General features: G+C 38.3%; 1 protein-coding gene and 1 long non-coding RNA gene across 25 annotated transcripts; one reads left to right on the forward strand and one right to left on the reverse strand.

Annotated features, from left to right (window-relative positions):
- Window positions 1–37,864: 37,864 nt before the first annotated feature.
- On the reverse strand, window positions 37,865–38,377 carry ZCCHC13 (zinc finger CCHC-type containing 13). Its single transcript, XM_004442195.3, has one exon. It carries the CDS (start codon window positions 38,375–38,377, stop codon window positions 37,865–37,867), a length of 513 nt encoding a protein of 170 aa, XP_004442252.1.
- Window positions 38,378–47,428: 9,051 nt separating this feature from the next.
- LOC106803822 (uncharacterized) lies at window positions 47,429–116,896 on the forward strand. Of its 24 annotated transcripts, none has more exons than XR_015550440.1 (10): window positions 47,429–47,600; window positions 57,937–58,077; window positions 58,265–58,686; window positions 59,593–86,349; window positions 91,370–91,483; window positions 98,696–98,877; window positions 99,168–99,316; window positions 106,252–106,383; window positions 108,455–114,881; window positions 115,633–116,896. It is a non-coding gene; the product is annotated as an uncharacterized LOC106803822 (long non-coding RNA). The 24 variants fall into 24 exon arrangements; XR_015550443.1 differs by having other exon boundaries at window positions 108,455–114,693; window positions 114,821–116,896; XR_015550435.1 differs by having other exon boundaries at window positions 108,455–110,180; window positions 110,309–116,896.
- The last annotated feature ends 27,283 nt before the right edge of the window (window positions 116,897–144,179 follow it).

The following is a 144,179-nucleotide window of genomic DNA, read 5'->3' on the forward strand; positions in this document are numbered from 1 at the left end:
TCAGGCCTATTCTACACACTGAGATACGGCAATAAGCAAAACAACAGAAAAATCCCAGCCTTAGAGGAACTTGTATCATACTGGGGATAAACAGAAAAACAAAATAATATGGAAAACATGTTACATGATGGAAAGTTTTATAAAGAAAAAGAAAATGTTTGTTCAGTCCAGCTGAATGTGCCCTTAATCACTGAGGGGCACCTACATGGGGAAGATGGTCTGTCGGTCAGGCAGAGCTAGACAACGCCCAGACAGGCCCAAGTGCGGGGAGCAGTCCTGATCAGGAAGCAGGAGCTGAGGCCTGAAGACATTCAGGATCAGGGCACAGATACCCAGCAGGGACAGGGCCCATTGCCTTCCTATTCTGACACCAACCAGCTCCTCCTAAAACAGAAACTCCACTAGAGAGAGAAAATCCTGCCCACTGACAGGGTCCTGGGCCACAAGACCTGACTCTGGAGCAAGATTGGGTCCTAGACACACTTTGCAAATTTGCCCATCCAAGTGGCTTGCCCCTTAAGAAGTCTAAAGACCAGGCTTGGGGGGCAGGGATGGGAGCAAGTCATGGCTCAAATGCCATAGACTCTTGCAGTTCTTACCAAGTTTTATTAGAATTTCTTGAACAAATGTTGCTCCATTTGCTGTATGGCATTAGGACAATTTTTAATAAATTTCACCAGTTCTGGTTGTTTTACTATAAAATGGGTCTACACAGCTCATTGCATTCCCATTCCAGAACTGGGAACCTCTCTGTTAAGTTTGTAAACACCCCCCCCACATAGACTTCTTTTTTCCATCTGACCCAAAACCCTGCCTTGGGCCCGGAGGTCCCCACCTGCACAGGGTGGTGAGATAAAAAGGACTCTGGGGCAGGAATTGGGTCCTGGACCCTCTTTGTAAATTTGTCCATCCTTATAGGCTAACCCCATAAGGAGGCTCAAGACCAGGCAGGGAGTGGGGATCAGAGGGCACCAACTCATGGTGAGGCCCCCACCCAGTCTGTCCCCCGAGAAGTGGCAAGAGGTGGGGGGGTGGGGCTCACAGAAGAGAGAGGCTACAGGTCCCTACAGCAAGGAAGATTAGACTAGCTCCCTTGGCCCTTGAGGGAAAGAGCCACAGGGACACTGACTTGGGCTAATTGGACAAAGCACTTTCTAAGGGTAAGATACAGAAAGGGCTGTGGCAGGAGGAAGTGAGTTCCCTGTAATCCTGGGGTTATTATCTAAGCAGAGAGCAGGGGGCCACATGTTGAGAGGCCTGTCATTCAACAAGAGGTTGGACCCCAGGACCCTTAGGGGCCCATAGACTCTAAAATGCTGTGATCCTTCCATCTTTGGAGGACAAACCCTGCACAGTCCTGTCTGGCCTGGTCAGGAACGGCAGGCCTTTCCTGGGATTTCAAAAAGGAGCAGCATTAGCATTCATCAGTGCTCTAATTGGCATCTTAATTGCCAGTCTCACTCTTGGTCTTTTGGTCTTTATAATGAGTACCCAGTGTGTAGCCCTCCCCCTAGCCCCCCTCCTTCTCCCTAGGGATGAGCTCCCACCTGCACCTCATCTTCCCTTCACCCTCCCGCCACATCCCCTAACAAAGTTTGGAGGCAAGGATGAGCTTCCCCAGGGCATCTGCATTGCACTTTCTCTCCCTCCCCCTTCCATTGAGCTGAGGAAATTGGTTTTAATCCACCAGGCTCCAGTTGCTTGGCAACGGAAGAGCCTGCTCCTAGCAACCAGCAGCCACAAAGATGCTGCAGAAAGAGAGGGTTGTCTGGGCCCTGCTCTTGCTCAGCTCCTGACTGCTGGCCTCCCCGGTGTTTTTCTCCTTGAGAAAAGACACCCTTCCTCTCTCAGATGCCAGGTCTTTTTTTTTTTTTTAATTATTATTTATTTATTTATTATTTTTTTTCCCCAAAGCCCCAGTAGATAGTTGTACGTCATAGTTGCACATCCTTCTAGTTGGTGTATGTGGGACGCGGCCTCAGCATGGCTGGAGAAGCAGTGCGTCAGTGCGCACCCGGGATCCGAACCTGGGCCGCCAGTAGCAGAGCGCAAGCACTTAACCGCTAAGCCACAGGGCCGGCCCTGATGCCAGGTCTTGAAAGGCTGATCTCTGGGGCAGACACCTGACCTCATCCCCAATTCTGCCTGCCTGGAGTCCCTCTGAATGCAATCTCCCAGGCCAGCAGGAGACAGCTCATGGTCACAGCAGATTGGCTGCAGGAAGTGCCCTCACTTTCCTGTGACCAGTGACAGATGTCACTGGCTGTGTAGGTTCCTCCAGTCTGGCCTGGTGGGTGGGAGTGGGGTGGGCCAGGCTCCTTTCACCCTGGGTGAGAGCAATTCCTGCCCAGGGTGGGGGTTGGGGATGTACTGTAATCCCAGCCCATCTGAGCCTAAAGGGAGGCAAGGGACCATACAAGAAAACTCCCTGCTTCTAGAGATCAGGAAACCGAGAGTCAGAGATGGGCTCAGGCCCACACAGCCTTTCAGTGACAGCTGAGTCTGAACCAATGCCAGGACACAGGGCTCCTCAACACAGTCAGCATCCATGAGACTGCCAGGCCACTGCACCAGCAGCTTCTGCTTCTCCTCCCCAAAGGACAGCGAGGACGGGTTTCTCCACCCCAAAGAAGAAGCCTCCTGCCCTCCTGCCTTCCTGGATGGCCCCGGCTCAGGGTGATCACAGGTGCAGGTTTTCCACTTGACGAGCTGCTTTCCTAGAATTTTTTAACTTAAGAAGAGTTCAGGAGTGTCCCCCAGAAGAGGCCTGTCCAGAATTCTGACTCTGTGAATGGTTGCTAACTGGTATCTTACTTAGTCACAGATCTCACTTGTCCTCACAGGAGGTGCGCATGTGTGCATTCTCGCACCCCTTCTGTGGAGCCTCAAGCTCTGACAATAGGGCTGCCCCCCAGGAGTAAACCACGGAAAGAGGGGGCTGTGGGAAACCAGCAGCCAGCAAGGGGCCCCCAAGTCCCTGGGGGCCGGGCCCCCAGGCAGGGACAAACCTTCCCCTGGCAACTACTTTGTATGTCCCCCTGTTCCTTGCTTCTCTCCCTCCCTTTCCCCCTTTCTCCCTCCTAAGAAAAGGGCTTCTGGCTTCCATTGCCTAGCAACCAAACGGACTGCTACCGGCTGAGAGGAGCAACACAGATGCTGCCTAACGAGGGGGCGAAATCGCCGCCTCCAGTCATAAGCCGCTGCCAGCAATGCTGCTGGTGCTCACAAAGCACACATTTTCTTAAATTTGTGATAGTTGTTCTCTACAAGGAAAAGTCTTCCAAAGTTGGACAGATAAGCCACATTTGGGTAAACACCTCCTTGATCCACCCTTTTCTATTTCATATTTAAAACTTTTTGTTATGGAAACTTTCAAGCCTATACACAAGTAGAAGAGCGTAATGAGCCCTCCTGTGCACATCACCCAGCATCAACAATTATCAACTCCTTGCCAGATATCGCATCACTGTGTCTGTAAGTACTTCAGTATGTAGCTCTGAAACATAAGAATTCTTTTTTTTTAAAGATTTTATTTATTTATTTTTTCCCCCCAAAGCCCCAGTAGATAGTGTCATAGCTACACATCCATCTAGTTGCTGTATGTGGGACACGGCCTCAGCGTGGCCAGAGAAGCGGTGCGTCGGTGCGCGCCCGGGATCCAAACCCGGGCCGCCAGCAGCAGAGCGCGGGCACTTAACCGCTAAGCCACGGGGCCGGCCCGGAATTCTCTTTTTAACATAACTACAGTGTCATTATAACACCTAAAGTGATTAACAATAATTCCATAATATCATCAAATACCAGGGCAGTGTTCAAACTTCACATGCCTCATCAATGTCGTGAAGGGTTGGTTGTTTTTTATTTTGTTTTTTGTTTTTTTTTTCGTTTTGTTTTTTTTACAGTTTATTTGAGTCAAGATCTAAATCAAGTCCACACATTAACCTATAGGTTCCCCTTTCTGAATGTTGTAGAGAGGAAAAACTTTTCTTCCACTCTTTTAGATTCAATGGCTGGAGCCTGCGAATTAAACTGATAAAAGACAGAATAACAGGAGAAAACAAAACAGAGTTTATTTACGTGTGCAGCCTGCATACACACAGGAGAACTCAGTGATAATAACTCAAAGGAGTGGTTAGAATTTGGGGCTTATATACCATCTTAGTAGGTGAAGGGTGGAGAAAAAGTCTCTTGTTGGAAAACAAATGACTTTTTGGAAAAGTAAATGGACTTTCAAGAGAACAAACAGTTGATGGGAAAATTTGTGACAACGTTTGTCTATGCAGGTGTGAGTGGTCTTTCTGTCTCCTTCAGGGCCACAAAACCCCCTGAGAGAAGGGACTTGGGGTAGATTTTATTCACGGTCTACTTTCTGGGAGGAGATCTGCCCTGAGACGGAATTTGTGGCAGCCTCATTTCCCAGAAGTTGCTGCTTTTAGTCAGATAACAGAAGCATCAAGAAGGCTTCCCCCCGCCCCCGTTATCCATTGAATCCCAGATGTCTTCAGCTGAAGATAATCTTTATGCCAGCTCTGGGGTTCCAAGTGGGTCCCCACAATACTGAAATAACAAGGAGCTGAAATTATCTTGGAAATCATTGACCCCTGGGCTCTTCCTGAGACCTCCTGTGAGCTCTGCCTTGAGCTATGTGAGGCATTATTAGTTCCCAAATTTTGAGATGAGGAGACTGAGATTCTGAAATGAAGAGCTCAAGGTCACCCAGCTACTGAGGCACTGGGCCAGGCTGGCAACTCATGTCAGGAGTCCGAACTCCTAATTTTGTGTGCCCTGACAACCACACTCTGCCACCCCGACCTGTCCTGCCTCCAGAAAGCTGAAGCAAGACTTTAGGAAGGAGCCAGGGAAGGCCTCCACCTAAATCTCCTAGTCCATCTCCTAGTCCAGGTCCTGCCCGGCATCTGTCAAAGACCCATGCAATCCCACCTCCTCTGACCGCCCTGGCCCATTTCTCTCCTCCCAAGTGTCTGCTCTTGGGTGCATGTGCCTCAGTCTCTCCCTCACCCAGAAGCTCCCTGAGTACAGGGACTTTGGCTCTGGATATCTGTGACTCAACCCAGCTGAGCCTCACCCAGAGCCATTTGGAAGGTGCTCCCCAAAGGGGAACCGACTGACTGACTAGCTGAGTGAGGGCCTTCTGGAGGGTGGATGGGCTGGAAGTACAGGCGAGTCTTTGAGGAGAGATCCTGGACCCCAGGCAGGAGCAGCCGTCAGACACTCCAGAGTGGTAGTGGTCTCTCTTATCCGCAGAGGAGGCAAGGCAGTGTCCAGGGAGCAGCCTGGGCTAGGGCATCCTGAGGACAGGGGCCTCTGGCCTCATCCCTCCCTTTCATAGGCCATTTACCCTCTGAGGACCTCAGGGAGTCCTCACTGGTGCAGCGAAGACACTCCAGAGAATCGGCCGGGCTGTCTTGTGGTTGAAGGAGGCCTCTCAGCTTGGAGTAATGGAATCTGCTCTGGCTGGAGAGCCCTGACAGCAGGTCCAGGTCTCTGCTCTTTCGTTTTGCTGCTTTGTGGCCCTGGGCAGGCAACTTCCTCCCTGTGGGTCTCAGTTTCCTTATCTATACAATGAAGGGGCTGCACCAGATAATCTCTAGGGGCCCATCAGCTTCCATGTTTCTATGATCTCCAGGAAAGGGAGACCCACAACATTCCTTGGTAAGTGGTTGCTGGTCTTAATTATCTTCACAGTCAGGAGGGTCTTCCTGCCTGTTTCCTACTATCTCTGAGCCTTGTTTCCTCTGGTCCAGGCTCGGGTCTGGATAAGCATGCTGTTTGTCCCAGAAGTACCTGGGTGGACAACAGGCATCTTCATCACTACAACTCAAGACACAATGTTGGGAGAGTGGAGTCTGGAGCTCTCAAGTCCCTGCTCCTGATCCCCAAGGTGTTCAGGAGGCAGCAGTGTTCAGACACCATGGAGATAAGCAATGGTGGCACTGACTGGCTCCTTGCCCTCCATGTAGCCCAACCTCTCCATTTTGCAGACAAGGAAACAGGGACTTGTCCAAGGTCACACAGAGCTGTGCTGAGGAGGAGCTTGGGGCAGGGAAGAGCTGGGGATCTTCTCAGGAGGGATCTTTCCTGGGCAGGAGTGGGCTTGGTGAAGAGGAGAGCCAGTCCCCTAAGGAGCGGAGTTGTGGCATGAAGTCAAACCAGTTTGCGAAGCCCACCCTCAGGGAGCTCCTGGGTTCTCCTGCGGGAACATAGAACACACACACACACACGCACACAAACACTCCACACGCTGTCATGCGCACACGCACGCACACACTCATGCCACAGGAGAAGAGGTCGCAAGCATGTCTGACTACCAAGTGCCTGAGCTGGGACTCTAACTTGGCCACCCCACCAGGAGCCACTGAGTCCCCTGGCTGCATCATTTATTCAACAAATAGTGACTGAGTTACTGGGAACCGAACAGTGAACATGTGGGACGTGGTCCTTGCCCTCTCAGAGCTTGCAGCCTAGCTAGGCAGGCAAGTGCTCAAGAGGAAATTCTGACCCAAGGAGCTATCCCCAAGCTAAAGGAGGCCAGGGGCTGTGGAAACCCAGCGGAGCCCATCTCAAGGGCCCAGGGACAGTTCTATGCTGCAGGCACTGTCCTGACTGTGCCCATTTCGGGAGCAGTCAGGTCTGGTTGGTTGGGAAGGTAGCATTGGGAAGCAATTAGTCTCCCCTCTTCAGGTCAGGCAGGCATGGTCAAGGATGTGGATGACCCTCAGGAAATTTTTGTCATCTCAGTGAGAATTGGGCAACTTCTGGGGCTTGAAGGAGAAGTGAGGCTCCCCTTCCTCAGACCAGAGTTTCTCAAAGTAGTGGGTTGGGACCCCAAAGTGGAGTCTTCAGAGGCTCTTCCGAGCAGAAGTTGCATTGAATTTGGTCCCCTTTCTCTGGCTGGTTGTAGTGATGCGAAGTGTGGCTTGTGGGGCCTCAAAAAATGGCAAAAGTTCAACTGTTCTGAAAAAAGTTTTCTTTCTTCTCCTACTCATGCAGAGGGCCAAGTTGTTTCCTTTTTCAAACCTGTTTTTGTGATTTAGCTTCCATCGACCTTGACAATTAACATAAAGGGCACTGAGCAAGGCTGCCCCTTTTCTCCATCCCTGCTGCCCTTCTCCTATGTATGCAGGGGGGAAGTGACACAGGAAGGAAGGGGAGAAAAGCATGGGAAAATGTCTTGTGGATTCTATATTTACTGAGCTCAGTGACACGCAGAGATGTTTAAGTGAAACTTTCAGGGAAAAAAAATAAGGAAATGCCTTGTTTTCTCTGCCTGGTCATTCCCATCATTTGGTTTCTGAGTCTTCTTGTTTCTAGGCTGTTTCATAAGTACGGAGCTACTGAGGAGTTGTATGTTTTCTTGGAACAGAAAGGGAAGGGCCCTCTGGTCCCTTGTGCCCTCCTCCCCCAGACTCTCCATCCACATGTGGGTTCTCTTTCTTTGCCACTGGCCCCGGTGTGGGGCCTGTGCCCATCAAAATAGTGATCTCAGTGGACCTCCAGTCTTTTGGTGCCTGGGGTTCCATCTCTCTTCTCTCCCTCATGCTGAGCCCTACCCCTGTCAGACTTTGGATGAGGGAGAAAGCACAGGTGTGGTACATCCAGCCCCTTCTCTGTGAGAGCTGGGATCCGAGGCCCAGGGAGCACAGGCCTCTTGCCCTTGTTCCAGGAAACACAAGGCAACTCCTAATGAATTTTAAAGGTATGTTTGGATATTTGGAGAAGAAACAATGTAATGCTAATCCTTCATTCCATTTATTCACTCAACATATTTTTATTGATTGCTTTCCATGTGCCAGACACAGTTCCAGGTGCTGCAGTACAACAATGAATGAAAATAAATTCTTCTGCCCACATGGATCTTGCATTCTATTGGAATAAAACAAATACTAAATTAATCAATAGGAATATAAAATATGTTGCAGGATACTGTAGGGGAAGAAGACAAATCCTCTACCCTCTAGGTCCTTCTGGCTGGGCTATGAATTAAATTGACATGAGACAGAATAACAGGCGAAAATCAAACAGAGCTTTATAACATATATGCATGGGAGACACTCAGGAAAACTGAGCAACTCGCCAAAATGGTGGAGGCTGTTACATTAAATACTACCTTCATCTAAAGACGAAGGAGGATGTGGGAGGTGGGAGGAGTCAGTTATGGGAGATTACCACAAAAGGAAAGTACACAAGAGTAAGGTTTTTATGCAGATTTACGTCCTTGCCTTCCTCATTGATAAGAGTTTCTAGAGATAAGTTCATCTCCCCTTCTTCCTGGTACAGAGAGTGAGAGACCTTTACAAATGGAGATTTCCCTTACAAATATAAATGTTTCTTATAGAGAGTAACTTCTACTTTTTAGAGCTTCTCCCCCATCTGCAGTTTCTTAAAAGTAACCAGCTCAAAAGAATCCTCATGCCAAAGAGACACAATTTTGGGTGGCCAATTCTGACCCCCCACAATATGTAGTATGGGCATTTGTCTCTTATATAGGGCTATTAAGGAAGGCCTCTTTGAGGAAGTGACATTTCAGAAAGAACTTGAAGAAAATGAGGAAACAAGCCATGTGATTATCTGGGGGAAAATGTTCAGGTAGGAGGAACAACAAGTATAAATCTCTGAGACATGTTTTAGGAACAACAAGAAGACCAGTATGCCTGTAATGAGTGTGAGGTAGTTAGAATGTTAGGAGATGATGGCAGAGAATTGGAGTGAGAGAGTCAGACTATATACAGCCTTGTAAGCGATGATAAGGACTTTGGCTTTTATTCACAGTGAGATGGGAAGTTATTACAGTTTGAGGAGAGGAGCAAAATTACATCATCTAGTCATTAGCTGGATCACTGTGGTAATTGTGACAAGAATGGACTGTTTGTAGACAAGGAAAGAAGCAATGAGACCAGTCAGAGAGTTATTGCCATGAGACTCCTTGTTGATGTTCCTTTGGCATTAGAGATAAACTTGGCAGCTTCCATTTCTGGATAATTCAGCCTTCTTCATTTATGTTGGCATCAAGGCAGTACTAGAACTTGGATTAGGCTCAAAGCCCTGTACTCTTTCTGTTGTCCTACATAGCCTTTTGTTGTCATTGTCAATAGGGAGAGAAAAAATGATGGCACAAGGGAACATGAAGGACTGGATCTGGGGTTTTAGGAATAATACTAAAAAATAGAGGGAGGTAAATTGCAGGAAAAGCCTGTAAAAGTAGTGGTAATTTTTATTATTCTTTGCTGAGAGATATTGGACTTGCTGATCAGTAACCATTTCTGGAGAGCTATTACGGATAAATCATAGTGTTAAAAGATTTTAAGAATGCGTCTTTAATGATTTGGAAGTCCTGGTCAGAAACCCAAAGGGTTCTCTGGCACCTCACTTCTTGCAGTTTAAAGTTAGAAATTGGGAAGAGTCAAGAGTAAAAGTTACACACAGATTTTGGCCTAATGCTGGGGGTTAGTGTGTGTTCTTTGCTTATAGAAAGAAAGCGGAATTCCTCAATTGTTAGTGGCAAAGACTTTCTCCCTGACTAAACTTTAGTCAGGTTCCTCTGAACCCTCTTCTCAACTAGGCTTCAACCTTTGGACTTGCGTGTCCATCTTTGCAGTGCCCAATTTTAGAAAGAATCTTGCTAAATTGTTTTAGCAAGAATCCCCCACACTCAATATATGATCATGCTTTATCTCTGATTAAATTCTTCATTCCTCACCTTTGGTATCTGATCTCCCTGGCCTGCCTTCAGCAAGAATCCTGTCAGGCCAGAATCCTCCCTTACCCATGACGTTTCCTCTTAGTAATTTTCTACCCACTGACTCCCACCCTGCTCCTTGGTTATAAATCCTCACTTGCCCTTGCTGTATTTGGGGTTGAGTCCAATCTTTCCCTCCTACTGAAAACTCCCATTGCAGTAGTCCCTTGAATAAAATCTTCTTTACCGTTCCTTAACAAGTGTAAGGATAATTTTTCTTTGACATTAATGTGAAAGACAAAATGCACTGGGCAATTAAGGAGATGCTTTTATTCAGGCTATTGCAATAGGGAGGATGTTCATTTCTGTGGAAGAATGAAAGAAAAGGAAGGGGCCCTGGGCTTTATAGAAGCAGATAAGCAAGGGAACCATGAGGAAAGGTAGACAGCAAATTTTATCTAAGTTATGAGGAAGTGTGGAGGGGAATATACAAGGGCAGGGTGGCCCTTTGTGGTTAGCCATTTCTCAGAACACAAAAGGGTGGGAGGATTTCTCAACCATCTCTGCTCTCCAAGAGCACAAGGCTCAGGTAGAGTTAAACATTGTCACTAGTTTTCTCCTATCATTTTGATTTAGGAAAAGAATTTTCAGACTGCATTGTTGTCTAGAGCTTTTGAGATGGTACTGTGGATTACACATATGCTAGCATATATATAAACATGATTCTGGAAGAATACACAAGAAACTGTTGTTAGTTCCTCTAACTTTGAGGAGGAAAACTGTTGAACAGGATGGTGAAGAGAAACCTTTCCTTTTACACCCTTCCATTTTGTTCGAATTTTCCGGCCATATGCATGTATTTATTTTATTATTAAAAATACTGCCAGTGGGAGTTTATCTGGGCATACAATTATATGTCTTTTATTTCTCCTTTATATTTTTCTGTATTTCAAAACCTAATAAATAATCTTTTAAAATGATATGGGGCAAATTTTTCTGCAATTTTGGTCTGTTAAAAGGGAGAAAGAGACTGCCAGCTGGAATTATTTAGATCGCCCATGGGGCTAGTCCCTGGATGCTTTTTCTCCTTTTGCCTAAGTGAAGGGGCAAAGAATTATTAAAGTGTCAAGGTTCTCAATTTCTTTTCTCTCCCCCAAGGAAGTAAAGAGATGCAGTCTTTCCAGTTTAGCAACTCCACCCAGGAGACCGATTCCCTACCAGGTAAGTTCTTGAAACTTTTGTGAGGCAGAAATTGAAAATGAACTGAGGAAGACAATATCTCAAAGGTGGTCAAAGAAGAGGAAGTATGTAAAGAGAGAGAAGATAAACTAATCTACATAATAAAGAACCAAAAGATTTTGGGGAGAAAAAAACAAGAGTATTTGAGGGCATTTTTGCAAATGAGAGGCTCCAGAGATATTAGGGTGGGAGGTGAAAGAAAATTGAAAAGTTAAGAGAGGATATAAAAAGTATTGTAGGCATGTATAAATTGGATTCTATTTCATATTTTGAAAGGGACATAAGATAAAAATGGAAAACATTTTTAAATTATTTAAGCTCTTTTGTATGCAACTCCTTGCAACAATTAGATCACATGGATCCAGTATTCATAATAGCTACATTTTGGGGGCTTTTCCATGATGATAGAACTATGGAGTCATGTTCAACTCCACCTAAATCTAAACATGCCTTAGATCTGAGCCAAGAAATGTCCATTTCTGTCATCCAGATCGTTAGAAAAATCATGCAAAGAAATTGAGATAAGCTCAGCATGAGCAGTACTGGTGTTTGAAATATTCTGTCAAGGGGAAAGGGATATAAGAGGGAGCTGAATTCTTTCCCTTAGAATTACTGGGTGCAGTGACCTTCAAGAGTCAGTGTTTCAAATGGAAAACTGGAAACTGTGCTTGTTGAGCAGTTTCTAAATAATATTTCCTGTGAGAAATCCCAAAAGAAAAGGGCCCACATAGGGCTATGTGTACACATGCATTATCAAACACAATGTTTTTTGCCTTTTGTTGTTAAAAAATGTAAAACTTGTAAGTTTTTTTGTAAATGTAATGTAATTGTAAAACTTCTAAGTTTTCTGTAGAAAAGTTGCAATAATAGTACAGGAAATTCCCATATACCTTATGGTATTATTGTTATTATTACTAAACCATTTAAGAGTAAATTATAGATGCCATGGTCCTTTATTCCTAAATATCTAATTATGATGCAAATTTTTTAAAGAAAGTTCAATTGCTTCTAGAGAGGTAAGGCTCATATACAAGCAGTTTAGTAGAGGTAGGAAGACCCCAGCACACACCAGATCTGGAGGTGGCTCAGGATTTTGCTAAAGTGATAAAGTGTGTCCCAGAGGAGGAAGACTGAACTATGGAATAAATATGCTAAGGAAATATTAGAGAAATGGAGTGTTTAGATTTCTTTAAGTTTCCCTTTCCATGAATGGCCTCTGTTTCTTCCAAAGTACTTCCTCTGTTGATTTTAATCTCTGTCTTTCATATTATTCACATTCGTATTTCCCCAAAAGCACGCTGATCCTTGGTTGTCTACTTGTATTTAAGGTTCGAATATTAGAAAGCTGATTGGAAGCTCTGTGTGGGTGGAACTTAAAGACTAATGTACTCTGTGGGATATTTTGATTGCTCCATTTCTTTGGGCAACTCCCCATGTCAATAACTTTTAGTCTTTTCTGTTGAGGTGGTCAGATTCCTCACGAAAGAGTCTTCCAATCTTTCCCTGCAGTAATTCTATCAGTAATCTCAGAGACTGGGATGAGGTGGGTGTCAATACTGAGTATGTAAACTTTCATACAAGTGAATTATACTGTTTTAAGTATAGTGCTCCTCACTTCAAATTGTTTTACCCTCTCCAGAGAATGAATCTCCAATCTTTAGCCAAGATGGAAGAAAGGCAGTTGACTGGCTGTGCTCAGTGGGGTGAGGATCCAGGGATCTAAGTGATTTTAGATAAAATTTAGACAATCAACCTTCCAGTTTTTATCACCATCTTCATTCCCACTTTCAGAAGTGCTGCCAATTCCTGACCCTTTTGGGGATTTCTCAGAGTAAATTAGATTACTTTTCAGTTTTCTCCACTGCTTGGGATTCAGCTTTCTTAGGTGTGCAAAGTCATTGCATTGTTTTCTTCTTCCAAAATTATGTTGCTGTTTGTCTCCATTTCTCTAGGTCCTAATAGATTTATACCTTCATAATATCCCATTATTGTCATTTTTGTGAGTTTTCTGGAATATTTGGTCCACCATCTTTAACTTAAATCCCCAGATACTATTACCACACAAAGGGCACGATCTGCTCACCATGAGACAAAAGCCAATCTGTCAAGAAGAAAGATGGTGGCAGATGAAAGGTATTTCATTAAGCAATAAGCTAGCAAATCAGAAGATGGTGGACTAGTGTCCTAAAGAACCATCTTAAGGGGGGCACAGAATCTTGAAGCAGTTATATAGGCCAGTGGGTTATGGGGGAGGGGGTTAGGAATGTTGACTCTCTGATGTTACAGACTGAGAGTCGCCACACCAGATCTTTCAGTTGTCATTGATGATGGCTATCAGCATAGACTCTCTGTCCAGGGGTCATCACATTCCTAAGGAACTCAAAAGAACAAAGTTATCATCTTATCGCAGCTGAGAGGTACATACACAAGCAGGGGTCATAAAATCTACAGAGCAGATAGATCTCCTGGAGGGTGCATATCCAGCTGGGTTAGTTAGTCAGAGGTCATCAAAGTTACAATATGGTTTCTTTTCTACAACATGGCTTCCCTTATATCAACTTTGTGTTGAGCCAGTATCAAGGCTATCATTTATCAATCATTCTATGAATGGCATCCATCCTCTCCAAGACCTATTAGGATTGGGAGTTTGTGGCGTAAGTGCAGATAACTTGGGGTTAAAGTGTAGAAGGGATTATGGAGGGGAGAACAGGTGTGGACATTTCTCTAGTGGGTAGCTCAGACTCCACAGATTGAACAGGATGTGCGGCATTCACTGGGGACATTCTCAAGCTCTTCAGGGTTTTGGTTTGTTATTGATGCCAGTACCTTCAGAGCTATTTTTAGTTGCATTCTTTATACATACTCCATGAACTAATTAGTACATACCATACTCAACATGAGGTAGTTTCTAATGTGCCCAGCCAGGAGGCTCTTGGAGGAGGGAGTGGGGAAAGCCTGACCGGGAACTGAGTTTAGAAAACTTTGACATTAGTGGTTACCCATCAAACATATGTAAACACAGAGAGAATATAAAAATGCACCCCATCACCTAGGTTTAGCAATTATTAAGTCATGGCCAATCTTGTTTCTTCTATATCTTTACTCATCCTTCTCATCCTCTCTACCCTATCCCAACCTTTGGATTATTTTGATGCAAATTCCATACATTTTATAGTTTTATCTGTAAATATTTTGGTATGTATCTCTAAAAAGCAAGGATTCCTTTTTTTAAACATAACCATGATACTATCATCACATATACATCTCAAAATCAACAATAATTTGAGTAATTTTAAAAGGTAAGCTATGAGAAGTAAGGTTTGCTCCATCCATGAATAGATTTAGAACAGTATCAAATAGCATTATATGATCTGACCTTTTCAGGAACATTCAAGAAGAATTAGTCATTTAAGTGGCCATATTTTAAAAGTTCTTATTTAGGGCATTATATTCAAGTCTTCAAGTCTCTATGCATCCCTGATTTAACCAAAATCCGTAATAATCTTGGGGAAAGTGGGCTATGAGTGAAATATTGTACACTAAACAAATAGCCTAAGATTGATCAATATACCATAATTTGTGTTCAGTAAGTAGAAGATTATCTGGAAGAAAGCCAGAGGTTTTCACTTTTAGATCTAAGGAGTAGGTATCATGCATAGCAAAGGAAAATAAGAGGACGATATTCTCTCCAATAGGATTTTTTTCCAGTTTGAGAGTGCGACTCAGTGCATCTCTGGGACCCAGCCAACCTTCCAACAACAGATAGAGAGGGTTGGCCTAACATCCCCTTGTTACTACTCAGCACAGGCAAGATTATCCTATGGTAACAAATATATAAGCCCCAAATCTCAGTAACCTAGCATAGCAAATGTTGATTTCTTGCTCATGCTCTACTGAAGGAAATGTTCACGAAGGGATTTTGTTCATTGTAGACACTCAGGGGACCAGGATCATGGAATTTTCATTCCTCCATGTGCTTATATGATCACCACAGGGCTGACCCCGTGGCTTAGCGGTTAAGTGCGTGCGCTCCGCAGCCGGCGGCCCGGGTTCGGATCCCGGGTGTGCACCGAGGCACCACTCCTCCAGCCATGCTGAGGCCGCGTCCCACATACAGCAACTAGAAGGATGTGCAGCTATGACAGACAACTATGTACTGGGGCTTTGGGGGAAAAATAAATTAAAAAAAAATCTTAAAAAAAAAAATATGATCACCACAGAAGTATGAAAGGAAGAGGCAAATTATACACTGGCTCTTGAAGTTTCCTGTTGGATGTGATATGCATGTCACTTTTGCCTATTTTTCATTGGCTAAAGTAAGTCATGTGGCTATGCCTTACCTCCAAGGGGCAGGGAAGTTTAATCTTGCCTTGTGTCTGGGAACTAGAGAGCAGGATATATGTAATAAACCGTAATAATGTCTAGCACAATCCCTCATAATACACATAAAAAACTTACAAGTTTTATATTGTGGGACACTACTGGGTTGATGCTATTTGCATCCTAAAATGTAAAGTTACATTTGAGAGGATTCCTCTAGCATACAGTAATTTGTGAATCTTGATACAACTCATTTGTATCGTGGTCATATTATGCTTAGATAAGATTCAGGCCTTTTTCTACTATTTCCCTTCATATTATTTCCGGTGGCCGCCAAATCACTAGAATAGTTACTCAAAGGCATTCCCTCCCTCACACACCTTCTTCTTTGGTAACATAACCCCTATTTTGTACATGTTATCAGTGGCCATATGCCTCAGGGTCCCTTCCAAGCTATGAGTGTGGCGGTGGGGAGGGATAATCTTGCTTAGTCTAAACTAATTATGGCAACTCCATTTCCTTGGTCAGTGGTTGGTTTAGGAAAGTGCCTTCTGAGTATAATTTCTCTGTCCTTATAAAGATTGAGGAGAAAGACCTTTTTCTACTTTGGAATATTGCCATCTACATGCTATGCCTATGATGGTAGCAGCAATTATAGGATCATGATGAGAGTCCTTTTTAGAAGACAAATCAATACAGTAAGGATAACGTAGTAGAAACATGGAAATAATTTGGGACTTAATTAACCAGATCTGAAACCGTCTATATCTGAAGTTCTTGATATGTGAGATAATAAATTTCCTCATCATTCAAGGCATTTGTGTTGGTCTTCTGCTATTTGCAGCTAAAAGCATCTTAACTGATACAAAGTGGAGTAGAAATTAATCCATCTTATAGTATAATTTGTTGTTGGTGGTGATGGTAGTACTTACTAGTTGTGATTAAGACAAGGAAAAGGCTGGAGACACCCAAGGAAGAATTAGAGCCTTTGTATATTTTTAGGAGAAGGAGGGAGAAATGCGTGGTATGAGGTTTGATGAACAATCAGGAGAGTGAGACTTTCTTTTATTTGAGGTGTCCAGGATCATTAACTACATAAAAGAGTTCCCTGGGAAGTTGCCAAGGAGGGAGGCCCATGAAAACTGGACTATAAGCTTGTTTCTAGTACAACAGCATTAAACTAAAAAATCCTCATACCTTCAGGGGATGGCCAGGATCCTAGTTGGATTTAGCAAATTCAGTTGAAGGTTATTCCTTAGTTTTATAAGCCACCTTAGAAATTCCAAAAAATTGATCTTGGACGTAAGACTATTGTTGATATTATCCACACCATTACTGAGGGCATGCATTCTCAGAGTTGTGCTGATTTTTAGTTGAGTGCCCACGCAGAACCAGAGAAAGAGGCCTGCATGGGCTTACTCACAAGAATGCTCAAGAGTGACAAGTATCAGAGGCAGAAATATTATAGAGATGGCTAAAAAGTTTTAGAGGCAGGGCTGGCAACATAATTTGCAGGGCCCAGTGCAAAATGAAAATGGGAGGCACATTGTTCAAAAATCATTAAGAATTAGCGAAAATGGAAGAGTAGGAAGCTCCAACAGCCCATTACTTCTCAGAAATACCAAAAGAAAACTGAGCAAAACTGTTTGAATCAACTGTGTCAGAACTCTGGAAAATAATTAAAGGTTTATAGCAACCAAATGAATGATGAATCCAGAAAAAGTCCACATTAACATGGTAGGAGAACTTTGTGGAGTTTTACCTTAGTCTTGCCCCAAACCCCTCCCCAGTGCAGTGGCAGTCTTAAAGATGGCGGCCTGTGTTCCTGTTGTGGGTACCTCGTTCCAGAAGGAACAGAGCAGACCTTGTTCTTGAGGAATTGTGTCTGTCTCTTTTGATCTGTTGAAGGTACTCTGAAGGACTGATGCATGGCACTTGCTTTTATTTCACCCAACTCAGAACATTTTCAGATTGGAAAAGTCGCCAAATGGAGGGCATTTCTGGAAAATATTGAAAGGCAAATGAACAAGTTACTCCTATCTGTGGCAAAAGATTACAGTTTCAGCAAACAATAGGCATGCTAAAAGCATGTGAGGAAAAGCTGGGGAGAAAATTACTTTGGGAAATAAAGGCTTTAAAAAGCACCCACTTATAACAGGGAATATAGACAGCCATACACATGCCCAGGGCTGGTCCCATGCTCAAAAAAGACCTGAGAAAGCCCTCAGCTTTTACTTCCTGCTGAACTTTAGGCTCAGTGCAAGCAGTAAGTAAAGATTAAGCCAGTTGTAAATGGACTGGCCAAGCCTTAGAGAAGTGCTCTGGATTGGCAATAGATGTTAGCTCAGAGCCAGTCTTCCTCAGCAAAAAGAGGAGGATTAGCATGGATGTTAGCTCAGGGCTGATCTTCCTCACAAAAAAAAAAAAAACTGCTCCAACACAGACCCAGTCTGTAAAAATCAGGGTAGATTTTTTTCTTTTTCTTTCTTTCTTTTTTTTGAGTTTGAAGAACTCCTTGTCAACTCACTAGCTGACCACAAGATAACAGGAGAGAGACTTCAGAGACCACACTCAACAAAGAATATACAGAAAGCAGCAAAAACCGATCCTGAGGCGGAAAATATTCTGATTTCCAGAGTTATCACAGTATAATATTCAAAATATCCAGTATTCAACAAAAAAAATTACAAGGCATGGAAAGAAACAATGAAGCAGGTCACATTCATAGGAAAAAAGAAATTAAAAGAAACTGTCACTGAGGAAGCACGTACATTGGATTTACTAGACAAAGATCCTAAATTAACTATTTTATTTTTGCTCAAGTAGCTAAGGGAAACCATAGACAAAGAACTAGAGAAATCCAAGAGAATGATGTCTCACCAAACAGAGAATATCAATAGAGAGATAGAAATTATAAAAAATTAACCAAATAGAAATCTGGAGTTGAAAAGTACAATACCTAAAATGAAAAATTCACTAGAAAGTTTCAAAGCAAATTTGAGCAGGTGGAAGAAAGATCAGCACACTTGAAGGGAGGACAATTGAAATGACAGTCTGAAGAGCAGAAAGAAAAAAATGAACAAGGATCAATAGAGTCTAAGAGGCCAGTGGAACAACATCAAACATACTACAATATGCATTATAGGAGTACCAGAAGGAGAGAAGAAAGTGAAAGGGAGAAAGAATATTTGAGGAAATAATGGTTGTAAACTTGCAAATTTGATGGAAGACATGGATTTACACATCTGAGAATCTCAAAAAGACCCACACTGAGACACCTTATAATCAAACTGTTGAAATACAAAGACAGAGAATACTGGAAGCAGCAAGAGAAATGACTCATCATGTACAATCTATCCTCAATAAGATTAACAGCTGATTTCTCATCAGAAATCATGGAAGACAAAAGGCAGTGGGAAGGCATATTTAAAGAGCTGAAAGAAAAAAAACTGCTCACCAAGAATTCCATATCCAACAAAACTATCCTTCAAAAATGAAGGAGAAAATAAAACATTCCTAGATAAACAAAAGCTAAGAGAGTTGTCACTGGCACATTTGCACTACAAGAAATGCTAAGGGGAGTCATGCAGTCTGAAATAAAAGAACATAAGATAGTAACCTGAGGCTCTGCAAGGAGATAAAGAACACTGGTCAAGGTACTATATAGGTAAATATAAAAGTCAGTCTTGGGCCGGCCCTGTGGCTTGGTGGTTAAGTGCGCGCGCTGCAATGCTGGTGGCCCGGGTTCGGATCCCGGGTGCGCATCGAGGCACCACTTCTCTGTCCATCCTGAGGCCGAGTCCCACATATAGCAACTAGAAGGATGTGCAGCTATGACATACAACTATCTACTGGGGCTTTGGGGGGAAAAAAAATAAATAAAATCTTAAAAAAAAAAAAAAGAAATAGAAAGGATTATAAGGGAATACTATGAACAATTGTATGCCAAAAAGTAGATAATCTAGATGAAATAGATAAATACCTATAAACACACAAACTACTGATACTGACTCAAGAAGACATAGACTATCTGAAGAGACCTATAACAATAAATGGATAGAATTTGTAATTAAAACCTGCCAACAAAGAAAAGTCCAGGACCAGATGGCTTCACTAGTGAATTCTATCAAACATTTAAAACACAATTAACACCAATTATTTTCAAACCCTTCCAAAAATAGAAGAGGAGGGAATATTTTGTAACCCCTTCTATGAGGCTAGCATTACCCTGATACCAAAGCCAGACAAAGACATCACAGGAAACAACTGATTGATATCCCTTATGAATATAGATGCAAAACTCCTCAGTGAAATAACAGCAAACTAATCCAGTAGCATATCAAAATGATTATACTTATGACCAAGTGGGAAATATCCCAGAAATGCAAGGGTGGTTCAACATCCAAAAATAAATTAATATAATCTATGTTAAGAGAATTAAGGAGAAAAAAGCCCATGATTATCTCGACTGATGCAGAGAAACCATTTGACAAAGTCCAACACCCTTTCACGTTAAAAGCACTGAACAAATGAGTTCCTCCTAATTGCTTTTCTTTTTCAGAGATTTTCTGCATATTTTTACATGTATATTTTTCCATAAGAACTAAAGAATCAGGTTGTCTAGTTCAAAAAACAATCAAATAAAGAAACTATGTAGGTATATTTATGGAGATCCTGTTAAATTTTTAAATTAGGGAAAATTGATGTCTTTATAAATTATTAGTTTTCTGAAAATTATCATGAAATATATCATACATACAACATATTTTTAACATGTACAGTTTAAATAATAGCAAATCAACACTCATTTACTCATTACTAGAGATACAACTGGAAGTATTACTTTTGTTATTATTTTTATTTATTTTTAATTGTGGCAAAATGCATATAATATAATATTTACCATCTTAACCATTTTTCCCAGCTTTATTGAAGTATAATGGAAAAATAAAATGACATATTTAAAGTGTACTACTTGATGATTTGACATATGTATATATGTGAAATGGTTACCACAATCGAGTTAATTAACACATCATCTCACAATTACTTTTTCTTTTTTTTTTTGGTGAGAGTGCTTAAGGTCTACTCTCTTAGCAAATTTTAAGTATATGATACCGTATTATTAACTATAGTCACCATGCTGTACATTACATCCTCAGAACTTATGCATCTTATAACCGAATGTTTGCTCCCTTTGGGCAACATGTCCCCACATCCCCCATCTCTTGGCCCCCAGTAATCGCCATTCTACTCTCTGTTTCTATTAGTTCAACGGTTTTTTTTTCAGATTCCACATATAGGTGATACCATACAGTATTTGTCTTTCTCTGTCTGGCTTTTTTCACTTAGTATAATGCCCTCCAGATTTATCCATGTTGTCGCAAATAGCAAGATTTCCTTCTTTTCATGGCTGAATAATACTCCAGTGTATATATATATAGAGACCACATTTTCTTTCTCTTTCTTTCTTTCTTTCTTTCTTTCTCTTTCTTTCTCTCTTTCTTTCTCTCTTTCTTTCTCTCTTTCTTTCTTTTGTTTTTTTTGCTGAGGAAGATTTGCCCTGAGGTAACATCTGCTGCCGATCTTCCTCTTTTATATGTGAGCCACCACCACAGCATGGCCACTGACAGACGAGTGGTGTAAGTCCACACCTGGGAACCGAACCCGGCCACTAAAGCAGAGCATGCCAAACCTAACCACTAGGCCACTGGGGCTGCCCCACACATTTTCTTTATCCATGCAACACTTAGGTTGTTTCCATGTCTTGGCTACTGTGAATAATTCTGCAATGAACATGGGGGTGCAGATATCCCTTCGAGATCTTGTTTTCCTTTTCCTTGTATATATACCGAGAAGTGGGATTGCTGGATCATACAGTAGTTCTATTTTTAATTTTTTGAGGAAACTCCGTACTGTTATCCATAATGGCTACACCAATTTACATTTCCACCAGTGTACAAAGGTTCCATTTTCTCCACATCCTCACCAACATTTGTTACCTTTTGTCTTTTTTATATTAGCCATTCTAACAGATGTGAGGTGATATCTCATTGTGGTTTTTTGATTTGCATTTCCCTGATGATTAGTGATGTTGAGCACCTTTTCATATACCTACTAGCCATTTGTATTTCTTCTTTGGAAAAATGTCTAATCAGGTCCTTCATCCATTTTTTCAATCAGGTTATTTTTTTTGCTGTTGAATTAATTGTATAAGTTTCTTGTATATTTTGGATATTAACCCTTTATCAGATATACAGTTTGCAAATATTTTCTCCCATTCTGTAGGTTGCCTTTTCATTTTGTGGAATCATACAATATTTGTTCTTATGTGTCTAGCTTACTTCACTTAGCATAATATAATAAATTAAATAAATATTTAATAAATAATTAAAGGTTCATCCATGTTATAGTATATGTCAGAATTTCCTTCCTTTCAGCCTTAAGCTGAATAATATTCCATAGTAGGTATATGCCACATTTTACTTATCCATTCATTTGTTGATGGACACTTTTGTTGCTTCCACTTTGTGGCTAACGTGAATAATTCTGCTATGAATTATATATGCTATATATGAATATCTCTTCAGAACCCTACTTTCAAATTTTTGATATGTACCCAAAAGTGGAATTACTGGATCATATGGTAATATTTTTAATTTTTTGAGCAACTGCCATACTGTACTTTTATTTTTATTTTATCATTGAAAAGTTTTCATCTTTATCCTCAAAGCCCAGAAAATCACTACCTTTAGAGTAGGAATATTTTTCATCACCAGTGTATGTAGAGAACTTTCTTCGTTTTAGGCATTCACTGAATTAAAAACTGAGTCATCACCACCCTCAAATAATACATCATCCTCATCTCTAGTGTCAATGACATTACTATTTCCACAACCACACCCATGATTTTCACTGCTCTTCATTACTTTCTGCATATCTGACCTAGCATCTGGTATCATTTTCCCTCTTCTTAAAGAACATTCTTTAGAATTTCCTTTAGTTCCAGTCTTCTGGTGGCAAAATATTTCAGTTTTCGTTTGCCTGAAAATGTCCATTTTTACCTTATTTCTACTATTTCTGTCTTGCCCAATAATTTAATTACTTTTTATCCATCTTTTTATTATAAAAAATTTCAAATATGGAAAAGTTGAAAGAATAGTACAATGTACTCTATATACACACCATGTGGATTCAACAAATGTTAACATCTTGTCGTATTTGATTTAATGTCTTCATTCGTGTGTGTGTGTGTGTTTGTATGTACACATAAAATCCCTGGGGAATTCATGGAAACAGAAAGTAAAATGGTAGTCTCCAGGGACTGAGGGAAGCGGGAAATGGAGAGTTCTTGTTAAATGGATATGGAGTTTCAGTTTTGTAAGATGAAGTTCTGGAGATCAGTTGCACAACAATGTGAATATACTTAACACTACTGCATTATACACTTAAAGTGATTAAGATAGTGCATTTTATGTTATGTGTTTTTATCACAATTTTTAGAAACCCTGGGAAATTTTTTCTATGTATATCTAAGGTGCAACATAGCAAATACATGGCTCTACAGATATATAGTAAGGAGAAAAAGTAGGGAAAAAAATATGATACTGGGCCAGCCATCTTAGCAATCACAAAGCTAGGTCTTCTCACATAGTTCCAGATGGTCTAACTTGTATTCTGCTATAAATGTAGTGAACTGATGCCTTGAGTCATCTGCATTTAAAATAGAACAGTGGGGCTGGCCCTGATGGCCTAGGGGTTAAGTTCAGCAAGCTCTGCTTCAGCAGCCCCAGTTTGGTTCCCAGGCATGCACCTACACTGCTCATCTATCAGTGGCCATGCTGTGGTGGCGGCTCACATACAAAAAAGAGGAAGATTGGCAGTGGATGTTAGCTCAGGGCGAATCTTCCTCAGCAAAAAATGAATAAATAATAAATAAACAAATAAATAAAATGGAGCGGTGGTCTAATAAGCTATAATGGGAAGGGATGTTTCACTTCTGCTTCACTCTCATCCCTGGGTGCAGCTTTCTGGGGTCTGTGCTGCTCCTGGCGATGTTCGCCCTCAAAACTATTTTTTCACGTTCCCTGGCTCCCAGCCTCTTGGGGAAAAGCCTCCATGGTTGGGAGAAAGAAAGACACCAGGGCATTTCTGTCTACTTTGTGCAGCCTCTCTGGCAGTGTCTCCATTTTCTCTGCGGCTCCAGTTGGACAGGCCTGCTACAGTTCTAGTTTCCACTGGGTGACCCCTAAGCTCCAGTGACATTGTCGCAATTACATTGCCTCTGTCTCTCCAACCCAGGAGTGATTGTGGCATCTTGCTCTTATCAATCTGTGGATTTCAGGTCCTCCATCACCTGTGTGACCAGTCTCTGCAATACATTTCTCCTGTTGTAAATACATGACGTGGTTTCTGCCTTCCTGGTTAGGTCCAACACAAATGGGCCGTAGTTTACCAGAATTCTCACCCTCAGCATGCCCTGAACTTCAACGTTTGTCCCCCTAACCTCAAAAGGCACAGTCCAGGGGCCGGCCCAGTGGCGTAGTGGTTAAGTTCACACGCTCCACTTTGGTGGCCTGGAGTTCACAGGTTCAGATGCCGGGTTCAGACCTACTCACCACTCATCAAGCCATACTGTGGCAGCATCCCACATACAAAATAGAGCAAGATTGGCACACATGTTAGCTCAGGGGCAATCTTCATCAAGCAAAAAGAGGAAGATTGGCAACATATGTTAGCTCAGGGCCAAGCTTCCTCACCAAAAAAAAAGGCGCAGTCCAGCCTCTGGGGTACCTCTTTGCTTTGGCAAATGTAAGCAGAACAGAGGTAAACCTGATTGACAGACAGGTCCACCTCCACGTCTCAGGATTCCTGTCTTTTCCCAGAGTCTCATTCCAGCAATTCCTCCATATCTTGTTAGCTCTGTGATACTTTTACAGAGATGGAACTTTATATTTTGACCACCTTTTTAAGTTGTCTTTAATGGGTAGCTTGGTCTGAATTACCTATTCTGCCTTTACTGGATGCAGAAGTAGAACTGAGAGACGGAGAAACAGAAAAACTAATCCTGAGGACACTGTCTAAATTCCTGTTTTCAGTCATGCCTGAAGCCTTACCTACCCTTACTTCCATTGCATGCAACCCTGGATCCCCTTTCTGATGAAGCCAGGTTTAGTTGAGTTGTATGCCACTTGCAATTAAGAAATTTCTAATTTATACTCTAGTAATTTTATTTAGGATTTTTGTACTACAATTCATAAATGAGATTAGTTTGTAGTTTTCTTTTTTTATTTTTCTGCTAGCATTTGCTGAAATTTTCTATCAGTGATATGCTAGCTGTATAGAAAATTAGTGTGCTGTCTCTCTTTTCTTATGCTCTGGAATAGTCAATAAAATATGAGAATTATTTGTTCTTTTGAAATAACCCTAAAACCATCTGGGGTTATACCATTTTAATAGTGGCAATAATCAACTTAGTGGTAATATTCACGCCAGCCCTAGTTGTCTAGTGGTAAAGATTTGGCTCTCTTACTGCCATGGCCCAGTTCATTTCCCAGTCCTGGAACCACACTACCTGTCTGTCGGTTGTTATACTGTGGCGGCTACATGTTGCTGTGATGGTGAAAGCTATGCCACAGGTATTTCAAATACTAGCAGGGTCCCCCATGGTGGAAAGGTTTCAGTGAAATTTCCAGACTAAGACAGACTAGGAAGAAGGACTTGGCCACCCACTTCTGAAAAAATTGGCCATGAAAACCCTTTGTATAGCAGCAGAGCATTGTCTAATAAAGTACAGGAAGGCAAGAGGATGGCCAAAAAAAGAGACTGGGCAGGGTTCCACTCTGCTGTATACAGGGTTGCTAGGAGTTAGAATCAACTTAATGGCATTAACAAAATAATATTCACACTATTTGCATACTTGTGCCATTTTTGATAATGTATATTTTCATTGATATTTTAAAGTGCATTAAGTGTAAAATTGTAATCACTGCTCTCTTATAATTTTAAGAGCAGTCTGCTATATATAGTAGCAGCTCGTATGTGTTGAGATTTTACCGTGTACCAGATATTGTGCCAAGCAATTGACATATAATATCTCAAGTAATTCTAATAATGAGGCTTTGAGGTGTTATTATTTATTTTACAGATAAGAAAATAGTCTCACAGGGATTGAGACTTGCCTAAAATCACACAGTGGAGCGAGGATTTGAATTCAGGTCTGTATGATTCCAAAGTCTGTGCTATTTTATAATTATGATAATCTACCTCTCTGGCTCTGGCTTTTTTTTCAGATACTTTTTCACATTCTTAATTTGTATGTTTATGCATTCCTTCCCTTTAAAAAATTACACTGTCTGAGGTTTTTCTATTTTAAATATATTTATTTTGTTCAAAGAAGTGATTTTCTTTGTGTTTATCAATTCTGTTTTTGTCTAATTCACTTATTTCTGTTTTTAATTTATTTTTTATCTTAATCTTTTTTCATTTCTCTAATTTCTGCAGCTCTGTTTTGTAGGTCTTTTTAAATCTTCCTGAATTATAACGTAGTAAAACATTTGGCTACTAAATAGTATTTTTGGCTGGAGTCCGCAGTTTTGTTTCCCTCTTCTAAGTTGTTGGCAATTTTAATTGTAATTACTTTTTTGAATCTACAGTTATTTAGTAAGTAATTTATAAATTTTCAAATAGCTAGAGAGTTTTAAAATTTTTAGTTATTTATTTTTGGCTTCTACTCTTGTTTTAGAAAGTACAATGTGCTCAGAGCTTTTATAATAGGAAGAATTACCTATCATAGTGTGCTATACTGTACGTTCTGTTTTGCAGCATGATCATTTCTTTATGTCAATAAACATTCTGCTATACCATGATTTTTAGTGGCAGCAGTGTATTTTATCTTGTACGTGTCATATGTTAAATTTCCTACCATTTGACAATAAATATGTTTTTATTTATCACTGTAATAAATAATGCTGAGGTGACCATTATTTTAAATATATGTTTTGAGTATATATCCATGATCATTTTCTTAGGGTAAATCTCTAGAACTATAATTACTATTTCAAAGGATAAGCACTTTTTAAAGATTTTTGATCTATAATGTGAAATTGCCTTCCAGAAATGTTATACCAATTTCTGCTTCCAATGATAGTGTGAGTTTTCATTTCTCTATACCCTGGCCAATAAGATATAACTGTATTGAACCTTTTGTTAATATGTAATGTTCTTCTTTGTCTCTTGTAAACTTTTTTGATTTAAAGTCTATTTTGTCTGATGCTGGTATAGCTACCCTGCTCTCTTTTGGTTACAATTTGCATAGAATATCTTTTATCATCCTTTCACTTTCAATGCATTTGTGTCTTTAGATCTAAAATAAGTCTCTTATAGACAGTATACAGTTGAATCATGTGTTTTTATCCATTCTTCCAGTCTCTGCCTTTTGATTGGAGAGTTTAATACATTTACATTTAAGGTAATTACTGATAAGGTGATACTTACTTCTGCTGTTTTGCAATTTGTTTTCTATATGTTTTATACCTTTTTTGTTCCTCATTTCCTGCATTACAGTCTTCTTTTGTGTTGAATTGATCTTTTGTAGTGAGATGTTTAAATTCTTTCCCCATTTCCTTTTATGTATATTCTATAGCTATTTTCATTGTGGTTACTGTGGGGATTACATTTAACATCCTAAAGTTATTACACTCTAATTTCAATTTATAGCAGCTTAACTTTAATTAAAAACTCTGCTCCTTTACAACTCTGTCTCCACCCCTTTCTGTTGTTGGTCACAAAATTACATCTTTATACATTGTGTGTCCCAAAACATAAATTAATAATTATCTTAAATGCATTAGTCTCTTAAATTATGTAGAAAACAAAATTTGTAGTTACAAACCAAAGTTACAATAAAACTAGCTTTTAGACTAATAATTATTTTTTTTAAATGTATTAGTCTATTGAATCATGTAGAAAACAAAAAGTGGAGTTTCAAACTGTTGTTACAATAATACTAGCTTTTATAATTGCCCATGTATTTACCCTTTTTGAGATCTTTATTTCTCCATATGGCCTCAAGTTACTGTCTATTGTCCTAGAGGACTCCCTTGAGCACTTGTTACAGGGCTAGTCTAGTGGTAAGAACTCCCTCAGCTTTTGTTTATCTGGGAATGTCTTAATTTCTCCCTCACTTTTGAAGGACAGTTTTGCTGGATATAGGACTATTGGTTGACAGGTTTTTTTGTTTTTTTAGTACTTTGAATATATCAGCCCACTGCTTCTGGCCTCCAAAGTTTCTGATGAGAAATGTGCTGACAATCTTATTGAGGATCCCTTGTAAGTGATGAGCTGCTTCTCTCTTGCTGCTTTCAAGATTCCCTCTTTTCTTTGGCATTTAAAAGTTTGATTATAATGTGTCTCAGTGTAAGTCCCTTTGAGTTCATCTTACTTGGAGTTCATTGAGCTTCTTGCATGTTTACATTCATGTCTTTCATCAAATTTGGGAAGTTTTCAGTCATTATTTCTGATACTGGCCTTGATATCAATTCCCCTACATTAAACCCAGAATATATGGGGTTAAAACCAAAAGCACCCAGGGCCAGCCCGGGGGCATAGAAGTTAAGTGTGTGCACTCTGCTGCGGTGGCCCGGGGTTCAGATTCTGGATGGGCACCAACGCACCACTTGTCAGGCCATGCTGTGGCGGCATCCCATATAAAGTGGAGGAAGATGGGCACAGATGTTAGCCCAGGGCCAGTCTTCCTCAGCAAAAAAAGAGGAGGATTGGCATTGGATGTTAGCTCAAGGCTGATCTTCCTCACCAAAAAATTTTTTTAAAAATTAAAAAAAAAACAAAAGCACCCATTCTCTTTCCTTGCTTCTCTAAAGTTGCTGATTATCAGTTCTTCAGGTTTGTTACAGGGAAACTGATATCCAGAGAATATCAAGAAGCTAAAGCTTCTCAGACCTCAACTCCTTGGCTTCCCGGTGCCAGAATCCACCATCCACCACGGAGACAGACAGCCAAGGACACCTGCAGATTCCCTTATCTGGCCCTCCCCCTCCCTGTCAGCAGCCTCACAAGGCCAAATGCAGGCTGGTGGGAAAGCACCAACCAGCAAGGCCACAGGCTCCCCCTCCCTACAAGCAGCTACATCCCTCACAACATTTAAAACCTCTTTGCGTCCCATCTTTTGGGGAGATGGGACAAATTTGAGAGCTCTCATCTCCTGGCTGATGTCACCTGAAATAAAAACTCTTTCCTTGCTGTAAGCCTGGTGTTTCAGTTTTATTCAGCCCCTCTTGTGTGGCAGGTAAAGAACCTGGGTATGTATCCAGTAACATTTCTTCAGATATTCTTTCTACCTTTTTCCTCTCTCTTCTCCTTCTGGGACTCCCATGATGTGGATGTTTGTCCTCTTGATGATGTCCCAAAGGTCCCTTAGGCTTTGTTCATTTTTCATCAATCTTTTTTCTTTCTGTTCCTCAGACTCAATAACTTCCATTATCCTATCTTCAAGTTTGCTAATTCTTTCTTATGCCTGCTTAAATCTTCCTTTGAATCCCTCTAGTGAAGTTTTCATTTTAGTTATTGTACTTTTCACCTCCAGAATTTCTTCCTGGATTCTTTTTAGATTTTCTATCTCTGTATTGATATTTCCATTTTGTCCATACATTGTTTTCTTGACTTTCTCCACATTTTCCTTTAGTTAATTGAACATCTTTAAAACAGTTGTTTAAGCATTTGTCTAGTACATCTGCCATTAATTCTTTTTCAGGGACGATTTATGTTGATTTATTTATTTTTCCTTTGAATAGGCCATAACTCCTGTTTCTTTGTATGCCTTGCGATTTCTTTTGTTGAGAACTGGATATTTGAATCTAATAATGTGGTAACTCCAGAAATCGGATTCTCCTTCTTCCTCAGGGTTTGCTGTTTTTTGTTATTATTTTTGCTTTTTTTATTGTTGTAGGCTGTCTCTACGCTGAGAATCAGCCTGTAGTGTAAACTTAAGATCATCTCAGCTCTTTTCTGAGCCTTCCTCTGGGCATGCAAGATCACTTTCTAATTTTCCCCGTATATGTAGTTGTTTTTGAATGTCCTAATCTCTCTTTTTTTTTGTTTTGTGAGGAATATCAGCCCTGAGCTAACATCCATGCCAATCCTCCTCTTTTTACTGAGGAAGACTGGCTCTGAACTAACATCTATTGCCAATCCTCCACTTTTCTTTCCCCCCAAAGCCCCAGTAGATAGTTGCATGTCATAGTTGCACATCCTTCTAGTTGCTGTACATGGGACGCGGCCTCAGCATGGCCAGAGAAGTGGTGCGGCAGTGCACACCCGGGTTCTGAACCTGGGCCGCCAGTAGTGGAGCATGTGCACTTAACCGCTAAGTCACAGGGCCGGCCCCTGAATGCCCTAATCTCTAATGTCTGGCTCTCGAAAGGGGAAAAAGAGAGAAATCAGGGGAGAGGGGAGAGAAAGGGCACCAGTCCTTTAAATCCCCTGGAAGTCACTTCATCTGAAGGGGGAGAGGTTTGGAACAATGTGGGGAGGTGCAACAACAATGGCCACTACCTCTTTGTCTGCACCTCTGTGATCAAAAGCAACAAGGGGTGATCAGAAGACAAATCCCTGATATTTGGAGGATAGGATTCTTTTTGCCCACCCTTGCTCCTGCAAGCTGTGTGCAAACTGCTCCAGGAACACATGCACAGCTGCCTGCCATGTGGCTGGGGTGGGGGATGGGCAGCTACTACTGTGCTAAGAGCTGAAATTGACCAAAATTAACTGCAATTTGCCATCCAAGCCTTCTCCTGAAAGTTTCAACCTTTAATACACACTGGAGTTCCAAAATAGTTACATCGGACAGTTTCTGCCAGTACAGTTGTCCAGGTGGGGAGACAGATTCCTGGTGCTTCCTACTCTACCATCTTCCCAGAATCCTGTCACCCAATAGCCCTAATTGTTAATATAGTTTATTTTTTAGAAAAGTTTTAGATTTACAGAAAAATTGAGAAGATGGTATAGGGAGTTACCATATAGCTTGCACCCACTTTCCCCTAGTATTAACAGTTTGTACCAGTATGGTACACTTGTTATAATTAATGAACCAATATTGATACATAATTATTAACTAATGTCCATAGCTCATTCAGATTTCCTAGGTGGTTTTTTTTTTTTTTTTGGTTAGGAAGATTGTCCCTGAGCTAACATCTGTGCCAATCTTCCTCTATTTTGCATGTGGGATGCCACTGCAGCATGGCTTGATGAGCAGTGTGTAGGTCCATGCCTGGGATCCAAACCCGTGAACCCCGGGCCACTGAAGCACAGCACACAAACTTAACCACTACATCACCAGGCTGGTCCCCAGATTTCCTAGTTTTAAATTAATGTCCTTTTTCTGTTCCAGGATTCCATCCAGGATATCATGTTACATTTACTTGTCATGTCTCCTTAGAGTCTTCTTGGCAGTGACAATTTTGATGCTTCCCTTGTTTTTGATGACCTTGACAGTTTGCGGAGTACTGATCAAGTATTTTGTAGGATTCTTCTCTCACAGGATTTGTCTAATGTTTTTCTCATGATTAGACTAGGGTTAAAGGTTTGGGACAGAATGATCACAGAGGTTGTGTCATTTTAATCCCATCATATCAAGGGTACGTGATATCAACGTTATTTGTGACTGTTGATGTTGACCTTGGTCACCTGTCTTAGGCAGTGTTTGTCAGGTTTCTCCACTGTAAAGCCCTATTTTTTAAATGAAACTTTTTATTTTTAGACAATCGTAGATTTACACACAATTGTAACAATTAATACATAAATATCACATGTACCTAATTTTTCCCAATGGTAACATCTTGTAACACAATAGTACACTATCACAACAAGGAAAGTGACACTGTTATAGTCAAGACACAAACATTTCCATCACCATTAGCATCCCTCATGTTATTCTTCTATAGCCACACCCACTTCTTTCTCACTCTCACCCCCTCTTTAACCCCTGACAATCACTAATCTGTTCTCCATTTCTATGATTTTATGATTTCCAGAATGTTATATTAATGGCCTTATATAGTATGTGACCTTTTGGGATTGGCCTTTTTCACTCAACATAATTCTCTGGAGATTCATCTTCATTTTTGTATGAATTGATAGTTCATTCTTTTTTATTGTTGAGTAGTATTCCATTATATGGATATACCACAGTTTAACTATTCACCCACTGAAGGACATCTGCATTGTTTCCAGTTTTTGGCAAATAAAGCTGCTATAGAAATTTGTGTAAAAGTTTTTGTGTGAATATAAGTATTCATTATTCTGAGCACGTGCCCAGGAGTGTAATTGCTGGGTTGTATAGTGGTTGCATGTTTACTTTTTAAGAAACTGCCAAACTGTTTTCAAGAGTGGCTGTACCATTTTATATTCCTACCAGCAATGTATGAATAATCCAATTTCTCTGCATTCTTGCCAATATTTGGTGTTATCACTATTTTTTATTTTAGCAATTCTGATAAGTGTGTTGTGATATCTTACTGTGGTTTTAATTTGCATTTCCCTAATGAGTAATGATGTTGAATATCTCGTTGTTTGTTCATTTGACATTTGTATGTCTTCTTCAGTGAAATGTCTCTTCACATGTTATGCCCATTTTCTAATTGAATTGTTTGAACTTGTAACTGTTGAATTTTGAGAGGTTCTTTAAAATATATTCTAGATACTAGTCCTTTGCTGGATATGTGGTTTATACATATTTTCTCCCATTCTGCAGCTTGTCTTTTCATCCTATTAATTATGTATTTCAGAGCAAAAGTTTTGAAATTTGATGAGGTCCAATTTATCAATTTTTCCTTTTGTGGGTCATGTTTTTGTTGTCATGTCTAAGAACTCATTACCTATTCATGGAGGCCAAAGATTTTCTCTTATTTTTTTCCTAAAAGTTTTATAATTTACATCTTACAATTAAGTATGTGACTGATTTTTAGTTAATTTTTGTGTAAGATGTGAGACTTAGATTGAGGTTCACTTTTGTTTTGCTTATTGATGTCCAATTGCTCCAGCATCATTTGTCAAAAAGGCTTTCTTACCTCCATTGAATTGATTTCACACCTTTATCACAATTAAGTTGGGCATTTTGTATGGATTTACTTCTGTGTTTTCTATTCTTTACATTGATCTACATATCTATATCTCTGCCTACACCAATCAGTCTTGATTACTATGGCTAATTAATAAGTCTTGAAATTGGATAGACTGATTCCTCCCACTTTATTCTTGTTTTCAAAATTGCTTTAGCTATTCTACTTCCTTTGCCTTTGCCTATAAATGGTTGAATAATCTATATATACAAAAAATCTTGCTGCAATTTTGATGGGAATTGAATTAAACCTGTATATCAATTTGGGGAGAATTGACATCACTTCTATGGTCAGTATTCTAATCTATGAACATGATATGTCTCTCCATTTATTTATATCTTTGATTTCTTTCATCAGCATTTTGTACCTTTCAGCATGCAATTACTGTACATGTTTCGTTAAATTTACACCTAGGTATTTCTTTTTTTGAGTTATTATAACTGGTATTGCATTTTTAATTTCAGCATTCATATATTCATTGCTAGCATATGAAAATATAATAGGTTTTTGTGTGTTTTTCTTGTGTCCTGCAACCTTGTTGAAATCACTTATTAGTTCCAGGAGTTTTTTTGGTGATTACTTGAGATTTTCTATGTAGATAATCATGTCACCTCCAAATAGGAACAGTTTTATTTCTTCCTCTCCAAGGTATATGCCTTTCATTTCCCGTTTTACCTTATTGCACTAACTTGAATTTCCCTCACTATGTGAATAAGAATGATGAGAGCTGACATCCTTGCCTTTTTCCTGATCTCCAGAGAAAAGCATTCTGTTTTTCACTATTAAATATGTTAACTGTAGGTTTTTTGTAGACGTTCTTTATCATGTTGAGGAAGTTCCCCTTTATTCCTATTTTTCTGAGAGTTTTTATTATGAATATGTGTTGGATTTTGTCAAATGCCTTTTCTGCATCAATTTCTATGACCGTACGATTTTCCGTTTTTAGTATATTAATATAGTGGCTTACATTTATTCATTTTTTACTATTGAACCATCTTTGCATCCTTGAAAAAAAACCTCATTTGGTTACAATGTTTAATTCTTTTGATATGTTGCTGAATTTTATTTGCTAATATTTTGTTAAGGATTTTTGCATCTATATTCATAAGGGATATTAGTCTGCAGTTTTCTTTTTTGTAATGTCTTTGCTTAATTTTGCTATCGAGATAATTCTAGCTTCATAAAATGTATTGAGAAATGTTCTTTTCTCTTCTATTTTTGGGAAGAGGTTGTGTAGAATTGGTGTGAATTCTTCCTTAAAAGTTTGGTAGAATTCTCCAGGGAAACCATATGAGCCTGGAGATTCTCTGAGGAGGAATATTTAACTACTAATGCAATTTCCTTAGTAGTTATACAGTTATTCACATTATCCATTTTATATGGGGTAAGTTGTGGTAGTTTGCATTTTTCAAAGAATTGGGCCATTTCATTTAAGTTGTCCAATTTATGTGTGTAGAGTTGTTCATCGTAATCCTTTATTATTCCTTTGATGTCTGCAAGGTCTGTAGTGGTATCCCCTGTTTTATCCCTAATACTGGCAATTTATCTTCTCTCTTTTATTTTTCTGTGCTAGTCTCACTGGAAATTTGTCAATTTTTAAAATCTTTTCAAAGAGCCACTTTGTTAATACTGTGCCTTCTTTGGACAGTACTCCAACTGGGGTGCTGGGGCACCTTGTTGCAGCTTTATGAGAGTGTAAGTTTAGGCTCTCCACTAGGCCTTTGCTGGTGGGGGTGGGGCCATAGTTTTACTCGTGATGTTTGGCTGAAGTAGAGCGGTTACTGTCTAAAAGTTTTCTATCTTTCTAGGCTGCCTCTCTCCTGCCCCTTTGGCTAGTGAAAGCAGGCTTTTGTTAGGGCTTTTTATGTCTGTGCCTATTGAAATTTCTGGGTTGCTGGCTTCTTCAGCTTCAAGTCTGGGATATAACAAGGGATTTTCACATGTTGAGGTATATGGGGTAACTATTCAGGTTCAAAACTGATTCGGCTTGAACTAAAAAGCCTGACTTATGGCCTATGAAACATACATTGTACATCTGCTTTGACCATTAAATTAAAGGATGCACTCTCAAGATAAGAATGCATACTTTCCCTCCTACACTCTATTAGTAATGCCTGTATTAGTACTCCTAAAATAAGTTCCTTTTTCCAACATCAGGGTCATGTTGACCTGCTAATTTGCAACTAAATACCTCTTTGAAACTGATGAAAATGTATCCTAGATGTGTTTAATGTATGTTAATTCTTTGTAATAAAAATATGTAAGACTGTACTGAAAACCATGCTTCTCCGGAATGCTTTCTTCCTTTCTGGAAGAGGCCTTCCCAGGTTATAATCCTCACTTTGGCTCAAGTAAAACTCACTTTATTTCTCTTACCTATAGAATGGTTGGTTATTGATTATGTAACCTCGGGCCCTCCAGGACCAGTTCAACTGATCCCATCTTATCAACAGAGTAATTAAGAGTGGTTTTTCAGGAACTGAGACCCCTTGTCCAGTTCAGGTTGGTTGAGAACACCAACCCATCAACTGGGCCTCTGCAAATGCTTGAAAAAAGGCCAAAAACTCCACCCTCAGATAATGGTAAAGCTGCCACTTAGTGAACATGCATCCTATGAAGAGGCACGAAGCTTGACTATGCTTGCTCAGATCATCAATTACTTCACTTCTTACCTCTAATCATCTATTCCCACACTTCAGACCACCGTGCCCCCTACCCCATAAATATCCCTGAGTGCCCATTTTTGGGGAGGGGGATCTGAGAATGATTCTCCTGCCTCCTTGCTTGACTGCCTTGTGATTAAATCCTTTCTCTTTGCAAACTCCTTGTTTCGGTGATTGGCAAAAATCATGCAGTGGGCAAAGTGAACCCAGTTTAGCAACAGTTAGTTTTTGTCGACAGATATATATGAGTCAAAAAGAAAACGCAAGGAACTCACTACCATGTAGATCCTTTGATCCAGGGCCCTTTGCCCATCTATATTTTTCTCTCCACCTTTCAGAGTCTTTTTATGTTTGTTTTATATATAACATTCAGGGTTTTTAGTTGCACTGAATGGGAAGAATAGGTAAAAGTACATCTATTCCATCTTCTTGGAAGGAGATGACCCATTAGCCATGTTTTAAGTTATTTTCTAAGAGATGTTTTGTTATTTTGTTTTTAAATCAGGAAGAAGCTTGAATTCATAAAATGCCTTTTTAGCCTCTATTGATATAATGTGGTTTCCTGTTTGTATCTATTAATATGAAGATTATATAAATAGTTTTAACTAAACTTGTGTGGTGAATGTTATATAGTTGTCTACCCCTGTCCCCAAGCATACAGTAGAGGTTATAAACTCAAGTGGCTAGAGGGGTCTGGTAGGTAAAGTAAATGAGTAAGGAATGCTGGCTGGGACTTTTCAAGACTATGAGGAATAGTGGGTGCTGGGGTTAAAGGGGGAACTTGTGACTTGTCTGTAGGGAGAAAGTGCTACTCACCTCCAGTTGAAAGTTTCCACACAGAAATGGGTGCCTATTGCTTGCTGATCTTTGTTTTTGTTCCACAGAGACCAAAAATAAGAATTTCTATGGAAAATGTTCCAATTTTTAAATGTTGGCATCTAATTCATGAATATTGTTAAACAATATGTAGGTCAAACTAAACGTATCGTGGACCTGATTCAGTAAGAGGGCTACCATTTTGTAACTTCTGGCACAGGGATACTGATGAATCAAAATAAGGCTTCCTTTCACCTGAGATTAGAAAAGATTGCTTAGAGGGAATGTAAAGAGAACATAAATGCTAGGTGTGTCCTTAATAAAAAGACATAGCCTCATTTCCCCCTCCAACTTTGGGCCAAACTCCTGAGGGCATGTGAACTAAAATTCCAGAAGGTTTTTGGGGATTCAAAAGCAGAGTCCTTGTTCTTCCTTTCCTAAATAGAGTTCAGCACTCTGACAAGACTCAAGAATTTGCTTAGCTCAGTGTGATTTAGGAGTTTCATGTTGTGTCTTGGCAGATTGGACCGAGATTGCCTCATTTAGGGGCTGGGAGTGTGCCTGAGTTTACCTTGCTGAGACAGCACAGAGAGTGACCAAATCAATTTCTAGGAACTTAAGAGGGTCACAGAAGTTGAAATTCAGCTGAATTGAAGGGGTCTTTCAGATGGGAATGAAGGATTACACATCAATTCTTATGGAGGTTCATAAAAGAATGTGGCTTTAGTTATAAGATCAATTACATTTCTTTGACCATTTGAGTTTATGGGCCAAAAAATTGTGCCCTCTACACTGTCCTTTCTGCTATAAATTCTACCACATCCTAAGTTTGATGTGTAGTATTGTCATTTTCTGAATCATTTTTCATTACAACTTCAACTTTTGTTTGACACAATAGTTACCTCCCCCCATCCCAGACTTTATTTAGAGTTTAAAAATGCCTTTTCTATTTTATAGAACTTCAGTTGTTGTTCAGATCTGATTTCTAAAAATGCCAGCATATGAAACTGAATATTTTTATATCTGTGAAAACACATTTTTCAGAAACTCCTAAATATAAATATGATTTTCATATCTATGAAAATGTATATTATCGAAATTACCAAAGCCCCAATCTAGTTTAACCTTAGTGGTTATACTTGCTTTCTTAGATTGCTAAAAATACATAAGTCCAAACTTTGTCATCAATATCTTTGTGTCCACAATTTGCTCCTAAGGTTTTTTTGTTTGGTTTGTTTTTCCTCATTACTCTCTCTCTCAAAGCTACTTGCACACATTATACATATTTTTCTGGTTTATTTTCATTAAACTATACACTCTATGTAGGGCCAGATAGAGATGTCTTTCAATGTTATTTAAAAGCTAATGTGGTCAGATAATTGAAAGCAATCGACATATAATAAAGCTAAAGTTACTTTGGCAAGGTCATAGACATTTCTAGAATCAGCTTTATTTGTGTGATGAATCTCTGAGGAAATGTCTCCTCCTCAGGGTGCCTTGTGTATCTAAGACAGAACTATATGTCCCCTCCACACACTCTCTAACCTTTTACCTGGTGTTCTTTTTCTCTATAGCAATTTATCTTCATCTGACACACTATTTTACTTGTTAATAGATTCTAGGCCTGTGTTGCCAAACTTGGTCTGATTTGTTCACTGATGTAGTCCCAACTCCTCCAATAGTGGTTGGCAAACAGTAGCTCTTAACTAAATGTTAAATCAAAATATGTCCAATGATCTAGAAGCTGCCTAATGCTCAGAATGACTGTTCAATACCAGATTCTCCAGTGGAGCAGAAACACATTAATTAGAAGACATCTAAAAGTGAATAACTTTTTTAGAGTTTTTTCCCCAGCCATTTCCTCCTTTAACATGGTAATTAATGCTCACTGGCCTGGGAGTAGCCTCTATCTATCAACCTTTGGTCAGTGAAGAAGTTTCAGAGAAAATAATATAATTATCAATCATTAAAAGGAGGGGGGACAAAGGAAAAAATTAAGTGGTAGCCTCAGTGGAGCATTCCCGGGCTAGATGTCCGGACTCGCCACATCGGTAGCAATTGACCTCACTCGTCTTGCTGCAGTTGATGGCCACGTGGCCGTTCTTGCCACACCGGTAGCACTTGACTTGGGTGCAGTCTTTCTGAAAGTGGCCATATTCGCCGCAACAGTAGCACTTCCGCTCTTCCTGACGGTCACAATCACGAGCCAGATGGCCTCGCCTGCCACAAGTGTAACAGCACTGCTCTCTCACTCGCTTAGGCTCCATACAGTCTTTAGCAATGTGGCCACTTCTCTCACAGTTGTAGCAGACGTCCTCGAGATGGTCACAGTTCTTAGCATGATGACCAGACTCACCGCAGCGGTAACAGATGTCAGGTAGGGTGGTGGAACTGCACTGAGAACCTCTGCCACGGCCTCTAGCTCCGCACCCTCGAGCTCTTCCTCTAGGGCATCCCCGCGCCCAGTGGCCAGAGCGTCCACACTTGAAGAATTCCTTACTGCTCATGGCTGCGGTGAGATCTTCAGGTGAGCAGGCTCACTGCTGCCCGGAGGCCCCGGCGCAACTCCCTTAGGGTGGCTTAGAAAGAAGTGGCCGTTTTTCTCTAGGGGCCTCAGCGACGTCACACAAGGTTTGCGCACGGCCTCATTCATGTGTCACAGGCATTCCAGCTGCCTTTCTCGCCTGATTTTCCTCCTATCCTTGAAGCCAAAAGCATAGCTGAGTGGTGGTGTTTTCCTTTTGTTAAAAAATAAACACTTGGGTCGTTGAGTTTGAGTTCGAATCCCTCCCTGAATGTGCCCTGTAGGATTTCTTATAATTAAGACTTAGGCCTTCATTGCAGTCTAGTAGATGACCAGTTTGTGCATATCTGCTGTGGACGTAGGAAAAGTATGTGTGAGATGTATCTAATCCAGTAAACGAAAGAAACAAAGTACAACAAATTAGAATAACTCATTATTTTTGTTTTAAAAAATAAAATATAGTCATAAACCAATGTTACAGCAATAAACAAAAAATTTAAAAAAAAATAAAAAAATAAAGGTAAATACTCAACCATTAAAATAAATAAATAAATAAAATAAAACATAAAAGTCTGTAAAGATATGAGATACATAAGGCAGAAAAAAATCTGTAAAATGCCACAGTCAGAAGATTTACTCACAATTTAGCCTGTTTTATTGCAGGAATCTTAGTTTTCAACATAATCACTGCCATTTAAGTTGTAAAACATAACACGATTGAAGGATTCAGTATGAAGAAAGTGATATTACTTGGAAAATAAATTACAAAATCATAATTTAAATATTGGACAGATTTCCTCTCTGTTGTTTTTCAGATTGTTTATATCTTATATAAACCTCATAAGGATTTATGGACATGCTCATTTATATAGATATAGAAATAAATATGGAAAACTAGATACTGAAATATCAACAGTAGCCTTTTGGGGGTTATATGATTGAATACGACTTTTTTTTCTCCTTATTTTCCTTCTCTGTACTTTACAATTTTTTTTTAATTTTATTTATTTATTTTTTTCCCCCAAAGCCCCAGTAGATAGCCGTATGTCATAACTGCACGTTCCTCTAGTTGCTGTATGTGGGACGCAGCCTCAGCATGGGCGGAGAAGCAGTCTGTCAGTGTGCGCCCGGGATCTGAACCGGGCCGCCGGCAGCGGAGTGCGCGCACTTAACCGCTAAGCCATGGGGCCGGCCCCTACAATTTTTGAAGTGAGTTTAGGATATGTAATTTTAAAAATCTATAATAAGTATTTTTCTTTAAGTTACTAGTTAGCTATATGTTTTGCGTGTGAATTTTTTTCAGGCAGCCAGTACAAATGTATTTGGTAAAACACAGACTTACGAATAGTGAATGTAGCAGTTAGTCTTTATTTTCAATACAACTTGATTGGAATGTGTAACTGGTTCCATAAATGCAACCACAAAGAAAAGTGTTTTCAAAAATTAATAAAAGTTTAGAGCCAAAGAGCATGAGCAGTTGCCACATACAGAGTAATGAAATGAGTTTTATTCCTAAAAAATCAAATGGTGCTGCATAAATGGTTTCAAAAGGCAAAAATTCCCTCTGTGGTTCAAAATTTGATATACATTTATAAATCTTATTAATTATGTTTAAATCTCTCTTTAGGTTTATATTTTTATTAAAGTAATACATGCCCATAGTTTAAAGCATTGATTTTCAAACAACTTTGAGACATGAAGTAAGAAATGCATTTTACATCACAATAGAGGATATATATATATGCATATGTGTGTGTGTTATAACTCAAATAAGCTTAAGATGAAAAATTTACCCTTAATGTGTGCAATGCACTTTTTTTTGTGTGTGTGTGAGGAAGATCAGCCCCGAGCTAACATCCACGCTAATCCTCCTCTTTTGCTGAGGAAGACCGGCTCTGAGCTAACATCTATTGCCAATCCTCCTCCTTTTTTTTCCCCAAAGCCCCAGTAGATAGTTGTATGTCATAGTTGCACATCCTTCTAGTTGCTGTATGTGGGACACGGCCTCAGCATGGCCTGAGAAGCAGTGTGTCGGTGCGCACTGGGATCCGAACCCAGGCGCCAGTAGCGGAGCACTTGCACTTAACCACTAAGCCATGGGGCCGGCCCATGTGCAATGCACTTTTGATGTTTTCTATTCATGTTGTAAAAAAATGCTGGTGGCGACCCATTAAACTGAGCTCTCAATTCACTAAATGAATATAATTCACAGTTTGAAACACACTGATTTAAAGAGTCATAACTATAAATACTGCTTATATTATGACTTGATGTTTCAATTTTAGACATTATCTGTGATTTTTCATTCTAGAGAATGAAGATTTAGCCCTCTTTTACCTACACCATCTTTTGGTCCACCTCATGCACTTGCACACTTGAAATTCTTCACTCCGCCCACCCACTCCTTCACCTTTCTATAATACTGGTTGGATCAATATCCAATGTTTACATAATTATAACTATGTAAATGCTACTCGTGGGTGAGCCATAAATACTCTGATAACTTTTCATTACCTGCACAGCTTTTTGACTCCTGGAGTTAATTACTGTCATTCTTCATTTCCTTAGTTTCTCATATACTTATCTCAATTCTACTTCATAGATCTATATGGCTATCTTTATACCAGTACCATACAGTCTTCATTACTGTAGCTTTGTATTTTGTCTTGAAATTGGGAAGAGTGAGGCCTCCAACTTTGCTCTTCTTTTCCAAGGTTGTTGTGACTACTCTGAGTCCCTTGCATTTCCATATGAATTTTAGTGTCAGCTTGTTAATTTCTGCAAAAAAGGCAACTGGGATTTTGATATATATTGTGGAATCTGTAGATCAATTTGGGAAGTATTATCTTAACAATATTAAATCATCCAATACATGAGCACCTAATGTTTTCCCATTTATTTAGGTTTTTGTTTTCATTCAAAAATGTTTTGTAGTTTTCAGTGTATAAGTCTCACACATCTTTTGTTAATTTTTTTCCTAAGTATTTCATTCCTTTTGACGCTATTGTAAATGGAATTATTTTCCTAATTTCATTTTTGAGTTGTTCATTGCTAATATATAGAAATACAATGATTTTTGTATATTGATCTTTGATTCTGCAACCTTACGGAACTGAACTGATTTCATAGTCCCAATAGTTTTTAGTAGATTCCTTAGGACTTTCTATAGATAAGATTATGAAGATTATGTCATCAGCAAGTAGAGACAGTTTGAATTCTTCCTTTTCAATCTGGGCGCCTTTTATATCATTTTCTTGCTTAATTACCCTGGCTAGAACTTCCAGTACAATGTTGAATAGAAGTGGTGAGAGCAGACATCCTTCTCTTGTTCCTGATCTTAGGGGGAAAGCTTTCAGTCTTTAAGACTGAATTATGGTGTTAGCTACGAGTTTTTTATACATATTCTTTATCAGATGAGGAAGTTCTTTTCTATTCCTAGTTTGTTGAATGTTCTTATCATGAAGGGTTGTTGGATTTTGTCAAATGCTTTTTCTTCATCTCTTGAGTTTGCCTTGAATTTTTGCATTTGCTAGAACTACCAATACATCATTGAACACAGATTGTGAGAGTGGACATCCTTGTTTTGTTCCTGATCTTAAGGGGAAAGCTTGCAGTCTCACTATTAACTATGGTGTTAGCTATGGGCTTTTGGTAGATGTGCTTGATCAGGTTGAGGAAGTTCCCTCCTAGTCCCAGTTTAATAAGCATTTTTTTTAATCATGAAAGTGCATTGGATTTTGTCAAATTCTTCTGTGGCTATTGAGATGGTCATGTGGTTTTGTCATTATTCTATTAATATGGTATATAACACTGATTTTTATATGTTCATCTAACCATGTGATCAAGGTGTATAATCCTTTTTATATGCGGCTGGATTTGGTTTGTTAGTATTTTGGTGAGGATTTTTGCATCCGTATTGATAAGAAATATTGATCTGTGTTTTTTTTTTATTCTTGTCATATCTCTGTTTGGTTGTCATTTCAAGGTAATACTGACCTCAAAGAATGATTTTGGAGGTCTTCCCACCTCTTCTATTTTTTGGAATAGTTTGTTAAGAATTGATACTATTTCTCCTTTAAATGTTTGGAAGATTTCACTAGTGAAGCCATCTCAGCCTGGGCTTTTCTTGTGGGAAGTTTTTAAATTACTAATTTAGTTTCTTCTTATAGGTCTATTCAGATTTTCTGTTTCTTCTTGAGGCAGTTTTGGTAGTTTGTGTCTTTCTAGGAATTTGCCTATTTCATCTAGGTTATTTAGTTTATTGACATATAGTTATTCATAGTATTCCCTATATTCCTTTTATTTCTGTAAAGTCAGTAGTGATGTACTCTCCTTCATTCCTGATTTTAGAAATTTGAGTCTTTTCTCTCTTTTTCTTGGTCAGTCCAGCTACAGGTTTTTAAAATTTTGCTGATCTTTTCAAAGAACCAACTTTTGGTTTTGTTGATTTTCTATATTGTTTTTCTATCCTCTATTTCCTTTATTTTCATGCTAATCTTTACTATTTCCTTCCTTCTGCTTGCTTTAAGCTTAGCTTGCTCTTCTCTTTTCGGTTTCTTAAGGTGGAGGATTTGGTTATTGATTTGAGATCTTTTTTCTTTTATAATATAAGTGTTTACAGCTATAAATTTACCTCTGAGCACCACCTTAGGCTGCATCCTATAAATTTTGGTATGTTGTGTTTTATTTTCATTTATCTCAAAGTATTTCCTAATTTTCCTTGTGATTACTTCTTTGACTCACTGGTTATTCAGGAGTGTAATGTTCAATTTCCACGTATGTGTGAATTTCCCAAATTTCCTTCTGTTATTAATTTGTAATTTCATTCTATTGTGATCAGAGGACATATTTTATATAATTTTAATCATTTTACATTTATTGAGACTTATTTTATGGCCTAGTATATGGTCTATCTTGGAAAATGTTCCATGAGTGCTTGAGAAGAACGTTTATTCTGCTGCTATTGGTTAGAGTATTCTATAGATATCAATTAGATCAATTGGTTGATACTGTTGTTCTAGTTTTCTATATCATTGCTGATTTTCTGTTTACTTGTAGCATCCATTATTGAGAGTGGAACATACAAGTCTCCAACTATTATTGTTGGATTATCCATTTATCTATTCAATTTTGTCAGTTTTTCCCATGTATTTTGGGGCTCTTTTTTTAGGTGCATATATGTTATATATATATTAACAGTTATAAAACTGTTATGGTTTCTTGATGAATCAAACCTTTTATCATTATAAAATGCTTTAACCCTTTAAATATTTCTCAGAAGTGTTATATTTCTTTCCATCCCACTAATACTCTAAAGCAGCCATACATCAACTCTTGACTAAGTGATTTTTCTAAAATGCAGTCTATCACATCACTCCCTTGCTTAAAATCTTTCTCTCCAATAATTACTAGATAGACGCTGTTAGGCCCAAGAGAGGAGGTAATCTTCCCAAGATCAGTGGATTGGCCCATTCAATCTTCATTTAAGTCTCTTTCTTGTTTGAGAAGTTGGAAAGTCAATAAGTCCACTTTCTATACTCCCTTGCAGCCATAGTTCTGGAGGCAAAATAGGGTCCATCAATTAGAATCACTTCCTCAAGATTTGGAAGGCAAATGTGACATCTTTCAGCCACATTTTGTCTGTTCTTGTTGGCAAGTGAGTTGTGCAGACTTGCCACATAAATAAAATAACATTTTGGTGTTCATTCACCAGCTTTGTATGCCAATAATCAGCTATGGTGGTGATAGCAGCAGCAGTGGTTTTTCATTTTGGCTTTCAGTTTCCTGGATCACAGCTCTTGAGGTGTGTTCTTGAATTCATGGATCCAGTTGCAGCCACATAGTTACTAGCAACTCTGGTTTGTCAGTTCTATATTCTTCTGGGAGTTATTCCCTGAGACTCAGCCTAGAACCTGTTCCTCTTTTCCTTTCAAGTAGTTTGTAAGCATCCAATTTTCTGTATTAAATTTCTTCCTACATCTAAAATCCAAATGGGTTTCCTGCTCCTTACAATGAGCCCTGATTGATACAAACATCCCCCAAATTATAATTATGACCCCGTTAAAAACACACGTCATCTTAAATGACACTTGTTTGCTTTATAACCACATATCTTTATTGCCCATATACAAAAGTGGATCAATTCTAGGCCCTAGTGTATCTCATTTTTTTTCCTCCAGTCTGGATTTTGTTGCAAGAGGTCTTTCTCTGCATAATTTATCCGGGAGTCAATAATCAGATCAATCCGGTTTCTTGGTCTCTTAGTCATCTTGTTCACATATTCAAACTAAGCTTTAGCAATGAAATCAAGGCCTTGATTAACATGAGTTTGTTACTGTAGCATCTTGCCAGTCTCTGCTTTTCCCATTGCCTCATTCCCCAAAGTCACAAAGAACAGACCATTTCTCCTTGTGCCAAAGTAGACTGGTACTATCATGGAAAAATTATTGGACTCTAAGAAGACAAAGGTACTTCTTACTTCCTCAGTTATTTTTACATCCTTATAATGGTAGTTTTGCAGAGTTAAGGCCAATCTCATGTCAGATTTAGTCAGTGTACAATTTGGCAAGGCAAAGCTGTATGCAAGGGACTGATAGAGTTTTCTTGATTACTTCTCCTTCCTGCACCCCAACCTCAATTCAGGGTATTCACAGGTTTCAGGAAATCCTCTGTGTTAGGGTTCTTCAGAGAAACAGAACCAGCATGAGATATCTATATGGATTTATGGATTTATTTTAAGGAATTAGTTCACATGATTATGGAGGCTGGGAAGTCGAAAATCTGCAGAGTAGGCTAGCGGGCTGGAGACCCAAGGAAGAGCCAGTGCTATAGATCAAGTCCAAAGGCTGTCAGGCTAAGGACCCAGGGAAAAGCAGATGTTGCAGTTCAAGTCCAAAGGCTGACTGCTGGCAGAATTCTCTCTTGCTCGGGGGAGGTTAGCCTTTTGCCCTATTCAGGCCTTCAACCGATGGATGAAGCCCACCCACACTATGGAGGGCAATCTGCTTTACTGAAAGTCCAACAATTTAAATGTTAATCTCATGCAAAAACACCCTCACAGAAACATCCAGAATAATATTTGACCATATATCTGGGAACCATGGCCTAGCCAAGTTGGCATATAAAATTAACCATCACATCCTCTAAAAGAGTGTCATTCTCCTAAAAAATGTATAGGGTGGGGAAAACAGAAATAGAGCCTCGGAATGTTAGCTTAAGATGGGTAGATACAGTAGAGGTCCCCGAATTTCTCTTTTACCCTTCCTGAGGAACTGCTTATGAACAGGGAAGTTCAGACAAATAGGTAGGTGCAGGACCCTAAGTATTTTATAGGGTTCAAGATTTACAAGCTGTGCCTCTTTCTTGAATTTCTCTTCAGATGGGACCATAGTAGATTAGGTAAGTTTTGTCAAAAGGAAGAGAAGTGGAAAGAGCAAGTAACTCCATCTGTGAGAATCACGATGTGCCAACTTCAATTTTACAATACTTAAAAAAAATGGAACACTGTCTATTTATTAAAAATGATAAAGATGATAATTGGGAATCTGGAAAAATAGTTAAAACAACACATTATTACATCTATAAAAATGTTGATGTTAAAACATTACATATTTAAACAAAAATTGAAAGAACACAAAGATATACTAATGAGCAAGTTTCTTTTTGGGGTGATGAAAAATTCTAAAATTGTGGTGATGGCTGTACAACTCTGAATATACTAAAATCCATTGCATTGTACATTTTAAGTTAGTAATTGTATGACATGTGAATTATATCTCAATAAAACTCTTATAACAAAAAAGAGAACACAAAGAAATGAAAACATTTGTTATAGTAGTGTTGTAGAATTCTGGGAAAATTTTCTTTTATTTTAACTTTTGTACAATAATAAATGATTCTTTTAATTTAGGAAGGAGGGTCTTTGTACTACTATAACTTTAGTCATTTCTAGTTACCTCTTTTTTTCATTCTGCATTTTGCATATTGTTGTGCATATTATGTAAAAAACACAAACTTCCATTATTTCTCTCAATACTGTTAATATGACATTCTTAACAAGTTAATTAGAGAAGATGATGATGTACACATTTTATGGGTCTCAGGATTTATGGATTTGTGGGTCTTGGTTTTTGATATTTCCAAACTGGCTTTCTTAGAAAGCAAGAAGAACCAGCCACCAAAGTAAAACATCATAAAGAGAAACAAAATATTATTTTGTATTCTCTCCTCACATCTGAAGAGGAAACTATTTCAGAGCCTGTTGAATAAATGACGCTACTCTCTTAAAATTAATATGTGAATTTCTCACAGAAGACAGGAACAAGCCTTGTATTTAGCAGTAAAGGACACTGAAGAATATTTTTAACGTCTGGACAATACCAGGATTGTGAAGAGAAAGAAAAAGGTATTGCATACTGCTTCTTGCCCCCAAACTGACTGAACACTCTTGCCCTTTTTGCTCTGTGCAAGGGGTCTTTTGGCTCCATCTCTGGGTCTTCTCAGTGGGTTCATCAGTCAACCGTTTTGTTTGCCCGGCACTAGCTGGTTGGGCCCAGCTTGAGAACTGCTTTGGAGAACATTATGTGGATAGAACACCTTTTTTACAACATTTTTTGCAGTTTTTTTTTTTTTTTTTTTTTTTTTACAATTGGCAACATCAGGCACACAAGGAGAGGAGTAGGAACCCAGTAGGGCTGCAGACCGGCAGGGAAGGACAAGAATGGAAGGGTAGGCCACTAGGATAAGAGAGCGAATAAAGGCAGTCAACAGGGAGACTTGGCAACGAAATGGTGGACTAAGATGAATGGGAGAGGGACTGACGAAGGAAGGATGGGCTGAGGGAGGGGTGGTGGTGGAGGTCGGTGTGACCAAGGGGAGGAAAGGAGGAAGAAGCAGGATGGGTTAGGGACCTGGTCACTGGGGAATAGGTGAAGAACGCCGGAGAGTTAGCTTTAGAAAGGCGGGGGTGGGTGCTGGCGGAGAGAAGAGGGCGTGCTTAGCGCATGCGCCGGAAGCATACTGCAGAGATCCCGGAGAGGCAGTCCTTGACTGGCGTTAGCGCTGCAAGTGCAGGCACGGCTGATCCTCTGTCCGTTGCCACCTTAGCCTGCTGCTGCCACCCTGGCGCCGCGAACTCTGTGCCTCCACCTTGTCTTGGGACGGCCGGCGCTAAGAATTCATGCTACGACAGTTGATTTAGCCAGAAGGTAAAGGAACGACGTAGGGGAAGAACATGGAGGGCGGCGGAGGGAACTCGGGCCAGGGAGATCCTTAATTTGTGTGTTTTCCCGGTTCACGAGAGGAAAAAATGGGGGACAGTATGGGCCTCAGACCTTCAAAAGGATGTTGAGCATTTACTTCTCATTGTGAAAGGAATACCGACTCCTTTCCTCTAACCAAGGTTGAGGCACCTGAGCGTCGGTCTTTCCCCAAACGTTCCCTGTTTAACAATTTTGGAGTTCTTCATATGTAGCAGAAGGTGTATTTAAAGGGCAGGGCCATAGGACCAGGCTCATCCGATTATGAGAGCTTTCTTTGCCTTTGTTTAGGGTGGAGGGTCTTATTACGGAGTCCGAGGGTACTCTAGCCCCTCCCTGGGGGTCGGGGCGGATTCCATCTAGATTTGGCATCGGCTCCGATCACCTGCAATGCCGTCTTTCTCGTACTCCACTTCCCTAGATTATCACACCTACCCCCATTAGGGAAGCCTGGCTCTCCTTGAGCACTGGGGCACAACGGTGGCGAGAAATACGTCCAGATGTCATCAGGCATGTATACATACAAAACGGAGGTGGGAGGGCAGAGACTAGGGGAGGACAGGCGCAGTGCGCATGTGCGTTTGAGTGGCTGGGGCGGCGCGGCGCGGCAGAGCGCAGGTATATTTGAGAAGGCCTGACGTGAGGGGGAGGTATGCACGCGCAAGGCCTGGGGCAGAGAGGGGATCTAAAGAGTACTTAAGAAGGCAAAGTTGCTAGTAAGTAGTTGGCGTCAGCGGTTGGGAGAGAGAGTGAAGGTGCGCATGCGTATTGGAGACAACATTGTGACGGTTGGCTTTAACGGTAGGAGGGGGAGAGGCGCGCATGCGTATTGCAGACGGAATGTCGGAGAGGGGAGGCGTGCAGTGTACGTGTAATTAAGATTGCAAAATGGCGAGGGGGGAGGTAAGTTGTGTTTGCTTGGGCGTCTTGGGCTAGGAGGGCCTGCAGAGAAGCAGATCTACCTTTCTAGCTGGGTGAAGGAATCAGCCTGAGTTGGAGTTGTCCTAGGCTGTGGCCAAATCCACCAGAAATTAACCCAGAATCTTACTAGCCTATTGATAATGTGGGTTTAAAAATGCAGAGGCGATGATGACTCTATAAAAGGTTGCGGCATCTGGCTGTGTGTAGGAAATTCGTCAAACGAGAGCGCTTGGAGACAGGCCGCATTCGGGCAGTACACATTTGGAGGGCTCTCTGTTGGACTTGCAGATCTTCGGCCGCTGTACTTGGCTCTGGACACGTTGTCTCATCCCATCAGAGCAGCAGAACACAGTGTTTGCAATATTGTGAGAATCTACTGTTATATTGGTCAGAAGCCCTTGATTTTCTCCCCTTGAGAATACAGGGGTGAGGATTTGGCTGTTTCCACATGCTTGTTACACTTTGCTTTAAATCTAGGATTTGGACAAATGGTAATGGTGGTATGAAGGTGACCTGAGCCCACACCCGTTCCTCTAAATTATTTTTTTCTGTAGAACTCTGAGCACGGTTTCGTCTAGGGGGAAGATTTTTTTTTTTTTTTAGGCAGCCGTACTGTCATGGCTGTCAGTGAAGATCTATTGTTAATCGCTGAAACTAATAATTTAGCACTTAGATATGTAGAAAGGGCACAGGATTCAAAATTGAGGAGACAGGTGTTTTCCAGTAATCCTAGCTGTGATCTCATGCTAGTCCTTTTCCTTCTCTGGGCCTATTTCCCTATCTATAATAGTAATTATACTTAAACGGTCTATAGCACTTAAACTGTGTGCCAGGTCTATGTGCTTTTACACATGCCTTAACTCATTTAGTACTCTCGACAGTCTTATGAAATAGCAGTACCATTATTCATCTTTTACAAAGAGAAATTTGAGGGACACAGATTAAATAATTTGTCCAAGGCTTTACATCCAGTCGAATGGCTGAAACTGGATTTTTATCCAGGTAGTATGGCTCCAGAATCCTCTGCTTTTAAGTATTAGGCTTTATCCCCTAAAATGAGGGGGCAAATTTAAAGGACCCTTCTTTTATGATTTCAAATTTTGTTTGTAACTTACCTATGCTGTTTAGGAAAGGAGATCTGTTTGCTGTTTTTTACTCAGTGCATTGTACAGGGTTACATATGTGGAAGACAAAAAGTAAAGAATTGTTGATTTGGAGCCTAGTAGGGTGGCCATCCTTATCTGCTGTTACTCTTGTCTTCTGTGCTTTTTGTTCTGCAGAGGGTTTAAAATGGCCGACTGCAGCACGCTGGACACACCCTTCTTGTTTTGCCTGATTTGAGATCTGGTGTAACGCTTTCAGACAACCGGTCATTTGCTACAGTAGAGATTTTTTTCTTACCCATTGTTAATATTTTGGTGTGTTAATAATACAAATGTCCAATAGTAAAGGAAAGGTTATTGCTTTTTTTTCTTATAATAAAAGACTGAAAATACATGGATTTCTTTTATTATTTGGTTAGGTTTATTATTTGGTAATTCGTTGAAATGGAATTACTACGTCAAAGGGTATGAACATTTTTTAACACTCAATGTGTATTGCCAAATTTCTTCCCAAAAAGGTTGTACCAATTTTTACTCACACAAACATTGAGTAGTGTTTATTTAAAAAAATTATTTTGTGGATAAAAAATAGTATTATTTTAATTTTGCATTTCTTTGGTTATTGGTTTGGATTCTTTTTTCCATATGTTTCTTAACAGTTATATTTTCTTTCATGTGATGTTAGTTCATGTCTTATACTGACATATCTGTTGGAGTTTTAGTTTAATGTTTATTATTATCTATTTGAATGTGTTCTGTAAATAAAGGCTATTACTCAGATTTCTGTATTGTTATAAATATATACTCCAAGTTATTGTTTGCCTTTTAATTTTTGTTTTTAAATTTTTGGTTAATTAGAGATTTGAAATCGTGGTCAAATCTGTCTTCTGTTTTGTGATTTTTCTTCCATTGTTTCAGTTTGAATAGTTCCCTCAATCTAGAAATTTGGTAAATATTCATTGTTGCTTTGTCTGAGGAAAACCATCAAGTATGGGGGAAAAAAGATCCATCGTTTCACCACCCAGAGATAACCAGTGTTAATAAATGTGTCACTTCTTTTCATTCTCTCTGTATTTTTGTAGAGTTGATCATATATATTTGTACTATTTTATATTGTGTTTTGTGTTTAACATTATAACATGCATTTTTTTCCATGTTAAACATTCTTTATAATTGTCATTTAATGATTTCGTGATATTTTGTTGTGGAAAGTATTTTATGGAAGTATTTAAAATTTTTCATAATTTTAAATTCTGTAATGAATGTCTTTTCATTTAGTTTTATTGATTGTCTATTTTGAGTTATTTCTTTATAGAATAGAGTTCCAGAATTGGAATTATTCATCAAAAAGTTTGAACATTATAAAGACTTGCCATAATAGCATCCCCCCAAATTGTCAGTTTTTGTACCCAGTCATTTAGGTAGTTAATTTTTTTTTTCCTAACCTTATATGTAAAAGAACGGTATCTTTGTTTTTTTGAGACATTTCTCTGATTATTAGTGACGCTGAACTCTCAGATGTTAATTGTTAGCTTTTATTTCCTTTTGTGACCTATTCAATTTGAGTCCAAATGTTATCTGTTTCTAAGAGCTCTGTATTTTGTGCTCTAGGGATCTATTACCCCTTGTTATTTGTGGCAAATGACAAATATCATTTACTGCACATACACTCCTGGTGTATATTTGTTGCCATTGAGTCTGAAGAAATGTTCATGATTCCAAAGACATCTGCTGTGTGGAATACATGATTCTTGGTAGCCATTTTGAGATAACATTTGTCTGTCCTTTAAATAGATAGCCTTTTTTTTTAATTTTTTTGTTTATTGCAGTAACATTGGTTTACAACATTGTAAAAATTTCAGGTGTACATCATTATACTTCTATTTCTGCACTCTTGAGTGCTGCACAGCAGTGGTGCTCCCTTGCTATGGGTATGGGGAGAAGACATGGCAACATTTTGTCCCTAATAAGAAACCAACCTTGACAAGACACAAAACAGTAGTCCCCTCTCCCTCATCCATTCAGGGACTGATCTCATTTTGAATATGAGTGATCTGGGGGAGGATATGGACACAGTGTAATGTCCACATTTATAGATAACAACACTAAGCTCTTTGGTGATGTAAAATGCTAATAGGAACAAACTGCAATACCTGAGAAGGCATTGTGAGTGTGGGCTGACAATTGGCAGAATGGAACAGTCTAGGTAAGAGCAATGAAATGACTTTAGGGAGAAAAACGTATGTTAAACATATAAAATAATGGCCTCAGAGACTGTGGGTCCCAAGACAGGGATCTCAGTATAAATGGCAACAGTTTATTGATGTCATCAGTTCAACTTGCTAGTGCAGGGACAAAAGAGCCATTAAAAACCTAGGCCTGGGCCAGTTCCAGTGACCTAGTAGTTCAAGTTCAGTGTGCTCCACTTTGGCCACGCGGGTTTGGTTCCCGGGCGTGGACCTATACCACTCGTCTCAGTGGCCATGCTGTGACAGCTGCTCACATACAAAATAGAGGAAGACTGGAAACGGATGTTAGCTCAGGGTGAATCTTCCTCAGCAAAAAAGAGGAAGATTGGCAACAGATGTTAGATCAGGGCAAATATTCCTCAGCCAAAAAAATAAAAATAAAAAAACCCAAAAACCTAGGCCTTACCAAGAATGGTATGGGACAGAAAAATTTCGTCCTATCTTTGTATAAATCACTTAAACCAAATGACTAGTTAACATTAATAATCTCTCAGGGAATCTCTTACTGTATCACTCACTGAATTTTGAAAAGGGGGTAGGAAGAGTGTGCTAGCCTCTCTGTTTCACTCACTGAAATTTGAAAAGTGGTAGGAAGAGTGTGCTAGCCTCTCTGTTTCATTTTTCTTATTTATAATGTATAGGTGATGTGTATTAGATATTCTTAAAAGTCTTGTGGAGGATGGGGTGTCTTATTCTGGTTTCCTGAAACTGGGTCTGGTTATTTGTGATTCAGAGAATCCGTTTAATTGTATTTATTAAGTAAACCTTTCTAAGTTATTATTTCCACCTATGAGCTATATACTATCTCTTTTATATTTAATAACATTCTAATTTTAATTTTTTCAGTGAAGGGTAGAGATTATTGGATTTAGAGGCAGCAAGTGAGCTGTTACTGCTTTTTGCTATCCAGTAACACTGGGTTAATCCAGTTAGCTGTAAGCTCCCATTTTTCAGTATTTTGCTAGTTAGTTGCAGATGTTAAACCAGGCTTATGTGTGTCGTGGGGAAGTTGACCGATGCATAATAAGCAAAACAAAGTGAAACAACAACAAAGCTTGTATTGTAGAGAAGGTGGTTGAGATGGTCCTTTACTGGAGGTCTGTGCTTATCTTAAGCGTGAGAGTCCCATTTTACATCATACCAATGTCTAGTTCCCCAAGCCATCTATGATCAGGAGTTAGGGAGAGCCTAGATATTTGAAATAGCCTAAAAGTATTTAACCTTTGATTTCTCCAGTTTGTTCCTCCAAGAGAGCTTGATGTTACAGCCAGCAGCAGCCTGGAGCAGCACCCCCTGGAAAGAAATTTTACATCGGCCATTATAATACAACCTGATAAGTGTTACAGCACTTATCAGGTTGTATTGTAATTGTCTGTGTATATGCCTGTCTCCTATGTTATCAGTTAGACTGTGAGCTCCTTGAGGGCAGGGACAGTGTCTTCATCTCCAGAGCCCAGCCTGGCATATTAGTAGGCCTCAGTAAATGTTTATTGGATGAATAAATGAATGACTCATCAACAAACATTTATTGTGTGCCTGCTAACGTGATCTTCACAGGCTCTGGACTGTCAACTATTTCTTCAAAATGCATGTGGTCAGAAATTTGGTATTTCTTTCTAGTTTTATATATATCTTCTCAAGAGTTTCTCCTGAGATAATGCTATTTTTGTGTTTGGATTTCAGTCCTTGGTGTTTACAGATGTTGCTACTGTTGCTACTGCTGACAGTCTCTTCCTTGGTGGGACCTGGGTGATAGCTGCCAGATCAGGAGCCTCATCCTCACTGCCCACTGTTTGCTAAATGGTTCCTGTATGTAGACTCATCCCCTTTTCATTCCTCCTCAGGTCATCCTCCAAATGGTATTCCTAGGTAGGGTTCACATTCTAGATCAGGGATGTGCAAATACAGCCCATGGACCTCCTGGTTTTGCAAATAAAGTTCTGTTGGAACACAGCCATGCTCATTTGTTGATGGTTTGTCTGTGGCCTCTTTGCAATGGCAGAGTTGAGTAGCTACATCAGAGACGTGGTGGCCCACAAAGCCTGGCCCTTTACAGAAGAAGATTGCCTACCCTGTCTTGGATCATCACTCAACAGTGATGGTTTTGTTCCCCTCTCCACTTGCCAGAGATACTTTTAGCATCTCAGAAACTCATTTATTTACCTCGTTCATTATTGCTTATGACAAGTCTTTTTCCTATTTTACTGATGGGCCCGCTAAGACACACTTCAAACTAGGAGATGGATTATAAGGTCTTCCCCAGGGTCTTGCAGTCAGTCAGTTATACTGTGTCCTTCAATATCAAGTTTCAAGCTTCAACTCTAGAAATTCCTTTTGTTATATCCTATCTTGAAGCATGTGGACATATCATGCCTTGGTGCCTTATCCCTTGCCTCCCTCTTTCCTACACAGCTCTTTGCAGTGAGAGTATGGAAAATAAGGAATTAATGTGAGATAAGGCAGAAAGGTAGACGGAGGCAAATGTTTAGAAGAAATGGGGTTTCTGAAATTGTCACTTATTCAGACTTTTACAGGTAGCAATCCTGGACTTGCAAGAGTTTAGGGTCTTCCCCCTACCCTCCCTGATGTACCACATTATCTTGGTAACCTGCCTGTGAGTATATTGTGATTCATTTCACTTCATTAAAAAGTTGGAGAGCTCCAAGTCCGATGCAAGAAAGCTAGATCTGAAGAAACAAAATGGAGAGAATATTGGATATTCTCATTCTAGGAGTAGAATGGAGGGAAAGGCCTTACAATGTTATTTTTCAAGCTGCTTTCTGGATTTTCCCTAGCATTTTATTATGAAAATTTTCAAACATGCATACAGAAAAGTTGAAAGAATTGTGCAGTGAAAACCCATATACCCACCACCTAGATGGTACAATGAACATTTTGCTATATTTGCTTTATTGCATATTCATCCATCTTTGTTGGATAGGTTTTTAAAATATTTGTATTGTCATTCATTTTGATCTCATCTGTATCTGACCCATCATGGTGCTGAAAGATAGTTTCTTTTGATTCTTATCTGTATTTTCCAAGTTGGCATGGTTGCCACTGCAGCCTAACTATGTATAAGCAGATCTGCCTGGGAATGAGAGTCCCAGGGAGAGAAGCCATTTTGTTTCTGAGAGAAAATGTCTGTAGCTCACCGTAGTAAATAGTAGAAGGAAAGAAGGAAGTCCAAGTCCAGTGTCAGTGAATCCTTCCAATAATATACTGTCCTACACTTCATTCACTTCACTGGCTTGGGGTGCAGATGGTTTTCTGAGTGGCTTCCACTTGGTTCTTTCCTTTAAGACTTGAAGGAGAAACACAAAGTCACATTGAAATGCCACTGAGGTGATATTCAGCATTAGCACAAGTCCTTGGAATTTTAGCAAATGGATTTTTAATTTGGACTACTGTCTAATAATAATCTCTTGGATCTTTTCTTTTTTTTTTTTTTTTTTTTTTTAAAGATTTTATTTATTTTATTTTTTCCCCCCAAAGCCCCAGTGGGTAGTTGTACGTCGTAGCTGCACATCCTTCTAGTTGCTGTATGTGGGACTCGGCCTCAGGATGAACGGAGAAGTGGTGCCTCGATGCACACCCGGGATCCGAACCCGGGCCACCAGCATCGCAGCGCGCGCACTTAACCACCAAGCCACGGGGCCGGCCCTCTTGGATCTTTTCTTTTAGCACTAGCCACAGAGTCAATTAGGAAGCACCACGAACTGAAATCTTGTTTATCTTTATCATGAATATGATAATGGTAAATGTTACCTGTTTGTATATATCTCCCTTCATTTAAGCTCAAGGGCAGAGGCTGTATATTACTCATCTTTGTAATTCTCTTAGTAATGAATGTTTGTATTCATAAAAAATGCATTGTTACATTTAACACCTATCACATAGGCAAAGATTAAAAAATGTTATACTAGTGTTAGTGGGATATATCCAATTTTGATGCAATCCTTTTTAGGGGCAGTCTGGCAGTATATATTGGCAGAATAAATATTGCATGTCCTTTGACCCAGCAATTTCATATCTAGGGATATACCCCCAAATATTCTAAATAAATTCTAACTAATCTAAATAAATTCTAAATAAATATTTTAAGGATATTCTAAAAGATTTAGGCTTGGGAAGGACCAAAATGTGCATAGCAGTAAAAAATGGAAAAACTTAGCTATTCATAAATAGGAATTTGGATAAATTTTGTTATATTCATGTACAACATAGGCATTAAAATAAAAAGTCTTATAGATGAATATTTGACTTGGAAAGATGTACCCAGTATATTAGTTGAAAAAAAGGCTACAGAGCAGTAGTATGGTTTCATCCAATTTTTGTAAAATAAAAATTCATGTTTGTACATGTACATGGAAGTAGTTGGAAGAACATACCCTCTCCTCTGGGATTCTGTGGTTTTTACTTTCTATCCTTAATGTATTTCTGGAATTTTTTTCACAGTGTGCATTTATGACTTTCAAAGTTAGGCAAACATTGAAACTATTTCCATTTTGAAATTTGTTGACCTGAACAGAAGTGGAATAAATTGGGTGGTGAGGGGGCTGGAAACTGGAGCAGTTTAGTTTGGAAAAGAGCTGGGTGGGGTGGAAGAAGGGAGTGGTGGCAATAGAGCTCCATCTTCAGAGAAAGGCATTAACTACCAACTACTCTATTCTTGGCTCTTTAGTGCAGACATTTGACATATCAGGGTTTATACTTAGCATTTATTTCCTAATTAGGCCCTGCACACATTCCTTTCCCACCCTTGTCCCTCTAGGCTAAATAATTGCTAGTGGCAGCAGCTGCTTGTAGATGTGCACATCTTGCTCTAGTAATGGCTGCTTTACTTTATCCAATAAAGAGATGGCTCAAATCCATCAAGGCTCCTGCTCCCCCCCACCCCACACACTTGGCAGCACGCATATTCCCTGCCTATGGTGGGAGAGCTTTCTGCTTGGGTCTCATGATCACCAGTGTATTATAAGACAAACTTTTTTGCTGGTGATGAGTGAAACAGTTAAAAATGAGCCCTGAGAAACTGCTCCTTGGGTCTTCCTAGGGTTGAGGGTTGCCTGCATCTCAGTGAGTAATAGGAAACCTAGTTACAGTAGCTGGTGTTGCTGGCATCTAATGACAATAATTAATAGCCTGGGCTTTGGGCCATTGCTGAATTGCCAGATTTCTGAGTTGCTTTTCATGCTAAGCAGCTAGGGATTGGGAAACTTAGAGGCAATACGATGCTTCCTTAAAAAGAAAGGACCTTGGGGGTCTTTGACTTGTCCTGTGTGGGTCTCAGGTCTCAGAGCCCCGTTCCTCCTCGTGGCTGAGTCTTGGAGGTAGGAGACTAGCCAAGGGCCTACCTAGCTCCTGTGATCCTTTTGGTAACCCAGCCAGCTGATGAACAGATATGTTCAATTCCTTTTCACATATGAGTAAGGTGATTCCTGGTGGAAGTTGAGACTGTAAATGACAGACCTTGGTCCAGAGCCCAGGATTTTGTTACTTTTCCTCATCAGTGTGAACCAGATGCCATCTGATGACTAGATGGAGGTTTCATTCACTTTTAGGGGGCTCTTTTAGTCAGGAGTACGGAACAGAGGGTCATAACTGCCAGACATAGAAGGACCCCTAAGAGATGGAGTTTACCCCCATTCAAAGATAGGATATTGAGATCTAAAGAGGAGAAGGACTTGCAGGCAGCTGGAAAGATCAGCATCAGAGTTTACATAGGAGTTCTAACATTTTGGTATAGTTACTTGGTTTGCCTGTACCCAAGTTATCTCATTTAAAATGGAGGCAAGAATCCTTATTAAATAATAATCGAAGGCATTGCAACAGCCTTTGCCAGATAAAGAACATAATTGTGATGCTAATGCTTAGCAAGAGTGAAATCTGAGGTCCATGGTATGGGCTGGATGGCTTGACTAAGGTGGTAAAACTAAAATTAAAGCTAGATCTCAAACCTCGACTGTTCTGTCTTAAATTTGTTTCTTCTTCCTTTTCTCTATCCTACAGGTGACACCAAACACAATCAGAAATCATGCCAGTGGTGAAGAGGTATATTGAGCCCTGCCTGGTCCAGTGAGGCTACTAGAGAATTGGAAGAGGCTCAAATCAGCATTCTGCACATGGTTATCAAACCATTGTGAAGTTTTGGTAAGTGGTCAGTGGGTTTGGTGGGGTTGGCCCAGTTAGTGGGAAGGAGCAGGGGAGGTAGTCTTAATAGGCACTAGGCAATTACTTGATGTTTTCCCATTATATGAAAACAGGTCTTAAAATATTCAGACGACACTAGACAGTAACAAGCCTAACCTCTCCTTTCCCCATTCTCCCATTTTTGCAGGTGGGGTGAATTGGATATCTTGCCCAAGATTATAGCTAGTTGGTGTAGAAAATGGATTTGAATCCAAGCCAGTACTGTGTCTTCTACCAGTGCTTCCTCTAGATTCCATCTAAGCCCAAGGGTGCCGTGTGAGACAGAAATATTTTTATTCCATGCCAAAAGATTTTTATAATAGCCTCTGAGATTGTGCTCCCCTGATGAAGGAAATTTCCATGGTGTAAAATTTTATTAAGCATAAAATCACCTGGGATGCTTGTTAAAAATGCACATTCCTAGGCAGGCAGAAACCTTGTCATTGGTCAAGAGCAACACTAAGACTACCTGTCTCCTATGTTGAGGCTTCCTGCCTGGTGGGTTCACTAGCGAGCCAGAATGAATCACTATTGCCATGGATGTCCTTCTGAGGCAGCTGGGAAGCCTTGGTAAGTTGACACTGGTTTGGGTGGAGTTCCCCAGTTGGTAGTAGAGAAGAGATGGTTGTGATGCAGCACTTTCCCGCTTCCTTCAACAGACAGTTAGTAAGTGCTTACTAAGTGCTAGAGATTGTTCTAGATATTAAGAAAGTTCTGGGCCAGCCCAGTGGCGTAGCGGTTAAGTGCGCATGCTCTGCTGCGGCGACCCTGGGTTCGGATCCTGGGCTCGCACCAAGGCACCACTTGTCAAGTCATGCTGTGGTGGCGTCCCACATGAGGAAGATGGGCATGGATGTTAGCTCAGGGCCAGTCTTCCTCAGCAACAAGAGGAGGATTGGCAACAGATGTTAGCTCAGGGCTAATCTTCCTCACAAAAAAAAAAAAAGAAAATAAAGTTCTGCCATCATGGAACTTTCATTCTTGTGAGAGTAGACAAAGGAATAAATAACCAGTAAATGCATAATGTATCATAAATGTTATATCAAAAGTTTTTCCGGGGCCGGCCCCATGGCTTAGCGGTTAAGTGCGCGTGCTGCGCTGCTGGCGGCCCGGGTTCGCATCCCGGGCGCACTCCGACGCACTGCTTCTCCAGCCATGCTGAGGCCGCGTCCCACATACAGCAACTAGAAGGATGTGCAGCTACAACATTCAACTATCTACTGGGGCTTTGAGGGAAAAATAAATAAATAAATAAAATTATTTAAAAAAAAAAAAGTTTTTCCATTATGGTGTGAAAAATTGCATTAAAAATGGTTGGGTTAGACTAAGCAACACCTTGTGTTTTTCTCCCAACTTCCCATTCTCTCCTTTAATACCTGCCACTGTCTCTCAGTGCAGTGGAGGCTGACCAAGCTGAAAATGGGAGGGTCAGAGATGATGAAAGCAATCTTTTTCCTTTTTGTAACCCCTCACTAGGCTGAATTGTGAAAGATATCTTTTAAAAGCATTTTAGAGTCCACCGGATCTTCCATGTGAGTGAACATGCAGCAGAAGAGGGAGTCCTTTCAGTGATTAAGGTAACACAGTGATTAAGGTAAGTAGGGTAGGAAAGGGTGACTCTGCCCTGACTCCTGTCAGGGAGGCTCTTAGAAATGTTATTTCCAGAGGCCAATACTTTTAAAGCCTGCAGTTTATTCTATAATACATCCTTCTCAAAACAGTTGGCATAGATTATATGCTTACTCAGTCTGTCATCACCCCTGCAGAGGAACAGAAGAACTGAAATGGTTCCCAGGTAAACTAGGTGGCATAAGCTGCATGTCACAAATAATGTCGACATGACACTAATTACACTTCCCTTAAAGGGGAAGTCTATTCTTTCAAACCAGACTTGTTGAGAGTTTTTTTAATCAGACCGTAGAGCTGCATACATCCTGTCAAAAGCCAGGAAATAGCAGAGGCTCATTGTTTTGGTGGCAGCCAAGAATATGGCACTTTGGATTAGTAATTTCAGAGGCAGCGTGGTCTTCTAGATTGTACTCCTCTTAAACCAAGTGGACTGGCATTGATTTTTGGCTCCTCAGGGATCAGCCCCCTAATAGGCTTTAGGGAGCACTGAAATGGTTCATAATTAAACTAGGCAGCATCTATAAAATGGATACTCTTGGGAGATCTCTGCAGAGGCCATCTCTACCTTAAGCTAGTAGTGCCTCCATCCAGAGTTAATACCTGAGGGCCAGATCATTCCTTGGTATCTGCCATTTTTCACGGAAGTAATAAAGGTTGCCTTTTCCCATGAGGATAGTCTTGAGATGGTGCCTTCATAGCATAATGTTCCTGGTATAGGCGCTGGAATGTTTGGATAATTCCTACTGGCAGAATTAGGTAGATTAGCCTGCACAGGGAACCTGAATGATAGAAAAATTGGCATTTCCCTAAGGAGAAGCCTGGAATAGTCATGGATACAAAGGGAATCCCTGCATTCTGTGTCTGCCACCACACCTTATTTTAAAATGACATTGCTCACATACAAGGATACGAATGTTAACATGCTGTTAAAAAAAGTCCTCCTGTCTCTTTCTCTATATGGGCCAAAATGGGTTGTATAAAGCTGGCTTTTGCTGTCTGAACCGCGGTTCTTTCCCTAGGACTTTCCTATCCCCGTTATCCATCCTCCTTTCCTTTTGTGACAGCAGGTCTGTGGTTTTCTCTTTTTCTTTCTTTTTAGGCTAGTCATCTAGCACCCACACACAACTTTTGAAAGTTTCCTTTCTTAAGTCATGTAATATTAATAGTAGCCCTTATCAGTTATAAGTGTCTTTTATGTTCTAAGCAAGTGCTTTCCACATATATTATCTCATTTTAACTTAACAATAACTCTGACAAGTAGGATTTGTTCCTACTTTACAGATAATAAAACTGAGGATCAGAGAGTTGATGTCACCAGTGTAACACGGGGAGCCAGTGGTGGAGCTGTGTGTGTCACACTCCAAAGATCTTAACTACCTCAGTATACCCGAAGCAGTAGAATGTGGCGAGCACATTGTTAGTCGTTGGAACTTCCTGCTTCCTCATGGGGTCCTCGTTACTATCTTCTGCCAAGACGTAGGAGCACATGTGAAGAGTTCATTCTCAAAGGAAGATTCAGATGCGCTAGAAAGATGGTGTGAAGGATGTGTAGGTCCCTCTGACTTTTAGAGCTGACTACTTTGGGTGGACTAATATTTATTCCTCTCCCACACAGCCATTCACCATTTGTTTATTTATCTTTGTCTTCTTGCCTTTTATTATTATGCCCACCCTCCTGCGTGATGTTTATATTGGACAATGTCTATGAGGTTATACTTTATTCTACACCAAACAAAAAGGAATCACAAGAGTCAGAGTTACAACTAAAAATCCCATTGCTTGCAGAATGTTAATTCCAGTGCCAGGTGCATCAGGGGCTAGAGCAGCCTGCTGTACAGATCAGCATGTCCTGACTGGAATTCCGCATAAGCATTACATTCTGCTAGCAGACAATACTGATAAAATTACTTCCTGTTCGTATCAAGTGGAAAACAACAAGAATATCTATCAATAAATACTTTTGTAAATTTTATTGCTGGTAAGGTAATGTTGTCCAGATAGTTACCATAGACTAGGGGTTGGCAAAGTATGGCCCACGTGCCAGCTGCCTGGTTTTGTAAATAAAGTGTTGTTGAAACACAGTCATGCTCATTCACTCTTGTCCATGGCTGCCTTTCGTGCTGTAGTAGAGTTGAGTAGTTTCGACAGGGACCATATGGTCCACAGAGCCTAAAGCATTACCATCTGCCCTTCACAGAAAGTTTGCTAACTCCTGGCGTAAGTTAAATATACTATGTCTACAAATCCTCACGACCCCCAATCCATTCTCTTTTCTGTGGGACTTTGGTTTACAGCTGATCTTAGAAAGTATGGAATCTCATAGTAGTCAGTTTGCCTCTGAATTTCTTGCCATTCAAATTAACCTCACTAGGAAAGCACATTCACAAATTGGGTTATATATACAGAAAGAACTATGTTTTATATGCCTCATTGCAGTTACTCATTTATCCTATATGGTTCCCCCATTTTTTTTCCTTTTCAGAGACAACCATTTTAAAATTTAGCCTTTCTCAAGTATCCAAAAAATTACAGCTCGTGTTTCCTTATTATGACTTTACCCTAATTTTAATACATCTTCCCGCTGTGTAGTATGAAAGCAGCCATAGTCAATATGGAAACAAATGGGCAGGACCATGTTCCAGTAAAACTTCATTTATAAAAACATGTAGCAGCCTGGTTCAGCCCATGGGCCATAGCATGCCCCTGTTCTTCAGTGTACATACACGAAGACTTTAGAACAAAAAGACTTGAGAAGATACTTAAAGCAAACATTCAGGGTGATTTTTACTCACGATGCGTGTAATACAATAACAACACAGCTATACTTGAATCAGCACCGGAAAGTGTCTTGTGATCTCTGCATTATGTGCGTGACTTAATCATATAGGCTTGAGTTCTTGGCAGAGTGATAGAATCTTCGTGGGCCACGTTATTACCATCCTTTAGAAGATCCTCTTCTTTGCCATTGGTCTTTCTTTGTATGGCTTAGAAGTGACTTTGTCTTTATATTTAATGTTATTTGTTCTTACATTATCAGCTCTAGTGTTTACCTTCTTCACCAGCATATGTCCTCTACCCATGCCTGTAAGTGAATCTAATACAGAGGTTACTTTGGATATAATCACTCTCTTAAGTCAAGGTAGGGGCTGTGGTTTTGGTAATTTGCTATGTCAAAGCCTAAATTTGGCTTTCAGGATTGGGAGGAATTAATCCTTCCATTGGTAGCTCAAAATGTTTTCTGGACAAAGGAACAGGTATCTCAATCAAGTAAGTGATCGTTGAACATGAAAATAAATATTTTTCTTTGAGCTTTTTGTTGTATTTGTTTATATTTAACGGCTTTCCTAATAATGAACCTACTTTGCATTTCTAGAAGAAAATTTCTTACTGTTCAAGGATTTTGAATTAGGTTTGCTAAATTTGCTATTTTAAATTTTATTTTCTATTTTATTTGATTTTTTTACTATTTTGTTTCTATATTCAAGAGTGAGTTTTGGGTTGGGGTGGCAGTCTTCATCAGTTGTTGAAGTTAGGGTCGTTAATGAAGTCTTTTTGCCTGATCTTTCAAATTTAGTAGATCTCAAACGTGTCCCATGCCCTTAAATATGCTTTAATAATATCTCTTTTAAATTGGCACATAATATACCACTGCGTGAATGTAAAAATTTAATTTGTATCTGATGTTGAGACCCATGTTCAATTACTGCTGTTTTAATTTTGTGTAAATAATGTTAATGTGGACATTCCTGCAGATAAATCTTTGCACATATCCATGTTTGTTTCCTAAAGTTGGATTAAATGTACAATCCCTATAGTGCATGAGAATGTCCATTTTTTCATATCATCACCAATACACTATATTATGATTTTTAAAAATCTGGCAATTGCAAAGGTGAAAAGTGGTCTCCCTTGCTGTTTTAGTTTTTATTTCTTTAATTCCTAAATGGGATAGAACAGTTAAAAATCTTTCTTGGGTCTTATTTTTGAGTTTCTTTTTCACACTGATTTTTAATCTACCATATGTTGCAGGTATTTTCCCCAATTTGGCATGGAAATTGTTAATTTTTATGTAGCTCAAATATCTTTTTCTTTATGGTTTGTTCTCCACTTGCATTTCACGATGAAGATAAATATATTTTCTTGTGGTTCATAATTTATTTATTTACTTTTAAATACTAATCTTTTCCATTGGGGATCTCTTCGGTGTGTGATATGTAACTAATTTTTCTAAATGTTCAGCACATTCAGGGTTTAGGGGGTTATAGTAAGGGTACTCGTGGGGATCTCAGCAGAAGGAGTTTCAGAGTCTTTTCTCCAGTGCTCTGTTTTTGACATGACTTAAATATTCTCTCTGCCCCTGTTTCTGTGTGTGTCTTCTCAGTTTTGCTACCACTGGCCTATGCCATCCTCTATGACAGGGGTTAGCAAACTTTTCTGTAAAGGGCCTGATAGTAAATATTTTAGGCTTTGTGGGCCATATATGGTTTCTACCATTGTAGCATGAAGGCAGCCATAGACAATACATAAATGAACGAATGTGGCTGTGTTCCAACAAAACTGTATTTATTAAAAAAAAAAAAGGTGGTGGCTAGATTTGGCCTATGGGCTGTAGTTCGCCAACACCTGCTCTGTGACGTTTTACTCTTATAACTTCTGCTCTCATAGTTTTTGCTTAGTCATAGTGGGCTTCCTCATGTTCATGCCTCTCATCTCCCCTTGTAACCTCGTAGAGCACTTTTTCACCTCCAGTCTCTGCTACTGATTACCTATTTCTGTTCATATTTCACAGTTTTAAGTTTCTGAGAGCACAGGTGGTAATCAGACTGGATGCTTTACATTTCATTAGTATCATGTTCTGGGATGTGAAAGTGATTTGCTTGGCTTTCTATCTTGTTGCTTCAATATAATCACTTCCAAATAGTTACATTCCTTTTGATGGTCTGTTCCTTGCAATCTAAATTTAATTGTAAGAAATGAGCTCGTTTGGATCAGTTTAAGAAGTTTGCAGAACTCGACTCTGTTGTAGTATCATTAATGTGATTCAGCTTATTTCTCAACTTGAGCTTTTGCAACCTCTGTAGGCGTGGTCTTCATTCCATCTCATCTTTCTCTCTGCAGACCATCTGCTTCAGCTCTTGTTCTCCATGCTGCCCAGTTGTCAATAAATTGAGAATCTGATTGCCTGTGGGTTAAGTTTCCTGAGACTATAGAGGTAGCAGTTGCTATTTGGCTGGTCTAGGACATTTTCTCCTGTTTATTGCTATGTGGAAATGTTTTCCTTTCCTTTTGTATAATCTCAAAGTGCTTCAGACTAACACAACTCAGCTATCACAGGTATATCCAGAATCATTTAATTGCTCTAAATCTAGAAGGCAGCCTAGTCATGAGACATCCAGAAATATCATACCTGACCGTGTTTGGAAGTGAGTCTCACAAATAACAGCACATCCCTACTTTTCTTATATCCTCAAGTCTCTTTCTGCTGCTAAGTGGCTTCCTCATCCTCTATTCTTTATCCTATTGCTGATAGATAGTTTCTGCTTATTTTTAGCTTCTGATTCCTGTGCTTACTTACGAATTGATTTTACTGAAATCCTTCATGATTCTTGCATAGGCTGTGGTACGTTCTTTCATTGTGTTTCCAGTCATTCCAGCTACTGAGTTTCTGTTCCTCTGTTTTTCCTCAATTGTAAATTGAATCTAATTTTCTCACCTCATCCTTGTTTGGGGACAGCTTTCATGTCACCATAAGTCATAGGCTGTTGACCAGTCTGTTTGTCCTCGGGGTTTGATCCTTACTCCTTGGTCAGACCAGCCTTGGATTTGGAGGAGGGATAGTTGGTCACAAGAATGCTGTCTTATCCAAGCTTGTTTGTAGTAGTTTCCTTTAGAAGGATTTTGGGCATGGGCAATATCATGACGTGTCTACCTTACTTTTTTTGGTTTAGCTCTCTAAAGCTGCTTTATTGCAGCATCTGCCAAGTCTCTCAAAGTGTCACTTTCTAATGGGTGTAAAATCTAAATTCCATGATATCACCAGCTGGTTTGCATAACATCTTTAAAACAAAGGGAATTCTCCACAGATTGTAGCCAGTTCCCTAAATTGCATTCCTCCTGAGGGGCTGTTCTGCTTCTATTGGTTAGGCACTTCTGATTGCTAGAAACAAATTCTCTGGTGAGGTAATGACATGTTATTAGCTGATCACTAGTGGGGAGATAATGGTGACCGGGATCACATGAAATTCCAAATATAGGGGTACTTTAATATGGTTTATGCCCCTTAGGGATGGGACCTGGGTCTAGGAACTCTAGGAAACTCAGCAGCAGGAGTTTGTGGATCTTCGTATTAGGATTGTGCTATTTATGTAACTGAGCTACTCTGTCTTTCTGCTTATCTTTTGTGTCTTATTTCTCCCATTACCTATTGGCTTGCCTATCCACTTTGTTTTATCTTTTTCTCCACACCTCATATTTTTAGCTTATTCATAGGTTCTGCTTACTTAGGGCTTCATCTTTGTCATAAGTTTGCTTGCACAATTGTGGCCCTCATGGCCACACCTCTCATTGTGTTGGCTTGCTGTGTATTCTTTCAGCTTCAATTCCCTTTGCTAACTATGATTACTTTTGATAGCCCAATTCTAATTCCTGAGAACACAAATTTACTAGGCCTGACTTATCACAGTTTAATTAGATATTTATATAAAACAGCAGTAGTTTGCGGGTCTTCATACTCGTATTCTGCAATTAATATGATTATTACGCTTCTTTTACTCTGCTTCCTCTCTTCTAACTTCTGATGTATCCATTAACAGCTGGCTTCTCTGTCCTTTATTTCAGGGGTTGCAATTGGAAATGCCTGCAGGGTCCAGATGGGGTAAATGTGTAAGATGGTTCTGATACTTATTTTTGTCCTTTTTGTTGAAATACTGCTTTGGGGGGTCTTTTTTTTTTTTTTTTTTTTAGCTTTTCTTTTGTGTATCTACTTTTGCTAGATACATTGGAAAAGAGATGTTTCTCTACTCTTAAAATAAAAACAAGAGTGCAAATGTGATGGTAAAGAGCAGCTGATGCTTCTAAGAGGGTATAGTAGGGAGTGCTTGGGATTGTGGTCCACTGGAACATGCACCTTTCACCCAAAAGAGAAGGCTGTTACTCTGTCGCTCTTCCTGATTGTTGCCCAGTGGAAATGTGACCCAATATTGACGGGATTTCCAGCTCTCTACAAGAAGCCTGATTTTGAACTGTTAGCTTAAATTTTTTTTAAATGCCAGAGGCCAACACAGTGTGTTTGTAAATGCTTTTATAACCTCATAGCTTCTACTTCTTCATAATTTTGGCTTATTTGTAGTTACCTTTTTCCCATGTGGTACGAAACATGGATGTGTAGCACTACCCTTTCAAATCAGCCTGGAGGTTGGCAGTTTCCCTTGGGTAATGTTTAAAACTACTTCACAGTTTTGAATGGAATTGTATAGATTAGAATAGAATAGATTAGGAAAGAATAGATTAAGAAAGAATGTAAGTAAAATAAGGAAATACTAGAGTCCATCTGGCAAAGGGTAAGAACTTTGTGAAATTTTTGTTGCAGCTATGTCTATGTATGTGTATCTTTGGTCCAATGTAATTATATTGCTTACTGTGAATTAAACAACTTTACAAGACACCGAGTGAAACATTGTGAGCAAACTGGCATCCTCTGGACTAGATCCCTCCTGTAGACAGGTGGTCTCCTTTGGCCCACACAGTGTTTCTTAAAAACATGGTGGTTGCCAGGGGCTGGGGGGAGGGAAAATGGGGAGTTGTTGTTTAATGGATATAGAGTTTCAGTTTTGCAAGATGAAAAAGTTCTGGAGATTGGTTGCTCAACAATGTGAATATACTTAATACTACTGAACTGTACACTTAAAAATGGTTAAGATGGTAAAAAAAAATAGAACAAGAATAGTCCATTAAACAGAAAGTTAACACAGTCATCAGAATATCCTTGGGTATGTTAAATATAACATCTTCAAATTAAAAAGAAGTTTCATGACCATCTTTGATGCAGCCTTCCATTTCCGTATATCAAAAATCAAAAAACTGTGGCCCATGGGCCAGATGTGGTCACCGCTTGTTTTTGACAGCCTATGTGTGAAGAATGGTGTTTACATTTTTTAATGGTTAAAAAAATCAAAAGGAGACTAATATTTCATGACATGAAAATTATACAAAATTCAGATTTCAGTTTTATCGGAACACAGCCACACATTCATTTATGTATTGTCTATGGCTGCTTTTATGCTACAGTGGTAGAGTAGAGTAGTTGTGACAGAGACCATATGGCCTACAAAGTCTAAAATATTTACTACCTGGCCATTAACAGAGAAACTTTGAAGTTCCTCTATTGCAACAGTTGCCAGATCCCTTACAGCATCATCTTTGATGGCTTTAAATGCCTAATTAGCAGCTTTGTCATGGACTACTAGTGGTTATTATCATTCTATTCTAATATGTGGGGGGATTCTCACTTCCTTATTCCCTACTGTGACACCCTAACCAATTTCAGAAAACTCGCATTCTTGGTGAGCTTCAGTTGTGAATGAAATCCTATTAGCAATTTCTGGTATTGCAGGCTTTTATTTTCAGGAAACGGATTTCTCTTGGGCCAACCAGGCTGTTTGGACCACTCACGGCTATGCATGGAGAGCCGCTAAGGTAGACAAGGATCTCATAAGGGTCCAAATAAAGAAAATTCTGTATTTGAATGAAGACAAAAAGTAAAGAAATTAAAATTCTGTTTCCTCTCTGAGCAAAATGGTTTGAGGATTGGAAATGGTTCCAAGACAGGTCTGGGAATGTTGGCAACAGGGCTTGTATCATTCATCCAGTATGCCACCTTTAACGCTTTTTTTTAATAAAAATTGTATATATTTAAGGTATACAACATGATGATTTGATATACATAGTGAAATAATTACTATAGTCAGATGTCAAACTAATTAACTTATCTTCTCACCTAGTTACCATTTTTGTATGTTGAGAGCACCAGAAATCTACTCTCTTAGCAAATTTTCAGTATTCAATACAGTATTATTAACTGCAAACATCGTGTAGTATATCACATGTTTTAGTTCCTCCTTGTCTCTGCTTTTTTGTCTTCCTCATTGTCTTCTCAAGCTTTAGTTTACCTCCTAGCTTTGTTTGTATTGTTTCCTCATGAATTTTCTATTACTCATTACTAAACCTTGCTTATTGCTCTAATGTCCTTGGCTGTATGTCATGTTTCCCGACTCTGTCCTTGAAGGTTCAACTCTCTCTGCTATGGGCCTCATTCTTTTTGCATTTCACAAACTTTATTCCTCAGTACAAGAATTTCAGTGGCTTAACTCACCTCTGCTGGGGAGTCACTTTTTTACTCATGCAGTGACTCAGCACTTGGGTAGTGTGTCCCACACCTGGTACCTTCTGCTTTGGGTGACAGGACAGGTCATATTCTAAAATTCATTGCCATCTAGGACTGCCTCTTCTCCAGAACTATGGATGAGACAGTTTACCTTAGATGGGACTGTGAGTGTAGCCACCACTTGATTCAGATGTGTTTGTATTACATTTCTATATCTTGACCGCTAAACACATATGCCCCTCATCTCATATATTCATGCCTTTTTTGTTTTTGTTTTTTGTGAGGAAGATCAGCCCTGAGCTAACACCTGCCAATCCTCCTCTTTTTGCTGAGGAAGACTGGCCCTGCGCTAACATCCGTGCCCATCTTCCTCTACTTTATATGGGACGCCGGCACAGCATGGCTTGACAAGCGGTGCATTGGTGAGTGCCTGGGATACGAACCTGCGAACCCTGGGCCACCAAAGCGGAGTGCGCGCACTTAACCACTATGCCACCAGGCCGGCCCCTCATATATTCATTTCTAAAGACACTTCTGTCTACACATTTCCAACTCTTACTTAAGCAGGAATGTTGGAGAGTAACTATGTCACAGCCAGATACTGTAGTCTGAAGTAATGTCATGAGGCCATTTTAGAAATTTACCTGCCAATTTCAGAAGTACCCACCTATCTGTGATCTTCCTTGGCCACTTGAATTTTTTCTGTTGTTGTGATTTTGCCAGAACTTACCTTCATTGGATGCGTGGTCCTGCAACAATAACTTTGCCACAGTTCTTGTAAGCTCTTAACATTCCAGGCTGGGTTGTGGTGGGGTGTATCTGCTCTCTACCCCACCACCAAGTAATAACTGGGTCTAGGTTTCACATTCCTGTTGAAGTTCTGCTCACGTAGCCTAACCCTATACTATTTTCTAAATTATATAGGATTTCTGGTTTCAAGAAATAGGACAGAGTCTTAGCTCAAGAAATAGATGTTTATCATATAGATACACATAGTGAAATACAGTAAGGAAGATAGGGATTTCATAGGGATCTTAAGAAATGTGGCATGGAACTGCATCTGTGGCAGCTCTAGGGACTTAAGCATATGGAGTTTGTGGACCTTTTCTGCTGTGCTATTGACTTGATTTAGCTCTTCTTTCTATTCCACTGCCTTATCATCTCTGTTTTTTCTCACTCATCTTCCTCATGACTGGCTTTGCCATTACCCTATCTTTGGTGAGGCTTTCAGCTTTAGCTTTCACTGCTAATTACCTGGTTCTCATTGTTTCTACTCAAATTCCAAAGAGTGAGAATCTAATTGGCCTAGTTTGTCTTTATTTGTACAGTACTTTTTCATGCTTAGACATGTGATAAACTGCTGACAGTCTCTGGATTGGTCCCATCAACTGTTCTCATTGGAGGGGATGTAATACTGGATAATGTGAAACAAAACCTGGGCATCAAAGGCTGTGCCACAGCTGTGACAGTAGACAGGGTAGTGGTCTTTAGAAGAAGGAAGTGGGTATATGTTTGGTAGGAACCTGAACTGACTTGTTTAGTCCAGTGGTTCTCAAACTTGGGATCCATGTTACTCCGTGCCTATTGGAATGGTAACTGAGGGCCATGTCTAGCTATAACAGAGGCAAAATCATGCTTTCCGGGGTTAGCACCTCATGGTTATATCAGAATTTGCACATCATTGGCAGAAGAGAAACAACTGTCAAACCCAGCTTTGCTTATTTCTTTGAAGTTGCTATAATATAACTACTGCCAGTTGCTTCAGAGCTTCACCCTAAATGGGTACATGTATGAGTCACAAAGGCAATTGTGTAATTAGTGGCTTTGCCACAACATAACCTGGACTTCTAAAAAGCGTTTCATCCTGGTATGTGGAGGGGATTGTATGTAATTTTTACTCCATAGTCACACCCTAACAATCCCACATGTTTCGTATTTCTGCTGAGGGTCTGTTTCATGCAATTATATATCTGATACAGATTTCTATACTTATTTGGCTCTTTTGGTCTCAAGAAATGAAGAATAGCTCAGCCTACCTCATTAATAGGGGTTTATTTTATGTAAACGTGTGAAACAATGTAGAAGATAGGGATTTAATGGGAATTTAAATATAAGAACAATATTGAGTATGGGAACTGGATTCCAGCAGCTCTGGGCACTTTAACGGCAGGTATTTTTGGATCATTACTCTTGTGCTACATCATTGACATCACTCAGCCACTCTGCATTTGTGTTCCTCCTAGCTCAGTAGTTCTCGTTCAGAGCTGTACATTAGAATCAACTGGGAAACCTTAAAAATAAACCAGAGCAGGATATTGTGATTTAATTGATCTGGAGTGGCCCCGGGCACCAGTATTTTTAAAGCTCCTTACCACTATTCATGCTTCTTTTGCTATTAACTAGCTTCGCCAACTTTTATTTCTCTACCTTCTAGCTTCTGCTTACTTGTGATACTCATGGATTGTAGTACCTTGTAAATTTGCCTTCTCTTGGCCTTCATGAATTCCCTTAGAGAAGAGGCTGTGGGCATGACACCATTATTGAAGTGTCTACTGCAAAGGTTGGCAAACATTTTCTGTAAATCCAGATAGTAAATACTTCAGGCTTGTGGGCCACATATCACTGTTGCAACTATTCACTCTGAGAATCAACCATAGAAAATGAGTGCAAAATCTGTCTGCAGCCAGATTTGAGCCATTGGCTGTAGTTTGGTGACCCCTGGTCTATTCCCTCCTTGTTTATAATAAAACTTCTTGTTAATTCTTTCTCAATATTTTCTTAACTACTGTTCTCCAATTCATCCATTAACTTGAATTTAAGAATTATTTTCTACAATTCTGCTTCATCTAAAAAAATTCACTTGGGGATATTGTAATAGCATTTGATTCATAAATTCATTCAGTCAGAATTAACATATTTGCAACCTTTCTTCTCCCCTTCTAGAGACATTTATTCAAGTCTTTTTATGTCCTAATAATCATAATTTTCATCATGTGGATCCCCAATATTTCTTATGTCATTCCTTAGGTATTTTATGCCATATGTAGCCACAATTAATTAGATTTTTTTCTGTTAATTTTAATAACTGGTTATTTTTCCTAGCTTTTTTAAGAATGGAAGTGCTGTTTTTCCTGGTTATAAAGTAAAGAGGTACTTGTTATAAACAATTCAGAGAACACAGGAATGTAGTCAAGATAAGCTATAATCCCATCATTCAACTAAAACCACTGTTAAACTTTTGTTGTATAGACTTCTTGAATGTTGGGCTGTCTTTGATATTATTGAGCATTTGTTTTATCTAATTAGGCCACCTGTTCAAATTCTGTGCTGACTAAGCAATTTTATGATTGTAATTTGGCTGTAGGAAAAGAATATGCTCTTCATTTGGAAACAAGTATTCTGGTTACATTGATGAGTATGTTTCTTATAGTAAATTAAGAAATTGGCATGTTGAGGATTATTTCTCTCTCATTATATGTCAGCTGTGATGAATGCCCTTGTAATTTATCTTTGCACAGTTGACTCATCATTTCCTTACCAACCATAATTTTAAGTCACAGAAGCTGCAATGAATTCTCTCAGGGCCCTGAAGCATGGTTTATTCCCATGGAAAAGAGCTTGCCGAAAGATTGATGGTGTGGACATGTTCCTGGCAGCAGGCATAAGCATAAGTATGTACTTGGAAGTATCAGAGAAGAGAATGTGAAAATAAAAATTAACAGTTATAGTGTTATAGTTTGTTAGGAGAGACTCTCTCATTTTCTAATTATACCTAGAGAATTACTTTAGTCAGTTTAGAGATAGCATGTATATGCTTTGCCGTGGTCCTGAGGCACGGTTGCTGGAAGTTAGCTATAGTGGGTAACCAAAGGATTTTAACACTCCTTGAAGTCGTCCAAGTAGAGAACTGTATGAAGTATTTGTAATTGAAAAATATGAGTACCTGCTTTTAGTAGCCCCGAACTTGATGATAATGTCATTAACTAAAAGTAAGGATATAAGCTATATAAGCTATATTTTAACTGAGAATAACAGCTTAATATCTAAAAAGAAATTCTGTATCACTAATGAAGAAAAATATCTTGCTGTGAACAAGTTTAGGAAAAAAATGTACTTTTTTTTGGAGAAAGGTACCCTCTCCAAAACAAAAATGACTTGTCTAGCTAGGGAAATGCATTGTTTTGCTTAGAAACCAGCTTGACATTTTGTTCTAATTCAGAATTAGTTACTAAGCTCTGAGTTTATTTATATGTTTAATTTTTTTTGCTGAGGAAGATTGGCCCTGAGCTAACATCTGTGCCCATCTTCCTCTATTTTATATGTGGCATGCCTGCCACAGCATGGCTTGATGAGCGGTGCGTAGGTCCACGCTCAGGATCCAAATCCCCGAACCTCAGGCTGCGGAAGTGGAGCGCATGAACTTAACCACTTTGCCACCGAGCTGGCCCCCTAAGCTGTGAGTTTATGTTCTGTAGATGTAACCTCTTTATTGACAGTTCTGATCCAGTGATTGAGAAAAATGTGACAGTAAGGAGAATTATAACCAAAACCATCTAATTGTTATAATGTCAATGTGTGTTATATTTAATTGTGGTTGTAGAAATGCATTTTGAAACTTGGAGGAAAATAAAGGTTGCCTATATGATTTGGCATCATAATATCAAAAAGTAGATGATGTGTTGGGAGTCCCTAGATCACAGGCCTCAGCATGTAATTGTATTCCCAGCTAAGATTTATTACAGCAACATACTAAGGATACACAGCCTTTCTAAAATTAGCATAGGAAAAAGACACAGGTGGAGTCTGGAGGAATCCCTGTGCAGGCTTCCTTATGCTCTCCCTCCCATGAGCGGTCACACACAGTTCATCTTCTAGCAATAAAAATGCAGCAACATGTGTGCAATGTTTCTGCCAGGGAAGCCTGTTAGCGATTCAACAGCCGAGGTTTTTATTGTGGGCTGGTGATGTAAGCCCCTTCTGCTTAGCGAGTACTGAAATTCTAGACTTCCAGAAGGAAAGTAGGTGTTCAGCATGATCCACATTATTTATACAAGCAATACAGGCACAGTGAGTCACTCTTATCAGTTAGGGAAAGTTTTCCATCAGTGTAGGGAATCCTTTATCAGTCAGGTTCCCAGATGCCAGCCAAGGGCCAACCTTGCAAGCAGGCCTTTCTGAGGATAGTAGTCTCAGGCCTGCTCTGTTAACTCTTTTTTGTGTACATGGATTGAATGGATAATAATAGATCAAATTTAGGGCATTTTATAATTGATCACATTCAGACCCTGCCTAGGGGAAGAAGTGGGCCACTTTGATAAGAGTGAGTTTCAATATATGATTTCTCTTCTGTTGGGGGCATGTAAAAAAAATTGGGGAGCCTTTTAGGTTACATCAAAGAGTGACAGCTTATTTGTAAACTGTTTTTTAAAAATCTTGGATATATTGACATTTTTTTTGCTTCCTTTTTTTCTCCTCATACTGTTGCAAATAGTTAACTGAGAGAAGTGTGTTAATTTTAAAATTTGGGTGGCATCCTTCCCTACACATTAATTTGGAAATTGACATTCAGGGAACCATTCTTTAAGAAAGTCCAAGCAAATATTAAATTTTTGTTCTATGATTTCACATGAATTTAATTAGAAAACAAAGTTAGTTTAAAATAACAGTCCTCTCTATCTGACAAGATTTAAAAACAGATTGATTGTGTTATCTGGGCATAATTAGATTCAGGTGATACTATTTTTTTTCCCCCTATCAGAAATTCAAGGAATTGCTATAACCTCTTTGATATATTTTCCTGGTAAGATTAAAAATGTTGAAGTCTATACGCCAAAATGTTCACATTGGGTATCTTTTGAGACAGGTTTACATAAGTAATTGTTATTTCTTCTGGGGTGTATTGGTTTCTGTTATTATATTTTTTTCTTAATGAAAATATACTATGTTGGAGAAAAGCTAGTAATTTAGTTAGTTGGTAGTTTAACAGTGAGAGATTGATACTGTTCTGATACTAGTTCTCTGACATCACCTGGCTGTCCTGCAATTCAGTTCAGTTCTGACGCTAATTACCTCGAGTTAATGCCAGATCCCACAAGTTAAGGGCAAAGTCTTCCTGAAGACTGCCTTCCCTTCAGCAAGTCTTAGGGCCACCCGTACTTTCAACTAACTGGCTAAATTCAGGAGTTCCCATGACTATCTCAGGTTCGTTAATTTGCTAGAACTATTTCCAGAACTCCCTGAAAGTGCTATTCTTACAATTACAGTTTTGTTATAAAGGGTACAACTCAGGAACAGCCAAATGAAAGAGGCATAGAACAAGCTCTGAGAAGATCCTGGATAAGGAGCTTCCATGCTCTCTCCCCTTAGACTCGGGACACGTCACCTTTCTGGCACATCAAAGTGTTCACCACCCAGGAGGCTCCTAAAGCTCTGGGTGTCTAGAGTTTTATTGGGGTCTTATGTCATTGGCCACTTGATTAAGTTCAGTCTCCAGCCCCTCTCCTCTCCCTGGAGGTCTAGGGGGTGGGGCTGAAAGTTCTAACCTTCTAATCATATGCTTGGTCTTTCTGGCATGGCCCTCCCCTCTTTCTGGAAGCTATCTAAGGGCCCACTTGAGTCATCTTGTTAGCATAAAGTCAGGTGTGGTCAAAAGGGGCTTCTTATGAATAACAAAAGAACACTCCCTTCACTCAGGCTTTTTGGAGCCCTGTGCTACCAACAGGGGATAAAGACCAGGTTTATTATATTGTACATTTTTATATTTTACCTGTGGTTTTTTAAGGTTCTTGTTATGAGGAGCACAAATGATAGATCCAATGAGGAGATCATAATTTGCAAGGGTACAAGGAGTGGTGAGCAGTAAGGAAGATAGGGATTTTATTGGAAACCCACCAAAGGAACCTGGAGTTCTGGGTACTGCCATAATCGTCTTTGCCACAGGCATCTTTGCTGCAAACATTTTCACCATATAACTAATTGGCTGTGAGGCAATTTTGCTGTAAAAGATAAAATAACTGGTTGACAGTTTGGTCTCAACTAGAAAATATGGTGATAAAACTTACTGTAAGTGTGAAATAAGAGAGTGTAAAGCCAGATTGCATACTATACTAGAAAATGATAACATATCAGTTTGCAAATCCTTCAGTGAGCACTGTCATCCCTCCCACCCATCAAAACCAGAAGTTTACCAAACTATGGCAGATATAAAAGAGGTGGCTAGTCATTCACAACAGTCTTCAAAACCATTAATTATCCATTCTTTAGCTTAAAATTCGGGTACAACAGCTTGTTCTCTAATGCTACCTTTACCAAATTTATCATGTAATATTAGAAGTTGGAGGCAAAAGAAGAATCAAGTTCCTCTTCCTATCTCCCTCCCCCCAAAAATGGTTATGTGATTCCTGATGAGTATAAGTTTCGTGAAAATTTTTTGCTATTTGATAGTGGAGAACATGATATGGCCAGAATTTTGGTATTTGACACAGAATCTGGCTTAGATCATTTGGTGAAATATAAGAAGTGGGCATGTGATGGAACATTTAAATGTAGTCCAGATATGTACTACATTCTTCATTATGTCCTTTTTAATGTCCTTCTTTTATTTTCTGTTATTTTTCTTTTACCGCCAATTAGTTAGGTAGTAAAAATGCTTGTAGCAAAGATGTCTGCGGCAAAGATGCTTAATGCAAAAATACTGGGCACGGGTGAGTGACTATGCCTCCCTGGGATGGGAACTAGAAAGCCATCAGGAAATGGAGGCATCTGGAGAAACACTCTGTTTCTTTTATTGGCCTTGTTTGCTCTGCATTTCTGCTCTATTGTCACCTTGCCTCTGATTGTTTTCCTCTTTCCTTTGACTTTCTATGTCCTTCTCTACCCTAGAGATTCTACTTACTCATAGTTTCTGCTGCTTCTTGAATTCTTAGAGATCCAGTCCTAGTTCTTACTTGGTTATGCATATTTAAAACTTGAGTGCTTGCGAATTGTCAGCCTTTTTCTTAGGCTAGTCAGCTGGCAGTTGGGAATTGAGGGTAGTAGTCTTAGGCTCAGAAAACAGAGAAGTTTCCCTTAGGAGCCAAGGGAAGACAGGCTTATTATAATGGAAAGCACTTCTAAAACAACATTAAAGTATTTCTCTTTTAAAATTGCTTAAAACATTAAGTATATTAAGGGTGTCAGTCCTTTTCCTAATACCAAAAGCAAAATTCTTAATATAAAAGATTGATAAATGTCATGACATAAACTTTAATTGAGTTTAATGTGTTTAAATAAATGTTTAACTTTGGATTTACTTTTAGAAAGGAATTCTAAATCCCGAGACCAAATCAGTATATTTGCTTATGTATTTTTTCTTATCCTTCCAGAATCTTTTAATCCTTAATCTGTTTTTTTAAGTGAAAAGGATTTACTTTTTTCTCTCAATTGTTTAATTATTCCATTTGTTAATTAATCCATCATTTGCTCACTGGTTTGTAAACGCACCTTCATCTATATCTTCAAATATAGAAGCCGTAAAGTAAGATTCATAAATGCAGCTACGTAAATAAAATATTTCATGTCAAAAAGCTCTGTAAATCAAAAGAAAAAGAAGTCAAAAGAAAAATGAGAAACTTGGAAAAATATTTGCAGCACATATTACTAAGTGCTAATCTTCATTACTCTATGAAAAGCTTCTAAATGAAGAAAATCAAAAGACAGTTTAAAATGAGCAATGGGCATGGACAGTTCACAGAAAAACAAATGACACTTAAACCTATGAAAGAATTTATGAGCTCAAGCTCATTTATAAGAGAAATGCGAAATAAAACTACAGAAAGTTAATATTTGAGAACTTTGTTGGAAGGACTATGGGAAAACTGGCATTTATAGAATGTTAGAGTGCAAAGTAGTATACTTATGGAGGCACTTGGGAGATATTTTTCAGAATTATAGTTGCCTTTATTCTTTGATCTAGTGATCCCTCTTCTAGAAATTATCCTACATATCTGCAAATGTGAAACAAATTGCATATGTAATGTTGCAGAAAGGTTTATAATAGCAAAGGATTGGAAACAACCCAAGGGCCCATGATTGTGGGACTGGACAAAGTGGTGTATTCACACAATGGGATACTAGGTTGCTGTAAAAATGAATGAGGAAGTGGTCTATGCAATGATAAATTGTTAAGTAAAAAAGTGAAATATACGTGTTCACTTATGTTAAAAAAAATAACACTGAGATTTATATAAAAGTGATTATCTGTAGGTGCTGGGGGAATGGGGCAGGTGCATCCAGGGATGAGAGCAAGAATTTTCTATATATAATTTTCGGGGGGGAGGGTAGCAGAATTGATATGTTTGGAAGGTTCCAGTGACAAGATACACCTTTAATTTTTACTGTAATATTTTATATATTTGTGTATATTTCTAAGGTATTGTGTTCACTGATCTGTTGATTTCTTTTACACACTGGTCTTTAAACTCTGTTGTAATGTGAGATTTTTTTTTTTTTAATAATCATAGCTGTGCTCATTTATTCCTTTTGATTAGGTTTTTATTCAACTTGGATAAATTAGATGCCTCCTGTGCCATGGACACTGGACATATAGTTAAGCGTGCAGTAGTTTCTAGATTTTCTCAGGGAGATCGATAAGCCAGGAGAAGTATAATAGAGTTTAAGTACAGGGTACGTAGGATAGTTACCTAACAGTATAGGTGATATGAAGCCAAGATAGGAAGGGAGAGGAAGACTTGGCAACATTGGACCTTAAGGGAATTTTATCACCGAAGTTGTACGCTAAGGCAGAACCTCAGTTTGAGTCCAAGTAACTGGGCTAACATTGGTAGATCTTGTTTTCTGAAGAACTTTTGGTATTGTCACAGTGCACTTACCACTATATATATATATATATATATACTGCTACCAAATAATATTTTTAGGGCTTAAATTTCAATTATTAGAGGTTCCAAGGGACCTAATTTTGTCCATTAGGTGTTCCTGCTAAAAGCACTGTAATTTGGGTCAGGAATCGTATCAGTCATAAATGCAGCCTTTTTCATGATGTCCGTAGATAAAATTTTGTCCATTTTTATTTTAAGTTGTTGATTATCATCCATTCCTTTCTCTTGGAATCATGGTACCTTGGCAGCCTAGAGTAATAAGATTATTTTCATTTTGTAGAAACTTAAAAATCTGTTGAAGTAATGTTAAGTGTCTGACTTAAGTTCTGCATGGGGGTTCCTTTTTCTCAGAATGGTCCCTCTGACATTAAACCAAGTATAGTGAACTCAAGGGGTCAGTATATCTTGTAGTAATTTTAGTGACTGATCTATAACTAGTAATTTGATACTTTTGGATCGATTACTTTCTAGTTAAGAGACTACACAATATGTCTGTCAGTACCTGGGATCGAACAATTGGTGTATCATATTATATAATCATTGCACCCTGGGTCTGAAATTACATTGCTGTAATGTAGGGTATAGACATACCCACTTTCAACAGGTTATGTGGACCTCTTAAAACCAATGAATTTCTACCAGACTCACGGAGGCTTAGAATTTGTAGGAGTCCACTAAGCATTAACACTTGGGACTCAGCTTTGGTTGGAATAACGTAAGGTGGCCTGCCATCTTGAGTTAGTACATTTCCCTATAACCCTGACTGATTGGCAGCCTAGTGGCAGTTTGGTTGCTGCTGCTGCTATGTAAGCTCCTTGCTGGTATGTACAAGGATTTGTGTCTTTGTATACAAAGGATTTTTGTCTTTTTTGAATGTTGTGATTCCAGCTCTTAAAACTGCCTGGCACATATTAGGTACTCATTAGATTTTGAATAAACATTGGTATGACTGTAATACCAATATGTATATGATACCATAAGTATCATCTCCTAAATGCAAACAGTATGTTACACATTTGTTTTTATTTTTATGTATCTTGTACAGTTGTTTTTGGGTACTTGCACTAGTAATTCTGTATGATAATTTATGAGTAAAGAGTATGCACATTTAATGATTTGATTCATTAGGTTGGTAGATTGCCTTTTGAAAATGTTCCAGTTTTAATGTCATTCACAGATTATAAATTTTTTTTCAAATCAATACATGCAAATGTTAGATAATACAAAATTCAGTTTGTACTAAAGTTGAGCTAGTTAAAAGTTTTCTTCCCATCCCTGGTTTCCTAGTCCTCAATCTTCCTTCTTCCCAGATACAAGTACTATTACTATTTCATGTGTAACCTTTCAGAGATAGTCTCTGCATATATAAGTCGATAGTCTTGTTATAAAGTTGGCATATTGTAGAAACAATAGCCTAACTGAAAAATAAATCTGTAGACCAATCTCTGATTGTGATATATAAGCATATAACCTAAATATAAACTTGGTGAGAAGAATCTGGGAGCAAATTCATGACTAGTAGACAAGCAAGTGGTGTTCATGCCAACCTTGCAAGGATGGTTCAGTTTTAGGAAATCTGTGAACATAATTTACCACATTGTAGGTCAAAGAAAAAAATCACATCCTCACATGAGCAGCTGTACAAGTCGTAATTCTTTTTAGTATTTTTATAATTTAATTAAAATCATTGATCCATTGGATCTTATTTTGATGTGGTAGTCATATAATTATCTCACATTTGATTTTAAAGGGCTAGCCAATTGTCCAATACTATTTCATTGAAAAATCCATCTTTTCCTCCCTCATTTAAAATTGTATCTGTCAAATACTAAATTTTCATAATTTATTTGGGTCTGCTGGACTCACTGGTTTTTGTCATTAACTGTCTTTTCCTGTGACAATATGGAATTATTTTGATTGTGTGAGTATTATAAATGTTACTATTTGCTGTGCCCACTTGCTGCCTGTCCACATTTAGATTCATTTATGTGACACCATTTCATATACTCTAAGTTTCTTGGTTCTACATAATAATATTTGCATCAATGATTATTCATTATGACTCTTGACTTCCCTGCTTTAACAATTTACTAAAGTAGAATCCATCTTGAATTTTTTCATTATTCTATTTTGTGTCCATTCTACCCAGGGTTTTGTTTTTCTCAGCTGCTATTATATATTTTTTTCTGCCAAGTGTCCAATAAAGATGTCACATGATATATACATACATGGACTTTATAACAGAAAATTTTACATGTTAAAATTAATATGCAGGGTGATTTTTTGTTTGTTGGTTTGTTTTTTAAACATTTTATTTATTTATTTATTTATTTATTTGCTGAGAAAGGTTCGCCCTGACCTGACATCTGTGCCAATCTTCCTCTTCCACCCTGCAGGACCAGCCCCTGCAGGGTGATTTTAAACAGAGTGAATGTAACATAATAGAAGAGCTATATCAGAAACAGTACTAGAGGCGCCCCCCAGGGCCTAGTGGTTAAGTTCGGCATGCTCTGCCTTGGCGTCCTGGATTTGGTTCCCAGGCATGGACCTACACCACTTGTCTGTGGCCATGCTGTGGCAGAAACCCACATACAAAATAGAGGAAGATTGGCACAGATGTTAGCTCAGGGTGAATCTTCCTCAAGCAAAAAGAGGAAGATTGGCAACAGACGTTAGCTCAGGGTGAATCTTGCTCAGCGAAAAAAAAAAAAAGGAAGAAGAAACAGTACTAGATAATGTTTCATGATCTCTGCTTTCTTGCATGCCTATCACTGCACACTGCTTGTGTTCTTAGTTGAGTGATAAGTAACTTTTATGGGATGTTTCATGACAGTCATATTCATATAGAGTCCTCTGCCTTGCCGTGTATCTTTGCATGGCTTAAATAGGACCCTTTGTCATATATATGTCATTCAATTTTATGTTCTAAAAGTCATCAGTTTTAGCATTTAACATATGACACTGGACTGTATTCATCAGAATACTTGGCACTTAGTTTGAAATGAAAATTCATGCATACCATAATTTATTTAACAGTTTACTTATTAATAAGCCTTTTGGTTGTCCCTTTCACAAAATAATGGTGCAGTGAAAACTTGATCCATGTGTTCTTGTATGAGTATTTCTGTATGATGTCTATATAGGGTATCCTTACAAAGTTGGTAAAAATATGAAGTTTTTATTTATTAAAGTTCCTCCCAAATTGCCCATCTAAAAACGTTTTAATGTATACCACAGTGTTATTATTTAACCATTATATAGTTGCTTAAGTAATTTTCTTCAAAGTATACAAGATTCTGAGCTGTTTAACCTGTATTTTAGTACTATATCACAAAACAGGTTTTCCAAAATTTTCTTCGCATACCAGGGGTCTCACAAGGATGTTATAGGCTTGATTCAACTTGCTTTATTGAAATTGTAATAAATCTAATTTTCAGCATATAGAAAGGTCAAAATGTCTGGTAACCTATTAGAGTAAAATTTTGGGGGGATGTATGTCATTTTGTTCATTAATTTTTTTAAATAAACTTTTTGTTTTTAGAACAGTTTTAGATTTACATAAAAGTTACAAAGAGTTCTCATATACCCCACACTCACGTTCCCCTACTAACATCTTATATTAGTATGGTATATTTGTCACATTCTCCCTCTCCCCAGCCCCTGGTAACATCTAATCTACTTTCAGTCTCTGTGAATTTGCCTATTCTAAATACCTCATGTAATTGGAGCAATACAATATTTGTCCTCTTGTCTATGGCTTATTTCACTTAGCATATCTTCAAGGTTCATCGGTGTCGTTGCATGTGCCAGAACTTCATTTTTTTTGTGTGGCCAAATGATATTCCATTGTATGTATATGCCACTTTTTGTTTATCCATTCAGTTTGTTTATATACATTTTGTTTATATACCGCATATATTAGTATATATTTGTTTATGTACCATATCTTGTGTATCCACTATCTAATGGATAGCACTGCTCTATAACATGCATGTAATGTTTTTGGTTAATTGTTTCCATATTTTAGTAAGCTAATTAAATTGGTCAGAGTAAACTGTACTATGGAGAATTATTTAACTCTTGCAATAAAAATTTTGAAATTAGCTCTGGAGTATTAAGATAAAACTTTGGTCCACTGGAATTATGAGGCACCCATATTAATATTAGCACAGGCTATCCAAAAATTAACACAAATTTTTTCTTATTTTAGATATCATACCTTTAGCATCACTGTCTATTCTCCTAGATTAAAATTAAACAATAACTCTAATTGGGTAAATAGTTCTATGTGATTTAAAAAATATTATTCTTGGGGCTGGCCCCATGGCATAGTGGTTAAGTTCGTGCACTCTGCTTCGGTGGCCCAGGCTTCCCAAGTTTGGGTCCTGGGCGCGAACCTATACACTGCTTATCAAGCCATGCTGTGGCAGGCGTCCCACATATAAAGTAGAGGAAGATAGGCACAGATGTTAGCCCAGGGCCAATCTTCCTCAGCAAAAAGGAGGATTGGCAACAGATGTTAGCTCAAGGCTAATCTTCCTCACCAAAAAAAATTATTCTTTTAGCTATTATTTTTGCTGAGGAAGACCAGCTGTGAGCTAACGTCTATTGCCAATCCTCCTCCCCCCCCCGCCAAAGCCCCAGTAGATAGTTGTATGTCATAGTTCCACATCCTTATAGTTGCTGTATGTGGGATGCGGCCTCAGCATGGCCGGAGAAGCGGTGCGTCAGTGTGCGCCCAGATCCGAACCCAGGCCGCCAGTAGCAGAGCGCGCGCACTTAACCGCTAAGCCACGGGGCCGGCCCCCTTAGCTATTATTTTTAATGTAGGTCACAGTCTGTTGTGTAGAATTATCCACTTCCTAAACATCTGTTCTTTTCTTTCTTTTTTCCTTCCTATTCCCTTCATATTTTCTGAGGGCCTTTAGTCAGTTTCCTTAGGAAGGAATAAGTTCAAATCTATAGCTATCACTCAAAGAATTGTTTTCTTCCCACGTTATACAATGTATAAAAAAATAATAATAAGAGGCATAAGTATTCATTGTAAAAAATTTGAAAGCAAAAAAAGCATAGCACAATTAAAAAAAGAAGATGCATGGGGGGTCAGCACAAGGGGTGGAGGGATGCATTTATAGGGTGACTGGACAAACAATATTGTACAACAAAAATTTCACAATAAAAAAAAAGAAGATGCAAACCACTCAGATTTTGGTACACTTCTTTCTAGTATGTGTATGTATGTTGGTAATGTTTTTAGATGGCTCCTAAGTTAACAGGAACATTTTCCTATCATTAAATATGAATGCATATAAATCTCTCATTTGGACCATGATTATTTTGTATAACATTTACCTCTTTTTTTTAAACATTAGGATTTTTTTAAGTTTTTTTAAATGAAATTTGAACATAACAATGCAGTTAACATACTTATGGAAACATCTTTGTGTGCATATCTCCCTGACGATTTCTTTTATTCTGAACTTGTTGGAGACCCGATTATTATTTTTTTGGTCTGTTTTTCATCTCTTGATTAGTTGATGTGATCAAAGTCAGGTGTAAAGTAATTAGACCCACATTTAAGATGCAGGGATTGTTCATATATCCCTATACCTCTTCACACTTAATTCATTCTCACCTCTGACAAACATAATCATCCTGTGCCCTGCTATCATCCACCATTCTTTGCCTTCCTCTTTCAGCCCTATGTTATGAGATGGCTCTGTTACTTTTTCTTTCACTAAATGATATACTTTCAGTGGTTGCAAGATTATTTTACCCTTTTAATCTGTTTTTCCAGCACTTTCTACCAAATACAACTATTCCTTCTTCTCATTTAAATACCTCTTAATCATCTCCTATCTATTTGTTCTATTCCAGATAGCAGTGTGTTTTATACAATATTCCTTTTTTTATAATAACTTTTGATAACAATAGTTCACATTAACTGAGCACATAGTAAGTATTACACACTGTTCTGTGTGTGCATTAACTCAGTTTTAATGCTCAGGAAGTAAATTCTAATATTATCCCTTATTTATTTATTTTTTTGTGAGGAAGATCAGCCCTGAGCTAACTCCGAGGCCAATCCTCCTCTTTTTTTTTTTTTTTGGCTGAGGAAGATTGGCCCTGAGCTAACATCCCTGCCCATCTTCCTCTACTTTATATGGGACGCCGCCACAGCATGGCTTGACAAGCAGTGCATCAGTGTGTGCCCAGGATCTGAACCTGCAAACCCAGGGCCACTGAAGCGAGGCACCCGTACTTAACTGCTTTCGCCACCAGGCCGGCCCCTATCCCTTATTTTTTTTAGATGGGGTATTTGAAGTCAGTTACACTCAGCAGCATTGCCCCCAAATGTCACAGAGTGAGGGAAGCAGTTCAGCCCCAGTGTCTCTGCTCTATAGGCTCTCTCTAATTATCTTTATCAATGATATTTTAGTTGGAGGTAAAAATGAGGTCCTTTTCAATGTCCAGTGGCGACTATGCTCTTAGGAAGATAAGGAGCTCATTAAGAATTGCTTTTTTTTTTTTAATTTAAATGCTGGACCAGCAAAGTAGATACAGTCAGAAGAGTTTATAGGATAGGTGTCAGGATTAACTGGGGTGCCTCTCTAGTAGAACACCTGGATGTGACCCTTGTCTTCATGGTTTTCAAACATGGCAGACACAGTGAACTGTACAGAAATGAGCTTTAATAAAGGCCATTTCCTCCCAAGGTTGTTTTGTTTTAGAGATAGCTAAATGTAGAATTCTTCTAATCACTTCCACTTGATACAGTGATCTCACCAACTCTTCCTGTTTCACTCCCAGGCTGCTTCCCTGTGCTTGGTTTTTATTACATTTCAAAGACAGGTTATCAAACTAAGGGAAGTTCATAACTCACCCAAGAATGGCCAGCCATTAAATTGTAGTCTCCCTTATTGAACCCATGTCTTATGATGCAAGCCTAAGCTCTTAATTGCCTCAGGATATTATAGTGTCACCTTTGGACTTTCCTAATTACCGTTGACCTCTCTGGTATTTCCTTTTGTGATATCTCCATCCTAACAACCTTATTATATACGTGTTTTTGCAACTTAACCATACTCCATAGAAGAAGCCCTATATGAGACTCGTTCCATAGCACTCTATTGGCTTCCCAAGTAGAGAACTGTCTTTTGGTTCCTTTATCTGGCTACAGGGACAGAGAGATTGTTGGGAGCCAACCTGCCATCAAGTCAACTCTTTTGCCCCAGATGTCTCTTTCCAGGTTCAGCTTTGGAAATTCAGGCCCTGCTACCTTCAGGTCTTCAGCTTCCATTTGACTTCCCATCTCATCCACTGACAATTGCAGAGTTAAGTCAGGTGAGGAATCGTTCCATCCCATAGTCTGTAATGTTGCTGGGAAGAGGGCTATCTTTCTGTAAGAGGGGAAAAATTTTATTCATTTAAACTACAGAATAATTTCTAAAATGTAATGCATTGTCCAATTGGTTGATTTTAAAGAAAACCCATTAATAACATGGCTTTACTATGCCCAAACTGAATATGTTATGTCTGTGTTCCTTTGATTATTATCTACCATGAGCTTTACAGATATTCTCTTCCCTGCATCCACTAATGAGTTAATTATAGTTGGTATTAATATCATCTATATTGTATAGATAATCAAAGTGTGAATTGGAAAGAAAATAATTTTTTTATTGATGTTTTAGTAGTTTTTTTAACATTGTTAAATTTTGGGTTGTACATTTTTGTTTGCCCATCACCATATACATGACTCCCTTCACCCCTTGTGCCCACCCCCCACCCCCCACCCCCATTGCCCCTGGTAACCACAATACAGTTTTCTCTGTCCATGTGTTGGTTTATATTCCACATATGAGTGAGATCATACAGTGTTTGTCTTTCTCCTTCTGGCTTACTTCACTTAACATAATACCCTCCAGGCCCATCCATGTTGTTGCAAATGGGACGATTTTGTCTTTTTTTATGGCTGAATAGTAATCCATTGTATATATATAACACATTTTCTTAATCCCATCGTCAGTCTAGGGATACTTAGGTTGCTTCCACTTCTTGGCTATGGTGAATAATGCTGCAATGAACATAGGGGTGCATAAGCCTTTGGATTGTTGATTTCAGGTTCGTTGGATAGATGCCCAGTAGTGGGATGGCTGGGTCATAGGGCATCTCTGGTTTTAATTCTTTGAGGAATCTCCATACCGTTTTCCATAGAGGCTGCACCAGTTTGCATTCCCACCAGCTGTGTATGAGGGTTCCTGTTTCTTCACATCCTCTCCAACACTTGTTGTTTTTTGTCATGGTGATTATAGCCATTCTAACAGGCGTGAGGTGATATCTTAGTGTTGTTTTGATTTGCATTTCCCTGATGATTAGTGATGTTGAACATCTTTTCATGTGCCTATTGGCCATCTGTATATCTTCTTTGGAGAAGTGTCTGTTCATTTCCTCTGCCCATTTTTTGATCAGGTTGTTTGTTTTTTTGTTGTTCAGTTGTGTGAGTTCTTTATATATTATGGAGATCAACCCCTTGTCAGATGTATGTTTTGCAAATATTCTCTCCCAGCTGGTGGGTTGTCTGTTCATCTTGATTCTGGTTTCATTTGTCTTATAGAAGCTCTTGAATCTGATAAAGTCTCACTTGTTTAGTTTTCTTTAGTTTCCCTAGTCTGGGTAGGCATGTCATCTGAAAAGATTCTTTTACGACCAATGTCAAATAGTGTGTTGCCTATATTTTCTTTTATGAGTTTTATAGTTTCAGGTCTCACCTTCAGGTCTTTGATCCATTTTGAGTTAATTTTTGTGAATGGCGATAGCAGATGGTCCACTTTCCTTCTTTTGCATGTGGCTGTCCAGTTTTCCCAGCACCATTTATTGAAGAGACTTTCCTTTCTCCATTGTATGTTCTTAGCACCTTTGTCGAAAATTAGCTGTCCGTGTATGTGTGGTTTTATTTCTGGGCTTTCAATTCTGTTCCATTGATCTGTGTGTCTGTTTTTGTACCAGTACCATGCTGTTTTGATTACTATTGCTTTGTAGTATGTTTTGAAGTCAGGGATTGTGATGCCTCCTACTTTGTTCTTTTTTCTTAGGATTGCTTTAGCTATTCGGGGTCTTTTGTTGCACCATATAAATTGTAATTTATTACAATTTATTACAATTGCAATTGTAAATGGTATTATCTTTTTGAGTTCTCTTTCTGTTAGTTCATTATTAGCATACAGAAATGTAACTGATTTTTGTAGATTGATTTTGTACCCTGCAACTTTGCTGTAGTTGTTGATTATTTCTAATAGTTTTCCAACGGATTCTTTAGGGTTTTCTATATATAAAATCATGTCATCTGCAAATAGTGAGAGTTTCACTTCTTTGTTACCTATTTGCATTCCTTTTATTCCTTTTTCTTGCCTAATTGCCCTGGCCAAAACCTCCAGTACTATGTTGAACAGAAGTGGTGAGAGTGGGCAGCCCTGCCTCGTTCCTGTTCTCAGAGAAATGGCTTTCAGTCTTTCCCCATTGAGTATGATGTTGCCTGTGGGTTTGTCATAAATAGCCTTTATTATGTTGAGGTACTTTCCTTCTATTCCCATTTTGTTGAGAGTTTTTATCATAAATGGATGTTGTATCTTGTCAAATGCCTTCTCTGCATCTATTGAGATGATCATGTGGTTTTTATTCTTTGTTTTGTTGATGTGATGTATCACGTTGATTGATGTGTGGATGTTGAACCATCCCTGTGTCCCTGGTATAAATCCCACTTGATCATGGTGTATGATCTTCTTAATGTATTGCTGTATTCGGTTTGCCAATATTTTGTTGAGGATTTTTGCATCTATGTTCATCAGCGATATTGGCCTGTAATTTTCTTTCTTTGTATTGTCTTTGTCTGGCTTTGGTATCTGGGTGATGTTGGCCTCATAGAATGATTTAGGAAGTGTGGAAAGAAAATAATTTTAACAAGATCAGAATGCTTTTAAGTTACAGTTTGAATTTGGAGGCTCAATTCATGGCATTTTACATTCCAAGGAAAGCTTTGAATTGTTTAGGATTCAGTTGACTCATATATGTCAGAGGAAGAGAAGCATGGCTAACCTTCACACGTATGAAAATTTCCCAATATCTGCTGGCAACAGATGACCCCTATGCTCTTATATACTTGTCTAGGGGATACACATGGTTCCTCAGCAGTTAAGCATTTGATTCAACTGAAGTGCAGTTAGCCTCCCCCCCCAACAGGGCAGTTTTTTCTAAATATTTTTTTTTTTAATAGGAAAGAAAGTGGCTGTGCACAGAGGGAGAATTGAGCACTGTCTGTTCTTCAAAGATACTCCTGTGGCAGCGGTTGGGGCTCTTAGTGCTCGCTGCCCTGGCAGAGACCTGCTTAGACAGGGTAGGAGGAGGGTGGGCTTTGGGTGTCAGACTTGCGTCTCCAGTGTTGACTACAGCCTTTTTGAAAATCAGGCTTTGCTCCTTTTCCAGGGACTCCTTTGGAATTGAGAGGGTTTCTTTTCTATTTATTGGCTCTCAGCCTTGACTTGGTCTTGAAGTTTCTGAATTTCTAGCTCTCAGGTTTTTTCGGGTTTAAGTTAAATGCACTTAATTCATGTACGTGCGAGTAATTTCAGTTGTAGTGTGCATAAGTCCTTATACCAGGCACAGTACTGAGTCCGGTTTCTTACCTGGCAACATGGCTCTAGTGAAAGTAGCATCCCTCTGTCAGGGCTGAAACAGCAAAGCACAGTGACTGATAGACCCAGATTGCTGGACCCCAGATTCAGAAGCAACTAACATTTATTGGATAGTTACTATGTTTCAGGCCCTTTTCATATATTAAAGCAGTTAATACTGACAATAACGCTTTCCTTTAGGTGCTATGAGTATTATTATCCACATTTGCAGATGGGAAAATTGAGGCAGCTTACGCAGTCTAGGTGACTTGTCAGAAGTCACACAGCTAGTCATTTGCAGAGCAGAGTTTTGTACCCGGCTGATCATACTGCAGGGTCCACATTCTTAGCCCCTTCCTTACGTGCAAAGCCCCTCGTATATCCCTGTTTCATTCTCCTTTCCCTGGCACATGCAGTTATCATTCCATCTTGCCCCCTTTCATCTGTCTAATTTGTGTCTAATACTCTTTTTGGGTTTTTTTTTGTAAATAATCTTCCTTCTCACCTCCTCCTTCTCCATTCCTTCATATTTAGAGTTTAACCACCTGCCTAGAAAAGCTGGTAGGCTTATACAATAAAGAAATCCTCATAAAATTCTCAGCAAAATGGATAGGAGTATGTAGGGTCATTTATCTTTGGAATATAAATGAGTTGGGAGTGGGGACCATGGTCTCCTAGGATCTTGGGATTGTCAGTGACTCAGCTATAGTTTGTGGATGATACAAGGTGTTTCTTGTGCTGGCTTTTTGGGGTCCATGGCTGGAACTAGACAACTTAGGGGTTTTATGGAGTCTTTTAAGAATGATTTATGTGCCCCTTGATGTCTATATCCATCCTTTCACCTGTCTCATTTTAAGACTTCTTTTACCTCTTAACTAGTGGTTGAGTGTGGTGGGCTTACTTGTTGAAGGCTTCTTTTTTTTTTTTTTTTTTGTGAGGAGGACCAGCCCTGAGCTAACATCCAATGCCAATCCTCCTGTCTTTTGCTGAGGAAGACTGGCCCTGGGCTAACATCTGTGCCCATCTTCCTCTACTTTATATGGGACGCCGCCACAGCATGGCTTAACAAGCGGTGCGTTGGTGCGCGCCCGGGATCCGAACTGGCAAACCCCGGGCCACCGCAGCGGAGCGCTGCGCACTTAACTGCTTGCGCTACCGGGCCGGCCCCAAAGGCTTCTGTTTTTAGACTCTGACTTATGTTCTGTGCCTTGTCTCCTTGCTTCTGCCTGTGAGGCTTTAACCCCAAGGGACTCAGCTCTAATTTAATAGCAGCTTGGCTTAACATTACTTGTTAAGTAAATGAGTGTTCACAACAGCAGGAATTTTGAGCTGACCTACTAAGAAGGTGAGTAGAGTGATTTAGGCCACCCTTTGTAAGTTTCTCCCATTTGTCTTTAGCCTTGCACCACATCACCAGTGATCTCTCATTTCATAGTGCCTATGAATTAGGTTAATCGTGACTTCAGGAAGTCACTTTGTTTCACTGTGGCCCTGAGGAATGCCAAGTATCGGGAACTATAATCACTTAACATTTACCCAGCCACTGGATGCCTAATGTCCTCTCACATCAAACTGGTTGTAAGGTAGCTTTCAGCAGAATCTGGGAGGTGCCTTACAGGTTCAAGGAGCAGGGTGGTAGGACAGGGGCTCATTTGGCATTATTAGAATTTCCCATATTTGACATCCTGCTGCAGCGTCAGAAGAACTGGTGCATCTCAGAAGATGGTTGAAATTGATCCAAATCCTTTGAGGCCACTGCTACCACCAGAGCTGTTCTGGGTTGGACAATACCCCTCCCAAGCCTCAAGGTAAGGGGTGTTTGGTTTGAGAGAAGGAATACAAGTCCATATTCTATAGGGTATTAGAGCTGAATAGATCTGTGCCTGATTTGGTCCCATCAGTTTTTACGTGTGAACACTGAGATCTGGGGTTGGATGTGGGGCAGCTTGTCCAGCCTTCCCTGGACTTGATTGAAATCTGAAGCAAACCATATGAGCCCTTCCAATACTTTTGCTTTTGATGACTTAGGGGTTTTAGAGTCTTGACTTCTCATCTATTAAAAAAACAAGAGGGAAATGGGGAGTAGGTGTGGGCTGGTGAATAGTTGGTCAACATTTCCTATCATACAGGTTGATGCTATTAGGAATTCTATTTGAGAGTTACTGAGTAGGGGAGATAGCTAGGGATGAGGTTCTGAGGGTTTGGGACAAGAGGGAAAGAGGGGAAGGGATGGAGGATCCATCTGGAATCTGTCTGAAAGAAGAAGACTGCATAATGCTTTGAAGAAATCAAGCCTCAGTCCAAGAAGAAATGTCATCTCAGCAGCCATCTTCACATTACCTCATCTCCTTGGCAAGGCCCAACCCCACCTATGCCCCCTTAATGCTAGTTCTGGTTCTGTGTATTTTGAGAGTCGGTGATTGTGTATGCTCTGAGTGAGTTCAAGCTCTGGGAGAGGGACCACTTCTGACTGTTACTTAGGCCACCAAAGCAGTGGGCAAGGGGTGGTTACTTGTGGTATGGGGATGTGCTGTCAGGCTGATGGGGAGCAGCAGAGGTGTTTGGGCAGCATGGAGGGAAGGGTGCATATCCTGTAGGAATCAGGGGACACAGATTTTTGTCACCTAACAAGTTCCCCCAAAGTCAAGGATGGCTGCAGCTCTGTTACCCCGCGCTGTCTAGTAGGCACTGTAGTTATTAGGAGTGACTTTGAAAAATATTCTTTTGCCATTTCCTGTTTCACTCCCAGACTGCTCAGTATGTTGAAAATGGAGTTCATGGACCATCATATTTATATAAAAGTCATAACTTGAGATGCCTCCATTTATGATATCCAAGTGTCCTCTCCACCCTTTCCTTGGTTTCTCATACCTTATGGGATTGGTGGACCAGCCTGTGTCTTACCAGCATTTCCTGAGTACCTACCACAGTGTTCAATTTGGGGGTTGGCGGGGAACTACAATGGGGATTCCGGTGTGTTAAGGTCTTAAAAGATTTTTTGTGGGTTTCACATGCCTCAAAGAATCTTACTGTCTGGTAAGTACAGGACATTTAAGCAACAAATGTAACTACAGACATTACAATGTAGGCCGTCTGCCTCAGTAACTTGACTTTAAGCACTTCTTAGTTTCCATGTTTTACACTTGAGGATAAGGTTAGGAGAAGTTAACTTATTGAGAAATTTTAGTTGGTACTGGAACTATGTTCACCTAATACAGGAAGCTAGTGTTCTTCAAAGAGGATGAGAATGCCTCTATAAGATGATGGGAACCAACACCCAACATTTGTTCCCCAGGGAATAGTACACTATGTAGGCAAGATCCTGGGTCCCCTGAAGGGTCTCCTATCATATGTATTGGTGAAATACCAGCTGTCCTTTGGGATGGGATATCTTTGGCTTAGCTGTACTTTTCACTGGCTTCTGCTTATCAGAACCAGAGGGCTGTCCAGACAGATGCTGCTATGCTGAACTCTTAGTGTTCATCTTGGGGACTCACTGCCATATTGCCTTTTAACTAAGTGCAGTAGTGCAGCATGTACTTTAGAGTTAGGAGGTCTTGGATGAGACTCCAAAATAAAAGAGTGAAGAAATCCCATGCCTTATGTTAGGACAAGAGCATGTGGTAAAGGGTGTAGTGACATGGTTTTTAGCCAGAAGGATGGTTGTGGACATTGACCTCAACAATGATCCAGAACAGGTTTGGCATGAAGAGAAGAAACACTACCCCTGCTTTCTTCGGGAGGAGGAATGAGCCTGATGCTTTTTGTTTGTGGTATACTTAGCCCAAAGAGCTATGTGATGCCCACAAACGTTGATAAAGGTAATCTTTGATCATTGCCAAACAGAATGGCCAGTGCACCTTGTATTCAGTACCCTTATTTTGAGTTCTGTGTCCTAGGATGGGGTGCTTAGTGTGCTTTATTTTTAAAAGGGCCCTGAAAACTTCCCTTGCCCTTTCTGGTTCACATCTCACCATCAATCACGTGTTAAAAGTGGTCAAGAAAGGAAAGATTTGGTTTATTTTAAGCTTTAAAAGTGACATACTGGCAGAGGTAGGACTAAAACCAGCTTCTAATCATCAGTTTTAGACTCCAGCACAAAAAATGACATTTTTAAGTAAAAAGCATCTGGTTTTATGCATGGGGGAATTACAGACTGGGCAAGCTTTCTACAAGAGGGGAGGAATAAATACTTTTTACTGTGTCCTTAGAGTATGGGTGGGATTCATGAATACACTTCGCTGCTTGGCTGTTAAAATGGTTCAAAGGAGCCTCATGCTGCAGCACAGAAGATTTGTCGCAAAAGATTTCTGATCCTTGGAAGTTAAGGTTAGTTCACCTTCATTGCTCCCTCCCTACCTTTCACTAGGGCACATGAACTAGAAACACATAGTCTCCCTATAGTCTGTCCTGGACCCCATCCATACGAAGGCCCTTTCTAGGACCTCTCAGCATATTGTGAAGTACCTCCCATCAAGCACCCCAATACTAAGAAGTTAATTGCCTAATGACAGCATTGATCAAGTGTCCCCTAAAGTGAACTAGGAGGCAAAACTTCAGATGGGAGTTTGCCATTGCTATCAACAAATATGCAACAATCTTTTAGGTGGTGAAATTCTTTAATCCCTAATTAGTATTAGTGCCTATCTTCAATGTATTTGCTATCTGGAATTGTTCTAATAAAATTTTGTCACCTGTAGTGCCCCTGCTCTTTGGGAGCCATATGTTTACAATAGAATCTCCACCCATTGACTTTAAGGATAGTTTTCCTGCAAGTGGACAAGAAGCTGTATTAGTATAGTGCTAGCACTTGTTTGGCCTACCCAATTTGGTTCTTCTGAACACTGTGGTTCTCAACTATCCCATGAGGGGCTGGGTTGTATTTTCCTAGTTCATCTTTATTACTATTAGTAGCCTGTTACTATTCCTTTCAAGCATTCTACTGCCTAGGACGTATTACTTAAATTTTTATAGAGTTAATGTTATACAGACAATTCCGTACATTAGTGCAGCTAAGCTTTCTTAGCAGTTTTTCGATAAATGCCTTTGGAGTATTTTGGTTTCTTGAAAGCCTGTTTTATGCCTTACTTCTTTTCTAATTGTCCATCTGCCCCTCCTAAATATGCTCCTGTAGACACTGCTTTGTTGTTGCATTGCTGATAGCCACTGCTGGAAAACTGTCCTAAAATGGGGAAGATAAACATCTTAGACATGGTGCTACTCTATTTTTCTAGCTTAATTGGTTCTTTAGATGAGCTTTAACACCCAGTTGGCAGCTAAACTCAGCAAATGGATGATATTTGCATGCATATGGTTGTAATGAATTTTCGGTTTTGGTTTCTCTATGTATAGATGAGAAGCAAGGAAATCTTTCATATGTAATTGCATGGCCTTGTCCTTTGTAAATATCTGGTGCAGAGCTCTCTGTTCCAAAGTTTGGACCTATTAAAATTTTGCCACTTAATAAAAAGATGTTGCATCTTAAGGGCCTTTGATTCTAGGAACTATGTATTCTTGCTCACATATACACGTACATAGTGATAACTTCAGTCCACTATGTTTTTAGGTGCGGTGTTTAGTTTCACCTAGAAATCCATCTCTTGCCTAGTTATTTCCATCCTGTGCAAGTAGGCAATACAATCAAGTTACCCAATAAAATTACAGATTTGGCATCCATTTTTGAAATATTGAGCCACTGACAAATCTGTAGTGCAATAATGTAGCCATTTGCTATCAAATATCAATTTTCTGTGGGAAATTTGTTCTTATAATAGAACACTTTATGGTAATACTGCAAACCTCAATAGCTATACTTGTTGTCCATATTTATGTCTTCACATTAAGTCTTGTTACTAATGTCATACACTTATAACTTCAGTCAACTACCGTTTATTGATGCTGCCTAGAGGCTTACAAACAACAGTATGGATTTATGGAATTTCCTAATTGCCTGCTCTGCGTTGCCCCTTTAGAGGCAACATCACATGCCAGCTTCTCAGTATTTTCCAATTGCGTTTTCATTAGGATCCCTTGATTCTATGCCAATGCAGAGAGGTTTTTAAAATTCAGTACAATTTATTTGCAAATTCTTAGGGACATACATACTTTTTTGGGGAGTCATTTGCTTGTGAAGTTTTGGCAATGTTCAGCAGGATCCCACTGCCTATCATATCTTTCACACGTCTTAACCAAATTTGGTGCTGTGTTTTGGAGAAAAAGATCATTACCGTGAATCTTCTGTAGTACTTCATTTGTTCTCATGGTGTTGTTCTTTATAAATTATTAGATGAATTTGTAGAAAATTCCTCATAATACTGCGTTACTTGAAGCATTAGAAACCAGCAATTTAATAAAAGCATTTGATGGAGTAACATTTTTTACATTAAAATTAAGGATATATATGCTTTCATGCTGGATGTTTCATGAATGTATTTATTACCATTGCCATTTGCAAGTAGTTTTACAACACCTCCCTCCTCCGTATTGATAAGTGTTTATCCTGGCATATTTCTAAATTTTAAATTTGGCACTGTTTCAGGTAATTATTTGGTGATTTTGTTCTAAGTTTTTCCACACAGCGACCCTATTCAGCAGGTGACGAGTTCACATTCTAAGTTTGGTTTCGAAGGACCTTTGATGGGCCAAAGTATATATGGGTAAATTTAGTCATAAGTATATGCCTTATTCTCTTGGGTCCAATATGGCCACTGTTTCATTATTAGTGCCACTGCCTATTAAATCTATGGTAATAATGTGGAATTTTCATAGGTTGTAAGATATTGAGCCTTTTCAGATTTGTCACTGACCTGCAGACAAATTGGAGCTAATCCAAAATTGTGTAGTACCCAATTGGTACATGTATCATCGCCCTTTGGGAATTTAGTGATTTGCAGTTCACGTGAATGTAAGAAATTAGTACCATCTGCAGTGCATTTTAATAGCTCTAGTACATAAACAGAAATATTGAGATTGGTGGGAATTTGGTGCCTTGAACACAAGGTAACCATTATGATAGCTTTTATGTAGTACCTCATTTGTCCACACGGCGATGCTCTTCCAAAATAAGTACATAGAAATTGCTCGCCAATTTTCCAGTAGCATTACTGTCTGATTCCTCCATTCTGAGTGACTAATATATTGTAGGATTTTTGAACACCTTTTGTTATTAGACATTTAAATAAGTTTAATGGTACTCTAGTAGGATTTTCAGGCCAATAATTTGTGTTTTTCAGTTGTTAAAGGTATTAATATGGCTATTTACTGGTACATTTAGTGTCTTACTCGTCCATTTACAGTGTAACTCTAAATTTCGTGCATTCCTGTGGACAATAAGCAATGATCGTGGAAATTCGCTAGTACTTAATTTTGCAGTTTGTATTAGCGTTATTGGTTGCATATTTCCCTTCTGGGATTATTACTCCCAATTTGATGCTCCAGTAATAGTAAGACAACAATAATATCGTAGGGTTCTTCAGGACATTGTGATTCTCAGCTATTGTAGGTTTAGGTATAGATTATTGGTAGTGTGCTTTTCTTGCTTATACCTCACTTTGGTTGTGCGATATGTAAAGTAGTCTTGCCAGTTACTGTGGGTCCTCCGTAACATAAGAGCAGGGTTTTCACTCTTAAAAACTCCAGGAAAAGTTCATCCAGATTTTGCAGTTTAGTGGACAAAAAGGGAACCTTGCATTACTCAATTTACTTCAAATATGATGCTTTTTGACTATGTTACCACTCTCATCAGAAATTTAGTCATAGGAAACTTCCATTAACATTACAATCTGATCTTACTAAAGAGCCTAAAATGTTTTGATAAAAGCTGATTATTCGTTTCTAATATTGTTAATTTTATCTCCACATTCACTGAGGTGATTGGCATTTTTAAAGTAGATCAGTTTAATTATTACATATATTACAGTGGCTATTTTCCTGTACTTTTAGGCTTCTGCCCCCGAATTTCTAGAGATTTCTGTGTCCTTTATTGTCAGAATTATTTTAAGGTTTGTCGCCGCCTTGTGGACACAAAGAATAATCTTTTTCTGATATTCTGTAGTGCCGCATTAGTCCACAACGCATCGCCCTTTTGAAATGATGTTGCGGTGCTTGCATCATAAATTTCGTTCTGATTGAGTATTAATATGGTAACCTGATGACTGCTAGTGAGCCAAAAATACATTTGAGGAATTTAAAGGGCACTTGTTTTATTTCTTGATATTGTCCAATTACGGGTTCTGGCTCATAAAGTGTTTGTGTGCAGTGTAGTGCTGATATACAATTTGTTTAATTCGATATCCCTACCTATTAGCTTCATCATTCTGGTTTATCACTAGCAATTTAAAAATTTTACTAGCAAATTAAAAATACACAGGTGATATTAACATCAAGTACCAAAGATCGTGTTTCTCCTAAAAATAGTTGATCTCAAGTACGTTACTCCATATATGAAAAATGTCTGAGGGAGTATATTGTTAAAGGCTTAATATACTAGTCCAAAATTTCTAAGTGTTGTTATTTTCTATACTTTTATTGCAGTAACTTCAGCTGATTTTTGTTAGATGTAGTATTGCCCCAGTAGGCACATGCCCTATGATAAGCTGACATGGGTACTAAAAAGCATAGAATGTGATAATGTACTATTGCTATAATTGTGTCCTGTTTTCCAGTCTTTTAATGTACTATTGCTATAGTTGTGCCCTGTTTTCCAATCTTTTTTTTATTATCTACTCTCTGTACTTATGATGCAGTGACAAGTGGTGTTTTAACTTTGCTGGTGTTCTCAAGCAACCACTATTGTTTGCTTTAACAGTACTTTGAGCTGCATCTCACATTTGGTTTTAATTTTTTTTTTCATGGCAATCTTTTTTAGGTGGTGCACTTTATTGTTGTCACCTGGGTTGCTCAGCACGTTATAGTGCTTTACACGTGTAACTGTTCATTGCTTACTTTTAGTTTAACGTTGCTATTTAGATTGGGTATATTCTAATAGTATTAACCATTTAAACCTTCTTTTGCCCTTCTAGTTGACTGCCTGGAATTTTGTCTATTAGCAGAACATTAGGTATTAAGAGCTGCCAACTATGGGTTGAGTGGTTCTGGAGGTACCGTTGCTTGCCATATTATGAAACCATAGATCCATGACTTGTTATACTGCCCATGTTGACTTAATCACTTGATCAAAAAGCGTATCCCAGAATTTTACATGGTGAGTTGTCATTGCTTCTGTCTTGCTGTCATTGTTGAATAGTATTAATCCAAACTATAGTTACCAAGTTGATTCAGATGTGTTTGATAGGTCTTAGACTTTTTCTACCATTGTGAAAATTTTGGTTTTCTACTGCCTTGTATTGGTAGTGAGTTGACATATTTTCCTATCTGTTAATAAAGTTATATGTTGTCTGGTTGTTGGCTCAGCAATCCCTCTGTATTGTAGATGTGGTCCTGCTAAGATTTTTCACCATGTGTAGTCAAATGTACCTTTCTTCTGTTTTTGAGGTTCTTTCATGACTGTTCATTGGAGAGTCTTGCCACTGCTACTTCTCTGCTAGATCATTATTTAGCCCAGCTGTATTATGGGATCATCTTTTGACTTAATGGTGTCACTGGAAAACTTACATCTCCTAGTGGATGAAAATATTTCAATGGTAGGGCTAATCTCCATGTGGTATTCCTTTATCTCTTATCTTTGCTTACATATTTATGTGTTATACACATTGGGCAGTTTGCTGGTACAAATACTTTGCATTCACTCATGGCCAAGACACTGGTAACCATTATTTGGGGGCAACCTGTCAATGAGTTTATAGCTAACAAGTGTCGTCTCAATTTTGTAATAAGATTAAATGTTTTGTAGCAGGAACACCTATCTTAGCAACCCTGCTAATCAGTGGGACTCTGAATAAGGTAATTGACTTCTTTTTTAAAATATAACAACTGTTATTTAACAACTGTGATATAATTCATGTACTATAAAATTCACCCTTTTTATTTATCCGAAGAACTTGAAATCAACAATCTCAAAGAGGCTTGTGCACCCCTGTGTTCATTGCAGCATTCTTCACTGTAGCCAAGACGTGGAAGCAACCCAAGTGTCCATCAACAGATGATTGGAAAAAAAAGATGTGGTATATATATACAATGGAATACTAGTCAGCCATAAGAAAAGACAAAATCATCCCATTTGCAACAACATGGATGGACCTGGAGAGTATTATGTTAAGTGAAAGAAGCCAGACAGAGAAAGACAAACACTGTATGACCTCTCATATGTGGAATATAAACTCACACACGGACAGAGAGAACAGTTTGGTGGTTATCAGGGGGAAGAGAGTTGGGGGGTGGGCACAAGGCGTGAAGGGGCGCATTTATATGGTGACTGACAAATAATAAGGTACAACTGGAATCTCACAATGTTAGTATGACATCAATAAAAAAAATATTCGCCTTTTTAAAGTTCAGTGGCTTTTAGTATAATTCATAGAGTTGTGCAACCATAATTACTGCCTTACTGTAAAACATTTTCATTGCCCCAGAAAGAAGTCCCATACACATTAGCAGTCAACCCACATTTTCCCCTTTGGCCAACCGTGGAAACCACTAATCTAACTTTTGTCCGTATGGATTTCTCTATTCTGGACATTCATATGAATGCAGTCATGCAATATGTGACCTTTGTGTGCAGCTTCTTTCACTTAGCATGTTTGGGTGGTATGTCCATATTATAATATATATTGGTACTTCATTCCTTTTATGGCTTAATAATCCACTTTATGGATTAACCACATTTTGTTTATCCATTCATCAGCTGAAGGATATTTGGGTTTCCACCTTTTGTCTATTGTGAATAATGGTGCTATAAACATTCATGTACAAGTTTTCATGTGGACATATTTTCATTTCTTTGGGTATACACTTAGCTTTGGAATTGCTTTGTAATACGGCAACTCTATGTTTAATGTTTTGAGTAATTGACAAACTTTACTAAAGTGGCTGCACCATTTTAAGTTCTCACCAACAATGTATAAAGATTTCAATTTATTCCCATTCTCACTTGTTATTTTCTGTCTTTTATATTAGCCATCCTAGTGGATATGAAGTATCTCATTGTGGTTTTGACTAGTATTTCTGTGTCAAGCAATTTTTCATGTGCTTATTGGCCATTTGTATTTCTTTGGAGAAATGTCTGTTCAAATCCTTTGTTCATTAGAATTGGGTTATATGTCTTTTTGTCATTTTATTGTGAGAGTTTCTTATATAACTGGATAATAGACCTTTATGTGATTTGTAAATATTTTCTTCCATTCTGTGTGTTGTCTTTTCACGTTTCTGTGTGTGTGTGAGGAAGATCAGCCCTGAGGTAACATCTGATGTTTATCCTCCTCTTTTTGCTGAGGAAGATTGGCCCTGAGCTAACATCCGTGCCCATCTTCCTCTACTTTATATGGGACGCCGCCACAGCATGGCTTGACAAGCAGTGCGTCGGTGCACGCCGGGGATCTGAACCGGCGAACCCCAGGCTGCGGCAGTGGAGTGCATGCACTTAACTGCTTGCACCACTGGGCCGGCCCCACGTCTTTTCACTTTTTTGATGCCATATTTTCCAGCAGAGAAGTTTTTAATATTGCTGAAATCCCATTTATCTGTTTTTTTTTTTCTTTTTCCACTTTTGATTTTGGTGTAATAACAAACCGTTATCTAACCTAAATTGTAGCTCTTACATTGAGGTCTGATCCATTTGGTATTTATTTTTGTATGTGGTGTGAGATAAGAGGTTCAACTTTATCCTTTTGCGTGTAGATTTCCAGTTGTCCCAGCACCATATGTTGAAAAGACTACTTCCTATTGAATTATCTTGACACCCTTATTGAATATCCCTTGATTCTAAATGCAAGGGTTTATTTTTGGCCTTTAAATTCTATTTCATTTATCTCTCTACCTTATGTCCAGGCTGTCTGGTAGTATTGTAGTAAGTTTTGTGTGTAAATTTTGTAGTAGTAAATTTTGTGTAGTAAATGTGTGTGTTTTGTAGTAATTTTTGAAATCTAGAAGTGTGAAGCCTCCTACTTGTTTCTTTTTCATGATTGTTTTGGCTATTCTGAGACCCTTAAATTTCCGTATGAATTTTAGGATTATTTTGTCAATTGCTATAAAAAAAGATCTGGAATTTTGGTAAGGATCACATTTAATCTGTAGATCATTTTGTGGCGTGCTGCCATTTAACTATTAATTCTCCCAGTCCATTAACATGGAATATCTTTCCATTAATTTAGTCTTCTTTAATTTCCTTCAACACTGTTTTGTAATTTTCACTGTAAAAAGTCTTATACTTCTTTTTAAAACTTTATTCCAAATATTTTGCTGTTTCTCATGATATTGAAAATAGAATATTTTCGTAATTTCATTTCATTACGAGAATAGAAATTCTCGTAATTTCATTTTTGATTCATTGCTGGTGTATAGGAAGAAAATTATTTTTCTGTTGATCTTGTATCTTCCAGTCCTTCTGAACTCATTAGAATTGCTTCTTTTTGTTCTAATAGTTTTAATATTAGGGGTTTTTTTTGGTGGATTCCTTACGATTTTTATGTATAAGATTACATCCCCTATGAGTACAGATCATTGTATATCTTTCTTTCCAATGTCATTGATTTTTATTTCTTTTTCCTGCCTAATTACCCTGGCTAAAATCTCCTGTACAATATTGGCAAGAGCAATTTTCCTTGTCTTGTTTCTGGTTTTACGGAAAATACACTTAATTGACCATTAATTACAACGATAGCTGTACAATTTTTGTAGGTGCAGTATTTCAAGTATAGAAAGTTCTCTTCTGTTCCTAATTTGTTGAGGGCTTTTTTTTTTATCATGAATGGTTGTCATGAAATTTTTCAAATGTTTTTTCTGCATTTGTTGATATGATCATGAGGTTTCATCTTTATCCTATAAATATGGTGTATTAAATTCATTGATTTTCAGATATTAAACCAACTTTTCTTTGCTGAGATAAGTCACATTTGGTCATGGTGTATAGTCCTTTATATTCATTTCTGGATTTGGTTTGCAGTGTTTTGTTGGAGATTTTTGCGTCTCTATTCATAAGGTAGCTTGCTCTGTAGTTTTCTTGTTTTATCTTTGTCTTATTTTGATATCAGGCTATTACTGGCCTCAGAATGAATTGGGAAGCATTTCTTCTCTAATATTTTTTGGAACATTATGTGAAGGATTGGTATTAATTCTTGTTTGTTTCATAGAATCACCATTGAAATGGTCTGTTCATGGGCTTTTTTTGTGGGAATTTTATAGATTAATTATTGAATTCGTTTTTATATGTCTATTCAGATTTTGCTTCTTGAGTCAGATTTGATTGTGTCTTTCTAGTAATGTATCCATTTTGTCTAAGATATCTAATTGACATACACTTTTTGATAGTATTCCTTTGTAATTCTTTTTGTTCCTGTAGGGTTGGTAATAATGTCCCCTCTCTTATTCCTGATCATATTTCTTTGAGTTTTCTCTCTTTTTTTCATTGTCAGTCTAGCTACAGGTTTGTCTGTTCTTTTTTGATTGTTTCGAAGAACCAAATTTAGTTTCCTTGATTTTCTCGACTTTTTTGTGTTCTTTCTTTCACTTATTTCTATTCTAACCTGTATTATTTCCTTCTTCCTGATTCATTTGGGTTTAATTTGTTCTTTTTCAAATTTCTTAATGTAGATATTTTGCTTATTGATTTGAGATCTTCAGTTTTAATGTAGGCAGTTGCAGCTACAGTTCTCCTCAGCACTGTTTTTGTTGCATCTAGTAAATTTTATATATTCTGTTTACATTTTCATTCATAATATTTTCTGATTCTCTTTGTGATTTCTTTTTTGACCTATTGGTTGTTTAGGAGTTTGTTGTTTAATTTCCACATATTTGTGAATTTCCCAGATATCATTGTTATGGATTTCTAATTTCATTTCATCATAGGAGAACATACTTTGTGATTTCAATTCTTTTAAGTTTATTGAGACTTGTTTTGTGTGGTTTTTTTTGTTTTGTTTTTTTTGCTGAGGAAGTGTCACCCTGAACTAACATCTGTTAGATCAAGCAAAAAGAGGAAGATTCGCCCTGAGCTAACATCTGTGCCGGTTTTCCTCTATTTTGTATGTGGGTTGCTGCCACAGCATGGCCGCCGATGAGTGGTGTAGGTCTGTGCCTGGGAACTGAACCTGGGCTGCCAAAGCGGAGAGCACTGAACTTAACCACCAGGCCACAGGGCTGGCCCCTGTTTTGTGTCTTAGCATATGATCTATCCTGGAAAATGTTCCATGTGCATTTGAAAATAATGTGTATTCTGTAGTTCTTGTTATTCTGCAGTTGCTATAGATGTTTAATAAGTCAAATGGTTTTATAGAGTTGTTCAGGTCTTCTGTTTCCTCATTGATCTTCTGCCTAGTTGTTCTATTATTGAAAGTGTAGTAAAGATGTCTCCAACTACAGTCATGCACCACATAATGAGGTTTTGGTCTATGATGGACCACATATACTATGGTGGTCCCAATAGATTAGTACCGTATAACCTAGGTGTGTAGGACGCTATACCATCTAGTTTTGTTTAAGTACACTCTATGATGTTTGTACATCGACAAAATCACCAACAACACATTTCTCAGAACATATCCCTGTCATTAAGTGATGCATCGCAGTATTATTGCCGAATTATCTATTTTTTCCTCTGTTTCTGCTATTTTTTTCTTATTTTTGGTGTTCTGTTGTTAGGCGCATATATGTTTATAACTCTTAATATTTTCCTGATAGATTGATCCTTTGATTATAATAAAATATCCTTATTTATCTCTAGTGACAATCTTTTCTTAGTTCTATTTTATATTAGGATAGCTACTCCAACTGTCTTTTGTTTACTATTTGCCTGGTAGGTCTTTTTCCATCCTTTACTTGCAAACTTTTTGTGCCTTTGAATCTAAAATGTGTGTCTTATAGATAGCATATAGGTGGATTATATTTTTTAAATCTATTTTGCCAAACTCTGCCTTTTGATGGACTATTTTTCTTTATATTTAATGTAATTACTGATAAGGTAGGACTGATGCCTGTTGTTTTCCTGTTTGTTTTCCATGTGTTTTATGTCTTTTTATTCCTCTATTCCTCTATTCCTGACTTCTTTTGGGTTAAATATTTTCTTGTACCATTTTCATTTCCTTATTTCTTTACTGTATTTTTTGAGTTATTTTTTTTCATGGTTTTTGTGGTATTTCAATTAACATCTTACCTTAAAATAATTGATTTCAGATTAATACCAACTTAATATCAGTTGTATACAAAACTTCCTCCACTATATCTTTGTTTCATCCTCTCCCCTTTGTGTTGTTTTTATTATATAAATTACATCTGTATACAATGTAAGCACATCAACACAATTTTCTAGTTATTCCTTTATGCTGTTGTTTTTAAGTAAGAAATGAGAAGAAAAGTGTTACAAATAAAAATCGATTTTTTTGTCTTTTATATTTATTTATGCACTTACTTTTACAAGTGCTCTTTATTTTTCATGTATACAAGTTATTGTCTAGTGTCTTTATTTCTGCCTAAGACACCATTTTGTATCTTTTCTAGTGCATGTCTGCTAGCATGGAATTCTTTTAATTTTTGTTTATCTGAGAATGTCATAATTTCTCCTTCATTTATCAGGGGTAGTTTTGCTAGTTACAGAATTCTCAGTTGACTTTGTTTTTTCCTTTGGTAGTTTGAATATACCATCCCACTGTTTTCTGGTCTCTGTAATTTATGATGATAAATCAGCTTTAACTTATTGATGATCCATTGTATGTGATGAGTTGTTTTTCTCTTGCTGCATTCAAGATTCTGAAGTCAATTTGACAGTTTATCATGAATCTAGATGTGAATGTCTCTGATTTTATCCTTTTTGGCATACATTGATCTCCTTGCATGTATAGATTAATATTTTTTCATCACATTTGGTAAGTTTTTGGCCATTATTTGTTCACATATTCTTTCTGTCTCCTTCTCCTCTCCTCTGTTTGACTCCTGTTATATTTGTTATATTTACTGAGATGAGTTTGTTTTCATTATCTTATAATAAGAAAACTTAAGGCTATATATAATATTGGCTGAATCTCATAAGTAGTATTCTTGTTTTATTGTTTGCTAAATGTTTGATTATAATTTACATTTCTTTTTTTGACCCAGTAGTTATTTACTGTGATGCTTCATGTTGAAGATTTCTGGTTTGAACTACTTTTTCTAAAAAATATATATATATATATTTTTATAAGAAATATAAAAATATAAAATATAAATATAAAAAATATAAAAATAAAATAAATATAAAATAAAAAATATATTTTTAAAATATATTTTATATTTAAAAATATTTAAAAATTTTTAAAATTAATATATTTTTATATAAAATATGTATATATGGTTTTGCATTGCGATTAAACAATGTGGGTGCTGTCTTTTCCTACATGCCTAGTTTTTAATAACAACTTTATCTAGTAGGGTAAATCCCTCATTCTTATTTTTTCTTTTAAATTTCTTTATATTCATGTGCTTATTCTTCCAGGAGACTTTTAGAAACTACTTGTCAAGTTCTCACCACAAATACCATTGAAATTGCAATTGGAGTGGCATTGAATGTATAGATTAATTTTTGGAGAGATGTCATCTTTATAATCTTCGCATACATATGAATGTGGTATGTTTCTCCTTTTATTCGGGTCTTCTGTATTGTGTATGTGTGTATGTATCCTACCTATTATCTGCAGTATTTTTTTCCTAGTTTCTGAAAGAAATAGGCAGATGTTTTAAGAACTGAGATTCTGGTGGGGAAAGTACAGAAGATGTCATCTGCATAGACTAGACTCTTCAGTATAGAAGTCATATAAAATCTATTTTTTGGGTATGATGTTAACATTTCTTCCACATGGCCCTAGGAGCCTGCATTATTTATAATGTTCCACATCCCTGTTTTGTGTAAGTACAGAAGTGATTGGTAATATTAGAGAAATTATGTAGTAAGCCATATTTGTTTTTAGTGCTGTCAGCATCCTTTTGATCCTCCCCTTCCCCATTTAGAAGTGCTTCCTCCATCCTGCAAGCTTCTGGGGACTCATTGCTCGTTGTTTACAGGATATGTACCCATTGAGGACATTCAAACCCTCCAATATAGAGCTAACTTTGCGTTCTCACTACAAAAGCTTAGAATCAGAGAGGTAAAAATCCTGTTCCATTTGGTGGTTTTTTAATTTTCATAGCAACTCTCTGAGACGGAGCTAGAGGAGAACATTCAGGATACAGAGAGAGATTTGAACTTAGATCCTATGAGAAGCATCATAGGAATTAGAGCTGTTTAGATTGTGGGATACAACTCCTCCAAAATGGAGGGTTTGATGGTCTGTTGTCAAATCTTTTATGAAGTCAGAGATAGTTTTTGCTGCTTTTGAAGGCAGTTCTATTTAATGAAGAAACAGATTTAGGAACTGTCCAAAGATGAAAATAGTCTTGGAAGTGATACCTAGTGGCTTGTATGACCACTTGGGATAGAATTTGAGAATCTCTCTGCATGGAATGAGAGGTTAGATTACATGTACTTGAAGGTCACATTTATTCTTGAGATTCAGCCTCAGTCAGATCAAAGGAAACTGATTTTTATTGTGTGCCTACTTCACATGTTCCCATTTAATCATCACCACAACCCTCTGAGGCATCCTAGAAAGGTAGAATAAGTTTGCTAAGGTAACTCATCTAATTAATGGCAGAGCATGCTTATTTTACCTCTCTCCTCTCATATATTTTAATTTGCAATAGTAATTCCTTAAATTTGTATAGCACTTTATCATTTAGAAGCCTTTCACAAACATGGTTTTATTTCTTTCTTATAAAAGTCTGGTAAAATTGGAAGAACAGATTCCATGTGTCTATTTTATAGGTGAAAAACATAAGTTCAGAAACTGTTGAATTTCTCTGATCATTTCATACACCTTCCATATTTTGCACTTGGGGAAACTGAGTACCAGAATTAAAAATCAGAATATGTTGTAGGTGTTCTTTCATTTATGTTGGGAGAAGGTGGGACAGAAGGGTTGTGTTGCTTTTATACATCCTTTAGTATACACTTGCTTGATGCCAGCTCACCACATTAGATAACTGGCATTTTAACAAGCATTGATCAAAGGCACTAAAGGTTTAAGGAGGAAATTTAAGGCTTTAGGTAGCAGGTTGTGGAAGATACATTGGGTAATGAGGTCCTTCTTGGAGGCTTTGAAAGTGTTTAAAGTATTTCCTGCTCCAGGTTCAAGGGTCGCCTGGGAAGCAGGCCACTGGAGAATGGGTTATGCTGTAAGTTTGTAATCAGTCTAGTATGGATGGGAATGAGGCCTTAGCCCTTGCCCACAACTCTGGGAGCCACCACTGACTCATGAGTCTGTGACAGGCTCAGAGTGATGGCTCTCTTGATTATTGTATAGGTTATAGATGTAAATTCTCTGGGATGGAAAGACCTTAAAAGTCTCATATCCAAAATAGGTTATTTTAATTTGCCCGTAATGCAAGTCCTTTTATAATATACCCAACAAATGGTCTTTTACCCTCTGAGTAACTGCACTTAGTGATGGGGAACTCCTTCCTGAGTCAGCTTGTCTCTTTCAAGACCTCTTTGCAATATTGAGCTGAAATATGTTTTTCTATAGCTTCAACTCATTCAGCATATTTGTATTGTGCCCCACCTCAAAAATACTGCTTTATTGTTCTCTCTCCTGCATCTTCAGCTTCTCTCTACTGCCTTTTGAGCTGCCAGGCACTGTGCTGGGTGATGGGGATATGGAGAAGAATTAGACACAGTTCCTGCCCTCAAGGAGTTCTCAGTCTAGTGAGAGACTTCAACGTGTACACAGATAATTGCAACAGTATGGTATGCTCTACAATGGAGGTATGTACAAGGTGCTGTGGGGTTCAGAAGAGAAATCATTTGATTGAGTCTGGAGATGCCAGAGGTTGGAGGAACTGATGCTTACGTTGATTCTTAAAAAAAGTAAAGTTTGACCAGGCAGAAAACAAAGAGAATGACCTTCTAAGCAAAGACATGGACATTGGAAATAGGATGATGAATTGGAACTACAAATAGTTCATGAAATTAGCTTGGAAATGTAGACTGGGCATAGATCCTTATATATTATGCCATGAAGTTTGGGTTTCATTTTGAGTGTTTTAAGAAGGGGATGCTTTTGATGGTCACTCTGGCAGTAGTATAGAGTTCTGGAAGATTTTCAAATCTAGACAGGGAGATCAGTTAGAAGGATACTATAGTAGTTAAGATGATAAATGATCTAAGGCCAGAAGGAGTGGGAGTAGAGAAGAAGGGATTACCTCCCAAATAAGAGGTTATAAAAACAGACATAATACAACATGAGAAAATTAAGGTTGAGAAGAGCGAAAAATCAAGGCTTTCAGACTTTGGCAAATGTGCATCCCCCTACCCCACCCTGGCCTTGATGAAAGATCCTCTTATGTTCTTTAGATGGGCGTTGCCATTGGTTCCTTCTGGGCCAGGCCTTGACTGCACAGATTTTGGAAGTTTCTTTTTGGGGGACAGCCGTTTAAGAAATGTTGATTCTCAGGAAGACGTCTGAACAGCTGCAGACCTCTTATAGTATTACTAAGTTCCCGGTCTTTAGCAGCAGCAGGCCTACTCTCACTGTCACGTCTCCCAGAGGATTTTTACCAAAAGTGGAGGCGTTTATATCTAAAACCCACTCAGGGAAGAAATGGCCTTAGTTGTTATTGTCTCAATTGCTTTATTTTGCTTAGAGATTTATAAACGTTTATGGTTACACCTCCAAGGAAAAAATATGTTCAATAATTAAAAATCTAAACATATCCATTGTTTATTTTCTCTTTTCTCAAAGCAATATAAACACAATGTTCTTTGGGAAATTCTCCACTTAAGGCTCAGAGTAGTGACCCTGGGGATTCAGAGAATGGCTTTCTGTGACTAGAATGATTAATGGTAGATTATATTTAAGTAAACCTGATGTATTTTCGGTGGGCCTTATGTAACTATCCATCCGGAGGGCAGTAGGGGAAAGGGTGGGAGAGGAAGCCCTGAGCAGGACAGCAAAGCAGTTTAGTGAGAGTTTGGGCCTTGGGACTAGATAGCCTGAGCTCAGATCTGCTCCCATATTTACCAATGTGGTCTTGAGCATGGTTTTTCACTTCTTTGGGACTTTGTTTCCTCTTATTTAATAGGAGTAATAATATCTTTTTGCAGTGATTGGAGGGGGCGAATGTAAGAATTTAATGGGATTACGTAAATTGCTTAGAACAGGTCTGGAATATGCTAAATGCTGTATCAACTATAGTTGCCGCTGATAATGTTGACCATGACAAGGATTAAAAGAAGATAGTTAACTAGAATTGCTTCTATTTTACATCATCAGTGAAGATGTTGGGGTTTAAGAAAGAAAGAAAAACAAACTGACCTCAAGATTTTCAATGGTATGCTAGTGTGAATTCATTTCTCTGCCTTTCTTTTTTTTTTCTTTGCCAAATAGGTTGGGAAACCAGATGAATTTTGTCTATGTCCTGATCATTAATCTGTTGCCTTTGCTCTTATTTCCAAATAGAAAGCTGTGAAAAGTTGTGTTACACATGAATAAAGGTTATCCTAAAAACGTAGAAAAATGTTTTCGAGTTGGTCAAAACTGGATTTGAAACCTGACTCGACTGCTTACTAGCTGTGTGATCTAAGGCATGTTACTTAACCTCATTGAACCTCACTTCATCTAACATGATAATTAATTTGCAGGGTTTCCATGAGGATATTTGTAAAGTGTTATGTCATAAGTGCTCTATAAATTACAGCTATCATTGTTAGTTCTTGGGACACTCACCGTGTGACAGAAACAACAGCAGGCCCTGGTGGCTGGGAGGACTTCATGGATCCAACAGCAACCTGGAGTTATGCTCTTCTGAAGAAATCCTACTCGGATGGATATAATACAACCTGCTAAGTGTCCTAGCACTTATCAGGTTGTATTATCATTGTCCGTGTCTATGGCTCTCGTCTACCAGACTCTAAATTCCTTACGTGCAAGGACAGTGCCTTATTCATCTTTGTATTCGCAGTGCCTAATCCAGTGCACATTGTAGGCCTCATTAAATGTTTGTTGAATGAAAAAATGAATCATCAACAGACATTAATTGGGCGCCTGCTCTGTGATCTCCATGAGCTCAGCTTGTCCCCGCCAGTTGCCTACAACGAACAAGCTGTCTTCAATATGCTTGCTCCTGAAGCTTACTCCTATCTTCTAATTCTTTTGCTGAGGACCTTTCTGTGTAGTGCAAGGATAGCAAATATATTTCATCTCAAGTACTATCTCCAATTGATTGATAGTGCCTGCCTTGATTATGTCTTATAAAAAGGATTCTGAAGCCAGGTCTCAGCTCAGTGTGAAAGAGGGTTATAACTAATTAGTGATGTTTGCTGAGGGTGGGAGAAGGGGGAGTAGCAGCACAAGTGCCACATATATGTGATTTAATATTGTGTTTTCCATGAAATACTGTTTCTATGCCTGCATTTTAGTCTTGGCTACTTGTAGATGTTGCGTGGCTGCTGCTGCTGCTGCTGCTGCTACTGCTGCTACTGCTACTACTGCTACTACAATTGCTGCCAGTTGCTCCTTGGGTAGGACCAGAGTGATCATTGATCAGAAACTTTATCCTCACAGTCTTGGATTTGCTCCTGTGGCTGATATTCACAGTTTTCCCCTTTCAACTTTACCTCAGCTGTATCCCTTTACTACATTGACAGGTAGGCCTCCACTTTCTGTTCACCGCTCAAGAGGCTCACATTTCCTTTTTCTTCTTTAGTGTGATTAATCATTATTGCTCCATGAGAAGTCTTCTTTCTGTGAGATGTGACAACTAGAATACAAGTTAACCATTCCAGGACCCTACAATGAGTCATATAAGCTCCTTTTTAATATGGGAGAAAATTGAGTATACTTTCAGACTGTGGGGCAGGAAGAACTGAGAAGGGAGGCATTGTAGATGTGGGAGAGAGAGATGATAACAGATGAAATAAGATCCTGAAAGATGATGCAGGTAGAGATAGGAAGGCAAAACCTATGGCTCTAGGACATGGGTGGAGGGTTAGTCTCAGATGAAAGGAATTACCTCTTCACTGGAGCATAGAGATAGGGATAGGAGTTAAGGAAGAGTACTTGATAAGGGTGTTGAAGATTTGTGATAAGGGTGTTGAAGATTTGTAATTGTAGAGGTAGATAATGGAGAGGAAGCTGACCAGGGACGGGATTATGAAGACAAATCAGAATCTTTAAGAAATATCCAGGCCAAAAGGCTGGAGTGGGGCTATTATCAGGAGAGCTTATAGTATATCAAAGTGAGAATCTAGTTTGAAATTTGATTAGAAACTCAGGAAAATATAAAGTAAGCTTGGGCCATTGTCACAAGTAACATTTGGTTGCCTGTAATTTACCTTGATTGAGGAGTGGACAGCTAGCAAGAGAGAGGTTACGCAGAAATGGACTTGAGAAGCCAGACTGTATGGAAGAAAGGTGGAAGTGAGCTCAGAGTCTGTGTACAAAAAGAGGCCTTAATGTGATCAAGATGGGTGTTGAGTAGTTGGAAAACTGGAATGATAGGACCTGTAATCAGAGAGTAGGTTTTGGAATGTTAAGATTTCAAAACTGGAATGATCAAGATACCTGGGAAACTAGGATGTCAGATGGTCATTTACATGGATATTGAGGTGACCCAGGACTATAGCAGAAGCTGGGCCGGGAATGAACACTGTGGGCCAGGTACGATAGGCTTCAGTGAGGAATGATCTGGAGGTTGGCACATGGCAACTGCAGATCCAAGAGAAGAGAGGATGTAGTGGGATAGTACGAGCCTGAGAAGAGTGGTGGGGATTATTAGGAGATACAAAAACTATGGTTTGTACATTGCACTGAGGTGTTGACTGGCAGAATGCCCAGCTAAAATGATTCCCTCCTTTATTGAGTGCTTGCTCTATGCCCGGCACCTTGCTATGTGGGTCTGTCACATTTCAGGTGTGAGAGGATGAGCAGCAATCCTAGGCAAGGACAGCTAGGGGAGCTGCTGGCCCTTAGCACTGATGGAATCCTGTGGCCATCTCCTAACTCTTTGAAAGATCAGCGGACTGGTCAGCTTGAAGTGGCATAAAAAGATTTCTTCAGGATCAGAATTTTTCCTTGACCTTGACCTAACGTCATCACATGGTACAAACTTTTTTTGGCTATGTTCCACAATGTATTTTGGCTTCTGAGTCTCTGAGTTGAGAAGTGAGCTAGTACTGCTGTTGGAAAAAACTAGGCACTGTACTTTAAAAACACGCATATTGATTAACTAGAACAAGACACATTGAGCTTTTAAGATGAAGGGTAGACAAAGCTCACATCAATGGGTGAATAACAAAACCACTTTGTAAAAGCTCTTCTAGGGTCAGGATACATCCAGTTTAGTGGCCATATTGTAGATGTTTCCTGTGCTGTTGGGAAGGAGGGCTAGAAATTGATGTGGAGAGATGGCCCTTGGACTTGGAAGGTAAAGTTTAGGAGAAGAGAGTCTCTGTGAACCCTCTGACATTGCATATAGTGGTTTTTCTTCTGTTATAGTCTTTAAATGAGTCAATATTCTAATCAAGGTTTAGAGCCACTGCCTTAGTGACCAGGCCCTCAGACAGCCCAACCCCTCCTGTGGGGGCTGCTTTATATTTATTCCTCAGGAGGAACTGGTAGAAGACTTCATGTGAGGGAGAAGAAAAGGAAAGGAGCAGAGGGTGACTGCAGCCTCTCTTCATCTCAGCTTCACAAAGCATGACTCAACAGAGGGATCACTCTTGAGACTCTCCAGACCACATGTTGCTCTTTTCAATCTCATGCTTAGCCCTCTCAGCTCCTTTCTTTTTTCAGAAGTTGTACTGTATGTGTGTATATGAACTGTTACTTCCCATAAAGAGCATTCCATGTTCACAGCAAAGAAAATCCTTATAATATGGCATAATACTTGCCCTGTTAGGCCTCCAACAGTCAAAAATTGCTGAGTTCCAATGCTGGAATATAGGCTACCAGAGATGAGTTTGAGTTTTAGCAACAAAGAACCCCAGCTTCATGGAAGGAAAACAGTCAATTGACTTGAAAGTAACCCCTATCTCTGTGCTCATATTCTTTCTTTTTCCTTCAGCCCCATGAATAAGGTATCACTGATGAAAGCAAACAAAAGCCATGACTTCCTCTGGCACTTTTCTAGCCCACGTATATGTCCTTGGGAGTCACTCTATTTCATTAATACTTCCTTCTTCACATCTCTTAAGACCCAGAGAGGCATGGATGCTAAGGTTGGGGTTGAATTTGTCATAGTTGCCTCTGAATTTGGACAATACTCACGTTAATCAACCTGATACCCACTCCTACCTGATCTCATAGCAGCCACGGGAGAAGCTGTAGCCAAGGCCAACAACCCTACTGACTCCAGCCTCAGGATTTACCCCTGATGTCTCACCTGATTATGAAACAGCAGTAGGAGAGCTTGCCCCAACCCAACCCCCCCTTCTGACTTGGTCATCAGAGATTAGGACTTGTCTTAAGATTTATGGTATATAAGGACAGAAATCTTATATCTTAATAGGAAACAATATCAGGGGCCCTGGTTACATTTTGTCTGTTTTGGGAGTGGGCAGAATAGGGCATGGGGGAAGTGGAAAGTCTTGTGCCTTTCAAATACCTTCTTAGTGATTCCTCAGGACACCCTTGGTCACACCTTCTGGTGCCTTATCCTGAGCCTTGCCTCTCCTTTCTTCCGAGTCCTTCTAGTGCACTCCTTGCTCTTACTAACCACCTTTCATTTCCTGCCCCACCCTGATAGGTTTCATCAGGTGTTTTTTCCTTTCCTTCACCCAGGCCATATGTCTGTGACAGCCCACATCTGGGAGGAGCCTTATTGTGAATGAGTGAATGAAGTCTCAGTGAGTGTTGGGAGTGACACCCATGTTTCTCTCTGGATATAAGGAGAGAGAAGGAGTGGAGGGCAGAGAGGAAGAAGAGGGAGGCTATGAAATCCCATAATGGAGTAACAAATGCTTGACATTTTAGTGGATATTGGACCTGGAAGCCTACATGAATGAAGGAAGCAAACCTGAGATCCCTGATGTTTGTGAGTGAAAATAGGATTGAACTCCTTACTGCCATTAGGAATGGTGGGAGGGAGAAGAGGAAAGTGAGGGAGGTCGTAAAATCCTTTCAAAGAGGATGCACTGAGACTTGCTTCATAACCCGTAATTTTTTAAGGTAGATGGAAGATAAGTTGTTGCACTGCACTACTTTGTTGCTACTTGTGAGAGTCACTGCCAGCCACTCTTCTCAGGTAGGGCTGCATTTGTGGAGATTTTTGTTGACCTTTATTGAAAAACATCCCAGTACAAGGTTTGCAACTTAGAAGAACTGTGGTTCAGTGACAGGGTGTTAAAGGGAGCAACGACAGAGGAGATAGCACAAGTAGTACCAAATAGCTCAGTATTTTGTTTTTAATAGGATGGATGGGCCAGAGACAGTAAGCAGAATGGCTCCAGGCAACCCCAAACACCAGATATGACATAAAGAAACAGTACAATGAAAGGTCAATGCTTCTAGCTATTATTTGTCATTCCCCAGAGCGTGATGGAATATCTAAAATAAAAAGAAGAGCTGCTTTGGAGAAGGATTATAAAAGATTCTTTCATAGAAGCGATTTAGAAGAGGGGAAAATTCCAATTACGTAAGATGGATATTACAGCTTTTAAAGACGTCTATTCTCTACATGGGTCATGGAGATTGATACCAGTATCAGCTTGTGGCTGACTAGAGCAGTTTAACTTAGAGGTTTCATGCTTTTGGAGAGATGCTACCAATCTCTGTCACTTTGACAGGTGTTCATCTGCAATGAGTCCAGTACCTGAAGGAGCAGGAGGACAACAAGCATCCAGGGAACAAAAGTATAGCCTTCTAAGTGAAGATAGCAACTGAAAAGATCGTGGGCTTGGCTGGATTAGGCTGGTCTTGTTTGTTTTTTCAAAATAAGAAACTTTTTTTCTTGATGATAAAAGTAACAACTAATTGGTAAAAAATTAAGTGAAAGGTATAAATTAAAAATTAAAGAATACCTATAATCTTATAACCCAGAAAACAGTAACTCAGAACGTTAGAGTGTTTCCTTTTACACTTTTATAAAAAATGTGTATAACAAAATTTAAAAACAAAATTGACTTCATATTGTATATGTTCTTCAACTTTTTTCATTTGAAAATAACCAAGCATATTTCCATGTCATTGGCATTCTTTGAAAACACAATATTAGGTGTTACATAGTATTTCATATGGATCTAACAAAATTTATTTAGATGATCCCATGCTGCTGGACATTTTGGGTATTACCAGTTTTGCCTATAAAATTAAAATGTAATGAACATCATTGTACATTAATCTTTATGTGCATCTCTAATGTTTTCTTCAGAATAAATTTGTGTAATTAGAATTACTGAGTTTGAATGATGAGAGCATTATTAGGGTACCTGGACAGTTCTTGAATTGTCCTCAATATAATTGTACAAATTACATTCCCATCAGTGGTATATAAATGTGTATATTTTTACGCACATTCATCAAAACATGGCCTTTTTAAAATCTGTGCTCATTTGATAGTCAAAAACATATTTGTTGGTTTAGAGATTTTTATTTCTAATTTACATACAGTAAAATTCAGTCTTATGGTGTATAATTCTGTGGGTTTTGACAAATACAGAGTCACGTATTCTTCCATTCCAGTACCATACAGAACACTTTTATCACTAGTAATTTTTCTCGATTGCTCTTTTTGTTGTCAACCTCTTTACCCATTCCCAAACCCTAGAAACCACTGATTTGTTCTTGATCCCTATGGTTTTGCCTTTCCCAGAAGATCGTATTAATGGACTCATGCAATATGTAGACCTTTTGGTCTAGCTTCTTTCGCTTAGTAATATGCATTTAAGATTCATCCATGTTGTTATGTGTAATAACAGTTCATTCCTTTTTATTGTTGTACTTTATTGTTTGGATGTACCACAGCTTTTTATCCATTCACTAAATGATGGACATTTGAGATGTTTCCACTTTTGGTGATTATGAATAAAGTTGCTATAAACTTTCGGATAATGGTTTTGTGTGAACATAAATGTTCATTTCTAGAGGGTAAATGCCTAGGAGTGGGAATGAGTGCCAAACTTTTCCAAAGTTTCTGTATCATTTTGCATTCCCACCACAAATAGATGAGTTCCAGTTGCTCTACATCTTCATCAGCACTTGGTATTATCATAATTTTTTTAAAATTTTAGCCATTCTACTAGGTATATAGTGATATTTCATTTTGGTGTAAGTTTGCAATTCCCTAATGGCATATGAGTTTGAGCATCTTTTCATATGCTTATTTGTCATCTGAACATCTTCTTTGGTGAATTGTCTGTTCAAATCTTTTGCCCCCTTTTTTACTGGGTTCTTGCTTTTCTTATTGTTGGGTGTTTAGGTTTCCTTATATATTCTTGATAGAAGTCCTTTGTCAGATATATTATTTGGAATCAAGTTCTCTGAGTCTGTGGCTTGTCTTTCCATTAACAGTGCATTTTTCAGAGCAAAAGTTTTTAATTTGATGAAGTCCACTTTGTCAAATACATGACAATTTAAGTTGGGATGGGTATAAATGGAGTTGAAGTGTTCTAAGCTAGTTGTATTATCCGGGAGGTGTTTAATAATAACAAATACTTATTGTGTAAGTAAGACTCTAAGAGTAGATCTAAAAGAAAGATCCATTATGATCCTTACACTGTGTAAATCTCCTCCCCTTTAATGTGGGCAGGATCTGTGTCTTGCTTCTAACCAATAGGATAATGGCAAAGGTGATGGGATGTCACTTCCATGAAAATGTTACATAATATTACATATACACTTAAAAATAGCCTCAAAATACACAAAATATTAATTAATAGAAGTCTATGGAGAAATTGAAAAATCCAAGTGAGAGAATTCAATAGCTCTTTTCAATTATTGAGAAATAACATATACAAATCAAGAGCATACAGAAGATTTAAACACCACAATGTATAAGCCTCACCAAATGGAAATTGAAATATATATACTTCTGCTTCAAAAAATTACAGAAAACATAATTCATTTGAAGCATACTTGGAACAGTTACAAGAATTGATTCTGCATTAGACCATAAAAAATTATTTACTGATTTAAGGTGTTGGTATCATAGGATCCATGTTGTCTTACCACACTGCAATTAAGTTATATATTAATAAAGAATGTAAATAAAACATCTACATATATTTAATAATTTAAAATGCATTCCTAAATATCTTGTGGATCAAAGAAGAAATGAGGGATGTCTTGAAATAATTAAAATTTAATGATAATGAAAATACTACATATAAAAACCTGTGAGACATGGTGAAAGTATGCTTTGAGGAAAGTTTATAGCCTTAAATAGTTATATTAGAAAAGAAGAGGGGGTGAAAATTAATGAGCTAAGTATCCAAGCTAAGAATATAGTAGGAAAAATAGGAAAAACAAAGATAGTAGAAGGAAGGAGGTATTAAAGGTAAAAGCATCAATTTATGAAATAGAAAACAGACACAACAAAGATCAATAAAACCCCATATTTGTTTCTTTTACAAAACTAATAAAATAGACAAGCATTTGACAGATTCTTCAAGATAAAAAGAAAAGGTACATAGAGATAATGTGAAAGGGGGAACATAACAAAAGAAAAAACCCAAAAAACCCAAAGAATAGTATTAATTTATGCCAAAGGAGACTGAAGATTTTAGAGGAAATAGACAAATTCCTAGAAAAATGTAACTTAAAACTGACTTAATTTTATTGAATACTCATATAAAATTTTAAGCTAAGTAGTCGTTCAAATCTTTTGTCTCGAGGCTCAACTATATGCTTTCTACCAGAAACTCACTTTAAGTAAAAATACATAGATAAGTTATATTATGCAAACACTAATCAAAAAGTTGGAGTGGCTATATTAATATAAAAAAGTAGTCTTCAGAAGAAGGAATATTCTCAGGATAAAAAGGGACATTACATAATGATAAAGAGGGCAATTGTCCAAGAAGACATAACAATACCTAAAGCAAAAACTGATAGAACTACAAGGAGACACCGACAAATCCACAATTACATTTGGAGATTTCAATACTTTATTCTTAAGAATTAATAGAACAATTAGCTAGAAAGTTAATAATAAATCTAAACAACTTGTCATAACTGATATTTGTAGAACACTATACACAGCAGCAGTAGAATTCATATTCCTTGCAATTGCACATGGAATGTTCAAGATGATAAACTAGATCCTAATTCATAAACTAACAGACTGGCTTCTCTCAGCACTACGAAATTAAGTTTCATTCATGTCTCTTCATGGCTTGATAGCTCATTTCTTTTTATCCCTGAGTAATGTTCCATTTTATGGATGAAGCATGGTTTATCCACTCACCTATTAAAGGACATTTTTATAAAGGATATCTTTAATAAAAATGGTTGCTTCCAATTTTTGGCCATTATTAATAAAGCTGCTATAAACATTCATGTGTAGGTTTTTGTGTAATTGTAAGCTTTCACTCACTTGGATAGATACCTAGAATTGCAATTGCTGAATGGTATGGTAAATCTATGTTTAGTTTTGTAAGAAACTGCCAAACTGTCTTCCAAAGTGTACCATTTTGCATTCCCACCAGCAATAATTGACAGTTCCTCCTGCTCCACATCCTTGGCAGCATCTGGTATTGTCAGTATTTAAATTTTTGGTCATTCTAACAGGTGTGTAGTGGTATCTCATTGTTTTAATTTGCAATTCCCTAATGACATAATATTGAGCATCTTTTCATATGCTTATTTTCCATATTTATATCTTTGGTGAGATGTCTGCTCAGATTTTTGCCCATTTTAGAATCAGATTGTTCATTTTCTTATTGTTGAGTTTTAACAGTTCTTGTATATTTTGGCTAACAGTCCTTTATTGGGTATAGCTTTTACAAATATTTTCTCCCAGTCTGTGGCTTGTCTTCTCATTCTCTTCACAGTGTCTTTTGCAGAGCAGAAATTTTTAATTTTAATGAAGTCCAATTTATCACTTTCTTTCATGGATCATGCTTTTGGTGCTGTATCTAAAGAGCCATTGTCAAACCCAAGGTCATCTAGATTTTCTTTTATGTCCTAGAAGTTTTAGAGTTTTGCACTTGACGTTTAGGTGTATGATCCATTTTAAATAAATTTTTGTAAAGCATATAAGGTCTGTGTATAGCTCCCAATCAAGGCTTATCATATTTCACGTCGAGTGGCAGGCTGCCAGCATTTCTTGTCCCCTCCAATTCCAAGTTGAAAAGACTAAATTCCTGGTCAATGCAGCCAAGAGCCCAAGGGCTCCTTTCCTTCACCCAGTCTCTATTGATTGGATGGAGATTCCACTCTAGGTGTGGCAGGCCTAGAATACTGGAGCCCTGACTTCTCCCCCTTGCCCCAGCTTTCTCATAGGGCAGAGGTTCCACACAGGGACAGAAAAAAACCTAGAAGTCAAGAGACTACCACTCCACCCAGTACCCATAGTAGTTTTTCTGAGCATTTTCCCAGGGATAGAGGCAGTCGATAAAAAAAAGTGAGCTCCAAAAGTCTACCCAAAGCAAATGACTATTTGAAACAGAGTGTGGGAAGTTCAAGTCTAAGGACACTCTTGAAATCTTTAGTTCCTCTCACTTAAGAGCAAGAGGCTATACCATAGGCCAGCTAGTTCACCAGAGAGAACCAAGGAACGATACAGCTGCAAAGAGCCCTCCTGGGATTAGAGCAAACCACAAAGACTGGCTTCAAAAACCATCCCTTCATTAATTGGACCAGACTGCTGAGTAATTTGTGCCTCAAAACATTGTTGAAAACATTATAGCAGTCAGCTAGTAATTAGTGGAGCCTAATAGGTGAAATAATACGTGAAGCAGACAGCTTAAAAGTGGTCAGAGAAGGAGATAGAGCAGTGCTAAAATCTCTGTGATCCCAATGTGACTATGGACATGCCCAAGGCTTCACTCTCTGAAGAACAGTAGTAAAAGCTTCCCATTACAAGGAAATAGACTTCGGTAAAACAAGCTAGCCACAAAAAAATAACAACAACAAAAACCAATAAAGAACAAGTCTTGGAGAGGGTTAGAGTTACAATCCAGTGTTCAATATATTACTTAAAATGTCTAGTTTTCAAGAAAAAATGATGAGACATCCAAATAAACAAGAACATGTGACCCATAAACAGGAAACAAAGTAAGTAACAAAACTGTCTGTGAGAGGGACCAGATGTCATATTTAACAGACAAAGACTTCAAGGTAACCATTAGTTCAAAGAAATCTAGTTCAAAGAACTAAAGGAAACTACTTAAAGAAAGAAAGGAAGGGAAAATCAGAAAAGCCACAAATACGTGGAGATTAAACAAAATGCTACTGAACAACGACTGGGTTAACAAAGAAATCAAAGAAGAAATAAAAAAATACCTGGAGACAAATGAAAAGGAAAATACGACATGCCAGAATTTATGGGATACAGCAAAAGCGGTTCTAAGAGGGAAGTTTATAGTGATACAGACCTATCTCAACAAACAAGAAAAATCTCAAATAAACAATCTAACAATGCCCCTAAAGGAACTGGAAAAAGAAGAACAAACAAAGCCCAAAATAGTAGAAGAAGGGAAATAATAAAAATCAGAGCAGAAATAAATGAAATAGAGACCAAAAAAACAATAGAAAAAATTAATAAAACCAAGAGCTGGTTCTCTGAAAAGATCAACAAAATTGACAAACCTTTAGCTAGACTCACCAAGAAAAAAAGAGAGAAGGCACAAATAAGTAAAATCAGAAATGAAAGAGGAGAGGTTATAACAGACACCTCAGAAATACAAAAGATTATAAGACAATACTATGAAAAGCTATATGCCAACCAATTCGAGAATCTGGAAGAAATGGATAAATTCTTAGAATCCTACAACCTTCCAAAACTGGATCAAGAAGAAGTAGAGAATTTGAATAGACCAATCACCAGTAAGGAGATCGAAACAGTAATCACAAACCTCCCCAAAAATAAAAGTCCAGGACCAGACAGCTTCCCTGGTGAATTATACCAAGCATTCAAAGAAGACTTTATACCTATCCTTCTCAAACTCTTCCAAAAAATTGAGGAGGAGGGGAAGCTCCCTAACTCATTCTACGAAGCTGACATTACCCTGATACCAAAACCAGACAAGGACAACAGAAAAAAAGAAAATACAGGCCAATATCACTGATGAACATCGATGCGAAAATCCTCAACAAAATACTAGCAAATCGCATACAACAATACGTTAAAAAGATTATACACCATGATCAAGTGGGATTTATTCCAGGGATGCAGGGATGGTTTAACATTCGCAAATCAATCAACGTAATACACCACATTAATAAAATGAAGAGTAAAAATCACATGATCATCTCAATAGATGCAGAGAAAGTATTTGACAAGATACAGCATCCATTTATGATAAAAACTCTGAATAAAATGGGGATAGAAGGAAAATACCTCAACATAATAAAGACCATATATGAGAAACCCACAGCTAATAACATCCTCAATGGTGAAAAACTGATAGCTATCCCTCTAAGAACAGGAACCAGACAAGGATGCCCACTGTCACCACTCCTATTTAACATAGTACTGGAAGTCCTAGCCAGAGCCATCAGGCAAGAGAAAGAAATAAAAGGGATCCAAATTGGAAAGGAAGAAGTGAAACTGTCACTATTTGCAGGTGACATGATTTTATATATAGAAAACCCTAAAGAATCCACCAGAAAACTTTTAGAAGTAATAAACGAATATGGTAAAGTTGCAGGATAGAAAATCAACATACAAAAATCAGTTGCAATTCTGTACACTAACAACGAAGTAGCAGAAAGAGAAATTAAGAATACCATCCCATTTACAATTGCAACAAAAAGAATAAAATACCTAGGAATAAACTTAACCAAAAAGGTGAAAGATCTGTACACCGAAAACTATAAAACATTTCTGAAAGAAACTGAAGAAGACACAAAGAAATGGAAAGATATTCCGTGCTCTTGGATTGGAAGAATTAACATAGTTAAGATGTCCATACTCCCTAAAGCCATCTATAGATTCAATGCAATCCCTATCAAAGTTCCAACAACATTTTTCACAGAAATAGAACCAAGAATCCTAAAATTTATATGGAACAACAGAAGACCCCGAAGAGCTAAAGGAATCCTGAGAAAAAAGAACAAAGCTGGAGGTATCACACTCCCTGATTTCAAAATATACTACAAAGCTATAGTAACCAAAACAGCATGGTACTGGCACAAAAACAGGCACACAGATCAATGGAATAGAATTGAAAGCCCAGAAATAAACCCACACATCTATGGACAGCTAATCTTTGACAAAGGAGCCAAGAACATACAATGGGGAAAAGAAAGTCTCTTCAACAAATGGTGTTGGGAAAACTGGATAGCCATATGCAAAAAAATGAAAGTAGACCCTTACCTTACACCATACACAAAAATTAACTCCAAATGGATTAAAGACATGAATGTAAGACCTGAAACTGTGAAACTTCTAGAAGAAAACATAGGCAGTATGCTCTTCGACATCAGTCTTAGCAACATCTTTTCAAACACCACGTCTGACCGGGCAAGAGAAACAATAGAAAAAATAAACAAATGGGACTACATCAAACTAAAAAGCTTCTGCACAGCAAATGAAACCATCAACAAAACGAAAAGGAAACCTAACAATTGGGAGAAGATATTTGGAAACCATACTTCTGATAAGGGTTTAATCTCCAAAATATATAAAGAACTCATGCATCTCAACAACAAAAAAACTACCAACCCAATTAAAAAATGGGCAAAAGACCTGAACAGACATTTCTCCAAAGAAGATATACAGATGGCCAACAGACACATGAAAAGATGTTCAAAATCACTATCAGGGAAATGCAAATCAAAACTACAATGAGATATCACCTCACGCCCATCAGAATGGCTATAATTAACAAGACAGGAAACAACATGTGTTGGAGAGGATGTGGAGAGAAGGGAACTCTCATCCACTGCTGGTGAGAGTGCAAACTGGTGCAGCCCCTGTGGAAAACAGTATGGAGATTCCTCAAAAAATCAAGGATAGAACTACCATATGATCCAGCTATTCCACTGTTGGGTATTTATCCAAAGAACTTGAAAACACCAATTTGTAAAGGTACATGCACCCCTGTGTTCATTGCAGTGTTATTCACAATAGCCAAGACTTGGAAGCAACCTAAGTGCCCATCAAGGGATGAATGGATAAAGAAGATGTGGTATATATACACAATGGAATACTACTCAGCCATAAGAAATGATGAAATCCAGCCATTTGTGACAACATGGATGGACATTGAGGGTATAATGCAAAGTGAAATAAGTCAGAGGGAGAAGGTCAAATATCGTATAATTTCCTTCATTAAGTAGTAGATAATAACAACAATAAACAAACACATAGGGACAGAGATTGGATTGGTGGTTACCAGAGGGCAGGGGGGAGGGAGGAGGGTGAAAAGGGTAATTCGGTACATGTGTGTGGTGATGGGTTGTAATTAGTATTTTGGTGGTGAACATGATGTAATCTACGCAGAAATAGAAGTACAATGATGTACACCTGAAATTTTTACAATGTTATAAACCACTGTTACTGCAATAAACAAAAAATTTAAAAAGGAAGGTAGAAAGACAATGTGTCATCAAATAGAGAATATCAATAAAGATACAGAAGTGATTTAAAAATAACCAAATGGAAATTCATTACTTTAAAAGCAAATAACTAAAAGATGAAAAATTTATTAGTAGTGCTCAACAGTAGATTTCACGTGGCAGAAGAAAGAATTAGTGAACTTGAAGGTAGATCAATAAAATTTATACAATCTAAAGAACAAAGAGAAAATAGAATAAAGAAAAGTGAAGAGAGCCTCAGGGAAATGTGGCAAAACTTTAAGCACACAAACACACATTAACAGAAATACCAGAAGCAGACAAAGAATAGAAAAGAGCAGAAAAAACATTTGAAGACATGGATGAAATGTCACAAATTTGATGAAAGACATTAATGTTCACATCCAAGAATCTCAACAAACTCCAAATAATTTAATACAAAGAGGTCTATACCCAGACATATCATAGTAAACATGCTGAAAACCAAGACAAAGATAAAATATTGAAAGCAACAAGAGTAAATGACTCATCACCTACAAGGAAACTCAAATAAGATTAACAGCTGACATCAGAAACAATGAAGGCCAGAAGGCACTGGGAGATTATATTCAAAGTGCAGAACGAAAAAAAAAAGGTCAACCAAAACTCTTATATCCAACAAAATTGTCTTTCAAAAATGAAGACAAAGTTGAGAGAATTTGAGTGACATTACCAAGAAGGCAGAGTAGGAGACCCCCAGGCTCCATTCCCTCCACAAAAATCAACAAACAGCTATCCATGAACAAACACAGCTCTGGGAGAGGTCTGGAGTACACTTAAGAAACAAGCAACACAGCAGAACAAAAAACTTGAGAATAACTGCAAAAAAAGAAAAGAAAGACAGCTTCATTTTGCCTGTATCATCCTATCACCGAAGCCAGCATTGCTTAGTGCCAAGAGGGAACTCCCCAGCTAGAAAGAGTTCCTCTCACAGGGAAAGGAAGAGCAGCGTGAACAACTAGGTTTCCCAGCCTTTTGGGGCAACACACGAAGGTCCTGCTTTGGTTTCACCCCACCTAGAAACCAGAAAATCTGAGATGTATAGCGATGGCGAGAATCAAAGAAGAAAAGTAGGTGCTAACGGTAGCAGCCATGTAGCGGGAGCGATTGAGGTTCCCAGTGACCCACTCTGTAGACAAACCGAGCAGTTCTCGCCACCAAAGAAACTATGGCAAGCACAGCCACCAGAGTCCCTGCATAATTCATCAGCTTTCACCTCACAAGTGTTTGCATTCACTGACACCAACCACCTGAATCCCTCCCAGCCCCCTAGCTTAGGGATATCCTCTCCAGCTGAGATCATGTCATTTTCTCTTTTGTGTGTGTGGTGACATCACCTAAGATCTATTCTCTTAGAAAATTTCAAGTATACATAGCTGCTTTTAATCAGTTGTCAGATAATCCCAACATCTATGTAGTCTCAGCTTTAGCATCTATTGATTGTCTTTTCCCATATAAGTTGAGATCTTCCAAGTTCTTCATATGCTTAGTAATTTTGTATTCTGGATATTTTACATGCTTATGGGACTCTAGCTCTTTTTTAAAATCCCATGTGGAATGTTTACACTTTCGTTTAAGCAGATAGTCCAAAATAGTTAAGTTCAGTCTTTAAGTTCCAATCTAACTTCTCTGGGCAATGTCAGTTCAGTTTGCAGAGACTTTGCTGTGCTATTTACATCTGTCATTCATGTGTGCCATCTGGTTGGTAGTCTAGGGCCTGGACACTATTCTATTTCACAGATAAATTATCAAAGTCTATGGTATGTTTAGGTGAGATCCACATATGTGTACCTCAGGGGTGAACCCAGGAATTCATAATCAACTTTTTGGGATCACTTTTCTGACCTGCTTCCTCTTTGAAATCTTCCTTATACTTTCGGTTCCCCATGTCTCTTTTTCTTTTTCAGTCCTATGGTCAAAAAATGAGGCCTTATTTACCCCAATATGCCCCACACTTCCTTTGACTGTACCCATGTCTGGAACCAAGCAACAGGTTGACAGAGAGAAAAAAACAATGGGTGCTTACCTCGCTGTGATAAGCAGAATTTTTTTTTTTGTGAGGAAGATCAGCCCTGAGCTAACATCCATGCCAATCCTCCTCTTTTTGCTGAGGAAGACTGGCTCTGAGCTAACATCTATTGCCAATCCCCCTCCTTTTTTTTTTTCCCCCAGAGCCCCAGTAGATAGTTGTATGTCATAGTTGCACATCCTTCTAGTTGCTGTATGTGGGACGCGGCCTCAGCATGGCCGGACAAGCGGTGCGTCGGTGTGCGCCCGGGATCCGAACCTGGGCTGCCAGTAGCGGAACACACGCACTTAACCGCTAAGCCACGGGGCCAGCCCTAAGCAGAATTTTTAAAATGTTCCCCCAAACATGTCTCACCCTAATTCCCGTTATCTGTAAATATGATGTCACTGTCATGATTATGTTGTTATATGGCACAGTTGACCTTTAGATAGTAAGATTATCCTGGGTTATCCAGGTGAGCCCATTGTAATTACATTAGTCTTTAAAGGCATAGAGTGTTCTCCAATGGGCAGCAGAAAAGGAATTCAGAGAAATGCAGCAGAATAGGAAATTAAGAGAGATTTTATGCATGAGACCTTGATGCACCATTGCTGGCTTTGAAAATTCAGAAGTCTGCATGAAAAAGAATGCCAGTGGCCTTAAGGAGCTGAGAGAGGCCCCCAGCTAACAGCTAGCAAGGAAACAGAGACCTCAGTCCTACAGTTGTAAGAACTGAATTCTGCTGACAACCTATATGACCCTGGAGGAAGATTCTTTCCCTGAACTTCCATATAAAAGGCCAGCCAACCTTTCGATTTCAATCCTGGAATACCCTGAGCAGAGAAATCAATTTAGTCTGCCTGGACTTCTGACCTACTAACTATGAAATAATAAATGGGTATTGTTTTAAGCTCATAAGTTTATAGTAATTTGTTATGCAGCAATAGAAATCTAATATGCCAACCGTCTTGGGACCATAGCGCCACAGGTTTTTCTCTCTCAGAGTTTTAGCCTTCTACAGAGCCCCATTGTCTCTGCTGTTGCTGCCACTTGCTCTGCCATCATGGCATTGCTTGGGTCCTAGGACATGACAGACAGAAAAAAATAAACAGGGAATTTTCCCTCCCTCTCTCTAAGAATTAGGAGATTCCCTTTTCTCCACAGGCCAGAATTAGAGGACTTCTGGAGGTCTCTCTGTCTATTCTGTCACCCATTTCCAGGTTTCAGACAGCATTGAGTCCAGGTTGGAGATACCTGGGTAAAAACTGGTAAACTCACAACTAGTTCAGTGCTACTTCAAATTCTGTTCTTCTCCTCCAATCCACATGTTACTATTTACTTTTTTGAGGCCTCAAAAAGCTTTTCAATGCATTCTATCTAAGTTTTTTAACTGCATTCAATGGAATAGACATTGTGGAGTATACTTACCTCATTTTATCCACAGCTTGAAGCAACCACCATGTTTCAATTACACTATATCTACATTGTGGCATATAGCCATTATGTACCATTATTTCTGGCTTTCTATCCTCATTTAGTCATAGTGCTACAAGTATGTTAATATTTAAGGATGACCACAGTCATGTCAATGTCTCCATAGGCATTTTATTTCTCTGAAGTTCATTCTCTAATCAATTCCTCAGGAGTGGTTCATGGGAAAAATATTCTCTGATTTCTTGAAAGTTCATAACAATTTCCATGTGCTGTTTATGCTTGAAATTAAGTTTTACTGGACATAAAGTCCTAAGCTTGACTTCTGGCTTTCAGTATAGCATGTAAGGAGCTTCCAAGTCATCACTCTTATGCTAACAACAAGAAAAAAGCTGAACTAAAAATCAACAATTCTTCTTAGATCCAGCAGAGAACTGAGATCACAAAGTAAACCGCTGCCTCCCAAATTAGAAAGACAGGCAGATACAAAGAACCGCAATTACCAGAGTAGAATACCAAGAGCAGAAACCTCCAGAGGAATCAATATTGGGGTAAAAAAGCGAACTGTAATTGAAGAAGGGTAGAGGCTCAATGTGGACTAGCTTGAGAGTTAAAAACACTAGGGATCCAGTCTTAGGGAAACACCCACACTTTTGTGAGTTTTACCTCCAGGATTCTTACAGTTAAGATCAGAGAAAAGTCCCCTCCTGCTTCCAGTAGGTAGAGGAGAACAGTAGATATTTTGAAATAATCCCAGGGCATTCTGTTCTTCTTAACAAAGCCTATCCTCAAAAGAAATTTTACCAGAGCATAACTGACTAGGGTTTTACCGAAGCCTAAGTGACCTGGGGGAAGGGAAATACCCAACTCCAGCCTGCTCTAGCCTTCCATGTGGTGTAAGGGAAATAACAAACTCCAGACCCCACTAGCATTTCTGTCCCACCAAAGGAGGGAAAACCTGACAAGCATTTGTGTAGGTCACAGACCAGGAGAAGAGGTCCACTAAAAGCCTGAGAATTAATCACAGGATTATAAAACATTTCACTACCCTCCGCCATACACACACCTTACCACCACACCAAAAGGCTCTTATACAACACGGGGAGCAAAACTACACTAGAGAAATTTTAGCCTCTGACAGCTACAGCTACAGCAAACAGTAAACAGCCTAACTCCTAGCCAGATAAACACAAAACCTCACACTAAAGGCCTGTTTACTTCAGTTACTTTTACAGAGTACATCATTTCTGGCTTTCAACAAAAAATTACATGGTATACCAAAAGACAAAAAACATAATTTGAAGAGAGAGAGCAAGCATCAGAACCAGACACAGATGTGGCAGAAATGTTGGAATTATCAGGCAGGGAATTTAAAACAACTAGAATTAATATGATAAAGTCTCTAATAGAAAAAGTGGACAACATGTAAGAACAGATGGATAATGTCAGCAAAGAGATGAAAACCATAAAACAGGATCAAAAGGAAATGCTAATCAAAAGCATTGTAACAGAAATGAAGAATGCCTTTGATGGGTTCATCAATACAATGGACATGGCCAAAGAATCAGTGAACTTGATGAAATGTGAATAGCAACTTCCAAAATGTAAATACAAAACAAAAAAGACAAACGGAATATCCAACAACTGTGGGAAAAATACAAAAGGTGTAACATACACGTAATAGGAATATCAGAAGAATAAAGAGAAAAAAGAACAGAAGAAATATTTGAAACAATAATGACTGAGAATGTCCCCAAATTAATGACAGACAGGAAACCACAGATTCAGCAACCTCAGAGAACACCAGGCAAGATAAATACCGGTAAAAACCCCATACACTTAAACATATCATATTCAAATTGCAGAAAATCAAAGACAAAGGGAAAATCTTAAAGAAGCCAGAGAGAAAAAAACACCTTACCTATAGAAGAGCAAGGATAAGAATTATATTGGGATTCTCTTCAGAAACCACAAAAGCAAGAAGAGAGTGGGCCAAAATATTTAAAGTATTGAAAGAAAAAAAAACCCCACCAACTTAGAATTCTGCATCCAGTGAAATTATGCTTACAAAGTGCAGGAGAAATAATTTCACAGATAAGCAACTGTGGAAGGAATTTGTCACCAGTAGACCAGCCTTGCAGGAAACTTTAAGTTCTTCAGATAGAAGGAAAAGGATATAGGTCAGAAACGCAGGTCTACGTGAAGAAAGGAAGAGCTTTACAAAAGGAATAAAAGAAGCCAAAATAAATTTTTAAAATTTTCTTACTCTTAATAAATCTAACAGATAACAGTTTGTTCAAAATAATAATAGGAACACAGTATTAGGTGATTATAGCCTATGCATAACTGAAATGATGACAGAAATATTGTAAGGGACGGGAGGGAAGAACTGATAATCTTTTACAAGGTATGCGCACTACCCAAGGAGTAGTATAGTGTTATTTAAAAGAGAACTAGTTGTAAATGTATATTGAAAACCCAAAGTCAATCACTAAAGAAAGTAAAAAAGAAGTATAATTGACATAGTAAAAAAGGAGCAAAAAAATGGAATCATAAAATACTCAAAACCAGAGAAGGCAGAAAAAGAGTGGAAGACCAAAAAAATAATAATAATAAAGAATGAGGGCAATGAATAGAAAACAGTAACAAATATGGTAGATATTAATCCAACTACAGGCATACCTCGTTTCTTGTGCTTCACTTTCTTGTGCTTCGCAGATATTGCATTTTTTACAAGACCCTCCACCAGCAAAAAGATTACAACTCACTGAAGGCTCAGATGATGGTTAGCATTTTTTATTAAGTTATTTTGAATTAAGGTATGTACATTGCTTTTTGAGATACAGTGCAGCCTTAATAGATTATAATGTAATGTAAACATAACTTTTATATGCACTGGGAAACCAAAAAATTTGTGTGACTCACTTTATTGCAATGTTTGCTTTATTGTGGTGGTCTGGAACTGAACTAACAATATCTCTGAGGTATGCTTGTGTATCAGTAATCATTTTAAATATCAATGGCCTAAATACAAAAATTAAAATATGGAGACTACCAGAGTAAATAAAAAACAAGACCCAACAATATGCTGTCTATAAGAAACTCAGTTTAAATATAAAGACACAAATAGATTAAAAGTAAAGGGATGGAGAAAGACATATCATGCTAACACTGATTAAAAGAAATTTGGGGGGGCAGCCCCGTGGCTTAGCAGTTAAGTGTCCGCACTCTGCTACTGATGGCCCGGGTTTGGATCCCGGGCACGCATCAACACACCGCTTGTCCGGCCATGCTGAGGTGGCATCCCACATACAGCAGCTAGCAGGATGTGCAACTATGACATACAACTATCTACTGGGGCTTTGGGGAAAAAAAAGGAGGAGGATTGGCAATAAATGTTAGCTCAGGGCCAGTCTTCCTCAAAAAAAAAAAAGAAATTTGGGGCAACTATAACTTCAGACAAAGCAGGTTTCAGAGCAAGAAAAATTATCAGGGATAAAGAGGAGCATTAAATAAAGATAAATGGATTGATTCTCCAGGAAGACATAACAATCTTTAAGGTGTTTGGGCCTAACAACAGAGCATCAAAATACATGAGGTAAAAAGCTTATGGAATTGCATTGAGAAAAATATGAACCCACAATTATAGTTGGAGATTTCTACACTCCTCTATCAGTAATTGGCAGATCCAACAGGCAGAAAGTCAGTAAGGACATAGTTGAACTGAAGAGCACCATCAATCATCTGGATCTAATTGATATCTGTAGACTACTTTATCAAACAACAGCAGAATACACATTCTTCTGAAGCTCACATGGAACATTCATCAAGATAGAGCACTTTCTCGTCCATAGAAGACACCAAAAAAATTTTTTTGACTTTCATTTTTTTATTAGTGTCAAAATAGTTTATAACATTGTAAAATTTCAGTTGTACATTATTATTTGTCAGTCACCATATATATGTGCCCCTTTACCCCTTGTGCCCACGCTCCAACCCCCTTCCCCTCTGGTAACCACTAATCTGTTCTCTTTGTCCATGTGTTTGTTTAACCTCCACATATGAGTGAAATCATACAGTGTTTGTTTTACTCTGTCTGGCTTATCTCACTTAATATAATACCCTCAAGTTCCATCCATGTTGTTGCAAATGGGACAATTTTGTCTTTTTTATGGCTGAGTAGTATTCCATGGTATATATACACCACATCTTCTTAATCCATTAATCAGTCAATGGGCACTTGAGTTGCTTCCACATCTTGGCTATTGTGAATAATGCTGCAATGAACATAGGGGTGCATAAGTCTCTTTGAATTGTCGATTTCAAGTTCTTTGGATAAATACCCAGTAGTGGAATAGTTGGGTTGTATGGTATTTCTATTTTTATTTTCTTGAGAAATCTCCATACAGTTTTCCAATCTGGATGCACCAGTTTGCATTCCCACCAGCAGTGTATGAGGGTTCCCTTTTCTCCACATCCTCTCCAACATTTGTTGTTTTTTGTCCTGGTAATTATAGCCATTCTAATAGATGTAAAGTGATATCTCAATGTAGTTTTGATTTGCATTTCCCTGATGATAAGTGATGTTGAACATCTTTTCATGTGCCTGTTGGCCATCCGTATATCTTCTTTGGAAGAATGTCTGTTCATATCCTTTGCCCATGTTTTGATCGGGTTGTTTGATTTTTTGTTGTTGAGTTGTATGAGTTCTTTATATATTTTGGAGATTAACCCCTTGTTGGATATATGATTTGAAAATATTTTCTCCCAGTTGGTGGGTTGTCTTTTCATTTTGTTCATAGCTTCCTTTGCCTTGCAGAAGCTCTTTAGTATGAAGAAGTCCAATTTGTTTATTTTTTCTTTTGTTTTCCTTGCCCGAGTTAGATATGGTATTTGAAAAGATCCCTCTAAGACCAATGTCAAAGAGTATACTGCCTATATTTTCTTCTAGGAGTTTTATGGTTTCACGTCTTACCTTCAAGTCTTTGATCCATTTTGAGTTAATTTTTGTGTATGGTGAAAGAAGATGGTCTACCTTCATTCTTTTGCTTGTGGCTGTCCACTTTTCCCAACACCATTTATTGAAGACACTTTCCTTTCTCCATTGTATGTTCTTAGCTCCTTTGTCGAAGATTAGCTGTCTATGGATGTGTGGTTTTACTTCTGGGCTTTTAATTCTGTTCTATTGATCTGTGTGTCTGTTTTTGTCCCAGTACCATGCTGTTTTGATTACTATGGCTTTGTAGTATATTAGGAAGTCAGGGATTGTGATGCCTCCAGCTTTGTTCTTTTTTCTCAGGATTGCTTTAGCTATTTGGGGTCTTTTGTTGCCCCATATGAATTTTAGGATTCTTTGTTCTACTTCCATGAAGAATGTCATTGAGATTCTGATTGAGATTGCACTGAATCTGTATATTGCTTTAGGTAACATGGACATTTTAACTATATTTATTCTTCCAACCCATGTGCATGGAATATCTTTCCATTTCTTTATGTCATCCTCAATTTCTTTCAATAATGTCTTATAGTTTTCATTGTATAGGTCTTTCACCTCTTTGGTTAAGTTTATTCCTAGATATTTTATTCTTTTTGTTGGGATTGTGAATGGGATTGTATTCTTGAGTTCTCTTTCTGTTGGTTCGTTATTAGAGTATAGAAATGCAACTGATTTTTGGAAGTTGATTTTGTACCTTGCAACTTTGCTGTAATTGTTAATTATTTCTAATAGTTTTCTGATGGAATCTTTAGGGTTTTCTATATATAAAATCATATTGTCTTCAAACAGCGAGAGTTTCACTTTCTCCTTGCCAATTTGGATACCTTTTATTTCTTTTTCTTGCCTAGTTGCTCTGGCCAAAAGCTCCAGTACTATGTTGAATAAGAGTGGTGAGAGTGGGCACCCTTGTCTTGTTCCTGATCTCAGAGGGATGGCTTTCAGTTTTTCCTCATTGAGTATGATGTTGGCTGTGGGTTTGTCATATATGGCCTTTATTATGTTGAGGTACTTTCTTTCTATACCCATTTTATTGAGAGTTTTGATCATAAATGGATGTTGGATCTTGTTGAATGCTTCCTCTGCATCTATTGAGATGATCATGTGATTTTTATTCCATAATTTGTTAATGTGGTGTATCACATTGATTGATTTGCAGATGTTGAACTATCCCTGTGTCCCTGCTGTAAATCCCACTTGATCATGGTGTATGATCCTTTTGATGTATTGTTGTATTTGGCTTCCCAATATTTTGTTGAGAATTTTTGCATCTATGTTCATCAGCGATATTGGCCTGTAGTTTTCCTTCTTTGTATTGTCCTTGTTTGGCTTTGGAATGAGGGTGCTGTTGGCCTCATAAAATGTGTTAGGAAGTGTTCCATTGTCTTCAATTTTTTGGAATAGTTTGAGGAAGATAGGTACTAAATCTTCTTTGAATGTTTGATAGAATTCTCCAGAGAAGCCATCTTGTCCTGGACTTTTGTTTTTTGGGAGGTTTTTTATTACGGTTTCAATCTTTTTACTTGTGATTGGTCTATTCAGATTCTCTATTTCTTCTCAGTTCAGTTTTTGGAGGTTGTATGAGTCTAAGAATTTATCCATTTCTTCTAGATTGTCCAATTTGTTGGCATATAGTTTTTCATAGTATTCTCTTATAATCCTTTGCATTTCTGTGGTATCCATTGTAATTTCTCCTCTTTCATTTCTAATTTTATTTATTTGAGGCTTCTCTCTTTTTTTCTTAGTGAGTCTGGCTAAGGGTTTCTCAAATTTTTTTTTATCTTCTCAAAGAACTAGCTCTTTGTTTCATTGATCCTTTCTACTGGTTTTTTTTTTTTATTTCAATTTCATTTATTTCTACTCTAATTGTTATTATTTCCCTCCTGCTGCTGACTTTGGGCTTTGTTTGTTCTTCTTTTTCTAATTCTGTTAGGTGTAGTTTAAGATTGCTTATTTGAGATTTTTTGTTTGTTTGTTAAAGTGGGCCTGTATTGCTATCGATTTCCCTCTGAGGACTGCTTTTGCTCTGTCCCATATGAGATAGTATGGTGTGTTTTCATTTTCATTTGTCTCCAGATATTCTTTGATTTCTCCTTTAATTTCTTCAATGATCCATTGGTTGTTCAGTAGCATGTTGTTTAGTCTCCACATCTTTGTCACTTTCCCAGCTTTTTTCTTGTAGTTGATTTCTAGTTTCATAGCAGTATGCTAAGAAATGACGCTTGTTATGATTTCAATCTTCTTAAATTTATTGAAGCTTGCCTTATTTCCCAACATATGGTCTAGGTTTGAGAATGTTCCATGTGCACTTGAGAAGAATGTGTATTCTGCTGATTTTGGATGGAGTGTTCTATATATATCTATTAAGTCCATCTGGTGTGGTTTTTCGTTTAGTTCCACTATTTCCTTGTGGACTTTCTGTCTGGTTGATCTATCCATTGATGACAGTGGGGTGTTAAGGTCCCCTACTATTATTGTGTTGCTGTTAATGTCTCCTTTTAGGTCAATTAATAGTTGCTTTATGTACTTTGGTGCTCCTGTGTTAGGTGCGTATATATTTGTAAGTGTTATGTCTTCTTGATGGAGTGTCCCTTTTATCATTATATACTGCCCCTCTTTGTCTCTCATTTTTGTTTTTATCTTGAAGTCTACTTTGGCTGGTATAAGTATGCAACACCTGCTTTCTTTTGTTTGCCATTAGCTTGGAGTATCATCTTCCATCTCTTCACTCTAAGCCTGTGTTTGTCATTAGAGCTGAGACATGTTTTGTGGAGGCAGGAAATTGTTGGGTCTTGTTTTTTAATCCATCCAGCCACTCTGTGTCTTTTGATTGGGGAATTGAATCTGTTGACATTTAGAGTGATTATTGATATATGAGGGCTTAATGCTGCTGTTTTTATCACTTGTTTTTCCTTTGTTATGTATTTCCCTTGTTTCTAGTCCCATGTATTTCGGATTGCCAATTCAGTTTGGTGGCTCTCTATGATGATTTTCTCAGTTTTTCTCTATCATTTGTGTATTTGTTCTGATTTTTTGTTTAGTTGCTTATGGTGAGGTTTGTATAAAAGATCTTGTAGATGAGATAGTCCATTCTCTGATAGCCTCTTATTCCTTTAGTCTAAGCAGGTTTCATCCCTTTCCTCTTCCTCTCTAAGTTTTTGTTGTCACAACTTATTCCATTATGTTTTGTGAATTTGTGATTAAAATGAAGTAGTTATGTTTATTTTTAATGTTTTCTTTCCCTTTATCTTTAGAGTTATAATTAAGTGTTTGTTAATCTGTTCTGATAGAGAGTTGGAATTCTCTGAATTTGTCTGCCTATTTATCTCCTTGCTCAAGGCTTTGTAAACCCTTTCTTCTTTTTTTTTTTTCAGGTATGAGGGCCTTCTTGATCAAATCTTTTAGGGGGGCGTCTTGTGGCAATGAACTCCCTCAGCTTTTGTTTATCTGGGAAAGTTTTTATTTCTCCATCATAGCTGATGGATATTTTTGCTTGATATAGTATTCTTGGCTGAAAGATTTTGTCTTTCAGAATTTTGAATATATTGTTCCACTCTGTCCTAGCCAGTAATGTTCTTCTGAGAAATCCACTGAAAGCCTGATAGGGGTTCCTTTGTAGGTTATTTTATTCTGCCTTGCTGCCCTTAATATTTTTTCTTTGTCATTGACTTTTTCCAGCTTTACTAATATATGCCTTGGAGAAGGTGTTTTAACATTGATGTAGTTAGGGGTTCTATTAGCTTCATTAGCATGTAATTCCAGCTCCTTCTCCAGGTTTGGGAAGTTCTCAGCTATTATTTCTTTGAACAATCTCTCTGCTCCTTTCTCCCTCGCTTCTATCTCTGGAATACCTATAATCCTTATGTTTCATTTCCTAATTGAGTTGGATATTTTGCAGAGAATTTCTTCATTTATTTTTAGTCTTAGTTCTCTCTCCTCCTCCTTCTGAAGCATTTATGTATTTCTGTCCTCTACATGGCTAATTCTATTCTCCATAATGTCAGCTGTGTTATTTAAGTACCTCAGATTTTTATTTATCTCATCCGTTGTGTTTTTCATCTCCAACATTTCTGATTGGTTTTTGTTTATAGTTTTGATCTCTTTTGTGAAGAATTCCCTCTGTTCATTAATTTTGTTCCTGATTTCGTTGAATTGCCTTTCTGAGTTGTCTTGTAACTCGCTCAGTATTTTATCATGGCTGTTTTGATTTCTCTTTCATTTAGATTGTAGATTTCTGTGCCTTCAGTGTTGACTTTTGAGTGTTTGTCTTTTTCCTTCTGGTCTTATATCTTTCTTTATAACATTTGATGGAGTGGATTTGTGCTGGTACATAGTGATAGTATCTGGTTGCAAATTCCACCTGTGCCACTGGGGGAGGGGCGGGAGCTGTGTAATCTGAGCCCACTGCCAAGATCCCTGTCAGCTGTGCCTGTCCAAATCTGGGCCACTCCTTGGGATCACAGCAGCCCTGTGCGGTCTCCCACTCAATGGGAAAACAGTCACAGGGGTGCTCAGGGCTGCTGCCACCTGCTCCTATAGTCCTGCCAAGACACGCTTCTCCCTTTGGGGCTGCAGTGGTACTATGGATGTTCATGGCAGCCAGGAGCTCATTTGGTTTGCCCAGACTCACAGCTCAGCTGCTGTCTGCTCCTATGTCGCACCAGCCATTGTGCTTGGTGGGCAGGACCTCCCCATGGGGTCTGAGCCACAACTACTCCCTGGGACTATGATGGGACTATGGACTCCCCCACAAGATGAGAGAGTGATCACATGGTGGCTCAGGGCTGCTGCTGCCTGCTCCCACAGTCCCGCTGAGTCACACTCCCCTCTTCAGGGCCACCGCAGTATTATGGGCATTTGGGCAGCTGGGAGCTTTTTTGTCTGAACCGCAGCCCCACTGTTGTCTGCTTCTAGATCTGCTCTTATGTTATACCAGCTGTTGTGCTTGGTGGGCAGGGCCTCCCCACTGGGTCTGAGTCAGATCCACTCCCCAGGACTGCGGTGGGACTGTGGACTCTCCCACTAGAGGAGACAGTGATTACACAGGGGCTCAGAGCTGCCTGCTCTCACAGTCCTGTCAAGTCACACTCCCCCTTTGGGGCCACAGCAGTATTATGGGTGTTTGTGGCAGCTGGGAGCATGTTCACTCAGACTACAGCTCTGCTGCCATCTGCTCCTAGATCTGCTCCTAGGTCACATCAGCTTTTGTGCTTGGTGGACGGGGCCTCCCCACTGAATCCAAGCCTGAGCCACTCCCTGTGAACTGCATGGTCCTCAGCACTCTCCCATCAGATGAGGAAGTGATTACACGGGGGCTCAGGGCTGCCATCACCTGTTTCCACAGTTGCGCTAAGGCACACTCCCACCCTTGGGGCTGCAGTGGAGCACTATGTGTGCTCCAGCTGGGAGAGTAGTTGCATGTATGCACTGGACTACCTGAGGGCCAGAGAGTGGTCACCTATCTCCACCACCTTGCCGGGGGGCAGTCCATCCACCTTCAGGTATATAGCTGCTTGGGTCTCTCAGGTGTCCTGATGTGCTGTGTGGGTATCCTCTGCTGATCAATGAATGTCCATTTAGTTGTAGTTTGAAGGGGAAGAGACAAAGGGAACAGCTCACTCTGCCCTGTTGCTGACGTCACTCCCCCCCAAAATTTTAAAAGACTAGAAAGTATACAGAGTATGCCTTCAGAACACAATGGAATTAAGCTAGAAATCAATAACAAAAAGATAGCTGGAAACCCCTAAAATACTTTGAGATTAAACAAAACAGTTCTAAATAACATGTTTGTCAAAGAAGTCTCAAGAGAAATTTAAAAATATTTCAAACTTGAAAATATAACTCACCAAAATTTGTGAGATACAGCAAAAGCAGTGCTTAGAAGGAAATTTATAGCATTGAATGTATATGTTAGAAAATAAGAACGATCTAAGATCAATAATCTAAGCTTCCACCTTAGGAACTAAAAAGAGAAAAGCAAATTAAACCCAAAGTAATCAGCAGAAAAGAAACAATCAAAATTAGAACAGAAATCAATGTAATTGAACACAAGAAATCAATAGAGAAAATCAGTCAAACCAAAAACTGGTTCTTTGAAAAAACATCAATGAAATTGGTAAACTTCTATCAAGGTTAACCAAGGGAAAAAAGAGAAAAGACACAAATTACTAATATCAGAAAGGAAATATGGGCCATCACTACTGAACCCATGCACATTAAAAAGATGATAAGAGAGTATTATGAACAACTTGATGCCCACAAATTTGATGATCTAGGTGAAATAGACTGATTCCTGGAGGAACACAATCTACCAAAACTCACACAATGAGAAATAGACAATCTGAATATGCATATATCTATTAAATAAATTGAATCTATAATTAATAACCTTCCCAAACAGCATAAGGCCCAGATTGGTTAAATGGTGAATTCTACCAAACATTTAAGGGAGAAATAATACCAATTCTCCACGATATTTTCCAAAAAAAGGAAGCAGGAAGAATACTTCCTAACTCATTTTATGAGGCCAGCATTACCCTAATACCAAAATGAGATAGACATTGCGAGAAGAAAACTACACACAAATATCTCTCATGAGCATTCATGCAAAAATCGTCAAAAAAATTAGTAAATTGGGCCGGCCCTGTGGCTTGGTGGTTAAGTGCGCGCGCTGCGATGCTGGTGGCCCGGGTTCGGATCCCGGGTGCGCATCGAGGCACCACTTCTCCGTTCATCCTGAGGCCGAGTCCCGCATACAGCAACTAGAAGGATGTGCAGCTACGGCATACAGCTATCCACTGGGGCTTTGGGGGGAAAAATAAAATAAATAAAATCTTTAAAAAAAAAAAAAAAAAAAAATTAGTAAATTGAATGTGGCAATGTATGAAAAATTATACATCCTGACCAAGAGAAATTTATTTCAAATATGGAAGGTTGGTTCAACATTCAAAAATTAATTAATGTAATCCATCATATCAACAGGCTACAGAAGAAAACTCATATGGTCATGTCAATAGATGCAGATCTTTACCCAACTTTAAGACTTACTATAAAGCTACAATAGACAAAATGTCATGGAATTGGCAAAGGAATAGACAAACAGATCAAGGAAACAGAATAGAGAGCCCCAAAATAGGCCCACATAAATATAGTAAACTGATCTTGATACAGGATCAAAGGCAATTCAATAGAGAAAGGCTAGTCTTTTCAACAAATGGTATTGGACAATTGGATATCTACATGCAAAAAAACTGAATGTAGACACAAACCTTACACTTTTCACAAAAATTAACTCAAAATAGATCATAGACCTAAATGTACAACGCAAAGCAATAAAACTCCCAGAAGATAAATAAAATAAAATCTAAGTGACCTTGAGTTTGTGATGACTTTTTAGATACAATACCAAAAGTATGATCCATGAAAGAAAAAATTGATAAATTGGGCTTCATTAAAATTAAACACTTCTGCTCTGCAAAAACTCTAAGTGATTTAAAAGACTGTGGGAAATTATTTGCAAAACACATATCTGATAAAGGGCTTGTATCAAAAAAATATAGAAAGAACAGTTGATACTCAACAATAAAAAAACAAACAACTCAATTTTAAAAAGGGCAAAAGATGTGAATAGACAGCTTACCCAAAGAAGATAGACAGATGGCAAATAAACATATGAAAAGATGCTCAACATCATTTGGCATTAGGAAATCGAAAATTAAAACAATGAGATACCACTACACACCTATTAGAATGCCTAAAATCCAAAACACTGACAATACCAGATGCTGTCCAGGATATGAAGCAAGAGGAACTCTTATTCATTGCTGGTGGGAGTGCAAAATGGTACATCCACTTTGGAAAACAATTTGGCAGAATCTTACAAAATTAAACTTACTCATACCCATATGATCTAGCAGTCCTGCTCCTTGGTATTTACCCAATGAGTTGAAACCTTATGTTCACACACAAACATACACATGAAAGTTTATAGCAGATTTACTAATAATTGCCAAAATGTGGAAACAACCAAGATGTCCTTCAGTAGGTGAATGGATAAACACACCCATACAATGGAGTATTATTCAGTGATTTAAAAGAATAAGCTATCTAGCCACAAAAAGACATGGAGGAAACTTAAATGCATATTGCTAAGTGAGAGAAGCTAATTTTAAAAGCTATACACTGTATGATTCCAACTATATGACATTCTGGAAAAGGTAAAACTATGGAGACAGTAAAAAGATCAGTGGTTGCCAGGGATTTGCAGAGGATGGAGGAAGGGATGAAGATGTGGAGCACAGGAGATTTTTAGGGCAGTGAAACTATTCTGTATGACAATGAAATGATGGATAGGTGACATTATATATTTGCCAAAATCTATAGAATGTGCAACACAAAGAATGACCTTTGATGTAAACTATGGATTTTAGTTAACAATCATCTATTTCTTACACTAAAGCAAGATGTTAATAACAGTGGAAACTGAGGGTGAGAGTGAGGGGTATATGAGAACTCCCTGTACTTTCCTCTCAATTTTTCTGTAAACCTAAAACTGCTCAAAAAAATAAAGTCTATCAGTATAAAAAAATGCTAGGCTCACATTTTATTTCTTTGTGTATCTTAAATATATAATTCCATTTTTGTCTGGCACTTGTCTGAATTCCTACACTTAGCAGGATGATTCTGAGATTTATCCATGTTATATCATTCATTCTAAAACTTCTGATAATAATATAGACTTATCTTCCTTATATGTCACTTGTTCATTTTGCTTAAATACTTAAAGGACTTTATCTTTTTCTTTAAAGTTCCATAGTTTGATTTGAATATGTAATTATTTTTGACTGTCTGACTCATATTTTCAGGTACTTTAGTATATTCTTGCAATACTTAATCTCAAATTTTCTTCATATTAAGGATTTTTTTGAATTATAGTTTTAGTATATTCACTTTTCTGTTGCTTTGGTTTGTTTTTCAGGGACTTCTATTATTTTGTTGGATCATCTTTGCTTATCATAAATACTTCCCACTTTGTTATGAATACTTTTTTCATCATTTCTTTATTTATGAAATTTATTAAGGTATAATTTAGGTACAATAAAGTACACAATTTCAAGTGTACAATTTGATGGCTTTTGACATATGTATGTACCTGTGAAACCGCAAACCCAATCAAGATATATAATATTTCCATTACCCCCCAAAATTCCTATGCTCCTTTACATTCCACTCGCATCCTCAGGTAACTGCTGATCTACTTTAAATCACTAGAGATGTTTGCATTTTCTAGAATTTTATGAGTTGAATTATACAGTATGTCTTTTTTTACTGGATTATTTCACTCAGCATAATAATTTTAAGATTCATCCATATTGTTATGTGATCAGTAGTTCATTTCTTTTTATTGGTGAGTAGTATTCCATTGTATGGGTATAACACATGTTATTTATACATTCATATGTTTATAGCCATTTGAGTTGATTGCAATTGTTTACTATTGTGAATAAATCTATGTTGTATACAAATCTTTTTGTGGACATATGTTTCCATTTCTCTTGGGTAAGTATCAAAGAGTGAAATGACTGGGTTTTATGATAGGTGTATTTTAACTTTTTTAAAAAAACTACGAAACAGTTTCCAATGTAGCTGTAACATTTTGCTTTCCCAACAGCAGCAGTGTATGAGAGTTCCAGTCACTCCACATCCTCATCAAATGTTGGTATTGTCAGTCTTTAAAAATTCTCATGCTTTACTTAGACTGAAATAAATTATACAAAATTGATTTTCCTCATCAAAATCAACACCAATATTTTCTGTCTTATTCCATAAAAAACACAAAACACTCATTCTTTGCAAGTGTTCTGGTTTTTGCTTATACATCAAAATGAGGCAATAGACATAGTCATTGAAAAAGCCAGAAGAAAACATACAAATTTGTTGTCAGTATCTTAGGAGGTTATTGAAGATAAGATGTAGGTAGGCTCAATAAAGGAATGTAAATAGCAACAACTGGATGTGAAACAATGGCAGCCTGTTCTATTCAAATTTAACTTTAGCTTGTTCCTTTACATTTGTTCAATAAAGACAAAATATACAGTGAAATCCTTGTTGGGTGATCTCACAGTTTCTCCAACTTACTGTTAATTTCCTTAACTGTCCATTATGAATTTTTAACAAAACAAAATATCTACTAGTCAAGTGTCAATTGTTTTTTGTCATTCTAATAGGTGTGTAATATTACCTCATTGTGGTCTTAATTAGCATTCCCCTAAAGGCTAATGATGTTGAGCGTCTTTTTATGTTTGTCATCTGTGTATGTTCTTTGATGAAGTGTCTTTTCAAATATTTTGCTAACTTTTGGAAGTTGCTTGTTTTCTTTTTTCTTTTTTTTGTGAGGAAGATCAGCCCTGAGCTAACATCCATGCCAATCCTCCACTTTTTGCTGAGGAAGACCAGTCCTGAGCTAACATCTATTGCCAATCCTCCTCCTTTTTTTCCCTTTTACTCCCCAAAGCCCCAGTAGATAGTTGTATGTCATAGTTGCACATCCTTCTAGTTGCTGTATGTGGGACGCCACCTCAGCATGGCTGGACAAGCAGTGCGTCGGTGCGCACCTGAGTTCTGAACCCGGGCCAACAGTAGCGGAGCGCACACACTTAACCGCTAAGCCATGGGGCGGGTCCCACTTGTTTTCTTATTGTTGATATTTGAGAGTTCTTTATATATTCTGCTTATAAGTATGTTGTCAGGTATATGATGTGTAAATAGTTTTCCCATTGTGTGGATTATTTTTCCATAATGTGGGGAAAGTGGATAGCCTTGCTTTGTTCTTAATCTTTCAGGGAAAGGATTCAGTCTTGTACCTGTAAATATCATGCTTACTGTAGAATTTTTGCAGATGCCTTGTATCATGTTGGGAGAATTCCATTCTATTCTTAGTTTTCTGAGGAATTTTATAATAATTGGATGAAAAATTTTGTCAAATGCTATTTCTGCATCAATAGATATGATAATGTGGATTTTTTTCTGTAGTCTGTTAATATGATGGGTTACATTAATTGATTGTTTTTGAATGTTAAAAGAGCCTGGCATTCACTAATAAAGGTCACTTGGTCATGACATATTATTATTACATAATGATGTATTCAATTTTCAAATATTTTGTAAAGGATTTTGGCATCTAT

The sequence above is a fragment of the Ceratotherium simum genome, chromosome X (genome assembly GCF_057802395.1).
Source record: "Ceratotherium simum simum isolate JZ-2026a chromosome X, ASM5780239v1, whole genome shotgun sequence".
Lineage (NCBI taxonomy): Eukaryota > Metazoa > Chordata > Mammalia > Perissodactyla > Rhinocerotidae > Ceratotherium > Ceratotherium simum.

Excerpts from the sequence above, each read along its gene's own strand:
- ZCCHC13 (XM_004442195.3), bottom strand. The coding sequence starts at position 38,377 with ATGAGCAGTAAGGAATTCTTCAAGTGTGGACGCTCTGGCCACTGGGCG.